Here is a 144,179-nt window from a genome sequence, read left to right as displayed (position 1 = left end):
AGCCAGGCTTCTGCACCTGCACTGTCAGTAGATAATCTATATCTGATTGTCTGCAGCTGCATTATACCTGGTCAACATGATGCCATGTTTACCATTGCTATTGATCACTTTTAAGTAATTGATGAGCAAAAAACACAAGCCAAACAAAAAAAGCCTACCAAAATCTCCACAGTCCCCTAAATGGTTTTAAGCTGAAAATATGTGTTTTTCATTCTATTTTAAACATACATTTTTATAACGTTTCTAGAACATGTTTACTATTATTTATTATGATTGTGGGATAGCACAGAGGGCCCATCACCATTGTATGAGGCGCTATACAAAGATGTAACAAAGAGATGTGCCATAGGTTGAAACATGCATTTAATATGGCTAAGCTAAAAAAAAAAAAAAAGCCTTTCCCCCAAAGATTTGAGATTTGAAGCACAGAAGCAGTCAGTGAAGAAATCAACATCTTTACGTCATTAGACTGTAGAGGGGAACCAATGTGGAAAGAGGAAGAGGCAAGCGCGCATGTGTGAGATGGAAATCATGAATGACTCAGAAAGTGTGGCAAATATCCTCTTTGTATTCAACAACAATAGGAAATGGATTCCATATACTGAAAACTCTGACAGTTTGTTGTTAACCAGTTGTGCTTCCAGCTCAGACGAATTGTAATGGTTATATCTAGCTCATAAGCAGTTTTTAAGCAGAAATAAATGTGGCCTAAACCTTCAAACTCTTGTGCATATATGTAACATTAATGTGAATAAAGATATGTATGTGCGTAAGTGTTTGCAGGACCAGGCTTTTAGTTTGCAATGCACCTTGGAAAGAACAATTTATTATTATTGTAGTGCCTAGAGCCCCAGTCAGGAACAGGGCACCACTGTGCTAGAGCCTGTAAAAACAAATAACAAAGAAGACATCCCTGCCCCAGAGAGCTTACAACTTCTGAAGTATCTGAATACACTTAAACATTCTGATTTATAATAATGGTGACCTGTGTGATTATAAAGGTCTATGAATCTAAGTGGACAGCTCATTGAAGATGGCTGCACAGGTTTCAGTGGTAGTCAGAATGAATGAGGTATTAGATTCTATTAAGCAGAGGATACAAAATTATGCAGAAGATATTAAAACGACATTCTTGAAACAGAAGGTAGATCCTATTCCTAACCTTGAATGCTGCATTCAGTTCTGGTCACATTATATCAGAAGGACATGGCAAAAATAGAAAAGATCCAGAAAAGGGGCAATGAAAATTATTAGAGGCATAGGCGCTTCAAAGCAAGGAGAAATTTAAAAGGCTAGGATGACCTAGTTAAGGAAGGAGAACATTATAAAATGATATATGTTTGAGGGATATAAGATAATGAAAGGTAAAGAGAAGCCCAATCAGATGATGATACTTACCCTTCTCACAGTAAAAGAACAATGGGACATTGTGAAATTAAAAGGCAACACATTTAAAACAGATAAAAAGAAACTCTTTTTTCATGCCACATTTATTTAATCTATGGAAACTTCTGAGGCAGGATGATTCTGTGGCAAATCGCCTGGTTAGATCATAATAAGGACTAAAGACACATGAAAAAGAAAAGAATTCACTATTACAATAGCAAGGATAAAAATTACATACATGAGCTATTAATCTGGCTTCAGGGAAAAAACTGAATACCAGCTGGGGACAGAAAAAAGTGCCTGATGCTAGAGTCTTTACATAGGTGAAACTTCCATTGAAACCAATAGAATTTTGCTCAGGTGAGGACTGTATGATCAGGCTCATAATTCCCTCCCCTTACTAGAATATTATACAATTCGTCAAGGACATTTTTTGAGTATGTTTCCTTTCTCTGAAAAATGAAGTACTGGCTGCTGTCTGAAGCAGGGTACTAGACTAAGCAGAAAATTGGTCTAATCTCTATGGCAATGTGCCCCTATTTAGTATTCAATGCCATTAGGCTTAACTTATACCTACCACTACTAGATACGGAGATGAATCCTAGCCCCATTGAAATTAATTAGGGTCTGCCATTGATTTCAGTTGGGCTCGGACTTTGCCCAGATCCTGAGGTCAGATCCACAAGGGTGGATATTGATATAGTATACTTCTGTATATCCTAAACCGTATTATCCAAACCTCTGCATTATCCAGATCCCTTCCTTGTCCCCCATGTATCTCATGCTGGGGGACAAGGAAGGGATTTTGATAATGCAAAGGTTTGGATAATAGAGCAAATACCATACAACCAGGACTGTGATGAGCAGAAGGAGGAAGAGGATGAGCCCCCAGGTGCAGGGGAAACCATTGTGGTGCTGAGTGGCTCTTGCAATAGTGCAGGGAACTCTCTGTAGCCCTGCTGTCATGGAATGAATGAGCCAAGACAGCAGAGTTGCAGAAGGCTCCCTGTGCTGCTGTGGGGCCAGTGACACTTGATTGCTTTAAGTGCAAGGTGCAGGGGTTGGAGAGGCTGTGGTCCTATTGGACTAGAGCAGAGTCCTGCCTGGCAATCTCTGCTTTGCCTTGTGCCTACAGTGACTGGACATCACCAGGCCTGTGGCAGTGCAGGGAGCCCAGTACATGGACTACTTACTAACAGGTTTCAGAGTAGCAACCGTGTTAGTCTGTATTCGCAAAAAGAAAAGGAGTACTTGTGGCACCTTAGAGACTAACAAATTTATTAGAGCATAAGCTTTCGTGAGCTACAGCTCACTTCATCGGATGCTACTTACTAGTATCTTAACTATTGCTCTCTCTCCCAACTCCCAGTTCATTCCTGTCCAAAAGTCTGCTTATCTCTGTGTTGCCAGTCAGGTTCATGGGTAGCAGAACAAATGATTGTGATATGCATCAATAGTTTATTTAATTTTCTATGTTGTAAACCTTAAATTAAAGACTAATGACACTCCTTTTATCACTCTCTCTCTGTGGCAGTTAAAATAGTGTTACATCTGGCACAACAGGCCAGGGCTCACAGCAAACTGTTACAAAAACTATAGTGGTAGAATGCAGTGGCCTAATGCATTGCATTATTACCTGTCAATATGCTCTTTGTAAGAACAATATTGCTATGCACACTCAGGTAACCTTGATCAGCGGGCAGATGGCTAGCAGCTTGTTTGGCCTCATTAGAATGGAGAATCATGTAAACAGTGGGTCTAAGGTGAAACGTCTCAGAGCTGTTTGAAAATATCCTCATTAACTGTTCAGATTGTGAACTGGCTGAGAACCTTTTGCTTCAGATTAGCCAGAGAAAGAAAAAATTATAAAGTGACTTTATAAAAAAGATATTGGCAAACAATAATAAGTATCAAAATTGAACTCTCTAAGGATGGGGCTCTTTCACAATATCTCCTGTTAAAGCTATTCTACTGTGTAAACATTATTAAATATTAATTGGAGTAGGGGCTAGAATCCAGGTATCCCCCTTCCTGGATGAAAGCTCTAATCACTGGGTTATACGGTCATATTCTCTCTCTCTCTCTCTCTCTCTCTCTCTCATGCCCAATGACTATTTAAGTATTTTATGCAAAGTAGAACTGCTTCAACAATAATTTATTCTCAAGGCAATCCTGTTATTACCAATTTTTGCCACAAAAACTCATTTCATGGATGTCTCGACAATCCGCTCATCTTTTCTCATTTACTATTGCCACTTCTGTGTCCTGCTGAATTTTAGCTTTAGGGTAAACAGGATTCACTGCTTCACAAACTGCTGATTCGGCTTACGGAAACTAGATAAAATGCTTGTGTGGGAGAGCCAAGATTGTTTCACTGGCAAGTTTTGTGATATTTGTGAGGCCTGGAATTTGGATTTAGGTTTCAGAGCAGCTGATCTTGTTGATAGTTTTATGATAAAGATATATGATATCTGAAACACAGGTCCTTAATAGAAGTGGCCTTCTAATATTAAGTGGCCTAGAATTTCATACATTTGGAGATTATTTGGGACAGTCCCTTTATACAGGAGGTTGCTAGTACAGGTGTTCTACTTTATAGGTTTCTCTGTATTTTATTTGTTGTAGAGCAGTATACAGGTACATATCTCTTCACTGATGTAGAAAAGGCAAGACCCCTGCCTTCATAGTTTATAATTCAGTTCAGACAAATATAACAGACTGTTTGGGATAACACTATACTACAAGAAGTTGTGGAGTTATTGTAAATCACAAAAGAAATGAGTTTGAAGGAAGTTAAGAGGCCACTTGGCACATGGAAAATGGAAGGCTGTTACAAGCATGGAGTGTTGAAGGAAGGAAGAAACAAAGCTGAGAACTGGGAGCACGTGGAAGTAGAGATGGCCTCAAAATAATGTCTGGGTCTGGATACAGATTTTGCAGTTTGTGCCCATCTTGGATAGAGTCAACTGGGAGATGTAAGGGTGAGAGGTTGTGAGCAGAGAAGCTGGTCAAACTTTGGGTACTTTTAGTTAACGGAGTCTTGAAAAGCTACAGGTATGTGTGGAATATTTTTCGTATTCACCCTAATGGTGCAGAACCAGCGGCTGATGTTATTAATCCCAGAAATCCTGGCCTTCAGTATTGCGTATCAAGGAATAATGTCTCTTCCCAGCCTTGGCCAGATAGTGCCAGACAATTATGTGAAGAAGCATCATCCCTAATAGTGTGCTTCTTTGCAGAAGCAGTATTCCCAGAGTTGACTTATAAATTAAAGTCCATTTCATCAATCCTCAATTATCTTTCAGAGGTGGGCTATATCCAGGACCATCTTAAATAATCCCTTTCCCTCAAACTTTGGGTATTTGCATACTGGGGGATCCAGATGCAAACCATCTTCTGATTTGGGAAAAAAAAATAAATAAAAACACCCACAAGGTTTTGATCTCCTGTGTTGTTTGATGTAGCCAAACCCAACATCTCAATTGCAGGCCCTCTTTAATGACATGGAACAAGTGATCTGAGGGAAATCTAGCCTTACGTGTTAATAAAATTGGCCCAAATCTCCAAAAGAGTTGCTCCTAAATACCTGTATCTCTTGTCGACTGCAATGGTAGATGCAAGTAACTATCTCTTGGAATTTGGACCCTTGTTACTTTCCTGGAATACCTGAACTTAATCCAAACTTTAGCTTTTGTTCACAACATTTAACTGAAAACCACCGCCCCTCTTTTCTCCTTATGGTTTCAGATGTTTCAGTACTTTGACAGTCATTTTGGCCCCAGGATCCAGAGATCCAAAGTAGATATCAGAGAGTTCATAAGGGAAAAAATTATCCTTGGTTTGCTTAGACAATGTACAACCCTCCAATGTTATATAATTCATGCTGTGTGAACTAACATCTTGTCACAGATCTTCCCTGTTACAAGAACATAACGGATGGGAAACCACCGACTGTACATATCAAGCTGCTGCTGGAACTATGAGAGCAAAACTCCTTGTGATACTGTAACTTATGTAGAGGGGAGATAAAAAGAAATGGGGGTTACATTACCACTTACACCATATGTGGTCAAAATATACCAGTAAGCAAACAGCAGTGGAAAAACAGCAGGAAACAAATGCCTGTAGTAACAAGGGGGGTGGGGGGGACATGCAAAGGAAAGAAGTAAAGAAACATATTTCTGACATGAGCTTACAATAAGAAAACAAAGACTGGACTGAAGATATTAAAGAACTTTAAGTTCTAGGACAAATCAGTACAAAACATTCTACTGTTTTTTATTTTGCATAAAATAATTTAAATTTCAAACTAGATAGTAACAGTTGCTAAAGTATGGTCGTCAAAAATAGTATGCTTTATGGCTGCAGCCAAAATCAACTGTTATTTCCAGATAGCTATTAACTTTTGTTAGAAGCCCCTTGAAACAATCAATTTTCAAAGGATTCAGGGCTTGTCTATATGGTGCAACAAAGTACACCAGAGGGAAGCCACCTGTAAAGCAGAATAACGTGCTGTACTATAACTGCTGGTGTGTTCCACTTTAACCTTCTTACAGTTGATATTTTATTGTTTTCCATGTATAAAAATCAAAGTGAGAACTTTTTTTTTTAAATAAATACAAGAACTGTATTGCCACACCTACATATGATATAGTTGACCAAACCAAATAAAGCCTGATTCCAAACAACCCTGTGGTTGGGTAAAGTTTGGATTTGGATCTAAACTTTGTACTTCTGGCCTCATCTTTCCCTGGGTATGCAACATTTACAAGCTTATTGAAACTGGTTACAAATTTTGCACATAGGTTTTAACAGTCTGTACAAGTGACTCATTTATTTTTTAAATGTAACACTTATTGACTGCTATTATTGACTGAAAAGTTAATATAGGAGGCTATATTAAGGTGCAATTTAAAAGACATATTACAAAAGGCTCATTTAAAAAAATGAAAAATTCTAAACTGTAAACTGAAAAGCAAATAAAATATGAGTGTTTTAGTCTCAACAGGTGTAACAATAATGCATGGGATTTATAAAGTAAATATGAGAAAAAATGTCTCTGCCAACAGCAATCTGATCCAACTGACAAGGTTTAACAAAAACCATTTGTGCATCGCGACAGAGGTCAGATTTTAGTTTTGCAACTCTTTAACCTAAACTGGTGATGGTGTGCAGATCTGCATCTCAGTTTCTCTAACCCATATAAGTGGCTTTGGATTTGACTCTGTACATCAATGTGCTGTAAATGGAATGGGAAAATCTCCATTAACCTCACTGTTTTTTAAGGGAATTCTACTACTGTGTTCCACAGGTTAGCTGACTTCTGGGCTCAGTGCTTTAGAGAAACCATTACCAGGAACCAGGGCGCTTATTCATTCTGTATTTAAATTTAAAAGCATTAAAAATAGTCTTTTGGTCAATTTATGAAAATGAAGGGATCTAAAACAACAACAACAAATATCTTCTAAAGCTAGATGTTCAGGGGACTGGTAATAGGGAGAGGATAGATCAGTACATCAGTATTTATAATACTCATGGATTTTAAGGCCAGGAGGGACCATTATGATCATCTAGTCTGACCTCCTGAATAACACAGCAAATAGATTTTTCACCCAGTAATTGCTGCATCAAGCCCAATAACTTGCACTTGAACTACAGCATGTAGTCAAGAAAGACAACCCATCTTGATTTAAAGATTTCATGGGATGATGAATTTACCATTTCACTTGGTAATCTCTTCCAGTGGTTAATTACTTTTGCTGTTAAAAAGTTGTGCCTTGTTTCCATTCCCTTTTTTCTTTCTGAATGTTTCCTGGTTCTCTACTAATATGCTTCTTCTATCCAAGCACCTGCAAGTTTTGCCCTCTCCCAAAACTCAAGGAAAACCGTAAATGAACCATTTTTAGGTATGTAATTTCTCTTCTGGAATTTCTAACTGATGAATAGCCAAAGTGCCAAACAAAAGAGCATAGGAAGGTTAAAAATGGGGAAAATCTTCCACCATTCTTAAATGTATGTAAAAGCCATATTTTAAAAGGATTTTTTGGCCCAGATCCTCAAAGGTATTTAGATGCCTAACTCCCAATGATTTCAATGGGAGTTTGGCACCAAAATATCTTTGAGGGTCTGGGCCTTTGTCACTTCAAAAATGTCCAGTTTTTTGTCATGTTACTCAATAGAGTCTGGGCACTAACATTGCTATAAGCTATCTGCAAACTGAAAAGCATACTGGGTGTCTGCATGCAAATGTCCACTGCATTTTTTGCTTTGAAAGTACTTGGGAGTAGGCTTGTTTCCTCAAGAGCTCTTTGCTTAGTCAGAGGGTCTGAGGAGCATACTGCAAAACATTCTGTATTGCTCAGCCAGTCTATATTGTAGATTCTGAAAGGAGACAGACATAAGCCACACAGTTAAGATCCAGATCTCAACTTTCCCTTAGGGCAACAGCTCTGAGGAAGGGTTCCTTCTGGTTATGACCTGCCCTCTCTATGTTTGATTATTTGAGCCGGGCAGGTTTACTTTAACAAAAGCCTGATCTCTTTCATTGGCAGATATGATATTCTGTGTATTGTGTATTTGTTTATGAGTACCAGGGGAAAAATTACTGTATTACATCTAAAGCTTGTAAATGTTACCTACACGATATTCCAATATGGAAACCAGCTCCAGCCCTTAATACTCCCCACCATGAAATACATATAAAGTGTTGCCAAATGTCACAATTTTATTGAGTGTTTTGTGATAGCTGGTATTTTACTTAAAGCCCCATCTCCTGAAGACATGAGATTAGGCAAGAATCTTGGCTCTCATTTTTTTAAAAAAGAGAAATTTTCTAATTCTCATGGTTGCAGAAAAAATCTTGGAAAGGTGACTTGAGTTCACCCTTAAAGGCTCAAAAACCACAAGGCAAATATGATTTTTTTTTTAAAGTCTTACGATCTTCAAGACAAGCTCATGATATTTTTGTGGTGGTGGGGGAGATTCAGGATGTTTGAGGTCTTGAAGTTAGTAATGCTGTATTTATTCTGGGACTGATTTCTGTCTAAACAATTAAAGAGACACAAAAACATCTCTCTCTCTCTTTATCCTTTAAGTGACAGCAACCAACTTAATCTACTCTGTTTATTATGCAGGGTGGAGTCTCGTTGTGATTAGTGCATTCCTGGGACAAAAGCACCTTTGTTTATGAAACAATTACTCAGCTCATCCAGATTGTTCTTGTGTTATAAAAACGAGATAATCTTTAAGATAATAAAAGGATCAATTTAGCTTGTGATAGAATTGACATTCAGAAATGTACTAGGTTCCTTAATAACTGATATTACCGGTCCACTTTTCCTCTGGAAGTCATCCTAACAAAGGAAGGCACTGCATTAACAATAATTTGGTATGCCTCTTTGATCGGTAGTTTATTATGCGGTATGTAATTTCCTGTAAAAAATGTTGTCCCTAATAGTAAGAGGTAGGGGTTGCAGGTGCCTAAATGGGCTGTGGAGCTCTGCAGCTTTAGACAAGGCCAAAAACTCTTCAGGTTTTCTGATCCCTTAGACTAGTTCTTAAAAATGCTCCAGAAGTGTGTGTAGATGGAGGGGTGCGGAATGGAAGGGGCAGAGTGGGAGTTTTATTCAATGCCTGCATATCTCTGATAGGACCATCATGTCTCTTGTAGAGACAGCCTGTCAGTTACCTGACACAGATTTTACTTGGGGTCCAGTTGCTGCCACGCATGGAGCATGTTCTCAAATCGTAAGGTAACCACTCAGAAGTTTAAACCCTTTGGGACTTCTAGGTTGGGAAAAGGGTCTGTTTGTGGGGAAAGTGAACACATTTTCAATCCTTCAGGGAACGCATTGTCCTTCTGTTACATCTGTTTTGTTGTTGTGTGTGCCACAGATGTAGCTAACACAAATAGTGTGTCCTCCCCCTTGTGACAAAGGCTGAACCTCCTCCCCTAATAAACATTTGTTTCAGTTGAACCCCAACCCCTACCTTACCCCAAATCACTTGCATTAACAGAATCTTTATTTTCTCACAAGGTATTTTCTTTCTCTTTTTTTTTTGGTGGCCAGATGAGAGGAAATTAATTGTCACTTGAATGATTCGGGATCAAGTGGATGGAATGTGCAGCATTGTTGTCGGGACAGCCATCGGTTATCTTGTCAGGCTCCACTGAATCACAGCCAGCACTGTTGGAAGTTTAGGAGTGGCTGGTGCTGGTGGCATTCTACTACAGTCCAGGTGGAGGCTTAATGCTAATTGCAGTGATGCTCTGAATGGGAACTGAGGCTGTTCCTGACCTATCTTGTCCCTTCCAGCAGAGTCCTATGGATTGCTGCCATGTGAACTAGACTCCTTTCCTATTCATCTCAAGCTCCCCTCCCCACGTGTCCTTTCCCTACATCCCCATGAAAGAACAATTACTCAAATTAGTTTACACAGCTGTGTGTTCAAGAAGCAATAGGAGATTCCTTTGTACCCTGTCAAATGATTTGGTTAGGTACTTTAAAGATAGGAGTTTCAGTTCAGTTTTTTTTTAAAGGGTATTCTCTTGGCTAAAGTGATAGAATGGGAAAAAGTGACACATGGCACAATTGGAATTGTCGCACAGTTCAGAGAGGTATTATTTTGTTTATGCCCAGAAAAAAATTGGACTTCTGATATTTTTAACATTCATCATACTGCATAAAAACTACTAGTAAAACAGAATACCCAAGTCTGGAATAGTTTGCTTTATCTCTGAGCTGATTTTGCTGCTTCATTAAACAGCTGCTGAAAAGAGTGAGCTGGCCATTTAGAAATCATCAGATAAATGTTCTCTATTTCAGCAGATGGATAATGTTGCATCTAGGTTTCATTCTCATCTCTGCCTTGGTCTTTCTGTATGACCATAGGCTAGCCATTTAGGGCAGAACTTTCAAAAGTGCTTAAGGGACTTAGAAGCACAAGTCCTACTGAAAGTATTGTGCTCCTAAATCACTAAAGTGCTTTTGAAAATTACACCCTTGATTGTTCTGTGCCTCTGTTTCCCCACTGTTATAAATGCCTTAAAAAAGGGAATTAGGATGGAATTGCTCACATAATTAAACCATAGCAAGACTCAATCTCACCTTGATTTCCTTTCATTTCTCTTCACCCTTTGCCTCTATGTATCCTAATAGGCCTCAGACAAATGATTAGTTTTCTTTTGTGCACAGTCATGTTTTCCACTGTTTGAGACAGATTACTAAACTACATACTCCACATTTTTCTCATGCTGGGAGGGTGGATTAACATTTTTACCATCTTATGTAGCTCACTATTCTTTCTCATTTCTCTGCAGACATTATGCTTCTAAAGGGGACAATATATCATCGGTTTGGAACACTGAGTAATTTTACATTTTAACATACTTTAGTTTCATAGATTACAACCAATGAGGCATATAAAGTATTAGAGATTCAGAAGGTCCCAGACTGGATTAATTGCTCTGAAAATTGATCAAAGTCAGACTTTATATATAAAAAGATATAAAATGTATGTTCTCTCTTCTTTTCAGTCCCTCTTTGTGGCATAGCTCCTTGTGCCACTAAAGAGAATGCTTGATATTTCAGAGCAAAGAGAAGAAATGTAAAGCAGGATGGTTAGTGCTGCTTATTCTCAGTGGAGATAGAGGTACAGAGGTAAACAATTTTTCAGGTAAGTCTTGTATTAATATGTACATGTTCTCATTTCATATATGGTAGTGTCCTTAAAATAAATATTAGTTTCCCTCTATCCATATGGTTTTATTTAAAAGGGATATGAGTCTCAACTCTTCAGCTTCCGTGTTTATATCTCCCAACATCTGTGACAGAGGACCTGGGTCTGTCTTTCCAGGAAGTATCAGTCATACCTCGAATAGGCTTATGATTTAATACAATATATTCAGAATCAGGGCTGTCCTTAGGATTTAGGGGGCCCTATGCAGTATTATTAAATTGGTGCCCCTATGCCTGACGGCAGCCCGGGCTCACAAGTGTATTTCAGATAAGGGTGGTCTTTTGAAGGATTTATTTAAAAAACTATATGTCTGAAGATCCAAGCATTTAAGGCTAAAGATGAATACTCAGATTGTGCATCTAAAAATCTATGCAAGGATTTCTTAGAGATGTGATTTTTATAATCTTCAGCAACACACTAATGAAATATTTTTAAAGCAAATTTTAAACTAAGGTTCTGTAGACTAACATGTTCTGAGTAAATATTACAGTAATGCACAACTGTTTTTGTCAGTATATTCAGAAACTGACGGTATATAACTGGGGGTTGGCAAATGCCTGTTAAATGCCCAAATAAATTTGTTCGTCTGTAAGGTGCCACAGGTACTCCTCATTCTTATTACCACATGTATGGCTCTTTAACAGTTTCAATGTTGAGCTAATCGGTCTGGCAGGCTGGAAGACTTTTTCACTTTTAAGTACTAGATCCCCTCCGGAGCAAGACTCACCAGGCTGCAGCAGCCAGCTGTGGTGGGAGCCTGCAGGAAGCGTCAGAACAGGGATAGGAAGAGGTGGTGTGGTGGGTAGAGACTAAGACCCAGGAGTGCCCCAAATTTTCGGGTGCCCTATGCAGCTGTGTATGCTTCATATGCCTAAGGACAGACCTGTTCAAAATAGTGAGGGATAAAATCTGTATTGGTTCTAATTAGTTTTTAGTAAAGGAACTGCTTCTTCAAGTTCTGATCATATGCCCTTTGAAGTAAATCATACTTTTGCCATTGATCTAAATGGGACTAAAATTGGACCCTACTTTAATGGCACACAATAGAGATGGGCTCAGGTCACAAAACTGGGATCTGGATTTGGAGGTATGTGAATCTGGGTCTTTAGTTTGAACCCTTCTCTACCACAGAACTTGTCTGAGATTGTGTATAGATTAGTTTCTTCTACTTAGTTCTCACCAAAAGCAATGGTTGAAAATGTTTCAATTGTAGTGTTTTTTAAGGACATGAATAAAAGCACCCTATAATTATATTTGCATGCATGCAGAGTAGAATACAAGTGCTTTCAGAAACTGTTTTAATTTCATACATAGTAAAATGAGATTATTTTTACTGATTGTGAACTTTAACGCATAGATCCTAAGCCTTAGCAGTCAAGATTTTCAAATAGGTAAGTTACCTATGCAGCCCCTTTTCCCCTTCTCTCTCTCTCTCTCTCTCTCACTCACACACACACACACACACACACACAGGTTTCAGAGTAGCAGCCGTGTTAGTCTGTATTCGCAAAAAGAAAAGGAGTACCCGTGGCACCTTAGAGACTAACAAATTTATTAGAGCATAAGCTTTCGTGAGCTACAGCTCACTTCATCGGATGGCACACACACACACACACACACACACACACAGTATATTCCATGAGAATTTTCTGCATACATGTACAATCTAAATCAATTTCAAAACATTATAAAAGAGAATAACAATGGACATTTTTTATCTTGTAATTCCTTCATATCAACTCAGAGCTTGATTCCTCACTGAGTTTTGAACTCATATACCCAAATGCTAAGCGGGTAGAAAACGAACCACTCTTTCTATATTATATAATTATGAGATTAAAGAGTCAGGGGGCCTTAAAATTCCTCCTATCCATGTTTTGTTGCAGGAACTCAGTGTTATTCAGTGGAATTCACCTTAGAAGTCATGAATTCCTCTTCAGGATGTGAAAATGTAAAGCTCTAGGTCTGTACCACACTGCACTTGGAATCTATCTTTGAGAAGAGCAGACAGGTTTTGTCTTATTTGTTCAGGAGGAACTAATGTATTTCTCAGTGCAGCTTTTCTATTACAAAATTGCCACAAGCCAATTTCATCACAGGAGTATAAAATGGTGTAAGTGTCCAGAATTTGCAATGAATTCAGTTCTGAAGAGATCCAATGGTGGCGGAATATGGTGTGTTACAGCCCCAGGCTATCTTTCCAAAGCTGACTCAGTTCTCGGCCATCAGTATTTGTATAATTTCATTTCAGTTTCTGGTGGACAGGAGTCCACATCATAAAATCATCACTGAAACCAAAATATCAGCAGAAAGGCCAAAGACTGAATCTGAATATAGGATTGTTAGAGGTGGTTCTCAGAGACTAGAGTTGGGTCACACAGGGTGGACAGTGAAGAATCCTGAACGTTCACTACTTATGCTTTCATGGTCCTTTGGCTAGTGAACACCATTCTTTAGGGCTGTCAATATAGCTCCATTCATAAGAACAAATGTTTGTCTGTCTTTCTTGATTCTCAACCTCAGGCCTGTCAGGCTCAAGTGAATGCACTAGGGATCTTCAACATGAGTTAGGGAGAAAGCACAGAACATCATTCAAGCAGTAGAGTCATTGACTTACTTAAAAAAGAAAAAGTGAATGGATTTACATTCTCCACATCCAAAGGATACAAACTGAAGCATGTGAAGGATATTTAGCCAGTAAGATTGCATCCTTTCCAGTTAATTGTTTCTCTCTGAGTAGCATCTAGTCATTTCTTGAATGACCCCAGTTCCTTTTCACTCTTTCTGCTATGTTTTGTCCTACATTAGCTGTCCACATAGTGCTTTTCTGTTTCATTATTAACAGCTGGTGTTAACATCCATGTAACCTTTTCCATGCTTGCTGTCATGTTAGTCAGACTTTTTTTGACTTTCTGCCCTGAGTTATCCAGGAGGAAAATGTCAATGGAGAAACTTGTAGTCTGTTTTGGTGCCCCTTCAAGAATGCTGTTGATATTTTTTTCACCCCTGGTAATTTATAGCTACTGTCACTCTTGAAAGTGCAGAGCACAAAGGTGAGCCTATAATTATGGCCGAAGGCAGTTCCCTGAAATGTTGAGCTGTGTCCTAATGCTGTGCATCAGAATGTCAAATGAGGCAAACCCAGCTGTAAGAGAAGCAAAACAACAGCAGCAAAATTACAGCACCAAAGAAATGCAAACAACAAACCTTTCTTCAGACTACAGTTCAAGGGATGGCAGCTAGAACTTGGTTTGCAGCATCCTATAAGCTCAACCAGATGATTCAATTTTGTTCTTTTCAGATGGAAGTTTAAATCATTTCCTAATGATCATCAGTCCTTCCTATAAGATTGCTGTCAGCCTGCTTGGAATTGAAGATCAGAATAATAATATGGGGATTATGAGAGTTCTGCTGGACATTGTTACTTCCTAATGCTTTCCCTAATCCTGCTTTGAAATCTTTCAAGAGTTTTTCTTAGACAGGAAAATGGAGAGAGATACTTGTTTTGCTGTTCTAGTAATCCCCAGGTGAAAGTGCAGTTATGAGAGTCCTAGGTTTCCATCTGGTCATATTTTGTTCCCATGTGCTTCTCCTACTGCCCCTTTCCAACCAGCATTTAATTATAATGAATAATACTGGATATCATGGTGTATCATGGCCAGAAACCACAGTGCATAAGCAGAGCTTCAAATGGAAACATTTTTAGCCTGATCCAAAACTAACTGAAATCAATGGGCATCTTTCCATTGACTTAATTGGAGTTTAGATAGGCCCTAAATGCTTTGTCAGGGGTTTGATGCTTGATCAATCTCCCTGTGAAGGGAGAGGATCTTTGAGTGGTTGTTATGCTGGGGATATGAGAAGAATGAGAATGGTCAAGGCAGGGGCATTGAGTTAGTGGACATGAAATCTGATTCGATTTCATTTTTGATTTAGAAAAAGAACAACATTGCAGGAAAGAAGATGAAATCTTTAAATATCTCCCGCTGTGTTGTCATTTTTGCCACATTGATTTAACACAGCATTGTCACAAAAACAACTAAAGCAGGCCAGTCACACTTTAATAATATAGAAAAAAAAACAAGTTTAGCAGTAACCCAGTAAATGTTTATGAAAGAAACAGATATGATGTTGCATAAAGAACTTACGAACAATATCAGGAACTTTTAAAAGGTGCTTAAAGTTGCATATGCATATACATAATAAATACTGCTGTCCTTAGTGTTGTGTCCACAGAAGCTCTTAAAGGATCAGATTTTCAAAGTTAAATGTTCTTAGTTGTGCACAGACTTTTGCATGTGCTTATGTTATGTATACAAATACAAGATTTCTCTGCCTGTGCGAGAAGCCACCCTCTTTTTGAAGAGAGCTACCGCATCCCTGTTTGAGATTACTTTTTATTCCCAACTCATACAGATACTTCTGAAGAACAATATTTTCCACAGACTGTCCCATTTAGAGCTGCTCAGCAATTTTCCATTGAACTAATTCTTCTATGGAAAATGCAGTTTTCACAATCTCAATTTTTTCAACTTTCCATTGGGAAAATGTAAAGGAAATATTTTATTTTGGGTCAGGTGGCTCAGAGGATGCAAAATAGGCTGTTTCAGGGCAAAGTTTCTTACCCACCAATTAACTATTCATATATTTATTATTATTATTATTAATATTTTATTATGATTTATTATGCATATTTTGGTAATGTCCAAAGGCTCCATCTGGGATCAGGGCCTCACTGAACTGGGCACTGTACAAAAACACATGAATATATAGGGTCTGCCCCAAAGAGCTTACAGTTTTAAGACAACAGGAGTGGGATAAAAGATTCAAGCAAAGTGATGAGGGTGGAGATCAACATGAGGGCTGCTTGTTCCATGGCTTTTCTTTGTTTGCTTGTTTTAAATATAAACTGTCCCCGAGTGTGTATCTAACTAGCCAACATCAGTGCCTGCTGCTCTGGCAGTTGTCTCAATCTCTCACCTAAGGGACTGGCTCCCAGAGGAGGTGGAGGTGTGGCTTAAACCTTCAAGGAGGCTCTCTAGAGCAGAAGTCTTCTTTTTCATCTCCCAGTCTAAACATTTGCAGGGCATTCCTCAGAATAGGTGGCTAGACTGAAGTGGGGGAAAAGGTGGAGAGGCAGCAAATCTTCTTCATTCTACTTTCCGTATCTTTCTGTCCCCAAAATGTAAGATTGCAGCAGTCAAGTTTAATTTGCCTTAAAGTCTCTAACAGGGATAAAGAATAATTCAGTAAAGAAGGGATCAGTCAGGTGGAAGTTCACTCTGACTGTCGGGTAAATATAAAATGCAAATATTTAAAATAGTCAAAGAAGAGCACTTATGGAGAAAGCCATTTTTATACAACATCAAAACTTTGTTCCGCCGGAAATTCAATGTATGTTTTTCCTGCTGTGAAGTCACACCCCATTATTTTCCTGCTAGGAAATCTTTTTATTTTAGGTTATCAATTCATATGAATACATTAGGAAAGTAAATTCCAATACAAGGCCACGTATTAGATCTGTACTGCGTGATGGTTTCCTCCAGTTATGTTTGCCTCGCCACGAACCCTGACAAATATCTATCTTTAAAGTTACAGAATTGGATTCAGCCTTGGCTTTTATTGAAGTCTCTGTAGGCCCCCAGCATCAAAAGATCTGTTCAGAACCCCTAAATGGTGCTGCTGGCTTTTCAGTGTAAAATCATTCCCCGTCTAAACTTCCAAGCACTCATTTTCCCTCTTCACTTGTGCCGACAAACTATTGGCTTCTTTTCCTGGTCAAAAAAGTAACAGTTGTTCCCAGCCAGTCAAAAATACATGTTAAGTTAATTTCATCATTCCCAGATTATTGGGCCAGTCTGCTTGTTAGGAAGAAAGATTAAAAGAACTAAATATGCATTAGGAATGTCACTGTTACTTTATTTTACAAGGAAGGTGCTCAGGTACCACAGAGATGTGCAGTGGCTAAAGTGAGTGGAGAATAAGCATAGGCTTGTGCCATGAGATTTCTTTGGATATTTTTAGGTGATGGGGAGGGATAAAGAAACAATCAGTTGTTTAATCTATTAACATTACTCTAAGGGGGTGGGGGGGACGAGTATTTGCCAGTTGTGTACCTTTTTAGGTGTGTACTGTGTTCTTGGTTTTGCTGCTTCCCTTGCCTCTTTCACTTTGCTCTTCCTATCCATCTATTTATCTACCTATGAGTTTTATACTGCAGTACATCACTATGGTATCTGAGCACCTTCCATGTAAAATCAGCTAGCAATTATGAAGTCCCTAATGGACTTCATGGAGTCTCTGGCTCTTCTCCCTTTTACAGCTCACTTTGGGTCCCCTCACCCCATTGTCCCTGCCCCTTTATCTTTGAACTTTCATCCCTCTAACCGATGCCTCCACCATGCCACCATTTCCTCCTTACAGTTACTTATTTTGAATGCACTTGTAGTCCTCTTCTCAGAAGGACTGCCCTTGTCATTCCCTCAAAGAAGTGTTAAACTAGACAACAGATTGCTTTTCTCAGTTCTTGTCCCTTTGCCTCCTCTCAAAGTCAAAATAAAAGTCCTGGCACTAGCAAAATGCATGTTAAACATTACCGTTCAATCACAACAATGGCAGTCCATTCCCCTCTCTGAATTTGAACATTGTCTTAAATTCTAAACACCAGATTCTTCGCGGGTTTATATCCTGTGCAGTGCCATTGAAGTTTATAGGGTTTCTTTATGTCTCAAGTATCCCAGAAGGAGCACCAAAGAATGTCTTGCTAATCAATTATTGCAAACTCTTTGCATTATTAATTGTTCTCACACACTGAAAAGCAGACAAAGGTGCATAATCCTAATTTCTAGTTCCCCCTGTAATTTAATATTGTCCAATGATGTTTCACTGGAGAAATATTTTTCAAAAGTCTTCTTAAAATCTATATTTTTTAGATGACAGCCATACTTTCAGCTATGTCTATGATTTTGTCAAACATAGGGGAAGGTCAGAACATCATATAAAATAGATTATCTTGCTTCTAGTGACACTCCAGAAAAGTAGAGAAATAGATCAATAAAGCATGTTGAAACCATTATATTCCAGATTTTGAAAATTCCTCTTAGCAGAGTACTTGCAGACATGAACAGAAAATGTGTTTTCTTTTAAGGGTGACCAACTGCAGTGCAGCTGTCACTCAGACACTGAGAGCCCTTTTTGCATGTAGATATCATGCTCTGTTCATATAGGTGGCACTTTTGTTTAGTTACCTATTGTAAATAGACAGATAAATTAACTCTGCCAAAACTTTGATCATTTTTCAAATTAACTAAACCTCTTTGAAGGGTGGAAATATTTGAGACTCCCACATCCAGGTACTCAGTAACCAACTAACTCAGATGGGATGGAGGGTCAAATAATCTCATCTCCAACCCCATATTGATATCTGAGGATGAGGAGAAATTCTGAGATAATCTTATCCATCCATAACAAGCAGATTTATTTAATCAGTGATTAGAAAAATAGAATTTCTTATTTTTAATTGCACAAAGATGAGCAAAATCCACCCTGCTCTCTAGGCTTGCAGTCCACAGAAACAGGTATATTTAATTCTTGATTAGACATGGGATAATGTCCACTATTCATAAAGATCCCAGGTGCTACCATTATACAAGTGTCAGCTAGCCAATTGATTTATGTATACAAATTTCTTAGGCCAAGATCACAAAATTAAGGCAGCAACAAAGAAAGACCAAAGTTTAATGTGATTTTTTTTTTAAAATACATTTTGTGTCAGAAAAATGAATGCATTAAACTAGTTATAAAATCAGTGGCACGTGGTTCATATTTTTGAAACTATATCTTAGGGTTATCTTCTACATTTCAAGAAAATAAAGGACATCTGGCTGCAAATACAGGACAAAGCTTATTTTTTAGGGCACCTGCCTCACAATATTTTATAAATGGTAAAACATGATATATTTGCAACACAATATGTAATCCTTTATATGATTATTCCTTGAAAATTTACAGATGTCAGTTTTAAGACAAAATATATGGCTCTTGTGTCTCAAAAGCAAGCATCAGAGAAGATGGAGAATCACTAGATGAAATAAGTCTTTACCTTTCTCAGGAGCAAGAGTTTCCTGCAACATCAAAAAAATCTAAGTAGAAAAAAAACAACTTAAAGCATCAAACATGGTAAGATAATGATGATGGGCACTGAAGTCCAGAGGAGAGCAACAAAAATGATTAAAGGTGTAGAAAACATGACCTCTGAAAAAAGATTTAAAAAACTGGGTTTGCTTAGTCTGGAGAAAAGAAGACCGATGGGGGACACGACAACAGTTTTGAAGTTCATAAAAGGTTGTTACAAGGATGAGAGAGAAAACTGTTCTTATTAACCTCTGAGGATAGGACAAGAAGCAATGGGTTTAAATTGCAGCAAGGGAGTTTGAGGTTGGACATTAGGAAAAATTTCCTAACTGAGGGTGAGGGTGGTTAAGCACTGGAATAAATTGCCTAGGGAAGTTGTGGAGTCTGTGTCATTGGAGGTTTTCAAGAACAGGTTGGACAATCACCTGTCAGGGATGGTCTAGATGGTACTTAGTCCTGCCTTGAGTGCAGGGCCCTGGAGTAGATGACCTCTCGAGGTCCCTTCCAGTCCTATGATTCTATGATTCTATATTTAGGCTTTAAGGATGCCATCAACACGACTTCCACATCAAGTGCTATAATAGATGGCATCTGGGAAGAGAAAAAGAGGGCGGCAAGAGAAACATTACACAGAATAACAGTGAAAGAAGCCAAATATAAACATATGACATAGAGAAGCTTGAATAGACCAGCACAAGATCAAAATAAATAGCTGAAACTGGTAGACATTCTATACCCCTGACAGGCCAGGAGGATAAAGAAAGAAGAAAAAAGAAAATTCTCTAGCCCAGATTATCTTCTCCTGTCTTTCTTTGCCCCAGTACTTTTGTCACAGATAGGGTTGTTTCGGCATTCCTCTTATCTATAAAGATTAGGTTATCCAATCAGAGAACAGAAACAATACTATATGACTTAGGTGATAAATCACACAATTGCAAATATTGAATTCTTCAAGAATAAGTCACAGTAAACAATTTGTTAGCAGTCAATAGGCTGAAATTTGTTCTCACAAAGCATTAATTAAAAATTATGAATTGTGAACAAATTAATGAAAATCTGTGTTCAGCAGATACTTATGGATTTTATTGCCTTGGTCTCTAGCTCATATAATCTGTGCCTTGGAAGGAGTATTTTCATTTTCCTGTAGAAGACTGGAAAGAGGGAAGTATGCTAGAGATAGATGTTCAAACTGCCATATGTGGCTATGTGAAATTTATGGCTTTGATTCCTGAGTAGAAATTGTCTCCTTGGGAAATAAGGAGCCCTAAAAGTTTGTAACACTGGCTGCCTAGTTATATATTTCATTTGAGTTCTAGTTAGGAATCTACTGCATGGCTAAATATCATCATATTAAAAATAACAAAACAAGTAACTAATAACCTGACTTTGAAAAAAAGATGTAGTCCTACAGCAGTTTTATTAGTACAATTTATGATTTATTACTAACACCTTATAATTTTCCTAGTCCAAAATGTTTTGCAAAGCACAGACATGTTGGATAACATGCTTTGTCATGTGTGTGTTAATTTTTATAGGATACTCCTAGTAATTTGAGATGAAAAAGATCTCTCAAGTTATCTAGTATATCCTTCTGCAAGTGCAGGATTATTTTCTAGAGTGTATGTTTTAATATATTCAATATATACTTATAAATATTTACAATATTTAAATATGCTGCAACTAACTGATATGCTGCTTGTATGCCTATAATAAATATAAGCAGTCTTCTTCTGTTGATGATGTGCAAGAGCAAACCCTGCAGCTTGACTTTTATATCACATGCTTTTTATATCACAGGATTTACAGCTACATGCATGTTCTTTCTCTTTCTCTCTCATGCAAACACACATGCACGAACACTCACACCGAGGCAGATGTATATTCCATAAGACTCACCTCCATACATGTACAATATAAATCCATTTACAAAAAAATAAGACAAAAATGGACAGTTTTTATCCTGTAATTCCTTCATAACAACTCAGAGCTTGATTTCTTGCTGATTTCTGTACTCATTTGCACAAATGCTAAGATGGTGTAAAATGAACCACTCTTTCTTTATTATGCAGGGCAGAGTCTTTTCCTGGTTAACAGATTATAGGCTTTTGTTTATTGAATGGTTACCTAAATCCTTCCCATTGGTTAGAGTTTATAAAAGATAGTGGGTCTGATTCTCCTCTCACTACTCCAGTCTTATGTAACTCTATAGATTTCAGTGGAACTACTCTTGATTTACATTAGTGTAAGTAAGAGAAGAATAAGGCTCTAGAGTTTTAAGAAAATCAGACATTCTTTTTTGTCTTGTACCTGAGATTATAGAGTCTGGGGGCCTTAAAATTCCTCCTATCCATGTCTTTATTACCAGAACTCAGTGTTAGTCCACGGAATTCACTTTACAGGCCAGGAATTCCTCTGCAGGACATGTGAAAGTGTAAAGCTCCAGGTCTGTACCACACTGTACTTGGAATCTAATGTTATCTTTGAGAAGAGCAGACAGGTTTTGTCTTATTTGTTCAGGAGGAACTAATGTATTGCTCAGTGCAGCTTTTCTATTACAAAATTGCCATGAGCCAGTTTCATCACAGGAGTATACCTGAAAGTGTCTGGAGTTTGCAATGAATTCAATCCTGAAGAGATCCAGTGATGGTAGAATATGGTGTGTTACAGCCCCAGGCTATCTTTCCAAAGCTGACTCAGTTCTTGTCCCTCAGTATTTGTATAGTTTCATTTCAGTTTCTGGTGGACAGCAGTCCACATAATAAAATCACCACTGAAACCAAAGTATCAGCAGAAAGGCCAAAGACTGAATCTGAATGTAGGATTGTTAGAGGTGGTTCTCAGAGACTAGAGTTGGGTCACACAGGGTGGACAGTGAAGAATCCTGAACTTTCACTGCTTAGTTTTCAGAATAGCAGCCATGTTAGTCTGTATCCGCAAAAGGAACAGGAATACTTGTGGCACCTTAGAGACTAACAAATTTATTTAAGCATAAGCTTTCGTGGGCTAAAACCCACTTCATCGGATGCATGCAGTGGAAAATACAGTAGGAAGATAAATATATATATATATATATATACACAGAGAACGTGAAACAATGGGTGCTACCATACACAAGAGTGATCAGTTAAGGTGAGTATTACCAGCAGAAGAGAAAAACAAACAACCTTTTGTAGTGATAATCAAGATGGGCCATTTCCAGCAGTTGACAAGAATGTGTGTACCCACCTGCTGAAGTGAAGAAACAGATTGACAGAGCCAGAAGAGTACTCAGAAGTCACCTACTACAGGACAGACCAACAAAGAAAATAACAGAATGCCACTAGCTATCACCTTCAGCCCCCAACTAAAAACTGGGAGTGGATGGATCATTACACAAAGTAAAACTATTTCCCCATGTTTATTTTCCCCCCTACTGTTCCTCACATGTTCTTGTCAACTGCTGGAAATGGCCCATCTTGATTATCACTACAAAAGGTTGTTTGTTTGTTTTTCTTTCTCTTCTGCTGGTAATAGCTCACCTTAACTGATCAGTCTCGTTATAGTGTGTATGGTAACACACATTGTTTCATGATCTATCTATCTATCTATCTATCTATCTATCTATCTATCTATCTATCTTCCTACTGTATTTTCCAGTGCATGCATCCAATGAAGTGGGTTTTAGCCTATGAAAGCTTATGCTCAAATAAATTTGTTAGTCTCTAAGGTGCCACTAGTACTCCTGTTCTATTCATTGCTTGTCCTTTTATAATCCTTTGGCTAGTGAACTTCATTCTCTAGGGCTGTCAGTATGGTACCATTCATCAGAACACATGTTATTGATGGAACACCTGATGCTTCTTATACGGAGTGAATTATTTTAGTTTTGTGATATGCTCATCAAAATCCATATAACATATGGAAAATTTGAAAAGGTTTTTTGACATTTGAGGATAGCAAGAATTAAAAAGAGAGGAATTTCAGAGCTGATATGCAGAGTATTACAAGAGAGTGGTAACAAGCTCCAAAATGGTAGAAGCCCAGTCAAATATGGCTGGGCTTTTAAAGGAGTGCAAGCTGTAATTTTACAAAAGAATCCTCAGACAATCTGTTCACTGAGTAGTGTACACAGGCTCTGAATTTTCATGGTATGCATGCAGAGTCTAGCATGATGATGAAGAGTTTCTTTGGAAACACTAAAAATTCTCAACTTGTTCAGTTCCAGTCCTGCCTGAAGGGAAAATCTAGAGGAAGCTGCAAATACTTCATTGCATAATATGTCCAGACTTGGTAGAGTTCAAGAATTTAAGCAGTGAAATCACAAGCAAAGATTCCGAGGGAAATTCTACATGCTTTAGTGAAACTGAAGAAAGAACTCAACCTGCCTGTGGACTTCTGAAATGAAATGGACTGTTTGCCTAAATGGTTAAAGTCTTTCTTTTGAATTCATTTTACCAGCCACTTCCTGCTTTAAAACTGCAAACCATTGATAACTTAAATAATTTATTTCAGGACTCTGAGCTTACACTGGATGAAGAAATAAGGCTGATGAAATCACTTCTAACTGAACCCGAGTGCTTTTGAGAATCTTAGTCTCTGTTGATGAATCAAAATTTTAGCAGTTGGTCTGGGCCTTGGACAAGATTTGAAGAAGAAAAGAGGAAGATAGAGGACAACATTCCATCATGAAGATAGGATAACTGTGTAAGACTATGAAAACCAAGAAACAGAGTTCAAAGCTTTACGTTGCTCTAGACACCCTTATCTGCGAAATTACAAGAAGATCTGAAGCAGCTGAAAAAATCAGCAGCATGTTCTAATTTATTTGGAATCCAACACACATGATACCAATTCCAGGATCACAAAAGTGTTAGAATTATCAAAATGCCACCAAGAGGTTTGATAGAAGAGGATTTTGATGAAGGGACCCTTCTTTTAAATAAGCTGAGAATGACACTATTTGAAAAGTGACTTCAATTAAGTTGCTAAACAAGATTTCTGATTTCAGGGCTGCAGAATGTTTTCACACAGACTTGCGTCACTCTAAGGATTTTTGTCTTGATACCAATTCCCTTTAGTAACTAAGCCCTGATTAAAAAGCAAACACACAAAAACTCAAAAAAGCCCAGGCTCCAATTTACTATTGGCCAAGACTGCATTATTGGCCGTAGTGAAGCTGTCAACAAAGCACGATCTTGAAAGGAACCTAAATTATGATAGCATTATAAATGTATTCCCTAAAAAAATTGAGAAAGATAAACATGATGTAATTTGTCTCTTTGTGGTACTAAATCAGTTTTGAAGTTTTCAATAGATTTCAGTCGACTACATCTGCTAGGAATGTGGGGTGGTTGGAGCTATATTCTAAGTTTGTTTTTGCTGGAGGAGGTGGGGGGCGGGGGGTTGCACTGGAGGTGCTTCTATGGCATTGAAAATGTAAAGTGATTGTTATGGGAGATCTGGGGGATGAGCTAGATAATAATCCCCTCTAGACCCCCCTTTTTGACTCTTTTCAATTTCATTACAATGAAGTGGGTGACTAGGAGACAGAGAATGATGCTATTCAAAAGCAAAGGGCAGACCAGCAAGACATGCTGTGAAGTCATTCACCAGGATGATCCCCAAGAAGCACTGCAGGAGTGGGAGGGGCTTGCAAGCTGTAGCAGGAGGCATGAAAGTAGATGTAGTCAACTGAAATCTTAATGCATCCAGCCCAATTACCTCTCTCTTTCTCTTTCTCTCCTCTGTCTAACTAAACAAAGCTATTATGGCTTAACTAGGATATGAACAATAAAGGACTGTTGTTTTTTACCCCCTACCCACAGCACCTGCAACAGATAATCAAGGTCAAGGCCTCTATCTATTGCTGACAGGGTGGCCAAGCTGAGGGGGAGAGAAGTTTGCAGAACCCCTAGAACAAAGGTAAACCAAGCTGGCTGAGAGGGTATATGAGGACCAAGGGGAAGAAACAAATGCAGTTCTCTCAGGAGAAGGACAATGTTTTAGTGGCCAGAGAAAGTGTAGCTGTGGCCAAGGACAGCTTCACCATGATAAAGGAGAGCATGGAAAAAGAGATGGAGAGGCAACTCATGGACTCTATCCTGAGCCAGAATGCCCACCTGCAAAACATGCTCCTGCTAGGCCATAATTTGGGACCCAGTCATGTCCTTCAGCTCACGGACAGTGCTAGCTACTTGGACCAGCCGCAACCTCCAACTGCTACATCCCCACAGCAGTGCTCCTAATGGCTCCCATTTGCCTCTCGCATCCAGCCTTTGGGTATTGGGAATGCTTGTGCTTGTATGCACTGAGAATATTCTGCTATGACACGCCATCCCAGGAACCCAGGTGGACAAGAAGAGCCAGAGGTAAGGCATATTCACCCATTATGAGTCATCACTGCACTAAATACAGGTGCTAAAATAATCTTTTAAATAAAGCTGAAGAAATTCAAAGGGTTTCACAAAAACACTTAGGAACATTAAACTTCAACCACCTCCACATGATACCCCAGTGCTTGCAATGTTTGCCTCCTCTTCTCCCATGGGCTAACATGCTCAGGCATGAGACTCAACATACCAACAGTAGACATCCCTGACAGCATCCCTTGTGAGTTTGTGTCCTCTGTGGGATGCCTTGCTTGCTGCTTGAACCTCCAAGCAAGTGTCTGGACCTCAGTCTCCCACCAATCAGTAAGGCTTCTCCTTTGCTCTCCCAAATACTATGCAAAATGCAACACGCAGTTATAATTAATGGAACTTTTTTTTTTCTACTGTTTCCAACCTATTCCATAAACAGTGACATCTGCCTTTCTAATGGCCACATGCACACTTGACTACTATTCTGCAGTTTCTAAGGTGATAGTTAAAATGTTCCTTTCTTTTGTCCAAGAGGTAAGCATATGATTTCATTAACTAAGGTATCAGAAGATAAGCCATTCCCAGACCAACAGTTATTAGTGTCCACAGTGCTCCTAGGGGCGAACAGTCTTTTCTCCAGTGATTTAAATAGTACTGAGTTCTGAAACATTCTTGCATCATGGACCCTCCGAGACCACCCTGCATTTATATCTGTAAACCTGTTCACCACTCTTTGTAGGGAGAAATACCTTTTTCTGTTTATAAATTCTGTGCCCTGGGATGGAGGAGCAAATGATACATAGTTTCCCCAAAACAATCTGGGAACCCTGTGCCTGCAAAGCTATCAATAATCTCCTGAGCATTACCCAGCTTTATGGCCTGGTTAGACAACACCTTATCAGTGGCATAGCAGATCTACATGAGAATGGACCTAACAGTTTATCTCCCTAGGCCAAATTGGTTGACTACAGACTTGAAACGTTCTGGGGTGCCCAGTTTCCCAATACAACAGTGACCCATTTCTCCATGGGTATGGGCACTACATGTTGGTATGCTTGTTGCTGAAGCTCTGGGGTCATTTCTGCACAGATCTCAAAGAAGGTAGTCCTCCCCATCCTAAAGTTCTCTAGCTACTGCTTGTCATCCCAGCTCCACAGAATGATCCTCTCCCACAATCCATGCTGATTTCCCGGCCCAGAAATGGTGCTGAAACCTGTGTAGGGATCTAGGACCGGAACCTCTTGATCCAACAGCTCAGTTTTCTCCTGTTCTTCTATCTTATCCTGCTGTCACTGCTGCAGAGTATCCTTGTGCAGCCCGAGAAGCTGCTGCTGCTGTAGAATATTTTGCTGCTCCCTCATTACTTTTTAGGTGATGTGATAGGCAAAGCCTAATGCCAAATTCGTCAGGCTGTGAGTGCTGTAATACAACCCAAGACAGCCTGTGCATATTTGTGCTTGTCATAGAGTGGTGTAGAGAGCACTGTTAGGTCTCACAGGCTGACAGCAATTTGAAAATGGTGAGAGTCAGCCTGAAAAGGAAGTATGGGGTAGAGACAGTGGAAACATGGGATTTCCATAATTCACAGCAAAAACAATCCTACAGTGCACGCTGCTTAACTGCAAAGCAAAGGAATGTTACCCCCAGAGAATGCTAGTCCCTCAGTTCTCAGCAAACTGCCACTGTGGGTTCACACAATGCAAACTGAAAATGGAACAGGCATTCTGTATGCATGCTATTGTTACTTGCATACTCTGAGTTATGTGATGCATATCAAAAGCTTCATATTAACCCCCTGTATAGACACACCCTAAGTCTCAAGTTATGGGCCTCATTCTTATTTCTTTTGCCAGAGCAGTGTAAAGGGATGTTAGTGTAAATGAGAATCAGACCCTCAGTATTCATCTTAAGAATAGTATGTCATATGTGCATGATAATACAATTCTGCTTTATTGACCTTTAGCTCCTGTCAGTGTTAACAACATAGATTACCTGTTGAATGGAAAACAACCGGAGGCATCCTCAAACACATTTTCAGTGCATGCCAGTGCTAATCGACCATTCAGCATGAATGCTTGTGATGCCTTTCATCTAATTTAAGAAATGCATAAAGCTACAATAAAAGCTCATAGTTTGGCCTTTGAAATTTAAATTACATGGGATGAAAACATGTTTAAACGGTGAACCGATGTAAGTGCTTTGGATCATGAGAAAGAAAAATTAAAAGAGACCATGGGACCAAGGTTGGTTAGATGTGATTGAAAATTAGAAGTGTTGAGCACTGTATGTGATTTCTGTGGTGTAAATGGAATTAAACACATTATGGTTTAACAAGTCTGTGTCTGTCTCTCTTAGTAATTCAGAGGAATTTTTTTCTTTCTTTGCTGGTAATTAGTACAGATGCCATTGTCCCCTGACACCCATATAGTTTAGCTGCATAATTCTTTTTAAAAAGAAAAGGAGGACTTGTGGCACCTTAAAGACTAACAAATTTATTTGAGCATAAGCTTTCGTGAGCTACAGCTCACTTCATCGGATGCATTCGGTGGAAAATACAGTGGGGAGATTTATATACACACACAGAGAACATGAAACAATGTGTTTTATCATAAAAACTGTAAGGAGAAAAAAAGAAAAGGAGTACTTGTGGCACCTTAGAGACTAACAAATTTATTTGAGCATAAGCTTTCTAAAGGTGTAGCTTTCTAAAGCTTATGCTCAAATAAATTTGTTAGTCTCTAAGGTGCCACAAGTACTCCTTTTCTTTTTTTCTTCTTACAGTTTGTATGATAAAACCCATTGCTTCATGTTCTCTGTGTGTGTATATAAATCTCCCCACTGCATTTTCCACCAAAAGCATCCGATGAAGTGAGCTGTAGCTCACGAAAGCTTATGCTCAAATAAATTTGTTAGTCTCTAAGGTGCCACAAGTACTCCTTTTCTTTTTTGCGAATACAGACTAACATAGCTGCTACTCTGAAACCTGTAATTCTTTTTGTTTCAGAATCCTGATCTCTGCATTTTGCTACTAAAGGTTCATGGTTTAAGTGAGGGTTAATTTAAAAATCTAAATTAATTTGGATGGTGAGTGTTATTGTGGTCCTTTCTTGTAGTTCATGTATCTAAGTGGTGGGACCTGCTGATAACTGAGTAAAATAAGAGATGGGCTACCCAGTTTTGATATAATAGGAACCAACCTGTCCGTGTGTCCGTAACTCAAACCCCATTTTTCCTGTAAATCAAAAAAAGTCTGGCTAATTTATCTCCCATTAGTGTGTACCTCTGTCTTTCTGTCTGGCTTGAAGTGACAGTTTCAAAATATCAATTTCCCAATCAGTTGTGTAGACTCAAGGGGATGGATTTAGATGTCTGTTTATAAATCGGGAGTAACTCCACTGATGGGAACAGAGGAGGCACTTGAACTCACTGAAATTACTCTGGATATAGACTATTCAGAAGTATAAAACTGAGATTAGAGTCTGGCCCAAAAGTTTCAGATAGTTCAAAGAAGATTCTTATTTTAACCAAGCCAAACAAATTACAAACTGTTTTGACTTTTCTGACATTAGCTGAAATCTGGTGAATAGGAACAAAGTTTTAGGTGCTATGCTGTGAAACTGTGAAATCCTGAGATTTCTTTTCTTTTTTATGTTTAACTGTGTTTTCATTCAAATCCCAATTCAGGGCTCTAGTGCTATATCGGAGAGAAACAAGTGCAGGACTAAATATTGACCATTGTAATGAAAAATGACATGTATATTGTGAAAGATATTTCATCCAAGCAATTTTTGAGATTTCTGTACCAAGTGGGCCAAATTTTACTATCTCTTGCGTAGGTGAAAATCCACAGTAACTCCACTGAAGTCAGCATAGTTACTTCATTTACACTGGTGTAAATGAGAACAGAATTTGGCCATGAGTCTGGTATTTATTTGTGGAATTAGTAAATATATGTCCTTTACATCACTTAACATTCTCAGTCAGATTCCGCCACCCTTGAGGAAGCAGAACTGGAACTGCTGTAAGCATCAAGAAAAAATCCTATTCAAGTCAGTTACACACATAGAACTTCTCTGAAATAATGAATTGAAAAAGTGGAAGGCCTACTGTTTTTGTAATCAATAGCTAACCATAACTATTGCAAGACTGATCTTTGCAATGATTTTGCAGATAACATCAGAATGAGAGTCTCTACTGAAATGATAGATATGGGGAAAAAAATTCAACCAACTTTCTTGTTGTGACCAGCCTCCATGGAGTGATGCCTGCTAAGCCTCTGTAAGATCACTTGGAGCTTGTTACTGCATGTTTCTTCTTTCAGGCGTATTTTAGTATTAAAAAAGTTGTTCAGATCAGACAGCTTATGTTGAAAAATGGACTTAACTACATGGAACAGTTTCAACAGTCATGGACTTGCCATAGTCACAGCTCGTGCATTAAGGGCCAGATTCTGCCAGTCTTGGTGAGGCTGAATATTACCTTACTCTATGACTAATTGGGCTGGAACAATAATTTCAGTGAGGATATTTGTGGAAGAAGGTACTATTAAATGTGTGTAGGGGTGGTGGAATCTGTTCCTGAGTGAGTGCAGAGAGAAGCTAAGCTTGTGTAACTCTCAGTGGAAAGGTGAAAAGAGAGCATTGTAACCAGAAGGTATAAAGAACGCTGAAGTAGAAGTAGTTCATCACCTTTATATAATATCATCTTCTGGGAGCTCCTGGGCTTGTAATTGAAACTAATTTAGACTCCCTTACACTTACAGCACATCCATAAGTGAATGTAAGTAGGGCTAAGGAAGTCTTAACTATTAACACCTTACACATCACCTTTTGATTTGACTCATAGAATGCATGTTCAAATTTAGGGCTGAAGAAATTGCTGGTATGTGGAAGAGTTTTGATAGTGGATAAAGTTCCTCTTGAAGATTCTGGTCTTCATCTAAAAATAATAGTCTACAGGCCACAAAAGCTGTGCTGTACTGTAACTGCAGTGGAAGGGACAGTGTTGTTCTGAAGCTGATATATATTTACAATGTAATATGTTGTATGGAACAGACACAACAAACAGATGGAAAGTGCTGAGAATTAGACAATGATCTCCTAACGGGAAGTCTACAGGCCACTTTATTAAGCACCTTCATACAGCATATTCTGCCCCTCTTTACAAACTGGAGGAACTGTACTTTGTATCTACTTGTTCTTTCATTTTAATAAAAGGCCTATCAGGCCCAGTTTAGGTGTAGCTTTTTTGAGTGGAAGTGCCAAAGTGTTGGGTTGGGGCATGAGAATATTGCAGTTATATTAGTCATATTCAGAAATGGAAAATCAACTCATAATGTCCTCAACAAATAAGAGGTCTGTACTTGTAGGCTAGCATTTAAACATTATACATTATAATTGTTTTCAATACACAGAGAGAAACTATATGCTTTCCAAATTACTGAATGGCTTTTATTTGAGATGACGGGAAATGAACAAACAAGAAGAGTCAAAATAAAGTTGCCATAAGGTGCAATAGTTTTTGGCTTTTTTTTGTAACATGCTACATCTAATTTGTCTTACAAAATGGTGGCTGCCAAAGCTGATAAAAATTTATGGTTATAATACCGAAAAAGTCATAACAGCTAGATAGGTACATATAATGCAATTAGACTGTGAATGACTATCATGTGTAGAACTATAATACTTTATATATAATATGTATAGCAAAATAATTTTACTATTATGTTTACTCAATGAGCAGGTGTCAAATATTCAAATTGATTTTTAATGGGGACAGTTAGAGAAAAAATTATTTGTAAAATTACATCTATTTTCAAATTGATTAATATTTATGCCAAAGTAAAAATATTCTCTCCTCCTCCTAGATACAAAATCATTCTTTTCCCTATGCAGGACATATGGGTGGGCAGTGGGAACTGTGTGTTAATAAATGTGGCAGTGTATTAAACTTTAAGGGCTCCATTCCACAAGGTTCTAAGTGAAGCAATAATTTTCAGTGAAAAAATGGGAAAAATAATAATGAAACATTTGCAAAACATGCTTCTATTTTTTGACCAGCTCTGGCTCTGAGCACTCCTGTGAGGCTTTGAGTACCCTCAACTCCCACTGACTCGTTAATGCCAAATGGGAGTTGAGGGCACTAAGTTCTAAGGTTAATTAATAATATTACTTCAAACATTATTAGTGTCTTCCATCTGAGAATCTCAAACTCCTTGACTAATGTTAATTTATTAAACTTCAGAGCATTGTATCAAGTAGGGATCTAGAAAGATAACTTTATCCTCCTCTGAAATGCAGCAGTCTCTGCAGTGGAGTGCAGTAGTTGTTTAAGATTGCACTTTTCCACTGAATGCATCTGATGAAGTGAGCTGTAGCTCACAAAAGCTTATGCTCAAATAAATTTGTTAGTCTCTAAGATGCCACAAGTACTCCTTTTCTTTTTGCAAATACAAACTAACACGGCTGCTACTCTGAAACATAAGGTTGCATAGCAACACTGGACAGCAGTTTCAGATAGGAAGTGAAAAAGAATATTATATCCACTGGAAACTAGAGGGAGGGAGGGATTGCAATTACCTGAATAGGATTTTAGCCAGGACACTGGTTTAACATTGCTTCTGTAACAAAATGCCACTGGATCTTTAAGACTATAGTTTGTCAGGACTTTGATTTATGGCACCTTTTAAAGATAAGCTACTGTATGTAATGCTTGTGGTGTGCTTTTCTGAATTACAGACGGTGGCATTTTCGGAGTTTCTAAGGAATCTGATGAGCTTGGATTCTTTGTGTGGCACAGACCTTATTACCAGCTGGCCAGTTTCAGTTTTCTGTTTTAAAGTGTCATGCTTTCTTCTCTCTTCTCAGGGGACTGCCACTGAGGTAATGAGCTAGTGCCATTGCTAACACCACACAAGTGAGTGGGAATTCAGTAAGATTTTCTTATGACTCTCCATATTCTTCTGGTAGGCAGGCACTATTTCTTCCTAAATTGCTCCTGTGCAGTAATCAGCATATCTGTGACCTTGCGAAATGAATGAAAGCATACATACCCATTCATCTTCAACAGGCTTCCATTTTCCCACTAAGAATGGAAGCCTTGCTGGGCCCAAATTATAGTGACCAGGCACCATGATAACTCTGGGTTCAATCATTTAATGAGCTGTTCAGGGAGCATACATGAATGTTACTTTTTTTTTGGACGCGTCAAACTGCCACATTCATTTAGGGTAAGATAGCAGGAATTTGCATTTTGTTGTAGCTACACTGTTTCTTTCATTCTCCACTGGGATTTTGCTATCCTTAGATAATAATTTTATTCACTTGTTTATTTTCATGGGGAGGTTCTTTGTATCTTCCATGATACTCATATAAATAAAGCTACACATGTATGGACTAATATATTGTATGTCCAGCTAGGAATTTTTGGAATCTTGTTTTTTTTTTCTTCTCAGTTAAATCCCTAAAGAGGCACTACCTTTCCCTTGTATCCATGTTGGAAAAACTTGTTAGAATGGAATTACAACTGCAAATCTGAAAAATTACTTTTTACATTGTTACCCGATGAATATTAGAATTAAACTCTTAAAGCTTAGCTTTGGACTTAAAAGGAAACTGTATGCGTTTTGTTCAGTGCTGATTCTTGAAAATACACAGGAGGAAGAACTTCATGAGTTGTATAGACCACAAAACTTAAAAAGAAAGTCTACTGTATAATTATTTTGTCTCAGTGAGACTGCTGCTGCCATCAACTGTCTAACAATACACCCAAGTCCTATATCAAAGCAGGATGGAAGCTGGTTGACAGACTCCCAGTAACCTAGGGCTACCAGTATTAGTGGCAGCATTATATGATGTCATTATCTCGCAAGAAAACCATTTCCTGAAAATTACCAAATGTACTAAACACTTTATAGTTAAAAGCTACCCATAATATATAGGGTAAGAAGTACTTCTGGCATGAGGGAGTCCAAATTGTTGTGCTTTAATAGCTTTCTGAAAAGAAACTTCTGCTTCCATGGCATTCAACTGAGTCTGATTGCATGATCTATCATCACTCATTGTATGCTCCAATTTGCCTTTGTCCTTTACATACTTTATTACTACTGTAGACCTGGCACTGGCCACTGTCAGAAGACAGCATACTGGGCTAGATAGACCTTTGGTCTGACCATTCTTATGTTCTTATTAGAATTGCTGAACTTTGCAACTCAAATTGCAATATAGTGACTGAAATTAATCCATCATCTTTTGTGGCTTCCTCTTCTGTGTTTTTGTTTGCCATTCATTCTGAGACTTTCTCACACATTTCAAAGTCAGGGTCACACCCTTGGGTCCTGGCAGCTCAAGAACTATGTGTATGCCCCTGTCAAATGTATTAAAAATGACCAGCTGCTATGCTGCAAAACTGTGAATGGGGGATGCTATGAAAAAGAAAGAAGCAGTTGGTAATTAGTTATCCCTTGATTGATAAATAGAAGAGCCATGATACAGATAAAATGGAGAAAGCCTAGAAAATCAGACTGAAAAGAGATCAATATTCTTTAAATTAATACAGTTTATGATCATTATCAATAATTCAATAACATTTTGATATTGGTTTTAAATATGATTGAATATATGACAAACAGGGAGCTGGTAACTGCAAGCTATAAAGCAGTTATAAATAGCTTACCATGTTAATCTTGGCGCTCAGATCTTTGTGGGTATGACTGCACAAAGTAGTGTATAATGCCATCATATGCAGTTTCCAACCAAAAGAACAAGGTACAAGATAAATGATGACAGAGAATGTAGTATACAGTTGTGTATCATGTTATGCACTGATCTTGTACCGATTTCCTTCCCACGCATCCATTAGAGATTGAGAGAGTTTCCAGCAGAGGAGCAGCACAGAAATGTGTCATTGCACAGTAGACCTAAAGTGGTGACCACTCTAACTGATCTACACTATGCTGTATTGTCAGTGTAGGGTATCAAAACACAGACATCAACACAGAAAGAACCAAGGTTTAAAGTGAGGATCTACTTTGAAAAGCAACTAGGTAAAAGTGGCATTTTATTACTCAGAACACCAGTTTCATGGGTGTATTCAAAGTCATATGTGCTATCTTTACTGACAAAAAATAAAATAAGATTTTATTATTTTTTTACTCCTGCCAGCCTTGCAGAAGCGATACATCTCTGGAAAAGTGAGCTTTTTTTGTCCCTTGTGATCAACCTAACTATAAAAAAAGTTCACCTTGCCATCTGTACAACCCCATTGTCTCAAATTCTGTGTATACTTGGGTAACTCTACTGAAGGAGATGAGTATAATTGATGGCACAATATGAGTACAATGAGGTTGCACAAGAATAACTGTTGGAAGAACACTGCTTGATTTTCAGATCCAAGAACTGTTTGCAAGGCTGGTAGTTAGGAAATAAATATGTATTTTTTATGTGTAAACTTTGATTTGGAAATTACTGAGAAACAATAAAATTGGAGCTCAGTGATGCAATTTTTGTAGAGTTACTTTTCAGAACAGAGCCACAGTTTAGTTTAGGGCCACAGACACAGCCAAAAAAAAAAAAAGTTACAGTTCTGAGACGGGTCTGAGGTGGATTGGTCACTTGGAAATAAAGCAGGGTCTATACAAATGCTGGTTGCTGGACACAGATGGAGTGTTGTATCAATTTTTCCCATTCCCAAAGTGTTTTCCTGAATTTTCCTGCAGGTTTTATGACACTATGCTATTAGGAATGGTGCTATAAGGCATCTGCATGGGAGGGGCCCAGAATCAGTAAGAGCAGCTTCTGTATGCATTTTAGGTTGGCCTGTGTCATGAAATGAAAATTCTTCCCTGAACCCTCAAAGGAACCAATGTAATATTATATATACATCTAATCTGCCACTATAGTAATTTCCATATTATTCTCCTAATACTGTACCCCTGCTCTCAACATAAAGGAGCAGTTTGCTCCCAGGATAAATAAATCAAATTACTGGTAGATGATTTAGTCACTTAGCTTCTTGTAGGAGTTGCAGAAGGGGATTCAGGAGGGATTTGAAAAAGGAGAAGAGAGGATGGTGGGTTTTTTTGGATGTTCTTTGCATAGGCATACTCTTGAACTTCCTATTTGCCCTGGCAACTTTTACATGTTGAGCAGAAGTTCTCATTGGTAATGCTGAGCTTGTTTACACTGAGATATCACATCTACAGTAGCTTAGAATTTATCTGTGCTGGGTATAGCTGGCCTATGCTTACATGGAATTTCATCTAGCACTATGTTACCCCATTTCCTAGTAGTGTTAGGTCCTTGGGAATTTCCTCATACCCCTTACTTGTCATCAACAAATTTTGCCAGTTCAATGTTTGCCCCTTCTCCCCGTTCGTTAATACACATGGTGAACAACAACAGGCCTATTACAACTCCATTGGCCACTGCACTCTTTACCATTTTCCATGCTGAAAAGTGCTCTCTTCATCAGTTTTTAATCCATGATAGGACTTTATCACTCATTTCTTGGTTATTAAGGCTCCTTAATTGCCTCAAATGAGTGGCTTCATAAAAATCCTTTTGTAAATCTAAATCTTATCTATCTGCCACCTCTCTCTTCTCTTTAGAACCAAATAATTGTAGTCTGGATGATGAAAGAGAACTGCAGAGAGATCTTTCTTGTACACTCTCTAATCATTTTCTAGTACCTGCAGCTTTATATATACAATGGCCGTTTTTACTGCCACTGTACAATAGACTCACACCGTATATATACAGTATATGTATATACAGCACTATAAGTTAAATATTTAAAAGGAGTATACTTTTGTTTACCCATTATAACCATGTTCCTTCATTAAAAACAAAATCTTTGCCGCCATAGGGGACTGACAGTGATGAATTTATTTTCTTTATCTTGTCATACATCTTGCCCCTCACTACCTCCTCCTCTTTTTACAAATCAAGATACTCGCTTGTGCTAAAACAACCGTGATAGGATTTTCTAATGGACCTAACTCATTAAAAAGCTGGTGCATCAGGGGCAGCTTTTGGTAACTCGGTTGGCTGGTAGGGAGCAGGAAGTTAGAACAATGACTTTGTCTACACTTGGAGCTAAGGGCTGTGATTCCCAGCGCAAGTGTGTATGCTTGTATTAGGTCTCACTGAGCCAGAGTACTAAAAATAGTAGTGTAGACATGTACTAGCTGCCCCAAGTAAACCTCTCCCCCCAGATACCATGGTTATGTACTTGGAGTGGCCAGCTTGTGCTGCCATTCACAATTGCCCATGCTACTATTTTTAGTGTGCTAGCTCAATGAATGCTAGTGTGAGTATGGTGTCTCCAGCTGGGAATCACACCCCAGCTCCCAATGTGGATGTAGCCAATGACTTCCCTCCGTTGCAACCACTTTTGGGTGGCTTGTGCCCTAAGGTTGGCTAGTTCTGATTACAGGGATAGCAATTGTGCCTGGCCATTATGCAGCAGGGAGAGGATGAGAGATAATGTCTTGCTCCCTTCTACCTTCTGCTACAATCTTGCCCTTGGTATTAGACAGTGGTGCCATTCTATTGCACGGCGGCACATCTATATGCTATGAGAGTCTTGCCACAGGTCAGGTTTTTACATCAATAGCATGCTAAAGCCTTGACACACGCCAAAGTACACACAATTGCTTGCAGTGATATTTAACATCCAAGGGAAAAGCTCCTGTTAGAAAGATGGAGCTTAAAAATGGCCAGTGACCTCCAATGACCTTTGACTCTCCATCTGGCTGTACCGGGTTTGAAGCTAGGATGCTTGATTCTTGATAAGAAAGGGGTCTACACAGCCCTTTGTCATGAGCGCCCTTTATGGCCCAGAAGGAATTTGTGGATGTGTCTGAAAGGCCACAGGAGTGCAGGGGTGGATCAGAAGGACAAGGAGAGGAGGGAGGAAAATGCTGTGGATCTTAATGGTTTCCAACTTTTTCCTATGGCAGAAGGGCTATCAAAGCACTTTTTTTCCAGAAACAGTGGAATTTACATACTAGACTTTCTGGGTTCAAACTCCTGACACTGACTTCAACTAGAGCAAGATGGGATCCTGTGAGCCAGTTCTTAATCACGAGACTTAGATATTTAAATGTGTCCAGGACACAGTTAAGGGCACACAGCAATACAAAAAACTGCTCCATCAGTGGGTAAATGTGCATAAATTATTGGTAATGTCAGGTTTGAATTAATCTTTGCATTCACAAGTATATTAAGGGATTACATTGTTTTCATTCATTCTTGACTAACCTTAGGCAAACAGTCTGAGTTTCAGGCCTTTGGTGGAGTTCTCAGGTCATCAAGACATTCTGGGAGCTACAGATAGTGAAGCACACACTTAACATTAAGCATGTGATATTCTTTATTGTTGTTTTTATTATTTATACTGTGCTAGTGCCTAGAGATTCAGTGATAGATCGGGGTCCATTGTACTAGGCAACGTTCATATGTATAACTAAAGTCAGTCCCTGATCCAAAGAGCTTACAGTCTAAGTCCCACTAAAATCAAGGGGGCTACTCATGTGCTTAAAATTAAGCACGAGCCCAAGTGCTTTGCTGGATTGGTAAACGGCTGCAGCAATGGTGTCCTTGACAGTGGTTTGAATGAGAATAGAGGGGAATCGAGAGTCACGCAGGCAGTGCTGGGGCCTGTTCTGCAGCCCCACCGGTTCCGGATTCACCTGAATTATGGTATATATTATTTTCCTCATTTAAAAATAAAAAGGAAAAGACATTCTTATTTGTTATTCATTGACTTAAAATGTAATGTAATCATAGCTGTGTTGGTGCCAGGATATTAAAGAGACAATAGGGGTGACCTCTGCGACCTGAAGAAGAGCTCTGTGTGCTTGAAAGCTTTCTCTCTCACCAACAGAAGTTGGTCCAATAAAAGACATAACCTCACCAACCTTGTTACTCTTAAAAATGTAATGCAGTTTAAAAATTTCTCTATAGAAAAATGACCTATACTCTAAATAGGTAAAAGTTCAATTTAAATGAATGTTTTGTAACCATTTCCACACAAACAATTATGCCATAACCATAGGATTATGTTTAAGGACATGGACTAAGCAATAAGAGCAATTTATGTATAAATAAGTATATTGAACCTAACAGCCAATATGAGATGGATTGCTATGTATGTACAGCACAGCTAACTGATATCCATGTGCAAATATAATGGCTCGTACTGTCATTAACTCCACAGCTAGACACTAAGATTAACCAGTGATTATCTGCCTGGGCATGATCCTGGAATTCACATAGTTGAGTGTACAGAATTTATCATGCATTTATTTATACGTGCCCAGGCATTCTGGTCTGCAGATGAGCACAACTATGCTTCCCTCTTCCATTCATGCAGCTGGATTTTAGGGTATAAGTGTAACATGCTGGTTAAATGTGGGGTACCTCTTCTAATGGCTCATCCACATACAGAATAAGAGCCTGTTACTGCTACTGTTCAGGTGGTCAGTGCTGTGGTCTGTGCTATCGATGCTGAAGGTCATAGATTCATGCCTGCTGATGACCTATGGTTGAGATTGTTCCACAAGCAAGATGCATCCTTTTGAACATCTGTCTGTAACTAGCCACGCCATAAATCTGTCTTTGTAGCCTTTAGCAAAAATGAAGCTTAGTTTTATACTTCCTAATTAGATTTCTCTGTTCCTGTACAAAGTTCCTTGTCTGGAATGCTGTGACCAACAATAGAGCATGTAGTTTTCAATTTACAAAGTGTACCTGGTTCCAGAATGTGAACTTGTCACATATACAGCCTTAAATGCTTCTGACATATGATACGTATCTGGGTGTGATTTTACTATTTTCTCAGTGAACGGGTTGGAAAGGTTCTGGGCTGGTAATCTGGTGAAGTGGTATTTTCTGTGTCTACAAACTGCTGTCTTTCCACATGCAGATTTAGGATTTCTGTGAGAATTGGAATTGCATTTGAATAGTTAATTAATGCCTTAAGCACAGTAAATCAACTGTCCATTGGAGAATCTTATATCCCACAGCTAAATTCTGAACCCACGGGAATAGCCAGACTACACTCCATGATATCACAAATGATGAAAAGAGAATTAATAAATGATTAGAGCTAAAAACAACTTATCAGAAATGCCCCCAATAAATACCCAAACAAACCAATCCCTAGTATTCTGCCTTTACACTCATACCACCACAGCAGTGGGGTCAATGTGCTGGTGAAACAGTTGTATTAACGTATGCTGTTATCTGCAGGTTTCAGAGTAGCAGCCATGTTAGTCTGTATTCGCAAAAAGAAAAGGAGTACTTGTGGCACCTTGGAGACTAACACATTTATTTGAGCACAAGCTTTCGTGAGCTACAGCTCACTTCATTGGATGCATCTGATGAAGTGAGCTGTAGCTCACGAAAGCTTATGCTCAAATAAATTTGTTAGTCTCTAAGGTGCCACAAGTACTACTTTTCTTTTTGCTGTTATCTGCTGTGTCAATCTCCAGACCTCTAGTCCTTTGTTGTTCCTCAGATGTTCTTGTTAACTGCTGGAAATAGCCTACCTTGCTTGTCACCATGAAAGGTTTTCCTCCCCCCCCCCCCCCCGCTGCTGGTGATGGCTTATCTTAAGTGATCACTCTCCTTACAGTTTTCAGAGTAGCAGCCGTGTTAGTCTGTATTCGCAAAAAGAAAAGGAGTACTTGTGGCACCTTAGAGACTAACAAATTTATTAGAGCATAAGCTTTCGCATCCAATGAAGTGAGCTGTAGCTCATGAAAGCTTATGCTCTAATAAATTTGTTAGTCTCTAAGGTGCCACAAGTACTCCTTTTCTCCTTACAGTGTGTATGATAAAATCCATTGTTTCATGTTCTCTGTGTGTGTATATCAATCTCCCCTCAGTATTTTCCACCAAATGCATCCGATGAAGTGAGCTGTAGCTCACGAAAGCTTATGCTCAAATAAATTTGTTAGTCTCTAAGGTGTCACAAGTACTCCTTTTCTTTTTGCGAATACAGACTAACACGGCTGCTACTCTGAAACATGTCTTATTATTAGTATGGTACTTTTACATTCCAGCTTTTTTTCGTTTGTTTGTTTTTTTTTCTAGGGCACAATCGCTCTATTGAGTGGGTGCTTCCTGAAGCTTTTACTAAGAAGGTAAATAGAAACTTGTTTGAAGTTGTATGGAGGAAGTAGTTTAGAATGTATAAGCTTTACCAAGGTTTCTTACTTCAATGAACAACATAGCAGACCCATGGGTCTCATTTACCTTTGACTCTATCTCCATCTGGAGAAAATACTATGTAATGATGACAATGGGGCATACAATCCTCTTTTCACAAGCCCCATTCAGAAATTAATTCCCCCCATGCTCAGCAATTAAATCTGAGCACTACTTAACTGAAGAAATTAAAAGATAAATGTTGAGATGTTCACAGTTTAAACAAATGCAGGTGTTAAAATACTTGTGTGAAAATATATTATGGTGGGGTTTTGTTTAAAATTAAAAATAAATAAAACTCTTGGTCTTTAAATTTTTCTACCATATCCCAAAACTTTTCAGAGGCCCCAGAGCTTTGGGGATTTTTGGAGGCCCTGGATCTTTTTGGAGTTTCATATGCCCTGGAGCTTTATAGATTTTGCAGATTTTCAGAGGCCCCGCAGTTTGGGGATTTTGAGTATACCTGTAGAATCTGCCATAGAATTACATTTGTTTTCTTAAAGTAGTTACAATAATAACATAATTTTTAAATAACTGACTAGAAGCAGAAAAGATGGAGTAAGAATGCTAAAAGAAACTTCTCTTCCTGTATGTGCCAAAGTAAAAGAGTCTTACCTTCTGTGCCACATACAAGGCACACTTCTTCAACCTTGTCTTCTCTGAAATAAACAGCTAGCAACATGTACACTACTCTCCCCCCCATGTTGCTCTGCACCCAAAACAAAACTCTACACACACAATTCTCCCCCTGGAGAGGGGATGAGAGAAAGAAGGAACCAAACATGACAGCTGTTGGTCATATTGCTTAATGCACTTCTGGAAGCTGAGGGCAGTAAAAGAGAGTATGTAGAATAGAATAGGACTCAGAGTAGCAGCCGTGTTAGTCTGTATTCGCAAAAAGAAAAGGAGTACCCGTGGCACCTTAGAGACTAACAAATTTATTAGAGCATAAGCTTTCGTGAACTACAGCTACTGACTCTCCTAAAAGTCCTGGTTAAAAAATGCTATGCTTTTTGCTATCCGATGAAGTGAGCTCTAGCTCACAAAAGCTTATGCTCAAATAAATTTGTTAGTCTCTAAGGTGCCACAAATACTCCTTTTCTTTTTGTGAATACAGACTAACACAGCTTCTACTCTGAAACCTGTTGCTATGCTCTTTGTTTGCTATGTCAGTTTCTTCCCCCTATATTAGTCAAAAGATTGGGGGTGAAATCCTGGATGTATTGAAACCAGTGGCAAAACTCTCATTGATTTCCGGGGAGGCAGAATTTCAACCATGGTCTCTACATGAGTAAAGCACGTTGGGAAGTTATTTGTTTAGGATATGTAATTCAGCCTGATGGAACCTTTCCTAGCAATACCACTGAACAAAAAGATTCTTTCTTTTGGAAAATTATCAGTGACTCTGGATTAGGATATCATGTATCCAGGATAAGGATAAGTGCAGGGTCCTGCACTTAGGATGGAAGAATCCAATGCACCGCTACAGACTAGGGACCGAATGGCTCGGCAGCAGTTCTGCGGAAAAGGACCTAGGGGTGACAGTGGACGAGAAGCTGGATATGAGTCAGCAGTGTGCCCTTGTTGCCAAGAAGGCCAATGGCATTTTGGGATGTATAAGTAGGGGCATAGCGAGCAGATCGAGGGACGTGATCGTTCCCCTCTATTCGACACATTCAATCAATCCTGAAGCACTTAGAGGAGAGGAAAGTGATCAGGAACAGTCAGCATGGATTCACCAAGGGAAGGTCATGCCTGACTAATCTAATCGCCTTTTATGATGAGATTACTTGTTCTGTGGATGAAGGGAAAGCAGTGGATGTATTGTTTCTTGACTTTAGCAAAGCTTTTGACACTGTCTCCCACAGCATTCTTGTCAGCAAGTTAAGGAAGTATGGGCTGGATGAATGCACTATAAGGTGGGTAGAAAGCTGGCTAGATTGTCGGGCTCAACGGGTAGTGATCAATGGCTCCATGTCTAGTTGGCAGCCGGTGTCAAGTGGAGTGCCCCAGGGGTCGGTCCTGGGGCCCGTTTTGTTCAATATCTTCATAAATGATCTGGAGGATGGTGTGGATTGCACTCTCAGCAAATTTGCGGATGATACTAAACTGGGAGGAGTGGTAGATATGCTGGAGGGGAGGGATAGGATACAGAAGGACCTAGACAAATTGGAAGATTGGGCCAAAAGAAATCTAATGAGGTTCAATAAGGATAAGTGCAGGGTCCTGCACTTAGGATGGAAGAATCCAATGCACCGCTACAGACTAGGGACCGAATGGCTCGGCAGCAGTTCTGCGGAAAAGGACCTAGGGGTGACAGTGGACGAGAAGCTGGATATGAGTCAGCAGTGTGCCCTTGTTGCCAAGAAGGCCAATGGCATTTTGGGATGTATAAGTAGGGGCATAGCGAGCAGATCGAGGGACGTGATCGTTCCCCTCTATTCGACACTGGTGAGGCCTCATCTGGAGTACTGTGTCCAGTTTTGGGCCCCACACTACAGGAAGGATGTGGATAAATTGGAAAGAGTACAACGAAGGGCAACGAAAATGATTAGGGGTCTAGAGCACATGACTTATGAGGAGAGGCTGAGGGAGCTGGGATTGTTTAGTCTGCAGAAGAGAAGAATGAGGGGGGATTTGATAGCTGCTTTCAACTACCTGAAAGGGGGTTTCAAAGAGGATGGCTCTAGACTGTTCTCAATGGTAGCAGATGACAGAACGAGGAGTAATGGTCTCAAGTTGCAATGGGGGAGGTTTAGATTGGATATTAGGAAAAACTTTTTCACTAAGAGGGTGGTGAAACACTGGAATGCGTTACCTAGGGAGGTGGTAGAATCTCCTTCCTTAGAGGTTTTTAAGGTCAGGCTTGACAAAGCCCTGGCTGGGATGATTTAACTGGGACTTGGTCCTGCTTTGAGCAGGGGGTTGGACTAGATGACCTTCTGGGGTCCCTTCCAACCCTGATATTCTATGATTCTATGATTCTATGACACTGGTGAGGCCTCATCTGGAGTACTGTGTCCAGTTTTGGGCCCCACACTACAAGAAGGATGTGGATAAATTGGAAAGAGTACAGCGAAGGGCAACAAAAATGATTAGGGGTCTAGAGCACATGACTTATGAGGAGAGGCTGAGGGAGCTGGGATTGTTTAGTCTGCAGAAGAGAAGAATGAGGGGGGATTTGATAGCTGCTTTCAACTACCTGAAAGGGGGTTTCAAAGAGGATGGCTCTAGACTGTTCTCAATGGTAGCAGATAACAGAATGAGGAGTAATGGTCTCAAGTTGCAATGGGGGAGGTTTAGATTGGATATTAGGAAAAACTTTTTCACTAAGAGGGTGGTGAAACACTGGAATGCGTTACCTAGGGAGGTGGTAGAATCTCCTTCCTTAGAGGTTTTTAAGGTCAGACTTGACAAAGCCCTGGCTAGGATGATTTAACTGGGACTTGGTCCTGCTTTGAGCAGGGGGTTGGACTAGATGACCTTCTGGGGTCCCTTCCAACCCTGATATTCTATGATTCTATATTCTATGATTCAGGGCAGTATTCTCAAACCAGAGTCCACCAATTATTAATGAAATCAGGACTGGGTCCTCTACCATATTGTTATGGACAGAACATTTCTGATCAAATAAAGTTGAGGGAAATCATTTGAATGGTTACTAATCCCCCTTAGTCACTCATTTCCCCCTTTCAGTGATTTTAAAAAGTTTATACCTCTTTAATTTTTATTTTAGCATCTTTCAAAGGATTTAGACTGCATTGGACAGAAACTTCTAGATGAAAGGTGTGTACATTATGAAGTGCAAACCTAATGAATGAAACTATTCAATCCTGAAAAAATGGGTTTCAGAGTAGCAGCCGTGTTAGTCTGTATTCGCAAAAAGAAAAGGAGTACTTGTGGCACCTTAGAGACTAACAAATTTATTAGAGCATAAGCTTTCGTGAGCTACAGCTCACTGCATCCGATGAAGTGAGCTGTAGCTCACGAAAGCTTATGCTCTAATAAATTTGTTAGTCTCTAAGGTGCCACAAGTACTCCTTTTCTTTTTCCTGAAAAAATGGTTAGTGCTACTAGTGACAATAGTTATTTCTCCTATTTTGTTGCTATTCTATACAAAAGTGATTTGATATAGCTGATCGGAATGATATTTACAGAAACTTGGCCAAATTCTGCTGATATTAAAATAGCGTAATTGTAAATTAAGGCAAAAATTGGTCCATTGACTGCACTGCGTAGGTGATTTTGTATAGTAGAAATCTTAGAAAGTTATATTTTCCTGTTCTGGTTCTGTAGAGATAAGATTCTGAAGTTTAGTTTGATTGCCCTGAGACACTTCTGGTTTATTTCTGTTTGAAATGGCCTTGGATGTTAACCTGAATTTGTTCCTTTGACTGAATAGTTTTGTTGACATATTGGGGTCGGCAGAATGTGCAGATAAGCATACAGCAACAGAATGGGGTAAATGAACAGCTGTGACTTAAGATGTTGCAATAGCTCTTTAATTTAATTTAATACTATCTTTACTACACGGTACATACTTGTAGTGCACAGTTACATTGTGCTAACTGCCTCTATTAAAAACATCATCTCCTTTATGCATTTCTCCCAAAAGGGAAAATGCTTATAGTGGGACACAAATAAAACTTTATTCCAGAACAAGGAGGGAGAGGGGGAGCGGAGGAGAAAAAAAGAAATTGGAGTTAGTTCATAGACTGTTCATGTTAATCCTCTTTCTAATCACACATGACTTGAGTTGAAAAACCTCTCACATTTTTCAATCTGTTGCAGCGAAACAAACTTAGTGACAATCACTGGAACCTCTTAAGAACTTTTAAAGCACTTTCTGACACCCCTCTGTTTCATCTTCTGAATAAGCTGTCTGCCTCTGCTCAGAAGACCTAAGAGTAAATGATAAATGCTAACCCTGTTGTTATATCTTTCAAATAGTCTATTATACCATGACTAACACTTCAAAATGACATGGCAGAAATTGAACATAATTATTTTTTATGTAATTTGCAAAGAGAAAACTATACTGAGTTTTGCATTTTAAAGGCATATTTATAAATTTATGAAGTCTATTCTAACACACCACTAGAATCCTCTGATTCTGATTGCAGTGTTATTACAGAGGAAACCACTACAAGTTCTTAAAAGAATAAAGTACGACACAATCTTAAAGACCTTCTCTGTTGTAATCCTAAAAGTAAGAAATAGAAAAGAACTATTACAGTAGTTTATTTAGTCTATCCCTTTGCCTCGCTCCAGACATTATCTTTTCTAGTGGTTATCCAGTCTAATTTTAAAGGTCTCAAGGAATGGTGATTTCTATCAGATGTTCAAGGATTGAGACGGAGGGTTACTTCTGTGGCTATCTTTTGTGGGGATGCAGGTTTTCTTTCATGACAGTTCTCTTAAACGGATCATGGAGGACATATTGGCTCTATGAACACAGTTTTATAAAACAAATATGATGTATGGCCTGACAGTAAGCAGAAGCTGTGTCACAGTTATATTGCGTCTTAAAAAGGAGCTTGTATCTTAGACAATTCATAAGAAAGATCTAATAGCTAGCCTGGAAAGTCAATGTTCAGGTGACTTTTTTCTGTAGTTAATTTCTCTGTCATATTTAAACACCCCAACTGACGGGGAAAAATAGACAGCAACTTTTTGTATGAAATGCTACTAAGAATAAACCTGCACTGTTTCATCGTATGAGATTTATTATTTTTTCTTTGAGAGTATTATGCCACCTGTTTGTGCCTACATTTACAATGCATTTGCACCGATTAACTTAATTGATGATTCATTTCCTGTGTTAGGAATACATAAAAAGTCTGGAAATGCCTCGAAAACCATTTAGCTCTATGTGGTGCTCATCAGTTATTAGAACTTGGGTTTTGTTTCATTTCCATATTAGAGTTTGGGATTTGTTGCATATCTACATGGGAACGATGGTGAAACTCTCCAACAAATGAAACAAGAAAAGTTAATCAGAATGGGTCTTTCCTACATAATTATTTGGGGTGATGTAACACAGGATCATAGATGGAGTATTATTTCCTTAACATATTATACTTGAATCTAATTTTGAGTAATGATTCTTACATTCCTTGGTTCATCCATACCTGATCCCCGCACTATTGCCAGTATGGGGAATATAACGGTATTTTAAACACTGCGTTTTGGCTGCTTTTGATGGTTGCTGATCCCTTGTGAACTCAAAGGATAGCATGTACTCATAAAATCCCTTTGTGTTGGAAATGAAGCAGAATTTGATTTTCCACTTTTAAATCTGTGTGTACAAATGACAGTGGTCAAAAACATATGCTGAAAGGTCAACATGCATCAACAGAGCTGGGGTTGACACCCCATTGGGAACCTGGCCCTGAAAAGAGGAGAGCCAACAAATGTTCATAATACTGAAAATTTACATGGTATGAAACACTTCTTGTCAAAAACTCTTAGCTGTATTTGAAATGGGCATTTTTTATTCCAGTGATAGATGTCTACAAATAGGTGTACAATTACACTTACATACATCTTCAGATTCCAACAAGTGGAACTTGAATAACAAATGCTATTGTACATATAAGGGGAACAGTGAGAGTAGAAACACTTAGGCAGGCTGGGGTGTGGTCATCTACTTACAAACACAACTGTATTTTCACCATAATTAGTGGTCTAATTGAACATCCAAATTTAGCTGATGCATTTGAACATGTAATTTATTCAAATGCACTCTTGTTTGTAATCTGTTCCTAACGTTATGATCTTAATTACTGAGTGAGAGGCTTGAATATGAATTCTTTTAGAAAGTGTTCTTACGATAAATAGAAAGATAAGAGAAACGATGTATTTAGCAACCCTGATAATAGATTGTATATGGAAACAATTTAAATTTCTTCAGCAAATTAAGTGATTAAAAACCCTGCAGCACTGAGTCTCAGACCCTGGCTCAGCTGACTCAGGCTTATGTGGCTCAGACTGTGCAGGGCTATAAAATTGCAGTCTAGGCATTCAGGGTTGGGCTGGAGCATAGGCTCTGAGACACTCGTCACTTGAGACTCCTGCAGTAAATATCTGCACTGCAATTTTATAACCCTGTGGCTGGAGCTCAGGCTCTGAGAACCATCTCCACTCTACAGGGGGTCTCAGGGCCCTGGGTTCCAGCCTGAACTCACATGATTACACTGCAATTTTATAGCCCTGCAGTCTGATACCACAAGCCCGAGTCAGCTGACCTGGGCCAGCTGGACCATGCCTTGGGTCTTATTGCAATGTAGATGTATGCTCGGTGGTCACTATTGTAAACTGTGTGAAAGAAGAGTGCATCCTCACCAATTCAGTCTCCCGTACACAGGGTTTGGGATAATAGACAAAGCTGAATGAAAATTTTCAGACAAACCATTTATTCTCTGAAGAATTCAGTTATGGTTGACCCCAAACTATTGCTGAATTTGACACAAATTTACTGAATGCCTGTCTTCTAACCTTTATCCTGGTGGTTAGAGCACTCACCCAGAGTGTGGGAGACCTCAGTTCAATTCTGCCTGCCTCATCTGGAGGAGGGATTTGAACTTGAGGCTCTCACATTGCAGGCCAGTGTTATAGCCTCAGGGCTAGTCTGATGTAGGACTGGCTCAATCTTTCCAGTTGAAGCTGTTCCACTTTGAATAAATAGTCACTGGAGTAGGAACTTGAACTTGGTGCCCTAACCATCAGCCTACAAAGTCTTTCTTGGTCCTTTTGCCTGGCCCCATGACTATTCATTGTCATTCATAACATTTCAGTCAATCGGACATGGATATTTTTCAATGTGCCAAATTGTTTTGTAATGTTTGGATTCAGTTCGACCCAAACTGATTTTTGTTTTAAATTATTGTTTTTCTGAGCTGCCAACAAACTAATTATTTCTCCAGCTCTAATAAAGGATCTGGTTCTTCACCGAGCCACTCTTCACAATCCTGCGACCCCCTCAGCATCGGAGGGGTGCAGACGTTTCTTGTGTGGACTCCCTGCTCTGTAGCACTCTCCCCAGCAGAAACATATAACAGCAACTGTATTTTGGGTGTTGTGTGCTCACAAAGGGGGCTTTAGGAGTCATTTGCAATGGGTATCCTATTTATTTGTCAGTGAACGTATTCCAAATCTTCTTTTAGTGCTTCACAAAATCGAATTTAACTTTATTGAGCTAATCAACTCTAAACTAATGATACGCCCATGTGTTTGCAAAGCATTTTTATTATCTATATGTGTATACCTCCAGGATTTCCTAATTAGTTACTTGATTTTTTTCAAACTGAAAATAAATTTTAAAATCCCCAGACAATCCAATGCATCATCTGGTCAGCCAGTGCACTTTGTGTTGGATTTGTATTGTTGGTTTTAATCTATTTAACATTTCTTGGGCTAGAAATCAGGTGTGAAATCCTGGCCCCATAGAAGTCAGTTGCAAAACTCTCATGTCTTCCTTTATGTTTCATACCCCAGTGCTGAGCACAGTGGTGACACCAAATAATAATAATAATAACCAAAGAAGCTCCATTAGCAGCCCTGGCTCTCAGCTTTGAAGGCAAAATTCAAGTCTATTTTGTTTGAACAAGCTCATACATCTACATATTTAGATCTTTTCCTCTGTTCTCTTGTTTTTGTATTTAAAATCCACTCCATATCCTAATTTGTATTAATTGGTAATTGATCTTATGTTAGTAGACTGGCTGGAAGTAATCAGGTTTTCCTTTGTGCCAATCAACATGGCTACATATTTGAACTGGTTGGATCTCTATTTTGATAAGTATGTTTTGTATTACTTTCATTGCAGTGGGCCAGTGCAGCTATCATTTACATAGTTTATTAGAGGAGACTGTCAAAGTGTGCAAAAGCAATTCCATAGCTGAAAATCAAGAGTATCTCTACTTTTGCATTCTGTTTCTTCATATTACAGTTGACTCTCTAATTAATGCAGAAAATTCAAAAGGTAGTATCACATAAATATGATGAGGTGTAACATTACATAAGTTTACGAGGTTAAAAGGAAACCTGCAACTATTTAATTCAGTTTGGCAAATAAACCTTGAAATTTAAGAAGCGCTTTTCAGCAAGAATACACAGTGAAATATTTTTTCAAAATAAAGGTCCAAATCCTTGGCTGAGGCATGCACAAGATAACTCAGAGGGGAAGATGGAGAGGTGACTTTTGGCCACCTTTTGCTCCCCAGTCCAAGACTGGCTGTGGGCTGGGCCCAGTGTAATTTAAAGCAGCCTAAGGGTTGCACTAATGTGTACCTGTTCAGATACCACAGAGGTGCTCAGATACCATGGTGATGGGGTGTGGTCTAAGAACCTAAAAAGAAGGATAGCTGCCAACAGCATTAAGTAGCCAATAGGGCAGCCAGGGATTGCTTGACCCTGTAGATCACCAACATGGAGTGGGACAGGCCCAGGAGCCACTATGCCAGCTCTTCACCTACCAGAGGGTGGCCCATTCTACCAGCTCTAGGTCCAGAATCTGCAAGTGATTCAATAAAAAATAGCCATGCCCCAGGGGAGTATCTGGGCCAAAGTTTTTAATGATATATTTTGCCTTTTACAGCCATTGGGTGGTGGTGTCCGTCATGCTGAAAAGGACTATTTCTCACCTCCATACTAGAAGTCTAAAATGCACTAAGCTTTTTACCCTGTTATTAATACCCTGAGTCACCCAGTCTCATCACCGCACACCCACCCAGACACATTGGTCAGCCTGGATGTTCTAACCCTCTCTGTTACTTAAAGTTAAGCTGCTGTATATAACTATGCTAACTGCACAATCAGATTTTTACTTAGGTTATTCCAATTTGCATTTCTGCTTCCAGCACAGCATCATTTCTCACTTCTTAAGTCTTAACAAAGTCATTGTCAGGAGGTCATATTGTGCCCCGCATTGTGTTCAGTAAAGCCTTTATCATGAGAATAGGTATTAGAATGTTAATGCCAAATGCATCCTGTTAAATAGAGTAAAGCTCTCTACTACTTTGACCTTTCAATATTTTGCATTTTATTTCATGTTATTCATTCTACATAAATTAGCAAGGGAAGAGGACAGCTTATCAAAAAACTTTCTCTCTTACCTGGCTGCAGTATCTATTGGGTATGCTTTAAATATTTTGACTGTTAAATCACTACAGTGCTTACTTATTCATAGGGGAAGAAAGAGATCTTTCCATTTAAAACAAAACAACCCACTGTTTCCTGTTGATCCTATGAAGCGATGAGCAGCCTCAACACCACTCTGTCTGCTCTTCTAAATAGGAGTCCAGGCTACTTGGAATCACCTGAGAAATGCTCAGTATCTTGCAGGATAACTCCTATGTTACTTAATTTTTCAAATATTTCAACAGATTTTAATAAAGTCAATAGCCCAGTTCTTCACTCAATCACACTCAGGGAAATCAGAAAATCAATGGAGTTATGCCAATCTGACTTAAAGCAGGATCGGTTTCAGTTAGATTTGTCTAGCTAAACTCCCAGACAATGCTTGAAAAATATGTGGGTAAAGAAGCATTCACTGCTTTAAATAATCTGTAAATAATTCTTTTGCTAAGAAACGGAGTTAATATTTCACTTTCTCTCAACTGACTGTTTTAGTGATTTACCCGATTACTTAAAGGCATAATGTTGGACATTTCAAGTGAATAAAGAATGAAGAGATCATAATTAGCTGTCAGAATTTTCACACGGACATTTTTTTCAACAGAACCCTGCTTTTTGACAAAATGAATGTTTTTGTGAAAAATTGTTTGTTTCCATCTAGAATTTTTGAGGTTTAATGTTTTTTATGTTTATGAAAATCCAAAACATTTTGAGGAAAATTTGTTTTGTTGAGATTTGTTGAAATAAATGGATTTGAATTACTATTAAAAATACCCTCAACAACTAATATGATATCTCATCTGCGCTTATATACTGCTGTTCACATGAATGTTTATACCAATTTCTTGTATTTAAAATAAATAAGAGCCCATAACTGCATGACCTGACTGGCAAACTGAGAGAATACTAGATCAGGTTTAATTCTTCAGTTTTATTTAAAACTCTGAAGAACAAGTTTTTTAAATAAATTGACCTGTCTTGCTCTAGGATATTTAATATTTGGATGCACTTGCTTAAGGCTGAGAAATCAAAGCTATTGGGCTAGATTTATCCCCACTGATACAGGGGCATACTAGAGAGCAGCCAACCTCATACTAGAAGGTCTTTTAAAGAAGATTGATGAGCAGTACATTGACTGAAGAATGAATTTATTGTGCATGCATCTTGCATGATGCCATACTCACATGGTCTTCAGACACGAGCTATGTCAAATGAACCAAAAAAACCCCTGAGTGTTGAGAAGCCCCACTTGGACAATGAGAGAATTGTGAGAAGAAAGCATTAAGGAGAACTAAAGTTAAATAAATTATCACTTCTATAACAAATGGTTTATTCCCAGGTTTCTGAGATGTCAGTGTGGTTTTCTGCTTTTTAAGAATGTAACCCAGCCAGAGGGCTGATGAAGAAAGGGAAAATAAGCCTCTTTTATAACCTGTTATATTTGTCCTAACTTATGTATAGTAGGTGGTGGATATATTTTATGGGAAATAATGGTATCCTTTTCTTAACAGTTGTAATGAGGAATGGGAAGAAAGAAAATTGACATCTTTCGATCCAGAGCAATTATCGGTATAGCTGCCTTCATAGAGACTCAGTTAATTCAGGATTTGCTTAACTGCCGACAATTCCCCTTTTCACAGGCACCAGATTTTTAACAGATTATTTTAATAAAGGAAGTAAGTGAATTGAGAAAGTGAATGAATTAAACCTCCCAGCATGTCTATGAGGTGGATAAGTATTATTAACTGTTCTCCAGTTACTTCAATTGGATTACTTCAGGGATGAATTTGAGCCATAATATATTTTACATGGATCCTGTGTTTTTACAGGACAAGTCAAATAGAGGGTAAAGTAGGTATGTCCCATGGTTATATCTGATTGTGTAAATTGGCCTGTGATCTGAAAGTACTTATTTTTCTTTACTGAAAGAACAATAAAAGCAAACAGAAAAGTTATTAAACAACCAAGCCTACTGAACTAGAAATCAGGAACTTCTGAGTGCTAATCCTGGCTTTGCTAATGACTTTCTCTGGAACCTTTGAAATGTCACATGAAGTCATATTTTCAGAAGTGTTGACTAATTTTGTGTGGCCCAGCTTGGATGTCCAGGCTTCTTTGAGTTAGATTTCTAGCTGCTGGTTGGATATGCATTTTTTTGAAGCATTAAGTTACTTAGATTGAATATTTAAAATATATGAAGTAATATTTGAATTGTCTCTGTCTTTAATTTCTCTGACTCTCTTTCTCTTTCTTCTCTTGATTATTTTGTTGTCTTGTTAGTATCAAAAATTAGATATTATTGTCTTTTAAAATTTTTGCAAAAGTTTAATCTGGAGAAGTTGTACTTAAATAGGAACTTATTTAGTCACTTGTTTGGATGCTCCCTCCTTGCAGGGTCCTAGAGTCCCGGCTCCAGCCTGAGCCTGAATGTGTACACTGCAATTAAACAGCCCCTTATCCTGAGAGCCGCAAATCTGAGTCAGCTGGCACTGGCCAGCCACAGGTTTTTAATTGAAGTATAGATATATCTATAGTGTTTTGGATACAGAACAGATTCTCTTGTGCTAGAGTCTGCCCACAACTCTAAGAGCTTGTGGATGAATTTTAAGCTTTCATTTAAGAAAAAAAATGAAGGGTCTGATCTTTAGAGGTGCTGTGCACCTCCTGAGAGGTGCCATTCACACTCAACTCCCATTGAAGACTCAGATTTTCAGAGGTTTTTTTTTGGAAGTTAAAAACTTGTTCCAGTCAGACAGACAAAAGCAGCAGCAAATTTGTGTGCCCACATTTGCCTACTCTGACTATTTCAATGTCAAGGTTATCAAGTGTGACAAAGTATGAAACAAATATTAAAATCTTTTTTTTTAGCCATTGGGCCCTGCCTATTCTGATTTTTTAAATCAAGTTAGCATGTCCTCAGAGAACTATATCTAAACCTGCGACATCTCTAAATTATACAGGTAAATCTTTTATTAAACAAAATTTCCTTAGTCATCCCCACACTGCCAATATTGAAGAGACTGGGGATTTCCCTGCCTTTTCAAATGTGCTCAGCTTCCCTTTTATGTCTGAATTACATCAGTAACAATAAGAAAAGGAGTACTTGTGGCACCTTAGAGACTAACAAATTTATTTGAGCATAAGCTTTCGTGAGCTACAGCTCACTTCATCGGATGCATCCGATGAAGTGAGCTGTAGCTCACGAAAGCTTATGCTCAAATAAATTTGTTAGTCTCTAAGGTGCCACAAGTACTCCTTTTCTTTTTGCGAATACAGACTAACACAGCTGCTACTCTGAAACCTATCAGTAACAATTGCAGTGTTGAGCCTAAAAGGCTGGGCTCGTGACTCTTTGGTTTACTTGATACAATGAAATGTTACATAAATCACCTAGTACGAGGAACAAAGTGTGCCTACTACAGCTAAGAATTAGGCAGATTTCCTGCCTTTCATAGGCATGCAGAGGGGAAAACACAAGTCCAAACTTGAATTTTAGGTCATTTATTTTGCGGTATGTGGCTTGTCTCATTCATGTAAATATTTCTTAAGTGTAGTTATTAGTGTGCCATTATTTGTGAACCCTGTGACTCATATAGCCTCATTTGCAAGCACATCTGCAAAACAGGTTTAAATAGACTATCCTCTAAAGTTTTAATTGACAATGCACTATACAAATCATGCAATCTTTCTGTTCATGAAGGCCTGTTGAAGTCAATAGGAGTTCAATGCAGGACTAACCACATTGGACTCTAATTTAGTCATCTTCAGAAATCCAGATTTTAGACAAAAGTGTGTATAGGATTTGCCAGGCCTGTTGATTAAGAACTCATTGAAAAAGAATAGAAATAGATATATTTATAAATATTTCAATGTTCATGGTAAGGTTCAGAAGGAAACTACTTTATGTTGTTGGTCTAGTTTATATATTAAAACTTTTGGATGTGAAATTAATATGCCATTTGGAATAAACCGATGGAAAACATGAAAATGCTGGTCTTTCCCATTGCCACTCGGGGTGAACTCTTATTTTCAGAATCTCTCTTTTGGAAGAATGTTTCATTGGTGTAAAAGAATTTCAGCAACTTGATGAAGAAGATCCTGCCTTAAAAAAACAAAACTAAACCCCAAACAAATAAACAAAAAATCCCTGTATGAATTAAGGGGCTGTGTGAATGTTTTGAGTGATAAGCAATGTAAACCATATGTAGTCTGAAGAGATGAGCTCCCTGGAAAATGTGGCTGCATATAGGGTTGTGTTTCTGCAGTGATGCCATAATCCTTGGTTCACTTAGAACAGTTCAAATGAAAACTGTCAGCAGAAGATGCTCCAGGTGGCCACATCTGAATCAGGATAGATCTGGTGAACAATGTGAGCTAACAGGCAGTAGTAATGTGTCTGTCACTGTTTCCTGCTATCATAAGAACATAAGAATGGCCATACTGGGTCAGACCAAAGGTCCATCCAGCCCAATATCCTGCTTTCTGACAGTGGCCAATGCCAGGTGCCCCAGGGGGAATGAACAGAACAGGAAATCATCAAGTGATCCATCCTCTGTCGCCCATTCCCAAACAGAGGCTAGGGACACCATCCTTGAAAATAGGCTCAAAGGGCAGAAAATTTGCAAAAAAGGACTAACAAATGTTTGCCAAAGTGGATGAAGGTAATAGCTTCAAGTACTCAGAGTGTGAATTGAGAAGAAGAATTGTTCCTACAATTGGCTGACTTTCTTTCCTTTTTATAACGGACAGCAGTGAGAAGTGGGGCATGTAATAGCTCCCAATGTGAGTATTGTAAATGGCACAGACATTTAGAAAAGGATGTTTGCTGCATCCAAACTTCCAGAAAAATTGGTGTCTAACAGTAATCCTTTATTCCCATTTCAGATTTTTCAGATATTCTTGATGAAGTGTGACATGTACTAGATGAAGTACTTACAAGCTTCAATAGTTGGGTTGTCAGAGGACTTAAGCATTAAAAAGGGCCCCTGTGATATTTACTCTTACCTGTGTGTAGGAGAATTTTTATTATCTGACTATGCTATCTAACAATGAAACTGAAGATTAGGCAAAGGACTAGATTGTGTCTCAAACTCACAGGCTATAGCCTACGATGAGGGATGGTACATTGCTGTATTACCCCTGGAGCATCTCAGGAGGGAATAATTCTCAGCCCATGAAGGGTTTAAGGAGGGTTCTAAATCTCACTTCTTTGCACGTGCACATATTACAAGTCACAATCTTGGCTGAAGCAAATGCAAGATAAGCAAGACAAATATGTGGAAAAATGTGAAGCCAAGAGCGTAATAATTGATTGTGTATTCTCTCCTAAACAGCAAATGTTAATCAGAGATCACAGGGAAGGAGACAGGGGAATCATAGAAATATAGGGCTGGAGTGGACCTCCTGTGGCAGGACTAAGTACACCTAGACCATTCCTGACAGGTGTTTGTCTAACCTATTCTTAAAAATCTCCACTGACAGGGATTCCACAACTTCCCTTAGAAGCCTATTCCAGAGTTTAACTATTCTTATAGTTAGAAAATCTTGACTAATATCTAACCTAAATCTCACTGCAGATTAAGATGATTACTGCTTGTCCTACCTTCAGTGGACATAGAGAGCAATTGATCACCAGCCTCTTTATAACAATCCTTAACATATTTGACGACTGTTATCAGGTCGCCCCGTGGTCTTCTTTTCTCAAAGCTAAACATGTCCAGTTTTTTTAATCTTTCCTCATAGGTCAGGTTTTCTTAACCTTTTATAATGTTGACTCTCCCCAATTTGTCCTTATCTTTCTTATAGTGCTGTGCCCAGAACTGAGTATAATATTCCCTCTGAGCACTCCCTCTGAGTAGATCAGGACCATTACCCTCCTTGTCTTACTTACAACACTCCTGTTAATACACCCCATAATAATATTAGCCTTTTTTGCAACTGCATCACATTGTTGATTCATATTCATGTTGTGATCCACTACAACCCCAGATCCTTTTCTTCAATATTACCATCTAGCCAGTTATTCCACATTTTGCAATTGTGCAGTTGATTTTTCTTTCCCACATGAAGTATTTTGCACTTATTTTTATTGAACTTCATTTTGATCTCAGACCAATTCTCTAATTTGTCAAGGTCCTTTGAATTCTAGTCCTGTCTTACAAAGTGCTTGAAACCCCTTCCAGCTTGGTGTCATCTGCACATTTTATAAGCATATTCTCCACTCCATTATCCAAGTAATTAATGATAATATTGAACAGTACCGGACCCAGGACTCCACTAGATACGTCCTCCCACTTTGGGTCTGGTCTTTCAACTAATTTTGTACCAACCTTATATTAATTTCATCTAGATCATATTTCTTTAGTTTGCTTATGTGACTATCATGTGGGACTCAGTCAAAAGCTTAACTAAAATCAAGATGGACAGCTTTTTACCCACCCACTAAGCCAGTACAAAAGATGAAATAGAAGTATAATATAAAAAGTACTTCCTTCAATGATGCATCATGTAATTGTAAAGAGTAAGGGCAGTAAAAGACAAGTATATTTTGTTATTGGCTGCAAAAATATCAAATGAAATTTGGACTTAAAAATTTGGAAGCGCACTATGTGAATGAAATAGGCATAGGAATAGTTCGCCTATTCCTGATTCCCCAGGTTGTTTGCTGCCTGGGCCAATTTAGAGGCTCGAAATCAAACTTCACCTTGTGTGTCCTCATTGAAGTGCTGTTGTTGTTAGTTATTGTTTATATAACAGGAGCCCTCAAAATGTGGTAGGTGTGGTATGGACATATAAGAGTATAGAGTGTTGCAGCTAAGGACTGCACTATACTGCTCTGGAGGGCATGCAAACATGACTTTAAGACATCTTGAAATACTCCTCTACTCTGGGGCTGACTGTGCACCAGACTGGTCCACTGGCATTCAGTTAGATCATCCCATAGGCTACTCTAAATTACTCTGGCTCTAATAACTCCCCAAATGCCTTTGGGGAACTACAATCTAAACACTTATAAATGCTGTTACTGGAAAATCTTCAAACGTGAAGGCTTTGGTAAAGAAAAATAGAAAATCACCTGAAAGCTTAATTAAAAATAAACCCAAACCAATCGCTATCTATATATTTTTGGTGAAAACTGAAGATGTGGCCAGTTTGTGCTGTAATTATGTATAGTATTGCCCTAACTTAGTGGTTGTCAACCTGTAGTCTGTGGAACCCTGGGGGGTTCACAGACTATGCCTAAGTGGTCTGCAAAAGGTGACTATGATGATAAAGTTTCAGATCCCAGAAAAGGCATTCTGTTTTTCTGATCAATCAAAAATATGTGAATACCCGCCTATTGGTCAAAACCTGGAAGTGTTGTCATTACCATAGAAGCGTACAATTTAGTGCCCTTTCTCATGCTGCATCAAATTCCATGGTGAGCACGTGCAACATTTATAGTTGAATTCTGTTTTCAGTCAGTTTTCAGTCTAATTCTTCCATGGTAGGGGTCTACGGATCACAGGTTGAATTTCCAAAGGGTTCTGCACCTCTGTTAGAAATTGTTTAGGGGTCCACAAATGAAAAAGGTTGAAAACCACTGCCCTAACTCACACATGTCAGCCACAGGATGATCAATCCGGTGAATGGTGAACCTTCATTGAGGTACAGTCAGAGATGGGAGCATGGCCAGAATGCTTCTATGACCATTGAATCCTGGCAGTTATATTGCTCTTTTGGGGCTACTGACAACCCATAGAATTTAAATCAGCCTTCAACATGGGCTCTGTATCAGGGTAGTGCAAAGACCACCCCTGCCGACCCCTCTTGAGCTAAGCAGGAATCTATGAACTGCTGGAGTCAATGTTAGTAGCTAGGTTCCTACTGGCTAGAAGAGCCCAGGGTCAAATAAATATTGCCCTTTGTTTGACTCTGGCAGAGCAAGGACTTGAGCCTAAGTCTTCCACATCTTAGGTGACTGCCTTAATCATCAGGCTATTAGCTATTCCAGGGTGCTCTTTCTCTCTCTCTTGTTTGGATCAGAAATTCCTTCCTGGACTTAAGAAACCAATTCTTGACAAAAGTTTTGTTGAAATTGGCACATACCCTAGAAAAGTTTTAGATTTGGCACGTTGACATGTTCTGACTGAAAAACATTTGTAAAAAATTTCCTGACAGGCTCTGCTGCTGATTGTTCAGTACACAGCCTTTTAAAATTCATTTTAAGTTCATCAGATCAGCACAGATTTGTGGCTAATGCTTTGACCTGGCTTGGTTGGCTTTGACCTGGCTTGGATCAGGTCACTCACTTCAGGTGCTGGGAGGACTGCAGATATGGCAAGAAGAGGGAACACCTTGAATTATTCTGTAACAATTCCTCTAGCTCATATGTGAGTGGCATGCAATACTCTTTGGACAAAGAAACATTACACTGTTTTATGGGGCCTGATCCAATGGTGCACTGAAGAGAAGCATAAACCAGAGGAGAAATCAAATGAGCTCCTGTTGAACACAGGGAAGCGTATGGAGGAAGAAATAAGCCCTTTAAAAATATTATAGCAGTACGACTATATATCCAAATTATAAAAACTATTTGTGTTTGTTCCTCTGTAGATTAAAAGCAGTCAGGCCTTTTATGCCTAGTTTTATCACAGTGCAAATTATTATAGACAAGTTATAACCCCTGAAAATATGGGGTTTTAAAAACATTGACTCAGCTTTTACTACTGCAGTATAAACAGCACTGCTATGATACTCTAATATTTACTTTTTCCAAAATACACTTAAAAGCACAGAAGTTGTGCTTAGAGCTCAGTGCTGCCTTCTGAATGACAAAACGTTTAGCTAATATCTTCCCCCCCCCATTCGGAGCTAATTAAGCAATAACTGTAAAGGGAGCATGCAAGGCAATAACTACTTCTCATAATGCTGATTGACCCCAAAGCCATGAGCAGCTGCAGTAGTTATGCTACATAGGATTTTTTTCCTCTGGCATATACTGTACGGGCTGTCCCGTGATGAGGTTGTAAGTGCTCAAGGACTATTGATTTTTTTTATGAAAGCTTCTTTTTTATTTTACTTTTCAGGTTTTGGGTTGAAATCAAGTAACTAGGCTGAGTTAGCAAGAAATTTAAGTACAGATTAGTTCATCCACTCAGGAAGGCACTATTGCAGGAGTGGCCAAACTTACTGACCCTCCAAGCTGCATATAACAGTCTTCAGAAGTTTGAGAGCCACAACCCTTCCTGCAGGGCTAGACTCCCCTCTCTGCAGTGCACCATCATCGTAGTCCCACCATCCTGCCGCAGGACAAAAGCCCTGAGCTCCCCTCGCTCAGTCTATTAGGAGAAGAATAGAGGGATTGCAGGGGAGGGAGGCTCTGTGAGCCACACTTTAACTGTAAAAGAGACACATGTGGCTCATGAGCCACAGTTTGACCATGCCTGCACTATTGTGATATGAAAATCAGATGGTGTTTCTGGTTTCTGAGACATTGTGATGTGACGATTCAGTGCTCTGAAACATTGATATTATTCTATCATATCTTAAAAGAATTTGCTGTAAATATTAGCAAGAGTGCTTACCTGACTTGAAGGGGTATTTTCATTTGTGTGTTATTTACAAATATCCCAGAAACTCTGTATATGTGAGAACTACTGTACTATGGAAATAACCTAGATTTTTCACTAGTCTGATTTGGTTGTTGCTAGGCAACACAAGGTAGCAAAAGGTTTATATGTAGTCTTTATGTAAAGGTATGTAGTCTTTATGTAAATTTCCAGGTAAGGGATAGATTTGGGAGAAACCAACCAACTAAAAAAGAAATGTTTAAACCCACAAAACCTATATTAGTTTAAAAGACTTTTGGGGAAAAAAATTGGAATAGAACCAAAGGTGATACATCCTATTTGATTTTTTTTTCTTTCTGGCTAAAGAACTTTGTGTTTTAAATCAGGCTTGTGTGTCTCACTACGAGTTCCTTTAAATATATGGGAGTGTGTTGACAGTAATATACTACCTTCTGATTGGTTAAATTTTCTTTCAAGTGAGAGCTTTGTTCTTCCTAAGAAGCTCAAATCAGTTGTGCAACATGCTGTTACTATTTGAAAATGCTGAGTAATGCCAGAGCCTTTTCTTATGGCTGATGCAAACCTCGAAAATTTGCATCATCATTCAGCAGACTAATTTGGTATGACAGGAGCTTATATACAAGTCCATGAGGAAGCTGAGCTGGTTTCCAATGAGAGGGCAGCACCGGCTAACAACATAAAAGGACAGGTGTTACTAAGTAGTATTTATACAGCAGTGAATATTAAAATACACTTCAGAGTGTTATACCTGTGTGCAGGAGCAGCTTGAAAAGTAACAAAAGACAGAGAAAGAGAGTGAGAGCAATTAGAAAGAGAGCACAAAGATTGAGGGGAAGAAACTTTGAGTGCTTGCCAGAAAGTTTTTTATTTTGTTTGTCTTGAGTGAGTGGTGGCACTGTAGCATGTTTAGGAAACCTGCTCTCTCCACAATCTCTAATGGAAGCTCTTTGCAGGGGCAATCTACTGGCAGGTTGCACTCTCTGGACAGTAAAGAGCCAGCCCAAGAAGAAAAAGTGGTGCTGAAGAAGAAAGTAACTTTTTTGAGAGGGGTATCCATTATAATTGGCACTATCATTGGAGCAGGAATCTTCATCTCTCCCAAAGGGATCCTAAAGAACACAGGCAGTGTGGGAATGTCCTTGATTCTCTGGACGGTGTGTGGTATCCTCTCACTGTTTGGTAAGTTGGTGAAAGTTTATAATTGATCCTTGGGGGCAGCTGGTGGATTTCCCCCCCCCCCCGCTATTGGATATTAAAGACCAATCTGATATGTGAGGACCAGTAAGGCTACCGATATTTTTTGTTATTTGATAGTGTCTGTAAATGGTACAATACTATGCATTTGGCATTATCTCTTTCACAAGCATTGTGACACAAAACTGTACCCTTTAAAAAATATTATAAGACCAAATAATGTTTTTTATGAGTCCCTAAAGTAATAGGAGAGGAAGTATCCTTTGTTTCATTTGTGATTTTTTGTTCTAGCTGTAATGGTTCATTTACAGCATGCTTGCAAGGTGATGGCAGTTGGGGATATGGGCCAATCAGTCTGAGCACCTGTGAAATGTACAGACAGCTTGATCCAGTTCCCCACTGACTAGATTAAGCTCTGAATTGAATAGCTTCTGTTGGACAAAATCTTTATTGGCAAGAGTGAGTGAGAGAAAACTTTGTTAGTTTTTTTCACTTTATGCACCAATTCACAATATCACTATGAAAGAACCATGTCGCAAAAAGTTATGGAACTTAGCAGCTAACACTTACTGAGAGTTTTGACTGCTGCCGTAGATTTTCTGGTGTCTACTTGTTTTCTGGCAGGTGGTCTTGAGGGCAAGCACTGAGTCACACACATCTGCTTAAGACCATGTAAATGTCACCCTTTGTAAACTGGCTGTGGACTTAAAAGAGGCATGATCTCTTAAGAAGGAACATAAGGACCTAGCTAAATGTACAGTTGAAGAAAGTTAGGATCAATTTTGATCAGAAGCTAAACTTCTTATTTTGATGCCAAAGTACCATGCACAACAAAAATCTACTGTGGAACTTTGGAGGTTCTGCCTTGACTGAAAACCTCCTCTACAAGTGAAGTGAGAGCTGACACATAACTTGGAATGTAATTAGGAGACGCTGGGCTTTAGATTAAACTAGAGATAGAACTTGCCTCAACATAGCACTGTACATTTTAATTTAGGTGAGTGTTATATGAGCAAGTGATTAAAGTGTAGTAAATTATGGAGATTTCCCCACACTACATACTGTGATAAAATTTTATACAAAGTTCACCTATTTGATCAGTGAAGGTCTCTGTGAAACATGTATTGCAACATTACAGTAGTTTCTCAGACTGATTCTATATTGTATCTCTCCAGGTGAACTTGGCAAGAGAAAATCTGCCAATGGGTTCATTAAATGTGACTCTAAGTAGATTATCAGGTACCCTGAATAATCTTAAATAAAGTTTACCCAACTTTATTTACCAAAGCAATGAGATATGCCTATATTCTTCATTAAAATGTATGATTTAATGGGCTGCTATCAGAATAAGAACAGAATGGAAGTCCTTTGAATTACAAATCCATCTCTAAATTATGTATTATTTGGTGGTTTTTGTATTGCAATAGCTATAACAGATGTATGCATGTCTCTGCATAACCCTGGACATTTAAGGTGCTGTATGTTGTTTTTTTGACAAATGTGCTTTATATCTTATAATTACAGTGGCATAAATTAATTAGGGAACACATAATTGATAACTGCATATATTTTATTGATCATAACACTAGACACCATATCACTTTATCATTGATTTCCAAAGGTTGCTCAAACACTGTGCACACACTAATGAATGGGTTGACTGCATTTGTTAGTGCTGGTAAATCTCTCCTTGACTGATGCTGTCCATATATGGAGGTGAGAATCTATTGGCTTTGTAATTGTGTGATGGCCTATTAAACACCCCAGCAGACACAAAGACTGGAGGGATGGTACATGGCTAAGAATATTTAATACAGGCCCATTGTTTTTCTAGTATGCTGCTCCATAAGGCTGAGGATGCATATTGTGTATGCGGCTACCTCAGGGAGCTTTCCGAGGGTCATCCTTGTGCTGTACAGTCCCTCCACAGTGGACCAAATGACTTTTGCATGACCAAACCTCCTAAAATAACAACACAACACTGGTGGTCTTCTTATTTGATCCAGTGTAAACATATTGAAGAATGAAAGATTCCTCTTACTAGGGAAATGTGAACTCATCTGGCAATACAGAAACCCATGAAGCTTCCCAGAGCTAGGAACAAATGCAGTAATGTGCAAGCACTGAACAACTTAATTTGAGGAGTGGGAGTGGCGCTAGGGTACATAACACATCGATAGTCCTGGAGAAGGAAGTCTTGAATCAACAGTGCACACTTCCTGACATTGCTCCATCAATGTGCCTCAGAACTAGCAGTGAAAGTGTAGTACAGTTTTCAGGCCCTTGTAATCTCAGCAAGACTAAACCAATAATATTTCATAGTGACATGGTTTTGAATATGTCTACTTTTGAAGTTGTGGGGGATTCCCAAGAGTTGTAATAGCTAGAATTCTAACAACCAAATGTAGCCACAGCAGAATGAACGTTGGGAGGGGCTCATTGTCAAAGATCCCGTTCCCTCCCATTGCTCGTGCTGCCATGGCTATACTCTGTTTTTAGCGTGCTAGCTCGATGACACCTAGTACGAGTATGTGTCCTTGAGCTGGGAATCACCCACCCTTCTCCAGGTGTAGACACATCTTTTGTCATTGTTTGGTAGGTAGCCAGACAAGCTAGCATGACAAAGCACTTTCATCTATCTGTTTGCTAGAGCTGGTTGAGTAATGAGAAACTGTATTAGCAAATTACCTATTCAGTGGGTTACAGAAAAATGTAATTGAATAAATTACACACAAATATTTGGCCACTTACAGGGCTAACTGAACTAACAAAAAATGTATTTACCAATAACTTATTTGAAGAAATATGTCAAAACTTGTCAAAAATAATTACTCAGTAAATAACTTGCTCTATTGTTTAGTCTGTTCCTAATGCTCATGTATCACAAAAGTTTTGAATAAACATTATTGGTTATGTCTTATGATACAACATGTCAATTTTAAATACATTTCCATAGGTGCACTGTGCTATGCTGAATTGGGAACATGTATCAAGAAATCCGGTGGCCACTACACTTACATCCTGGAGGCGTTTGGCCCGTTACCAGCTTTTGTTAGAGTCTGGGTGGAACTGCTTATAATACGGTAAGTGTGCTGAGGGTTCTATTTACCTTCTCTGTCCACTGTCAATGCAGTTTTAAATACAAAGAGAAACCTCAGATATGAGAGGGACAGAAATAATCAAATGGATTTTGATCTTCCAGGTATGTGTGTGGTGGGGTTTTTTTGCTTATTTTTTAAAAAATATTTCTGCTGCAGGACACTTACTGGTTCTATTTCATTTGCCAGCACTGATTATTTGGTTTCAAGATATTTTTAAGAAAAATGATTTAAAATGGACTGGTTTTCATAAAAATTCAGTGACTTGATTTCCATTCTTCTGCAAAGCCTGCCAGGCTCACCAATGTCACTAATAGTGCTGATACCCACACATCATATTTAAAAATACTCTAAAGGACCTACCTTTTGAACTTGCAGTGTGTCATGTTTTGGCTGCGTACTCAGATTTGTGGAAGTGAACTCTGTCTTGGAATAATTGAGGAGGGATGCAAAGGTAGTTCTAAACTATCTTTCTACCTCCCTCAGGAGAGGCAGGAATAGTCTCCTCGGGTATGTCTACACTACAATCTAATCCAGGGTTATCAGAATTTAAGGTAGCAGACCCTGGTTTTGATAACCTAGGGGTTGAGCATCTACACTCATTTGTAACCCCAGATTAGGAATTGTTGAACCCTGGGTCCCAAAATGGGGCTTCAGCATCTACACAGCATTTTGCAAACCCGAGTCTAATTACCCTCCCAAAATGTGTCCACTCTAGCCCTTTGTTCATGGTGCAGTTTGGGAAAACTTGACTCTTCACCAAACTTGACTGTTCAGAGGACAAAGGCAGTCAGCACGTGGAATTGTGGGATATTTTTGAAGGACTCCTAGAACATGAGTCTAGTGGTGCTACATCTGCAATGCAAAGCAATAGGGCTAAATGCTGGGTCCCAGCTTGACTCAGGCTTGGACGTTCCACCTCTATGGGATACTAAGACCCTGGGTCCAAGCCCTGGGTCAGCATGATTTGTGTGTAGAAGGAAGGGGGATTAGACTTGAGCCTGAGTTTGACCCCTGGGCTTACCCTGTGATGTAAACATATCACTAGAGTACTGTTCAGCTGGCCATGGCTCACCAGAGAATCATGTGCTCTGCTCATGCCCCTACTTTTTCCCCTCTATGAAGGTGTGGGAAATTTAGAGCTGGCTATGGCAACTTTATACCACTTGGATATTACTCTAAAACAGGAGAATCCCCAGCTGCCCATGTAAAGCAGCTTTAAGTCCGTAAGTACTTAACTTGGGCCAAGAATCTGCCTTATTGTGTTGTTTTCTGACTTTTTCTACAGGTGTATATGCTGTTGGAGCCTTAAAGTATAATATATATAAGTGTCTTTATGTCAAACCAAACCCACAATTTTTATGGATATCAGTTATCATATTCAAATTGATTATAGAAAGTTAGTCCCTTGAAATCTATTTGAACTATTTCTGTGAGTAGCTCTTGCTATCTATACAGTTATGATAATTCACCTACATAAAATAAATGTAGGTCATTTGAAATCTGCCTGGCCTTAGTAAGACTCACTTCCTCTCATGCAACAAGCTAATCACAGTGCACATGCTTTATTTGATCTTACTTCCATACTTCCATAAAAATGGGCAAGGATCCAAATTCTAGTACAGATTGAGTTGGTTAAAAGCAATAATAATGCTAAGTCACTCTGAACGCAAAGTTGGTTTAAAATGTGTCAACATCCTGATGATGTCATGAGAACATTCATTATCATCATAACCTGTCCCACATCCAAATAAATATAAACTGTGCATGAGAATAAAGTCAAACCATCCTTGAATCAGGAATTCTGAGAAATAGCTATGGGGGCGTACTTGTTATAACTTGTAGTTATCAGAATTACATTGCTGAAATTCTGTGTAGAGTTTTATTTCTGACTTCTATGGCTGTGAACGAATTGGTTGTTATTGTAGAAAGAACTAGCTACCCAATATGTATTTATATTCTAAGGAGTGACTTCTAAGGAGTCAGAAAAGTTACACACACATTCCTCAGCTGTGCCCTTTTTCCTCTGAAAGACTGCAGGGTTGTGAAAACCACAGACTAGTGGAGCAGCCACAATAAAGAATAAACATTTCCTGCTCCCATATATCATTTCAGCCACAGTATTACAAATCCAAGGGACATTTCAATTCTGTGTGATATGGATTAAACTGTGCTAGCAACGGTTATGTTTAAATGTGACTTTCACATGCACTTTCTCTAACCAGTGCATTCAGGGATATTTTCCCCTCCTGCTCCGACCCCGAGAACCATGTTAGACCTGTGTTATAAAGCCATGTCAGGAAAAAATACTACTTTCTACACAGGTCAGGGAAATCATGCTACCCACAATGTTTGAACATGGTGATTGCTAACAGGGCTTAAAACATAAGCTAGACAACTGCAACCTATTTAGAGCTACGGGATGCGCTGGTGGTAATTTTCTATCTGCACATAGTCAGCTACTATCCCTTGTTTGCAAGGGATACATTCTCTTTCTACCTATTACTGAAAGCAAGAGAAGTGCACAAGGTGTATGTACTTTTCTTCACATTTGCAATACAATGCAAAGTGTGTTGTTACTTTGACCCTCTGCTCTCTTATTTGTGGCCTGCAGCTGTTAGCATAATCCACAGAAAAATGAGAGCATATAAATGCTCATTAAGCCACAATATTTATTGCAGGCACAATTTAGGAAAAGCAGGGATGTAAAAATTATAGTGGTGCAGCTAACATTTACTCTGTCTTTAAGAGAATTAAAAAGAGGTCTGTGTGGAAAAAGATTAGGTAAGGTTCTGGAAGAGAGCGCTGGAATTGAAGGAGAAAGTTGTGTGTGGATACTCAAAAGATCTGGTCTGACAGTTGATCTATAGCTGTACAAACAACCTGATGCAAACTTACTCCTGTGTAAATTAGAAGTAACTCAGTTGAAGTTAATATACTGACATGTAAATGAGAAGAGAATCAGGCCCTGAGTGTCTGTTAAGCCATTAAACCCACATGTATAAGGGTGGGTGCTGGAGTGGTAAATGTGTACAAGAAGCAGCCCTCCCTTAACCAGCACAGAACCTTTGTTAACAAGATAGTTTTGGCATTTGCTTGCTGGCAGTCTGATCCAACACAATCTATGATATTGTGGCTGAGTCACAACACTGAGAAAATATTTTTCTTTTCAGAGATGCAGCACCATTGTGGAATTTAACAGACAATAATAACCTCTCAATAGAATTTTTAAATTGTCTCATAAAATTTTATGGCTATATATTAGCTATTACATTCTAAAGGATGGTTTAAATCCCATAGACAGACTATTATTCTCTGTTTAAATTCTAGAGATTTTTACAGCAATTTCAATACAGTCTTGTTTAATTTCTGTTGATTTCACCATTGTTATATTCTATAAGGTCTTTCTGTAAAGATACTCTGGTAAGGATTGTTGAACAAGTTTAAATACAGAATTACCTAAACTTTCATCTATCCTCTGGACTGAACCAGACATTTACTGAACTTTGAATAAAAAGTGTACTTAACCTTTTGTTTTGTTTGAATTTGCAAGCACTTTTGCTCTTCCTGGTTTTGACCACAAGAGGAAATAAAAATACTATAATATTAATCTGTATGGGCTGGGCCTTACTCCAGGGGAATCAGATCAAAGGTATCCCTGGTCCTTAGCTCCTTATTGTTTGTAACTAGGTGATGGAAGCACAAATAGCTGTCTGAGTAGGTAGAAATGATATTTCCGGAAACAGAATTCCTGGAACTCCACTATGTAGGCAACATGACTATGTCTAACCTAGAGTAACAGGGCAAACTGATGTCAATACCTGGGTTAATGCTAAGGCCTCTGGATAACTTTCTCCCTTGTCTTAAAAAGAAGAGGAGACATACTAAGCTGGTCTTGCATATACTGATGTGAGCTATCTCCTGCTCTTGAAATCACCTCACCCATCTCTGTAATATGTACTTTCTTTCTGCACATTTCATTGTGCAATAAGTGCTCTCTCACTTTCTTTGGGGAATATTCCCCAATGTTGAAAGGGACCTGAAGCTTTGACCAGGATAGGAAGCAGAAATGATTCACAGAAGCTTATTTACAATTACGATTTAGCGACACAGCTTCATCCCAATTAAATATGCTAGGACTTTGGTATAAGTGTTGGATATTTTTAGGATGCTTATCTGAATAAAGCAGAATCTCTGAACTTTGAAATTCTCTTGTAAAGAATGAGATGCATGCAAACACTAAAATTCTATCCACATAAACTTCTATAAAGTTGGACTTAAATACCAGTTATTATCTGGTACCTGATCCAATTTGATTTAAAGAGAATGAATAAAGGACTGTGTTCATAAATCTCCAGTGCATGCCATTTCTGACTCTGCTACAACAGGTAAGTCATAAGTCAGCCCATGCTGATAAAAGTGATGATGATAGTTCAGTAGCACCTGAGCAAAGCATAAATGATTATGTACTCCTGAGAACCTCCACTATATTCAGACGCTGTGGTTTTACACAGCTGTGAAGGACACACCACAGTTAAATTTATCTCAGTTTTGTGATAATGAAGATGATCCTGTGTGAACATTGTTTATCCACTGGTGTAGATTAACCATCAATTTCTTGATTCTTTCTGTTTACCTTAGCCCTGCTGCCACAGCAGTGATATCCTTGGCATTTGGACGCTATATTTTGGAACCATTTTTTATCCAATGTGAAATTCCAGACCTCGCAATTAAGCTTATTACAGCTGTTGGCATCAGTAAGTATCAAATTTAAGTTTTGGAGAAAGGTGAAGGTGATGTTAAAGTAGAAAATAATTAAATTAAGTCAGACATTGAATAGGTAGTGCCTTGATGTAAATCATTACAGAATTACTCTGCATTCTGGGGGTGGGTCTCTCAGTCGCTCCTCTTGGAACTGTTTCATGTTGTATAAATAATGAAATATTAATTGTATGCAGTGGTGTTGTAGCCATGTCGGTCCCAGGATATTGGAGAGACAAGGTGGAAGAGGTAATATTTTTTATTGGACCAACTTCTGTTGGTGAGAGAGACAAGCTTTCGAGCTCACATAGAACTGTACTTCAGGTCTATTTATTAGCATAGGGATATGGGAGATGCAGGTTTAAGTCTTTGGTAAGTGCCCTAACCATCAGGCTATAGCAGTGGTGGGCAAACTACAGCCCGTGGGCTACATCCGCCCCACCAGCCGTTTTAATCCGGCCTTCGAGCTCCCACTGGCGAGCAAAGTCTGAAGCTTGCCCTGCTCTGGCACTCTAGCCTGTGTGCAGTGTCAGGGGCTGCGTGGCTTCTGGAAGCAGCAGCATATCCTCCTCCAGCTTCTATGCATAGGGTAGCCTGAGGGCTCCACTCCGCATGGTGCCCCCGCCCCAAGCGTCGCCCCAGCAGTTCCCCAGGAGTCACGGCCAATGGGAGCTTCAGGGACAGCAGCTGTGGATGGGGCAGTGTGCAGCAGAGCTTCCTGGCCATGTCTCTGTGTAGGAGCCAGAGGGGGGACATGCTGCTGCTGCTTCCGGGAACTACTTGAGTTAAGCACTACCCAGAGCCGGCAGCCCTGAGGCACATCCCCCGTGCCCCAACCCCCTGTTGCAGACCTGATCCTGCTCCTGCCCTCTGTCTGTCCACTGAATATTTAATGAATTACACAAACTGGAACAGCTGCAAGAGGAGAGATTGAGAAAGACCCACCCCAGAATACCCAGTAGCCTAGCAGTCAGGACAGAGCAGGGACTTGAAGCATCATCAGAGGTGAGTGCCCTAACCAACAGGCTCTTCTGGGTAAGGTCTCTCAAGCTCGTTTTTCATGGTGAAAAACTTTGGGACAAAACTGAAGCCTTTCAATATGGAACAGGACATTTTTTGAAATCTCAAAAAGTTTTTTGGGACAGGAAAGCCATTTTCTGCCCAGGTCTAGCCAGTATTTCAGTAAGCTATGAACCCAACCATCTCTTATCGCAGTGGGTGCAGAGTAGTGTAGGTATTAATGCATAGGACTGACACAAACACAATAGGAACAGCCCCCTTAGTCTTTTTTCCTATTATTCAGCTGGCACATAGGTAGCACCTACATGACAGTGTTCTGTTTACTACTGGTGGAATGAGGTTGGCAGTTCCTTAGGAACAATGCTCTTTTTAATTTGGGCAGCACATATATTTGAAACAATATAAAAGGAATAAAAAAGGAGTTCAGAAAAAACAATGTAAAAAAGTCACACAGGAAGATACTTTTGTTTTGCACAGGTAATTGAATCCGATGACGTTTTCTTTATATAGGGAGATAGCTTGAACTTCCAGTCTCCAGTATAAAGAAACAAGTTATTTGTAGAAGTGTTTTTCCACCAGTATTAAAAAAAAATCAATATCTGACCACATTTACTTCTATTTTAATTATGCAGAAACATATGAGTAATTAAATTAAGGGCTTGAGTTTTTGAGGTTAATTACTTTTTTTATAATTACATCTGCCTAAAATATTTCAGGAAAAGATAAGGGTAAGACAGATGTTCAAGAACTTCAAGGTCACTGAGACAGAAGGAACATTATGGGGTGACTCCATTAAAGTGTTTTGTTAAGTGCCTGTAATTCTAGCACCAAGAATGAACAATTTTAAAATCGTATTTTTATTACTTTTAATTTAATTGAAAATCTGTCTGATAAGCCAGGATTTCACAAAATAATTAAGCAAAGAAGCAGCATGGCAGGAGGGCGGAGTCATCCTGAAATAATGACGCCCTGAGGGGAGTTTGGAGTCAACAGCAAATTGTTGCTATGGTGAGAAAGAGAGTTTGTGCAGAGCAGGTAGGATGAGTTACTGCCTCACTGAAACTAGAGATTCCTGAAGAAAGTCTTGTAAATATGACCAACAAAGATGTCAAGGGAAACACTGACGGATGGTGTTTAGTGTTTACTTTTCTGTAATGATGTAGCATTTTGTGTATTGTATCAGATAGTGCACATATATCCAGGGATCCAGCGATCGGAAAGTCTGACTGTGACTCTTATATGAGCAGAATTATCTAGTGTATTTATTAGTAGTAGTAGTAGTAGTATGGTTGTACACAAAGTTCCCCATCTGGATTGGAGTCTCTGTTTCCTTTCAAGGGTTTGATATAGCCAAAGTCAAACTGCAAGTCAGCTACCTTATCTCTTGCCTTCTCACCCACTTCTGTGTCTCTTCTTTCTGTCTGCCGCCATGGCAGATTATGCAGAATGATAAGACTGCTCTTTGCAGCTCTCTGGCTCACCCAAGTTATCTTTATTATCTCAGATGGGACTAAAATAGTTGGAAGCATCATGGAACTTTGTGTTAGTAATAAGAGAGATTTTGTTCTGTAGCCTTACCATCTTGCTCTATGATCTTCTCAGGAAGCAAGATTTACAAGATGATGAGGGTTGGGCTGGATTAGTATTTGGATGGGAACATTCCCAGAAAAATCCACAATTATGTTAATGGTTCAGAAAGTGAGGTAGTTCCCTTTAGAGCAGTACTAAAACTGTGTTCCTATATTGTGTTGGGGGTTCCCTTGCTGCTGCAGTTGCCATATTTCAGATGAGAGCTAAAGCTGAGCTCCTGGACAATGTATCAATATTAAAATTCCTTTATTTATTTATTTTATTTTATAGCTCCAAAGAGCATGCTAGACACAAAATACCCCCTGTAGTCATACCAAACCTTAGCAATTTGGGGCATATTTTGGAAGCAAATTACTTGTATCTACAAACGTAATCAATTACTGCCCACCATTATCAGGCCTCTATGCGCAGGGCCAGACTAAGGATTTTAGTGATGATAGTGACACAATTCTTTGGGAGTACACTTCAAATGTAACCAATTCATTATACATAAAAAGTGAATGTATGGGGGATAATCTTTAGATTCTTCTCTGGCTCTACCCCAGTCTCCTGCTACAGAAGTGGAACCCAGCTGTTTCTTCCTTTCAAACTTAGCAATAATTTTATGTAAATTTGTGTTTTTCATGTTGACCTTTGCAAGGAGGAGGGCTAGAAATGTACTTTTTCTTCTTAAATGAAAGCTGAGAGTCTCCTTCACGTTTGTATTTCCCCCAAATCACAGGTCCCTTGGCTGCAGACTTTGCAGGGCCAAAAGGCCTATATTACATGCAGTTTCAATTCTAGCGCAATCGGAGAGTGAGAAAGTGCTATATACACATAGTGCATAGTGGTCTGTGTGTATGTGTGTGTGTGTATGTATATATATAATGCATTCTTTGGGATAAATTACACTACATAAGTGTATTGAACTGTATTATTACTGTGTAACCTGAGTAGAAAAGGCCCAATTTATACTGTATATGCAATCACTTCACTTTATCTCTATATCACATGAGCAGGTAAAGAGGCTTCAGATATACAAAGCTATGAGTCTGAGAACAGATCAATTGCTCATGTATGATTTAAGAGTTTTTAATTTTCTTATGTGTATTTTGGGGCTACTCCTAGTATTTGACACGCTAGAGAGGACTTAAATTTCCCTTGTCTTTGAGTTCTGCTCCATCATCAAATACCCCAGATATATACCCCTTCCTAAACACAAGTAATATTGTTCCAGGAAAGTGTGGTCATCAGAGCTGTGCGGAACTACTAATATTTCCTGGAAAAAAAACCCTGACATTTTTGTTTGGCCAAATCATCATTTTACATTATTTCAGAGTTTACACAATCCCACTAACTTCTCTTTCTCCAGTACGACAATTGCAATGTCGTCATTTATGACTAAGGCTATGTTTTAGTAATAGTCATGGACAGGTCACGGGCAATAAACCAAAATTCACGGCCCAGGACCTGTCCAATACTTGTACTATACCCCTGACCAAAACTTGGGCCGGGGGTGCTTTTGGGGGGCGGTCTGGGGGTGCTGCGGGTGCTGTGGAGGGGTGGCCTGGGACCCCTGCTGGTGCTGGGGGGCAGGTGGGCGGAGGGTGCACAGCCCAGGACCCCTGCTGGTGCTGGGAGAGGAGGGTTTGCGGAGCTAGCAGGCTCCCTATCCAGCTCCGCGTGTCCCTGCAGCTCCTGCAGGAGGGAAGGCCGGGGGGGCTCCATGCCCCTGTCACGAGCTCCCATTGGCTGCGCAGCTCCCATTGGCTGGGAATGGCAACCAATGGGAGCTGCAGGGCTGGTGCCTCAAGGCAGGGACAGCATGCAGAGCCTCCTGGCACCTCTGCCTAGGAGTTAGAGGGACATGCCAGCTGCTTTTGGGGAGCTCCCCCCTCCGGCCTCAGGTAACAGCCGCTCCGCACCCCAACCCCCAGCCGTGAGCCCCCATCCACATCCAAACTGCCCCAGCAGTGGCCGGTGTGACTGGACCAGGGGCTGCCTGATCTGCTTGGGCAGCCCTGGAGCCAGCTGGACTGGCTGCTGCAGAGGTCATGGAAAGACACGGAATCTGTGACTTCCGAGACCTCTGTGACAGACACACAGCCTTAGTTATAACTAAATCAGTCCCTTTGGCACATAAGAAGCTTAAATAAAGACTTTTCTTGGCTGGGCTGCTTTTGTATTCCAGATCAAGATTTAGGCCTTCTGTGCCTCCTTTTCAATTGGTGCACACAGATGGCCAAATAGCAACGTATTTAGGCTAATGTGTGCTGTTTGTTCTCATAAGCACTTAGGCCATAAAAGCCTGACAAGCTGGTGTAGGTGGCTTCCTTTTGTTCCCTACTGTATCAGTGGAAAATAGGCCAGGATTTAACTCTACCGCTGCTCTCCTTTTGGCTTTTATTATTTTATTATACTTTTTATAGCGATGAGAGTGTGAAGGATCAGATTGAGGCAAGCGATAGCTGACAAATGTCACCATCACATTTGATTGTATATTCATGCCATTTTTTTCACCCTCCATGGTCACCTACTGTGCCACAGGTGACTGCTATACCTGGGCTGGCACTGCCTGCTTCTGCCATTCACTAGCGTTACCTTGATCCTGTAGCATAGTCTCCGCAAACAGTTTATGGTGGTGTTTCTCAAGGTGTCTATGCCCTATGAACCCCCATGCCACAATTTATTGTCATGGTGGTAAATGACAGCAGGATCAATGCATGGATGCAAGTCACTCTGATGTTGCATAATCACCCTTGATACAGCTCCTATCTTGATAATTGGCACAGTTGTTATATCCTCTTCCACATCCTGCTCAGGTATTCCTTCATGGCTTCTATTCTCCACTATCTTCTCCCTTCTCCCTTCTCTCCTCCACACTGCTGTTATAAAACACAGGTACAAATACCACAGATAGACAGACTTGTGCTAGCATTGCTAAACCTAGTGTGCTAAAAATAGCAGTGTGGACGTCTGCCATGGGCAGTGGCTTGGACTGGTCACCTGAGCTCAGACCCAGGGGTCAGGTGGACTTGGGTGGCTAGTTCGAGCCAGTGCCTCAATGTCCACACTGCTACTTTTAGTGTACTAGCTCAAGCAACGCTAGTGTGAGTCTGTCTGCCCATGCTGGGAATCACATCTCCTCACTGCAGTATAGATGTAGTGTTAGGCTCGTGCAGATTGCCACTGACGTCACTCAGGCTCTGCAGTAGCATAAGTATCTTCTGTGCCTGAACAGATCTGATTGCAACACTGGAATAATGCATGTTCAGTCTTTAATTGCATTTTTTTCTCTCTCTCTTCCTGTACAACTGCAAACCCACAACTAAGCAGCCACAAAGTAGCTAACTACGCCATTTCTGGTTTTGCCTTGGCTGAGATCACAGGAAACATCTGTGAGTTTTGAATGTGGCCACAGGGGAGATTGTGTTCAAGAAAACATGATCCACCTACGAATTTATGGCTTGTGCATGAGTAAACCAGGAGATACGTCTACACTGCAATAAAAAATCTGCAGTACTGAGTCTCAGACCCTGTGTCAGCTGACTTGAGCTCATGGGGCTGGTGTCACAGGGCTATAACGTTGCAATGTAGATTTTCAGCCTTGGGCTGGAACCCAGGCTTGGAACCCCTCCTTGCTTGAGACCCCTACAGTGAATGTCTGCACTGCAATTTTGTATCCCTGTGGCCCGAGCCCGGCAAGCCCAAGTCAGCTGACCTGGGCCAGCTACAGCCATACCACGGGTCTTTCATTGCAGTGTAGACATAACCTGTGTGAATTGAAATTATCATTCTCTCAGCTCTAGTACTCACTAGCTGTTTGCTATCTGATAAAAATGTTACTTACTCTGTGCTGAGTTGTGTAACTGAATGTTCCTGGCATGGAACTTGAACTCTACAGAGCTGAATGTAAGGCTTACAATACTGAGCTGAACATGTCATCTTATATTTGTATTGTGCCCCCTGCCTGTGCTTTGTCTTGTGCAAGAGCCACAATACAAATATAAGCTGAAATTTCTAGAATACATGAAATAAACCACTGAATAGCTCCTGGCATTGGATTTCTTAGTGACTTACATAATGCAGGTATATCAGCTGTTTAAAATGTATTTTGGTGAATTTTCAATTAAATGCTTAAGGGTAGCTGTGGAAATGTAAAAGTGTATTCGATTAACAAACAAGTAAATCCAACATATGTAAGAATTTACGGCCTGATTCAGAACTCTGTTACTCCACTTTAGAACTGGAGGAACTTTTAACACTTAAATCAACTGAGTTATATCAGGTTTCAGAGTAGCAGTCATGTTAGTCTGTATCCGCAAAAAGAAAAGGAGTACTTGTGGATTTGTTAGTCTCTCAGGTGCCACAAGTACTCCTTTTCTTTTTGAGTTATATCAGTGCCAAGTGTCACTGAGGTGAATCAGTCTCCCAGCCAGTTATATGTGTTGCCAGATCAACGTATGCACACAAGAATTATAAAGCAAAACACAAAATATTCTGACTACAAGGAGATTTTGCAGAAATCAGACACTTTTGTTTTTGTGGTACCCCAGAAGAGACTGTCTCAGTTCTGAAGTACAGTAAAACCCTGCTCCATTTTGCTGGTTAAGCATCATCCGAAGCCCTAGAGCTGATTTGTAAAGACACATGATGAAACAGCAGTTCTAGCGTCTGGAGAGTCTATACAGGGCCAGACCTGCAACACCTATATTAATATTTGCTAAGCTCCAAGTTTCAGGCTCTGGATGGGCACTCCTGAGTTGTGATTTTATAAATCCAATGGTGTGTGAGATATCTGGTAATCCAGATAAACCAGGGCTCCTAAGAAGGCTTTGAAATAAGGAAGCATTCTGATGTAAAGCTAACAAATTTATTAGAGCATAAGCTTTCGTGAGCTACAGCTCACTTCATCGGATGCATCCGATGAAGTGAGCTGTAGCTCACGAAAGCTTATGCTCTAATAAATTTGTTAGTCTCTAAGGTGCCACAAGTACTCCTTTTCTTTTTGCGAATACAGACTAACACGGCTGCTACTCTGAAACCTGATGTAAAGCTGATTCATTAGGCCCCCTAGATGGAAACAGAGAGAGGATCAATTGATAGGCTTGCACTATCTCATTCATCCCTTTCTCCAGCAAGGGATTAAAAACTGTATTCTTCTTTTGGCTAGCAATAGATTTTTGTACTCTATAATTATTCATTTACTAATACTGCTTTATCTCCACTCTTCCTATGGTCATATCATTACATAAGCTAGAATAACTGGGATAGAATTAGATGCTTCATTGTTCATCTTCTATGTCAGTCATTAAGAACCAGAATGTACCTGCCCTAAGGGGTAGGGCACACAATTTGGGGGTGAGGATGAAAGGATCCTTCCTTCCCCTTCTTCTATCTTTGCATAAGAGCTGGACATAGGCCCAAACTTGGCACTGGAGGACTGCAAGGCCTCTGTGCTCCTAGCACCACCAACAGTGCTAGAATTTCCAAAGATGGCTGGGAAGTTCCTTGCATCCTAATCCCCTTGTGTCTGTTGTAATATGGTCCTAAAAGAGGATAAATAGTGAGAAGAAGAGTAAGTGGAAATAAAGGCAGAGATGAAGCAAGGGGCAAATTTATGCAGGGCCTAAGTGAGTGAGAGAGAAACCTTCATTTTATTATTAATTATTGTTTTAAAAATGCAGATCTACAATCAAGCCAACATTAACACTGAGGTCCAGAATGATGGGATGTGCAATTAATTTTTTAATCAAAAGCAGTGTTATATCATCCCGTCCATTACCAACAGTTAACGATTCTGACATTGAGTAAGTGACAAGCTACAATTTGAGGTGGAAAGAGCTAGGCAGATAGTGAAGAGATTGATGGTTGGAGCAGTGGGACAGAAAGATGGGTTCATCAGAGGCATTTAGCATAGGATGGGGAAGGGAAAGGTGAGGCGGTAACAGAGGGAAAAAGTTATTAGGATGTTTCTGTTTTCTTTCATGTGTAAGAACCCATTGTTCAGCATTGTTCAGTTTCTAGTTTACGATGCCTTCAGTGGAATGAGCACTTCTGTTTAACTTTCCCCTCTTCTTGTTTTGCAGCAGTGATAATGGTCCTGAATAGCATGAGTGTCAGTTGGAGTGCTCGCATCCAGATTTTCCTTACCTTTTGCAAGCTCGTAGCAATTTTGATAATTATAGTCCCTGGAGTTATGCAGCTAATTAAAGGTATGAACTGAAAAGTAAATGCTTTTTAAATGATTTTTCTCTTCCTTCCCCCACCCTCACTGCCACCAAATAGTGCCTATACCAGCAAAATCTCTTAATTAGTCTCTGCTTGTTTAATTTGAGCTCTGTACTGTCATGCAATTGATTGGAAGTGGAACTACACTGGGATGAACTGGTATTTACAGCAGCATGCCAATGAGAGGATTGAGTCTAGATCCAGCATGTTAAATTCAGAAGCACAGAATTGCTCCTTTCAGTATCCAAACTTTTATTTGAAGTGAAAACTCTCTGTAGAAAGGACAGAATCAGTTTTAATGGCAGATGGGCATGTCTTGTTCCTCTAAATGTTTTAATAAATTGGACATAAGGTATCGTCTGGCAGAGATAATTTGTTTTTAACTGCATTAATGCTTAGCCCTGTTCACTACTATATGTTATGAATTAGCAACAGGAATGTTCAGGGTTCATAATTTTCACAATGTTATGAGCATATCAAAATGTGCACTGCAGCTCCCAAATGTTAAAATACTTGTGTTAAAATATTGTGGTGATTATTCATTGAATCTGCATGGGAGAAAGATGTTGTTCCTGATGTTGGCCTTTGCAGATTTTAAACTAGCAGACCGGCCCATATGTGATTGTATTTGATGCTCATGTACATGCATGTTACTGATACCAAGTGAAAGAATAAATATAAAACCAAGATAGCAGGGCTAATACAAACCCAGTGAAGGAAATCTGAAGAGTTCACAAGTCTCTCCATATTGTCGTTGTTTAAGTGTTACTGTAACAAAGCACAAAAATGTCATACAGAATAGGGGAGATAGAAGAGCTATCAAGAGTTGATTTTAATAAGCTCATTGGTAGGTCCTACCTGGCAAGAATTTCATATGCTATCAGTTCAGGAGGATACTTTTACAATATTCCACATAGCCTCAAACCTGAGTCAAAACCACAGTATGTCTGTCCATCATATCTGTTATGGCATTTCATGTATTCTCTTGTGGCTGTATAGTCCAATTTGTGAGGAGCAAGATCATGAGCAGATCTAGGAATGCTGCTGAAAAACTTGGCATGATGCTTGGCCCTTTTTTCAATCCGCTTTTCACATCTGTCTTTCTCAGAATGTTTACAATGTTTATTGATAGTTACTCTCCATTCAGGTCTGTCATTGGCTGTGTCTTCGAAGTCATCAATATTTACACTGCATGAGTTGATATTCTGCATAAGGGCATCTTTGAAGCATTTATGTTGACTGCCTTTCCTATACTTTCCTAGTTCCAGCTCACCATAAAGAACTCTTTTGAGGGAATCTGTTACCACCCATTCTGATAATGTGACCTGCCCATCTGAGCTTTGATAATCATTACTTTGATGCTGTTTGTTTCTTCTCTCTCAAGGATGTTGATATTTGACACTTTGTCTTGCCAGCAGAACTACAGAATAGAGCAAAGACAATGCATGTAAAAGCTTCCAAGTTACTTGATGTGTCTGTAGTAAACTGGTCATGTTTCACATCCATATACAATGCTGCAGTGATAGCACCTTTTTATATCAGTTCTGGCAACAGTTTGAAGGTAGGCTGGTTGAATATTCTGTGGAAAAGTCTTCCAAAAGACAGGCTTGCCTTTGTATTCTGTTTTGATATTTCTTGACCCAGTGAACTGTCATTTGAGATACTACTGCCAAGATATGTAAAGTTACTGCCATTCTTTAGTTTTGTACCAGTGATGGTGATATTTGGCTTAGTGGTTGATGGGACTGGTTGGAAGAGGACTTCATTTTTTTCCAGACTGATGATGTGTTCAAACTGTTTAGTTGCTTCTGAGAACCTCTCAAGGATGAGCTGTAGGTCACTTTCACTGTGACTAAGTAGAGCACAAACATCTGCAAAGAGAGCTTCACAAATGAATGCCTCAAGGACTTTTGTCTTTGTAGCAAGTCTTCAGAGACTGAAGAGTTCTCCATCAGTTATGTACCTTATGTACATGCCTTTTTGACAACTATCATTTGCAAAATTTAGAATGGCTACAAAGAAGAGACCACAGAGGACTGGTGCCAGTATGCAGCTGTGTTTCACCCAGTTAGATATGGGGAATGATTTAGAGAGGTCACTATCTGAAAGTTCTTGATCAGACATGTCTTCATGGAATTGACATATGGTGTTAATGAATTGGGCAGGAAACTTTTCTAGAACTTTCCAGGGGCCATTTCTGTTCACACTGTCAAACACTATTTTTAGATTATGAAGACAACATATAGTTCCATGTTTTGTTCAATGCATTTTTCCTGAATCTATCTCACAACAAAAATCATGTCTATGGTGCACTGACCCAACCTAAATCCTCATTCGGTCTCTGATGGAAGCTTCTCCGACACTATTTCGACAAGCTGATTGAGCAAAATGAAAGCTGATGATATAATGCTATCAATTTTTGGTTTTGAGTTTTCCCTTAGTTTTTCTTGATGAAATGGAGTCTCAACTTTGCTATATTCAATTGTGGTTTGATCTATTCCGTATTGTTTCAATGAGGGGCAATAATGTGTAAATTGAAAATGGTTCTGATCATACTGTGGTCAGTCCAACAGTTTGCTCCTCACATTTCTGTGGTGATCTTGATATCCCTGATGACTCTGCCATGTAATGACATAGTCAGTTAGGTGCTTGGATCTTGGATGCATCAACAAAGTTTCATATTTGTCAGCTTGCCTGAAGATTGTGTCCGTAATAACAAACGCATGTTCAGTGCACTTGCGGAGGAGACCACACCTGTTAATTTTTCTCTTTTCCAACTCTGGCATTAAAGTCTACCAGACATATGAGTTTGTCTTTACTGGATATAAATTTGGTTATTTCATCCAAATCAGAATAGAACTGTTCTTTTAATTATTCATGGCTGGAGCACAAGCATTGATAAGAGTCGCAATATCATGAATTTCCAACGGAAAATTGTAAAGTAATTAGGTGTTTATTTTTGCCCACAGGTAAGTATCTCAGTGATTTCAGGAGGCTATATTTAATGGCAAAATCAGCACCATCAATTGTCGTCTTCTGCTGGTTTCCCTTTTCAAAAAAAGCTGTAGCCACCTTCTAGTTCATTATGGAGCCTTCATCTTCAAGTTTGGTTTTGCTGAGGACAGCTATGTTGTTGCTATATCTAGCAGGTTTTCTTGCAACTAATGCTGTACGTCTTTCAAATCTTGATGGGCTATCTTTGTCCATTAGGGTCTGTATGTTCCATGTAACCACAGAGAGAGCTCTTGTTTTGTAAGAAAAGCAAGAGAGATGTTACTGAACATCCTTGCTCCCCAGGATTCAAGGTTGAGCAACCAAAGTCCCAGGTCACCTGTGTACAAGTTTGTGATTGTGACTCCAAGTGTTCAGCTACACCTGACACTTCACTACTCACCCATTGTTGGAGACGTTTTTTCTTAATGATTTGTGAATGCTGGTGAGTGAGGTTTTTTAGGTGAGAAGTCTGTTGCATATGGGCAATCACACTCTTTGGGCTGCTGAAGTTGGAGAACAGTGACACAAAAGGTCACGATGACTGGGAACTACATAAGATGCAGGGGATAGTCATTGACGTCTTTTGTGCTTTATCAGGACTTACGTATTTCATAATACAATGTTGCAGTGCCTTTTTAGCGGTTGGACCTAGAGGTTTCCTCCACTTGGTGCAACAAAGCAGATTTAATATGTTGAGGGTCATCAACACAGTAGTCATTCTATAAAGAACTTGATCCTGAATCCTGGGCAGCAAAAATGTTCAGCAATGCCCCAGGTGAATGAAAAGCCCTTTTACAGGACAGCAGTGTTCACCCCAGCAAGTGAAAGGGCTAGGAAAGGTGCGCTAATCATTGCCTGCCCAAATGTAATCTGAATAATTCATCACAACTGGTGGATCATCCGTAAAGCAGTCATTCTATAAGAGCTCAACAACACTGTTCCCCGCCCCCCCACACACACACTCACAGAGCAGTGGATTCAGATTTTCTCAGGGCCATAGATGGCTCACTTTTTTAAAATTCTTGTTAGCCAGTGACTGTCTCTTAAACAAAATTTCCAACTCTAGGTCTCTATCTAATAACTAGACAGATTCCTGATCTCATGTGTTTTGTTTTCTTCACAGCTGCTCCTCCTCCTTCCTTGCACTTTCACATTAACAAAAATACTCTTTTTTTTTAACTCATCTCTTAATATCCTTGGAGCAGACCAAATCCTGAGCTCCTCGCTCAGGCAAGATCCAATTACCCTTACTTATGTTGAATAGAACCATTGATTTCCCCATGTGACCCACTCCCATCATTGGCTTCCCATGGTGCTTTTGTCTTGTGTGTCAAACCAGCTATGCTAAACTGTGTCCCCCTGAATCACTCCTTCTGTCCACGCTATCCTCTCACAGCCCCACAACCAGTGGTGAGCTGGAGCTGGTTCGCACCAGTTCGGGTGAACCGGTTGTTAAATTTTGAAGCAGTTTTTGAACTGGTTGTTAACCCGCTTCCCTGCAGGGGGCACTGAGGCTTTGATGGGCTCCGCCGGGAAGTGATGTAATTCCTCCTCTGGCCGCCGTAGGCGCTGCGCTGCGGGAGCCACGTGGGCTGCCACCTGGCCCTGGGCACAAGCCCTGTTGCTGCTGCTGTTCCCCTGGCCCTGGGGCTCCTGATGCTGCCTGGTGGGTCCCCAGCTGCTCTGCTGGGCCTGGGCTGTGTCCTGCTGCTCTCCCTGTGAGTACCCACCACCCTGCCCACAGCCAGCCCCTGCCTCCAGCCACCTCCCCACCCCCTGCCTGCAGCCAGTCCCTGTCTCCAGCCACCCCCTGCCCTGCCTCCAGCCACCCCCTGCACCCCCTGTCCTGCCTCCAGCCCCTGCCACACCCCCGACACTCCCTGCCTGCAGCCAGTCCCCGTCTCCAGCCACCCCTGCACCCTCTGCCCGCATCAGCTCCTGTCTCTAGCCACCCCCGCATCCCCTGCCCGCAGCCAGCCCCTGCTGCACGCACCCCCTGCCCTGCCCGCAGCCAGCCCCTGCTGCATGCACCCCCTGCCCTGCCCGCAGCCAGCCCCTGCCGCACGCACCCCCTGCCCTGCCCGCAGCCAGCCCCGTCTCCAGCCGCCCCTGCACCCCCTGCCCACCCCAGCCCCTGCCGCACCCCCTGCCCTGCCTGCAGGCAGCCCCTGTCTCCAGCCAGCCCTGCACCCCCTGCCCTGCCTCCAGCCAGCCCCACACCCTCCTGTCTCCAGCCAGCCTCGCACCCCCTGCTTCCAGCTAGCCCTGCCCCACGTCCCTGTCTGCAGCTGGCCCCACCTCCCACTGGTGCCCTGCAATTCCCAGGGCAGTAAGCCTGCACACCTGCTTCAATGAGGGGGGCATGGAACAGCTGGGATCCACACATGTGCACACCCTAGGGTGACCAGACAGCAAGTGTAAAAAATCAGGACAGGGGGTGGGGAGGTAATAAGAGCCTATATAAGAAAAAGACCCCAAAATCGGGCCTGTCCCTACAAAATCGGGACATCTGGTAACCCTAGTATACCCCCAGGGAGTGGCGGGGACCCACATATGTGAAACAGAGCTCATCTCTAGTTCAGGCCCATCTTTTTAAAAAAGAACTTTAGGCAGGTTAACATACATCCATATTTTCCCGGACAGGTCAGGCTTTTTGGTTCTTAAATCACCATCCTGGGAAAATATGAACGTATGGAAACCCTGTTTGTATAAAAAATACATACTGGGGCACATCCCTTAAATCAGAACTTTTTATAGGCTATAGGTTGTTAAGTTTTTGGCAGCTCATCACTGCCCACAACCCTCTCCCTCCATATGCTGTTAGTTAGGCTATCCACAGAATAAGGTACTTCTCATTGTGAGTGAGGTTCGCAGAATCTGGCTTTCAATTTTTTTTCAGTCATTACTCAGGGAAAACTCACATCAGCTTCAGTGATGTAATGACAGGTTTCAGAGTAGCAGCCGTGTTAGTCTGTATTTGCAAAAAGAAAAGGATACTTATGGCACCTTAGAGACTAACAAATTTATTTGAGCATAAGCTTTCGTGAGCTACAGCTCACTTCATCGGATGCATTTGGTGGAAAAAACAGAGGAGAGATTTATATACACACACAGAGAACATGAAACAATGGGTTTATCATACACACTGTAAGGAGAGTGATCACTTAAGATAAGCCATCACCAGCAGCGGGGGGGGGGGGGGGGGGGGGGAAGGAGGAAAACCTTTCATGGTGACAAGCAAGGTAGGCTAATTCCAGCAGTTAACAAGAATATCAGAGGAACAGTGGGCGGTGGGGTGGGGGGGAGAAATACCATGGGGAAATAGTTTTACTTTGTGTAATGACTCATCCATTCCCAGTCTCTATTCAAGCCTAAGTTAATTGTATCCAGTTTGCAAATTAATTCCAATTCAGCAGACTCTCATTGGAGTCTGTTTTTGAAGCTTTTTTGTTGAAGGATAGCCACTCTTAGGTCTGTAATCGAGTGACCAGAGAGATTGAAGTGTTCTCCAACTGGTTTTTGAATGTTATAATTCTTGACGTCTGATTTGTGTCCATTCATTCTTTTACGCAGAGACTATCCAGTTTGGCCAATGTACATGGCAGAGGGGCATTGCTGGCACATGATGGCATATATCACATTGGTAGATGTGCAGATGAACGAGCCTCTGACAGTGTGGCTGATGTAATTAGGCCCTATGATGGTGTCCCCTGAATAGATATGTGGACAGAGTTGGCAACGGGCTTTGTTGCAAGGATAGGTTCCTGGGATGGTGGTTCTGTTGTGTGGTGTGTGGTTGCTGGTGAGTATTTGCTTCAGATTGGGGGGCTGTCTGTAAGCAAGGAATGGCCTCCCAAGATCTGTGAGAGTGATGGGTCATCCTTCAGGATAGGTTGTAGATCCTTGATGATGCGTTGGAGAGGTTTTAGTTGGGGGCTGAAGGTGATGGCTAGTGGCGTTCTGTTATTTTCTTTGTTGGGCCTGTCCTGTAGTAGGTGACTTCTGGGTACTCTTCTGGCTCTGTCAATCTGTTTCTTCACTTCAGCAGGTGGGTATTGTAGTTGTAGGAATGCATGATAGAGATCTTGTAGGTGTTTGTCTCTGTCTGAGGGGTTGGAGCAAATGCGGTTATATCGTAGCGCTTGGCTGTAGACAATGGATCGAGTGGTATGATCTGGATGAAAGCTAGAGGCATGTAGGTAGGAATAGCAGTCAGTAGGTTTCTGATATAGGGTGGTGTTTATGTGACCATCGCTTATTAGCACCGTAGTGTCCAGGAAGTGGATCTCTTGTGTGGACTGGTCCAGGCTGAGGTTGATGGTGGGATGGAAATTGTTGAAATCCTGGTGGAATTCCTCAAGAGCTTCTTTTCCATGGGTCCAGATGATGAAGATGACATCAATGTAGCGCAAGTAGAGTAGGGGCATTAGGGGACGAGATCTGAGGAAGCGTTGTTCTAAGTCAGCCATAAAAATGTTGGCATACTGTGGGGCCATGCGGGTACCCATCGCAGTGCCGCTGATTTGAAGGTATACATTGTCACCAAATGTGAAATAGTTATGGGTGAGGACAAAGTCACAAAGTTCAGCCACCAGGTTAGCCGTGACAGTATCGGGGATACTGTTCCTCACGGCTTGTAGTCCATCTTTGTGTGGAATGTTGATGTAGAGGGCTTCTACATCCATAGTGGCTAGGATGGTGTTTTTAGGATGATCACCAATGGACTGTAGTTTCCTCAGGAAGTCAGTGGTGTCTCGAAGATAGCTGGGAGTGCTGGTAACGAAGGGCCTGAGGAGGGAGTCTACATAGCCAGACAATCCTGCTGTCAGGGTGGCAATGCCTGAGATGATGGGGCATCCAGGATTTCCAGGTTTATGGATCTTGGGTAGCAGATAGAATACCCCAGGTCGGGGTTCTAGGGTGTGTCTGTGCGGATTTGTTCTTGTGCTTTTTCAGGGAGTTTCTTGAGCAAATGCTGTAGTTTCTTTTGGTAACTCTCAGTGGGATCAGAGGGTAATGGCTTGTAGAAAGTGGTGTTGGAGAGCTGCCTAGTAGCCTCTTGTTCATACTCCGACCTATTCATGATGACGACAGCACCTCCTTTGTCAGCCTTTTTGATTATGATGTCAGAGTTGTTTCTGAGGCTTTGGATGGCACTGTGTTCTGCATGGCTGAGGTTATGGGGTAAGCGATGCTGCTTTTCCACAAATTTCAGCTCGTGCACGTTGGCGGAAGCATTCTTATGCCATCATGTGCCAGCAATGCCCCTCTGCCATGTACATTGGCCAAACTGGACAGTCTCTACGTAAAAGAATGAATGGACACAAATCAGACGTCAAGAATTATAACATTCAAAAACCAGTTGGAGAACACTTCAATCTCTCTGGTCACTCGATTACAGACCTAAGAGTGGCTATCCTTCAACAAAAAAGCTTCAAAAACAGACTCCAACGAGAGACTGCTGAATTGGACTTAATTTGCAAACTGGATACAATTAACTTAGGCTTGAATAGAGACTGGGAATGGATGAGTCATTACACAAAGTAAAACTATTTCCCCATGAAGAAAAGGAGTACTTGTGGCACCTTAGAGACTAACAAATTTATTAGAGCATAAGCTTTCGTGAGCTACAGATGCATCCGATGAAGTGAGCTGTAGTTCACGAAAGCTTATGCTCTAATAAATTTGTTAGTCTCTAAGGTGCCACAAGTACTCCTTTTCTTTTTGCGAATACAGACTAACACGGCTGCTACTCTGAAACCTATTTCCCCATTGTATTTCTCCCCCCCACCCCACCCCCACTGTTCCTCTGATATTCTTGTTAACTGCTGGAATTAGCCTACCTTGCTTGTCACCATGAAAGGTTTTCCTCCTTCCCCCCCCCCCCGCTGCTGGTGATGGCTTATCTTAAGTGATCGCTCTCCTTACAGTGTGTATGATAAACCCATTGTTTCATGTTCTCTGTGTGTGTATATAAATCTCTCCTCTGTTTTTTCCACCAAATGCATCCGATGAAGTGAGCTGTAGCTCACGAAAGCTTATGCTCAAATAAATTTGTTAGTCTCTAAGGTGCCACAAGTACTCCTTTTCTTTTAGTGATGTAATGGAATGCTAAGTATTAAACTATTATACCATGTACTGTATTATACCATGCAGCCACTAGGTGGCGCTGTGAGAAAATACGTTATTTAAAGCTACCCTCAGCCATATCTGACAGAGTATTAAAGTATACACACATCTAGTGTGTATAAGCAAGCGCTGTAGCCACTCCATATCTGCAACAGGAACATGACAATTGAGGAGTCTGATATGAATAAAGACAGAGTGAAAACTGAGTAAGGAGTTCAAGATTTGTCCCTTTGATAATTAGGAAACTGAACAGAATTCTGCGCAGGCTTACAACTTCCTTGAAAATCTACCACATAAGAATGCGCTAGAGCTACACTGAACCTGGTAACATTATAGCAGAGAATGAGAGTAATTCTTGTTGAGGGGAATTGCACAGTACACACACAAAGCTTGCTATTAGTTACAGCACACATTTGCAGTGCCAGTTTCTCTCAGCAGATTCGGTTACAATATTCCTGTCCCGATAGGATCGATGGATCTATAAGCAAATCTTTCTTTCTGTGTGCAAACTCTTCACTGCATCTTCCAAATGTGAATGTTTGTGAAGTGGGGAGTAGCAAAACCCTGCATTCCTGCGATATGAATGTACAGGTGCCTACAGGGAAGAACTTGTTTTGTCAGTTTCTCCCCTTCCCTATTATCTTTTTAAAATGAGCAGAAGTGCATTCAAAACAATCTGAACAGGAAATTGAGTAGGGAAAATCTTTAGAACAATCTGTGGAAAAATATGAGCACACAGCCTATTACGATATGTCTGTAGTCACCTCCTGGGTACTATTTTCCATATGTTTACCCGCAAGTGTTTGGATAGATAGCTGTATAATTCTTGCTTAGTATAATGTGACTCATGGTTATGAATATTATGTGGTAGAAATCTACTGGATGCTAATAGCTTAAATGCTGGAGAGATTTTAGCTATCAATTCAGTTTTCCAAAAAATGCTGTTTATAAGTGAAATGCTGGCAGTGTTCTTTGTGATTTAAATTTTAACGTATACTTATAGAGAATAATTAGGAAAAATTAAGATCCTAATTCTGTTCTCATTTGTGTTAGTGTAAATCAGGAATAGCTCCACTGAAGTGAGTGCAGTTACAGCACTGTGAGTGCACTCAGAATCAAGCCCAAGAAAGAAAATAGAATAAACACAGAAGGTCAAATTCAGATGTTACATGACTGTGTGGACCTCCCATTGAAGCCTCTGAAAGCCTCCTGCAGCCAGTGTCAGAATTTGGCCTGAGCCAGACATTTCAAATCCAGAATTTGAACCTTCTCTTTCCCCCAACTGTCAGCTTGGGGGGGGGGGGGGGGCACATGCTGCAACCAGATAGCAATTTATGCTGACCCCTATGTACTTATCAACCCCAAATTACCCACATTCAAAATCTAATTGGCTACAGAAAATAAATAGGCCTAAATTATACAAACAACTAACAATTGGACATAAAAATTAAATACACATCAATTATACAACTAGGGCAAGCACATAAACAATGTGGCCCACCCTAATTGGTTGGTCTGTTCTAAAACATGGCTGTCAGACCAGATAAAAAGGACAAAGGCACGGGACTGTGTGTGTGCATGTTTTCGGTCATAAGGAAAACCTGACCCACACCCCCGAACCGAAGGGATGTGCATTTCTCGACTGTCTGTACCCGGCCAGTACTTCACCACCCTTCTAGTGAAATATTTTTCCCGACTGAAGGGTAACGTATTTTTGGAGGAATGCAGGGTAAGTCTACGGAGTAATAGAAGTCTGGTCGCTCGAGCCAAATTGATCATAGTTGTATCAATACCGTAGTATACAATCAATAGTAGGTGGCTAATACATAAGAGCTTTGCTTGCATTTGTGATTGTCTTTTAAGTAACCCAAGCGATGCCTGTAGTGCTGTTATTCATTAGCTCCTTATACGTAGAGTTGTGTTGCCTTTAAAATATTTTGTCACCAGGAATATAAAACGGGTGAATAAGAGCTTTACTTATGCTTGTCTTCAGGGCTTTTATTATAACCTGCCAGGACCAGCATATGTAAAGTTATTGTTCAGGAACTCGCAAATTGTCCACAATATTACATGTACTTGCACTTGTCTTCAATATAATCTGCCTTTTGTATTAATCCTTATTCAGTGCTGGTCTTTGGTTTTCCTTTTCTTGTTTTGTTTATGCTGTTGTTATAGTCGAAAATCATTAAATGCCTTTCTTAAAGAATAATTAGTAGTTCTTACTTATTTTATACGGACACCACTTAACCTCATTACATCTGGGTTGGGTGGTGGGAAGTAGCAAACACCCCGGGGTAAAATAAGGCCTCAAGGTGTGCCTTCTTCTTCCTTTATCTCCGCAAGGGGTTACTCTCCCAGATAGTCCCATTGACGTCAACAGCAGAATCTGAAGTCAATTGAACTATCTGGTGAGAAACTTCTCCATGATGTGATTTTTTTTTTTGAAGAGGGAAAGACAGAGTAGATGGTCACAATGCAGTAGTCATAGGTAATTTTTTTTTATTGTCTAGTGAATATTTCAGAGGTTATATTTAAGCATCATTTCTATTTCTATTGCAGGAGAAACACAGCACTTTAAAGATGCATTTGCAGGGAATGATGCCAGTGTTATGGGATTACCTCTCGCTTTTTATTCAGGAATGTATGCCTATTCAGGCTGGTAAGTAGTCCAAAGATGTCCAGTTGTATCATAGATTGTATGCTGTGACAAAAACATGTATCTAAGTCTAAAAAATGACTGACATGTCCTGTATCATAGAATAATAGAAGATTAGGGTTGGAAGAGACCTCAGGAAGTCATCTAATCCAACCCCCTGCTCAAAGCAGGACCAACCCCAATTAAACATCTCAGCCAGAGCTTTGTCAAGCAAGGCCTTAAAAATCTCTAAATATGGAGATTCCACCACCTCCCTAGGTAACGCATTTCAGTTCTTCACCACCCTTCTAGTGAAATACTTTTCCCTAATATCCAACCTAGACCTCCCCCATGGCAACTAGAGACCTTTGCTCCTTGTTCTGTCATCAGCCAATACTGAAAACAGCCTAGCTCCAACCTCTTTGGAACCCCCCTTCAGGTAGTTGAAGGCTGCTATCAATCCCCATCACTCTTCTCTTCTGCAGACTAAATAAGCCCAGTTCTCTCAGCAGCTCTTCATAAGTAATGTGCCCCTGCCCCTAATCATTTTCATAGCCCGCCGCTGGACTCTCTCCAATTTGTCCACATCCTTTCTGAAATGGGGGGCCCAAAACTGGATGCGATACTCTAGATGTGGCCTCACCAGTGCAAATAGAGGGGAATAATCACTTCCCTTGATCTGCTGGCAATGCTCCTATGAATGCAGCCCAATACGCTGTTAGCCTTCTTGGCAACAAGGGCACACTGCTGACTCGTATCCAATTTCTCATCCACTGTAATCCCCAGGCCCTTTTCTGCAGAACTGCCGCTTACCCAGTTGGTCCCCAGCCTGTAGCAGTGCATGGGATTCTTCCATGCTAAGTGCAGGACTCTGTACTTGTCCTTGTTGAACCTCTGCAATCACATCAGCCAACTCCCTCAGCACTCTAGGATGCATTGCATCCGGTCCCATGGACTTGTGCATGTCCAGCTTTTCTAAATAGTCCTTAACCTGTTCTTTCACCACTGAGGGCTGCTCAGCTCCTCCCCCATACTGTGCTGCTCGGCGCAGCAGTCTGGGAGCTGACCTTGTCTGTGAAGACTGAGGCAAAAAAAAAGCATTAAGTACTTCAGCTTTTTCTGCATCATCTTTCACTAGGTTGCCTCCCCCATTCAGTAAGGGTCCCACACTTTCCTTGATTTTCTTCTTGTTGGTAACATACCTGTGGAAACCTTTCTTGTTACCTTTCACATTCCTTGCTAGCTTCAACTCCAATTGTACTTTGGCCTTCCTGATTACACCCCTGCATGCTTGAGCAACATTTTTATACTCCTCCCTAGTCATCTGTCCAAGTTTCCACTTCTTGTAAGCTTCCTTTTTGTGTTTAAGATCACCGAAGATTCCTCTGTTAAGCCAAGCTGGTTGCCTGCCATATTTGCTATTCGTTCTGCACATTAGGATGGTTTTACCTGTGCTCTCAATAAGGCTTCTTTAAAATACAGCCAGCTCTCCTGGACTCCTTTCCTCCTCACATTAGCCTCTCAGGGGATCATGCCCATCAGTTCCTTGACAGAGTCAAAGTCTGCTTTTCTGAAGTCCAGGGTCCTGGACTCTCTGCTGCTCTCCTTTCTTCCTTTTGTCAGGATCCTGAATTCAACCATCTCATGTATATCTTGGTTTGAATTATATAATGTATTAAGAGACAGATTCTGCTGGTTTTACTTATGTTCAGTAGTTCCTCTGTGTGTAGCCCCATCAAGGAAAGAGAGTATTTTTGCAGAGTAAGATGAGTAAGCCTGGATGAATCTGACTCAAAATAATTATTGATTTACATTTTAGGCCTCAGGATAGAACTGAAGTGAACAAGGAGGACTATACTTTAATTCTCATAATCTATTTTAATTAAAAGCAAAGCAGGAAGAAACATTCCCTTTGTTAAATATATGGGTAATTGCATGCACCAATACTCTTTTATATGGGCAGTTAAACAATTTGCAAGAGGAATTGTGTTTCCTGTGAACCTCAGTCTCTATTTTTAAGAAAATGTAGCCCAAAAGACAAGTAAAAACTGAATGCGTAGAAGGGTATATTAATAACTTTAGCTAGGTCACAAAGTAGTGAAATAAGACCACTTTGCACTTGTTGACTAGCACCTTACATCATTTTAGTGGGAGTAAAGTACTAGTCAGTGTGAACTATGGTATCAGAATCTGGCTCGAAATATCTTACTCAGAACTTTGCTCCAAGTTCTCTCTCTCCTTGTCACTAATGACACTATTGTAGGCTGGAAACAGGTTGGTGTTTTTAGCTTCTTCCTTTAATTTATTTATGCTCTATAGGTGTTCCACATTGTGCAATGTCTATATACTGTGCAGCTGGAGTTTAAAAAGTACTGCAATGTACAGACAGGGTTTATTTTGAGAACTGTTTGGAAGCCTTTTTTTCCCTCTTTACACACTGCTCACAGGCACTAAAACACTTTGCCTTATACAGAGGATGAGGCTTGAATGATAAGGGTTGGTTATTTTTGGAGGTGGGAGGGGTGGCAATGGGTAGAGTCAGATATTTGAATTCTGCCAACCTGTAACTCCCCTTTTGTACAAGGGCATTACAAACATGCCCAGTGAATTACTGAACAAAACACATTCAATTGTGTGGGGGGCACCCTAGAGAATCCACAGGTTCAGAAAATAGAGCTGGCATTTTGAAAGCTGAAAGAAATCTTCCTGATTATATGAAATCTCTCTTCCCTCCCCCCCATCCCCCGCTTTCTTTCTCTCTCTCATTTACCTGTGAAATGGACTCTGGCTTAAAATACTTCCCTTAATAATAATTTTTGTTTTATTGCTACTTCTGAAAACTGCTTATTTGGACATTACTCACCCTTGAGGCTGTAAAATAGGTTTTAAAAATATTATCTTTATACCTTTTAGACCTCAGTACCTCCCTTTCCCAACCAAAACACTGAGCTCCTCAAAACTTGCATTTAAAATAAAAGTAATCACTTTTTGCCTTTCCTTTCCCAGGTACCGACTTTTAATCCTAGGTCCTTATTTCCATTTACAAAATTAGTAAACAGAATCAGATCTAACTTTTGCCAGTGCTTTTTCCAAGCTACCTCTCTCTCTTTGTCACTAGCTCAAACTGATTGCTTTAGAGCAGAACAGACCAGAGCACTAAGAGGTATGTCACACACTAGCCTTGCTGTGTTAGTCACATGTGGCTAATTTAATCCAATAAAATAACTGCAAAGAAGTAGGGCAAAATTTGGTGTTGTGACCATAGGTGCTGACCCCAAGGGGGCTCCGTGGCTGGAGCACCCATGGGGAAAAATTGGTGTGTGCTCTGCACCCACGGCAGCTCCCCGCCCCACCCAAGCTCACCTCTGCCTCCCCCCATGAGCGTGCCTTCCCCGCTTCTCCTTCCAGTGCTTGCTGTCGCAAAATAGCTGTTTCATGGCATAACAAGCTGTGGGAGGGAGGGGAGGAGGAGCAGGAACACGGCATGCTCAGGGGAGGAGGTGGGGGAGAGGCGGGGCGGGGAAGGAGTCCAATGGGGCAGGGAGGGGCAAAGTTGGGGCGGAGACTCTGGGGAAGGGGTTGGAATGGGGGTGGGGCAGGAGTGGAGTCGGGGCCTGGGGGACACAAGCACCCACCGGCACCAGGAGAAGTTGGCACCTATGGTTGTGACCCAGGTTACTGGCAGAATTTAATATGCGCCCTAAGAGGAAGTAGTAAAATGAAGAGGATGTTTTATTGGCTATGTCTGGAATTTTATTCTGCATAGAGCAGGAGCAGAGTATTGTGTATATAAGTGGTGGGTGAGAAGCAGGACAAAGAATGTAGGGAAACATGATCTTGCATTACTGAGATAGCTGCTGCATGGCCACCAAATTATTTATGTCTAGTAGCTGGAATTAGAGTTAAGAAATATCATGTATCTAAATGCTTTATTAGGCATAAACCAGAATCCTTACCTTACTCCCCCCTCCCTTTTTTTACTCAGTGCACTTGCAAGTTAGGGAACAATTACTCAAGAAGTTTGAGACTTACTACTGCTCAGTGTGTAGGACTATGCTTGCTGCATAGCCTTATGTATGCAGATACACAGCTTTGTCTAGCTCTTACACTGGAGTGCAAAGGCCTCATTGATCATGCAGTAGTCAGTGTCATAGCTTGCAGGATTAATGACCTTGGTCACTGGCTATATACATGACATTAGCGAATACTGGAAAGTTGTAGTTAAAGTCTGAGATGGATTCTTTTGAAATTGCTTCTATTTTGGTTGCTCCAAAGGCCTGGTCAAGGTCACTGATATAACATTTACAAGACATTCTGTCAAATGCAAGTTTAAGGCTAGGGTCTAAAACTGAGATTTATATGGCTTAAGGGGGATTTTTGGCCACACTTTTTTCAGTATGTGAGCTTGGGAAAAAACCCTAAGTGCAATGTCAGTCCACATTGGCATTGTGTAGGATTTTGTCTGGTGTCGTGTTCTCCTTGATAACTAGCAAGCCAACTTTTCTTCCAAAATGGATGGAAGACGGAAGAATGAATAGGTGTGATTTCCTTCCTCGGTATAATTGCAAAGGTAGGTCTCTAAAGAAACTGTGATAATGGACAGGTCTGTTTAATGAATTATGAACATCTACATGACTGTTGGAAAATTAATCTAGGATGAAAATGCACTAAAGTTTTGTAAAATTTTTCTCTCATTTTCTAGGTTTTACCTCAATTTTGTTACTGAAGAAGTAGAAAATCCTGAGAAGTAGGTACCTTATTTCACCCCTTTCCTTTTTAAAATGATCATAACATTAAAATGCTGTAGAAAAAGCAATAATCCCTGGAAACTCTGCATGATGGTCAAGTTGGTTTTTCCAGCAGATCTGGTATCTATTTGAATTGCTGTTGCTTGAAGATTTGCTCTTTCTGGCCTTTGGTGACCTCATTGTGCATCTGCTTTCATATGCAGAGAAAGCAGAAGAGTAAGTAGATTTCCAGAGTTCTGAATCTCACCTTCAGGATACGAATAACTCCCAATGGTTTCATTCAGTGGGAGTTACTTGTGACCTGCTGGGGAGAATCAGGCCCAAGAATGTTTCTGAATGCTATATTTTGTGGCAATTTTTCTATTGTTTAAATAGTGATATAAACAGCTAATTCTACAGTTCAGCAAAAGAATAACTTGATTTAGTCACACAGGGTACATCTACAGAGCAAGTGGCAACTCACTGCCGTGAGTCTCAAAGCTCATGTGTACAGATTTGGACTTGTGGGACTCATGTTATGACACTAAAAATAGCGATGTAGACATTTGGGCTTGGGTTGGAGCTCGGGTTCGGAAGACTAGGGAGGGAGGTGGGCTTCAGCCTCCAGATTGAGCCGCAATTTCTACACAGCTGTTTTTAGAGTTTGTAGACCCAGGATCTGACACTCGTAGGGTTATCTCTGTAAATATTATCCACGGAATAACACAACAAGCAACATGAGAGTGTGTCAGTCTTTCACAACCAATATGAGCTTGTAGCTCTGGTTACCTGTAAAAAAACTTTATGGATTTCCTTTTGATTCTTACTGGTTGTCTTCCCCTAATAATTACAAATGAATATGCTCCTTAAATAAAAAATGGTTAGATTCTGCAAATAAGTCATTTGGCTTCTGAGCTGTGAAAGCCTGGGAAAAGCTATGTAAAGATGGTAAAATGGACTCTTGTGGGCTGTATGCTGTCATAAATATAAAGGGAAGGGTAACCACCTTTCTGTATACAGTGCTATAAAATCTCTCCTGGTCAGGGGCAAAATCCTTTCACCTGTAAAGAGTTAAGAAGCTAAGGTAACCTCGCTGGCACCTGACCCAAAATAACCAGTGAGAGGACAAGATGCTTTCAAATCTGGAGGGGGGGACAAAGGGTTTTGTCTGTCTGTGTGATGCTTTTGCCAGGAACAGATCAGGAATGCAAGCCTTACAACTCCTGTAAAGTTAGTAAGTAATCTAGCTAGAAAATGCATTAGATTTTCTTTTGTTTAATGGCTTGTAAAATAAGCTGTGCTGAAGGGAATGTATATTCCTGTTTTTGTGTCTTTTTGTAACTTAAGGCTTTGCCTAGAGGGATTCTCTGTGTTTTGAATCTGATTACCCTGGAAAGTATTTATCATCCTGATTTTACAGAGGTGATTCTTTTACATTTTCTTTAATTAAAATTCTTCTTTTAAGAGCCTGAATGATTTTTCATGTTCTTAAGATCCAAGGGTTTGGGTCTGTGTTCACCTGTACCAATTGGTGAGGATTATTATCAAACCTTCCCCAGAAAATGGGGTGTAGGGCTTGGGGGGGGATATTTTGGGGGAAGATGTCTCCAAATGGTTTCTTTCCCTGTTCTTTGTTTAAAATGCTTGGTGGTGGCAGCATACTGTTCAAGGACAAGACAAAGTTTGTACCTTGGGGAAGTTTTTAACCTAAGCTGGTAAGAATAAGCTTAGGGGGTCTTTTATGCAGGTCCCCACATCTGGATCCCAGTTCAGAGTGGGGAAGGAACTTCAACATATGTGCGTGTGTGTGTGTGTGTGTGTGGTGTATGTGTATATACACATACACCACACACACACATATTCATCAGAACAGTATAATCTTGTGAGAAAGAATGAGAGAAGTCTACATTTCTTTTGGTGGGGGAAAAGAACCTTTTTCTAGCAGTTTTTTTTGTTTTGTTTATTTGTTATTAGTCTTATTGCTTATGTTCAAGTGTCTGGAATGCTACAGTAAGTCCTGGGGAGACGGATTAGTGGGAAGAGTGTAGGTGAGGTGGTCAAGGGTTTGTATTAGACACTATTCCTCTCCTGGCTCTGTAAGTTATATGGCTATTATCAATATATATGAGGTGTTATTTTAAAAATGCACATGTGCATGTGCACACACACAAAATCCCCACCAGACTTTCCACATAGTTAAATCTCTTTGAGAACTTGCACACTGAAGAATATATTGTAATTAAGCAACTAATTATATTTGTTATGGATAATTTTGGAACTGTCCTGCTTCTGTTTAGGTCAGCACAAGTTTTTTGCCATTGGGTTAAATGTGTGTGAGATCAGTATTATGTATTTCTGAGCATATTGCTGCTCTGCTGGTTAGAATGTAAGGGACATTCTTCTTTCTTTAAAAGTACAAATAAAAATAATATTGCATCCCACAGAGTATACATATAGTGGGCTAAATCCTTATCTGCAGCTGAGGTCTACTCAGTACAACTTGGGAAGAGGGGAGCGTGAAGGTGGCTTTAAGGCTGCCCCAGGTATACCCCCTTTCTCATGGGAACATCCAGTGAGGGATTTCCCTTAGGTATGGAGAATCTTTAGAGAGCTGGTTAAGGTGGTATTGTGGCTGCTTTGCACAGCTGGAGCAGACCAAAGAATTGTGGAGATATCTATTGTTTCAGAACTCTGATAGTCCAGCTGATTTGATGTGTTCCATTAAAAGATAGTTGCAGAAAAAGGGGCTCAGCTTTACATGTGTAGGGTTGCTTCCTCCATGTGACAAAGCTGCTGAAGCATCAGTTTATCACTCTTCCCAGTCAGGGTGCTTTTGCATGGGAGATAAAAGAAGGTTTACTATTTTACTGTGCATCTGATGCCACATTCTCCACATGAATGTAGAAGTACATAAGAAAAAGACAAGGGTTTCCAATGCATTATTTAATAACTATCAAAACACAATTGGACTAAACAAATTATTACATGCTATGCTGAATGAAGCTTTTTAGACTCCATTAAACAGTCCTGAAACAATGGATTTATTTTTTAAATTCGGTTGCTGCATGAAGGCTGAATTGTAAAGATGCAGCTTGCTGTTAAGCATACTTAGAGGAATTCTGCATCTGAAATTTCTCCAGAGATAAAGTAGAGAGATACCATTGCCTAGCTATTGTGGCAAAAAAAAAAAGAAGGGCTTTTGAAGATAGCTTTGACTAATAATAATAGGGGCTGACTCAACAGCCTCTGAAATAATGGGAGTGTTTTCATTGACTTCAATGAGCATTGAGTCTCAGGCCCCCAAACAACAGCTGGTGACAGGTATTTGTCAGGCCATGCTGTTATTTATAAAGTCTTCGAGCTGTGATGCTGACATTGCTTAGAATCCTTTCCATCAGCGTTATGTTAAAGATCACACATAGTATGTCAGTGTTGGAGTGGTATTACATGGTGGGATTTAAACAAAAACTAAGGGTGGTGCCTTGAGCAGGTTAACATTCGTGACTCCTCCAGGTGTGTAATTTGTAATATATTTGTAAATGGCTGTAGATGTAAATTACTTCAGGAGCAAGGAAGTTTGCGGTGATTCCTTCTGTGTTGTGATGTGCCAAAGTAAATGTTTGCTTCAGAATCAGTCACAGTTGTACATTTCTAGGTGTGGCATAGCATGTAAAATAACTGGCAGCTGATACTTGGGTGAAAGATCAGCTGAGTCTCAAACAGTGTCAACTAGCCTTCTGCCAACCTGCAACAAAATGTGCCTAAAGAGTTTTTTGTGGAGAATTTAACTAATTACATCACTAGGAATAGGGAGATGTTAGGGCACCTACAGTCCTTACAACAAAGCTGTCAAATGACCATATTTGGTGCATAGTCCCCTTTTCACTGGCTCATCCTGTGAATCCCTCTCCATATCTGCATTATGAAGTGAGTGGAAGGGACCAATACTTTAGAGTCCATGCTAAAGAGCACAGGGAGATGCAGACAGCTGCTTGATTGTCTTCTAGGTTATAAACTCTTCAGGGCATAGATTATCTTGTCTTCTGTGTCATGTACAGGACCAGGAACATTATTGGGGTGTATCAAATATATTAGAAAATTGTATGTAATAATTAACAAATAACTCCAAAATGTGCCACCCCACAGCTCCTCCAGCTGGGAACTGTGTGTGTGTAAGAGACAGTCTGCAATTGGTTGTGCACGGTTAGACCCACTGCACCCACACAAACCCCCTTAAAGTCAGCAGGAATTTGTGCAGGGGGCAGCTGTCTGCACTCAGGCAACAAATTGCAGGATCAGGGCCTTAAACAGGTTAAATCCTCTGAGCCTGAGGCAGTCAGATACCAAGTTGATGTAAAAACCTAGATAGACAGAAGTGATAGAGAATACACAGATACTGAATAGGAGTGGGGAAAAATACTTGAAGCTAGAGAAGACACAGTGAAAGAGAAAAAAAAACCAAAAGAAAATGCGTGATAATCCTTCTTTTACTTTTTAAAACTGAAAATACTATTGGCCTTGGGATGGAGGAGGGTTGATTCCCACTTCAGACATGATATATACCCCTTATTTTGCTTTGAAAAGTGCATTTAAAGATTTAAGGGTAGGTGTGTTTTTTATTTCCTAGTGAAACTCTGTTAATTACCTTATTCTGAAGCTTGGAGTTTCATTCTTTATTTGTTGTAAGCACAAGTGTAAAGAGCAAAGCCCCAGTATACTAATGGGACCTGAAGAAACATGGAGGTTAATGATAACTTCATGCAGACTCTGAGGTCACAGTGTTCAGCTGCTTAACTATGCATTTTTAATAACTTGAAATAATTTTGGTTTCAGCGTAGCAGCCGTGTTAATCTGTATTTGCAAAAAGAAAAGGAGTACTTGTGGTACCTTTGAGACTAACAAATTTATTTGAGCATAAGCTTTCGTGAGCTACAGCTCACTTCATCGAAAGCTTATGCTCAAATAAATTTGTTAGTCTCTAAGGTGCCACAAGTATTCCTTTTCTTTTTTTGAAATACTTTTGTTAATCAAGAATATTTGGAATTGCAGTGAAATCCTTTCTTTTTCTGCAGTGTAAAATTAACTTCTACATATATTTACTGGGTCAATAAGGATTCTTATTCAAGATAAAAATATTTGAATAACCCTAAAAGTAAAACTTCATTAAAAATTACATCATGCAACCATGGTATCTGCAGCTGTGTTCTTTTCATTTTTTCATACATGATAAGGATCAGGACTGAAAAACCAGTTAATGAGCTAACAACCAGTACTCTGAAAGCAAGCAAGATGGTTACTTTAAAAATGACAGAGGAAGCAGTATCCGAAAGTAAATTTAGAGGACTGGAAATTGGGCACATTGAACCTTCAGACTCATCTCATATATGATCTTTAGGTTTATTCTGTGCTTTGCATTAACTTATACCTCCTCATAGACTTTGGCCAAGACCTTAACTACAGATATCCATCCTTCATTATTGCTCTTCAGCATGGATCAGATTTCAGGATCAGAACCCTAGTTTGTAAAGAACATTTAGGAGCCCTTGGGATGAAAGATGTTATAGAAATTATCAGTATGTATTTGCATTAGAGTTGTGCCTTGAGGGCCCAATCAAGATCAGATCCCCACTCAATCAGGTACTGCACAAACAGATAGTAGGTTGGGAGATGGTCCCTGTTCAGAATTGTTGATAGTTTAAAGCCCCAATCCTGCATTGTTATGTATGTAAGTGGACTGCTGAGCTTGCACAAATCACAGTGCAAGATTAGAGTATAAATGGTAAAGAAAGAAGAAAGTATTATTCCCATTTTACAGATGGGAATCTGACTCAGTCATTAACTACTTGCTCAAGGTCAAACAGGAAGTCTGTGGTGTAGCTGAAAATTAAATCCAGATCTCCTGAGTCACAATCTAGTTTTAACCACAAAACCATCCTTTCTCTTTAGAAATATACGTGGTTGTTTGTTACCATTGTTATAATTATTATATTTTAAAAAACAAATCTACTGCAATGGTATCCAATATTAGCAGCATCAAATGATGAAGAAAAGAAGACATTTGTTTAGTGTCCTGATGTCTAACAACATGTGATACCCGAAGTTGGTAAAATCCCTGGAAGCATATATATTAGGAAACATCTATGCTCTAAAATGGCGCAATTAGCCATTGTGATTAACTATATTTGGCATACTTCTTTTTTTAAGGGTCATTTTGTTGCAAATATTCTGTTTCTGTTTGTAATATAACTTTGGTTCAACACAGGCAATCCATCATTGTTTAAAAAGTTATACAGTGCAAAGGATGTATTATTGAGATGTATAGTGTTTGTAAGCCTGCTTTCAGATTGATAAATCATGTCTTGTGCTGTGGAAAAGCCAAGAAATGAATTGCTTTGCTATGACCTTGGGGTCTGAGATTAGTCAGTTTGTCTATTAGACTTTTCCAGTGTTCTTTTCACTTCATTTGTTCCTTCTTTTCTAAGGAGCCAAGAAGCAGTAGACTTATAGCAAGTTACCAAGGCTTGATATCATCAGTCATTTTGGAAAAGCCGGGTACCAAAATGCTTTGTATAATCTTGGTTTTGTATTGGGTTTAAATAATTTGAGTGTCATGTTTAATTAATATATGGTCTGCATCCAATTTGTATTAATTAACACTTGAATGTCACATCTAGCATCAATGAAAACTGAAAGGGGAAAAACTGTCCTGGAAATTTTTCAAAAATGTCTGAGTATGATATGGACACAGATGAATGAAACGAGAGAGGTCTCGAAAATGTGTGTGTAAAATTACAACACAAGGGTGGTTTGTGGCCTTTTAATATTTGACATGGCACAATGTGATGCTCCAAAATGTCAATGTAAGTCAATAACTTGAATCACACTGTCACCAACAAGTCAATACCCTTGGTGGCTTGTGGGCAGCAGGGTTCAAACCCAGAAGTTCTGAATCTAAAAGTATGAGTCTCTACTAACTTGAGCTAGAAAATGCAGCTGTTACTGCAAAGCTGTAGCAGATCCATTAACCTCTCTCTGTGGCATAACCACAAGAGAGAAAGAGAGAGAGAAGACAACAACTCTGTGTAAGTCTGGGTTACATTGAGCACCCACAATTCCAATTGACTTCAATGTGTGTTGTTCATGTGCAGCATCTATGAAAATTAGGTACCTAAAATGGAGTTTTTCAATTTAAAAATGTTGGCTTTAAGCTCTTTGTTCCTAAGTTTACAGATCTGTGAAATGGGGATAATATCTTACTTCATGTAGGTTTTAAAAGGTTTAGAGCCAGATTTGAAGCCCATCGAATCAATCTCTTAATGCATTAATGTTTGTAAAGTGCTTTGAGATCTTTAGATGAAAAATGAATAGTAGTACAAAGCATTATATTTATAAACTAGCTGCTACTTCTAGGTTTGAAAAGTCTGGATTTTGAAATGTTGTGTTCAAATAATTTATACAGTTTATTCACAAGGAGATGGCTCCTCCTTTATGCACTTTAAGGCCCTGATCCTAGACTTGTGTTCAGTGATGTATGTTGGGTGACTTATAGTCCATGTAGCCACATCTGTGAATCTTTGCAGGATTAGGTCCTAGAACTGTGGATGCAATTTTCTTTTCTAGTAAAATACAGCAGAGCTATTCTCAAATTGCAGTTAGGCAGCTCTATTTTTTTCCCTCTCTTTGGAAGCTTGTACCCAGATTAATATATCCTGCACAAAGGAACACAGTTACTGTACCTTGGGATCAAAATCCTTCTTGCATTAGTCTGCTTCAGATAAGCATAAAAGATGCATTTGGCTCCAAGTCAATTTGTTCATGTACGGGCAAAGTGCCAAATAAGTGGTACAGAAATTATAGGATTATATTGTAATATTTTATCATGAGGTAATCAAAGGTGACCTGTATTAATCTTTCAAATGCTTTACAAAGCCTATTTGATGGTGTGAATTTATAAGGTGTCCAGCTACCCTCAAGTAAAAATTGAAGGGCAATTTTATATTTTCCTACATTTTTCCTCAGTATACTTTTTTGTGTCTTGTGATATTTTGTTTTGGAATCTTTATTCTTTATCTCAGAATCATTGTGTGTGTGTATATATATATATAAAAAAAAACCCAAATATTTCTAAATCATGTTTTTCTCGAAATTATATTATTTCTAAAATTTCACGTAGAGCTCTAAATAAATAATGCAAGATGATCAGGACCTTAAACTCCCATCAACTTCTGCAGAATTTTGAGATGCTGCTTCTGATTCGATGCCCATTGAAGTACCTGGATTCCTGGAAAGTCTCCAATTTACTTCAGTGAGCTTTGGATCAGATCCATAGTCTGCCGCATAACTCACTTCCTATAGCTTCATTAAAGGGGCACTTCTGTGCAAAAATGAAACATAATAATCATATACTGAGCTAAGCTGTACCAAGAGCTCTGAATTGAGAGAGATACTAAATTGTGGTTCAGATACTTCCTGCCTTTCTGACTCCAGATGATAACCAGAGGTAGGACCTCTACCTCATTTGCTGCTAACAGAGATAGAAGCGGAAGAGGTGGTCTGCTGTTGTCTTTAAGATTACAATGCTATTTTATCCATGAAGAGTCTGGAAAATTGAAGTAATGGTTTCACAATCAAATCTTCATGTACCTGTAACTCATTAACTAGTAAGAGAATCTGCTGATCGTGACAAACAAAGCAGATTAATTTAACAGGTGGAATTTTCTGCCTCGAAAGTAAACATTGGTTTTGCTCCTGATGAAGCCTCTGAAAATGCATACAACTAAATGACACATGAATGTAATTCAATCATGGACTAAGTATTTATCATGATTGCTTGAGGTGGGAGAGTTGGTTTGCCAGTCTGAGAATCTGTCTTGCTAAAATGAACTTTCCTGTACCTTTGCACATTTGCTGAGAGTGTTGGCTGGCCCCATACAGCTAAAATTATGTTTGCGTTTGCATTATATCGACCGATTTTTAGGTCTTCCTAAATTACCTATAATTTAATTTTTGGACTAAATGGCCTGACTGTTAGTTTAAAATGCAGGCCAGTCAAGACTTTGGGGCATTTTTAAAAAAAGCAGCTGAAAAACAACAGTGATTGTGTTTTGCAGTTTGTGGCCCATATGCATGAATTGTGACAAGGAATGACAGTACTCCTTATGGCTCAGCATGTGAGGAGTTCTAAGGAGAACCTTTGACATCCCAAAGTTGCTTTGTTCTTGTTTAGGATCCTTTTTGAATTAATAAAGCAGCTCAATGGAAAGGGACTTGAATTGAACCATAGTTTGAGGCTTTATTTTATGTGTCCTGGCTGAACTATCTGCCCACTGGCTTGAATATATATCAGTGGAATATTTCTCAGGTTCCATGCTCATCTAGGCAGTTGAATAATTTTCTGATGAAAGTATCTGTTCCATTCTGTTGAGTCAGTTAAAAATGCCTTTCGACATATTCAGAGTTGGGCTGCCTGGTCATTTTAATCTTCCTGCTACAAACGTTTGCCCAATGCAGCTAACTAGGGTTCTCAGAACACTTTGTGGCCTGGCATAATGTGAGCTACGTTACCTATTATCTACAACATGATAAATTAAGGATGCAAACTCAGCCCTCTAACTCTGAATTCCTTTGCTTTTATCTGTTTAATTCAAATCCTTGATATTATGGGACAAAACCTGCTCTCTGCTCTATGGCTGTAGCAGAGCCCACTGCACTGAGGTGTTGCCAGTTTGGGAGAGGTCAGAGGCAGAATTTGGAGAGCACAGTTTGTGTCATGCAGTTCAGTTCCTGTGGGCCCAGAATATGTGTACAAAAAAGTTTTTTCGGTTTGGAAAGCAATTCCTCCACCTCGGCTATTATGACACATATACGTGATAGTGATATGAGTCCATCTGAAGGTGATGTGCAGGGAGAGAGCAGGGACAATGAATCACTATATGAATGCCCCTGTCATTTTCTCCCCCCGAGTAGAGTGCAGGCAACATAAAGGCTACTGCAGCCTCAAGGCCATAATACAGGCTGCAGTTCGGTGGAGGATGATTCTTCTTCCTTACCCCCATGAAAAACCCCAGCTGCTGGCTCAGTGCACTACTTTCCAGGATTTGTCCCTTTGTGGGTATATTTAAATACTGCACATTTAGAAACTGATCAGCCCAATAATTATTAGTTCAAACTGTAACATCTGTGATGGTTAATCGCTTCTGCATGGCTTTTCTCTTCTCCTCCAGTTTTCCAAGTCATTTTTACAGCTGGTTTGGAAACGTGCACAGAGAGTCATTTCCCATACCATGGGAAATAGAAATTATGTCTAGCTGCATCTTAAGGCATTAGTAATCTCTGCCACTGGAGGCTGTTTTCCGAAAACCTATCTGACTTCTGAATTGGTTTTCTGAGAAGACAGCCCACTAGTACTTTAAAATTAGATGACTTTCTGGCCTTCTGTCTACTATATCCACTTCATTGTCTCTCTATTTTAATGTAAAATTTCAGAAGTGTGATGCTCTGTTTAGTAGATTGGCTGCCAGTAAGAGCTATTTGTGACAAAGACTCAGCTGATATGCCAATCAATGCATGAGTGTATAGGTCAGGATCGAGGCTGATCTAATCTGTGGCTTCTATAAATGTTGCAGAGATATGTTTTAACATGGAGTAGAACAACAGGGATGCCTCATAAAATTACAGCGAAATAGGTTAAATACGCCAATTCAATATCAAATAGCAATGTTAGATCGCTTCTCCAATTATAATAGGGCAAAATGTCACAACCTTAGGGTGAGAAATCCATCCACACACAATAGTTCCATTTAAACATTAGTAAAGACTGTAGGATTGGATCCTTGGGCTTTGAAGACCTAACCTTAGCTGACTTTTTTGATACAACTATTGTTTTATAGTTAAAATTATTATTCCTGTGCAATAAGACTTAGCATCAGGTACCTACCATGTTTGGACACATAAGAAGGAACAAAGGGAGTATGAAGGGATATAAAAAATAAATGTGATAGGCTCAGGGTTGTTTTTATCAGTGTTGCTGTCATGTATTTACATCATAGATATGTGTATCCTAATAAAAAGAGAAGTTCTACCTGGTTATTACTTTTTCACTCTCTCCTAACTGACTGATGTAGGATCCGATCATAAGTCATGTCAGCTTGTTAGACTTATGAGTTTGCACATTTTAGGAAAGCAATGCAGATGTTTTAAAAATATAAGCATGGGAATAACAAAGGCTGTCGGTTGTCTAATGAAAAAGAAGGATAGGGCAAATGTAACTGGGGAAAAAGAACAGGAGAAAGTGAAAAATTTAATTGCTAGGGAGAAGGCCATGATATTGTATTGACATTGGCCACGGTATGTGTTTCTATTTCTGTGGGGTACAGTAACCAGGCCCAGCCACTTCCCTTTTGCTCCCTCATGACCAAGGGTCACACTGTAGGCAGCCTGCATCAGCTTCCCCTCTTGGAATGCCCAGGCTTTTTTCTTGGTCAAAAATACCTCTCCTTGAGGACTAAGTTTATTAATATAACATAAATTGTAAATAAAACTCAGAATACCCAAGTCCATGCATGGTCCTCACAACACAAGGTTTCTCTTCCTCCTCTTTTCAGGCTCTCCCGCCTGTCGCCTTTGCAATTTCTCCCCTGCTTGGTCAAGGTCTGTCCCAGGTCTCTCTGCCTGGGACAACTCTCCTGGTCTCAGGATCATCCCTGACAGAGCCTTTCCTAACTCTGCCACAACTCCCCCTCCCCTTCATTGCAACCTCCTGCTGCTCTTTATAGGATAATCACAGTACTCTCTCCCAGATGTGACTTATTCTGTAATCAGGGTTAATGAGCTCCAGACTTCAAGAGGCGAGCCACCCTGTTACAGGTACTCTTGTTTACATTAGTGATTCCCAGTCTATAGTCTGTCAACCACTGATGACACATGGTGGTGGTTTACACAGAGATGGCTGATCACATGATGTTGGCTGTCCTTGTTTCCAGATGCTTCTATGAGAGTCTAGGGTCTTCATTGCAAAGCAGAATGTGGATGCCTGTAAAAGCATCTGGATTAAGGGGAAGGAACTGCCTGTCCTACGTAGTTGCTGCTACATAAGAGGAGAAGGAGCAGAGGAAATGAGCTGCCAGCTATCATTGGTGAGGAATATACAGGGAAGAAAGCAATGAGGCTGCCAGATATTATGACTACAGAAGCAAGGAGAGAAGGGGATCAGATGGTTGGGCAATATGTCTGGGGGCAGAAGGGAAGCAAGAAGTGAGGAAACATGCGCAGGGGAAGAAGAGGTGAGGTGGACCAGGCAGTAGAGAAGCTTGAAGAGGGGAGCAGGTGGAGACAAAAGATGGAATGGATATGGCGGGAAGAGCAGAGAGCAAGATTAGCTCTTTTTCAAGGAGGATGCAACAGTTATTGCATTAGAAGCTGATAAGTCTATTTCAGTATTACTTTCCCACACAAGTAATTATTGTAATTGCCACAAAGATGTTAAGAGATTGTGAATGAGCTGGTAAGTGATCTGTATAATCACAGTGGGAGAGGAGGCAGGCTGTGAGAACAATCTCTTTTTGTTAAGATGTGGTTAAGATAGATATCAAGACTTGGTTCCCATCTCTGTTTAGATATCTTCATCTGCTGAGGGTAAATGGCATAAGCTGAGATGGATATGGGAATGATTGACCTTCTGGGGAGCCACATAAGTCCTGAAGCAGATTCTGAAAACAATTTAAACCATGTAAAGATTTCAAAATTATAAGTGAAAGTAACTCTAATCCGGTCAGGGCAGTTTATTTAGGGATACATTTGCAGAATGCATGGAAGCTTAGAAATGTAATTTCCATTAGGTGAGAAAGGCATGATCCTACTGGTTGGCTAGTGATACAAGTTGTCAAGCAGGAGCATGCACTGTAATAAGGTACCAAATTACTGTTTCTGGTCAGGATAGTGATGGAGTACCAGGAATCAATGGCTATTTTCTGGGATGAGCCCTCCTGCCCACAAGAAAGGGGGAAGTGCATTGTCCCTTGCACACCATTCTGATTTCAATATGATAGTTCCATTGGGGCTTTATAATGTTTGAAGACACTCATGGCGTGATTCAAGCATGTGCCACGCTACTGGTGGAAGGTAAGGCCAACAGGTCCACATGAGTCAGGTGCCCATCCACGAAGTTCTAGCAGTAAGACCTAGCATCCACTGTGTTAGGAGGCTTTCCCCCCGCCAAATCCATAAAGCCCCAAGCTCCTTCCCCTTGAGGGGACACTATTATTAAAAACTTAATAAAAGGAAACTCAGATTCCCCATCCCTCCATCTCCACAACTTCTGGGTTTCTCCAAAGGTGGGGATCAAAATCACTCCAGGTTTGGAAGTAAAGGGACCACTTGAGGGGGAAAAGTTTACACCAAAGTTTGTGGTTATAGAATTTTACAGTGTTATGCTGGTTTAGTGGCTCAGAGATGTTGCTTGTATTAATTGTCAGTGGCTAACAGCTCTGGCTTATCTCTGTATTTCATGTTTTGTTTGCATTGTATTGTGGTGCATCACTATGCCTCCAGTTGCTTTGTGTAAAGCCCATGCTTCATCTATTGATGTGCTAATCTGCTGAGTGTGTGGTGTGTTTGCTTTTCTTTTGTTTATTTATGTGAAGCAAAGTTACAATAAATCCACCTTGCTAAGAGAAGTAAAACCTTTTACCCATAATCCACCTGAGTATTTGTCAGGATTTCAATCTTAGCTTTATTTTAATTCACATGTAACAGTGAAACTTTCTACGTTTTCATATACCTGCATCTCGCCCCATTCATGCCTCTTTGACATCTGAAGTCCCGTGACAAGTTGATGATGTTTGTATATTTTAACAGTTTTATCTTTCACTGAAGGATATACAATCCTCAAGCTTTATACTGTTACCATTCGAGCAAGAAGATAGTGTCCTTTTTTTATAGGAACTCAAAGTTTCTTACTGGGATTTACAATGAAAAACTAGAAATCTCCTGCAGGACAGGTGAAAAGTTAAAGCTCCAGAACTGTGAGAATTTTTTTTATATGAGAGAACACAGCCATTGTGAACTCTCATGTAAATACTGGGAGCTAAATTCTTTCATCAAATGTGTTGAGTGGATCTTAGATGAATGGCTTGTATGTTGGATGCTGTGGAAATCCTCTGGAGCCTTCTGTATACTTTATAGTGTTTTATACCCTGCTCCATTCTTGTCCTGTGTATCTGTCATAGAGCATGTGGTTTGACCAAAAGGCTCTATCAATTTGGTACCTTTCAAAGCACTGAATTCACTTAAACTAAGATGGGTTCAGAGATGTGTAATATATGCAGTCAAATCAGTAGGAGTTTTGCCTGAGTAAGGACTGCAAGATTTGGCCCTTTTTGGAACCACACAACATGGGTTTCTGTGGAGTGGAGCAGCTACAACAAATATGATATTAACATTAAAGAACTCCAGATGTGTACATCTGATTGCCAGTTGTGTCTGATCACATTCTGAACTAAGAACCAGGCAAGTTATTTGTAATAAAATGCAAATATTTATGAATTGTTTTATAGAATACATATTTGCATAACTTCCATTCAAAGGGCACGCTCCAATGTCCACTGAAGAGAATGGGAGTTTGCAACAGCCCCATTTGAAAAAGGTAGTTTTTCTTTTCTCTCACATTAATGTTTGTGTTTCCATTCTTAGCAGACCTGTACAGTAATGGGGGGCTTTGATTTGCAGTGATTCACAGAAGTATATGGAGTTGGTTCATGCTTTAAATAAAATTAAACTCTCAATGTGATACCCAACATGATCTACCCAGCAAGTTCAGCATGATGCTGCGTAGATCTAGTGCACACTTTCCACACAGACAACTAGGGAACCTTGCTTGGGGAAGCACCTTGCTGCTGTTTTGACCAGGATTCATTGAAAACATCCCAATCTCCTGGTTAACACTTGCTTCTGATGGTAGTATGTTGATAGCTAGGTTGGGGAAGGTGGTGTGTTAGTTGAATCTGTATTTTAGTGCATCAAAGTGTGTTGTGGAGGAATTATTTCCTACTGGTTGCATGTGAGGGAGAGCCTCTCTATACATACAGAAGAAAAGAAGCACATATTCTACCTGAGTCAGCAGTAAAGCTAGCTGAATAACTTGATCAATTAATTTCACTTTTTTTATCGGCATGAAATATACAACAATACATACAATGTATGTCTTCATTATTCACTCTACTTTAATCAATAGCTAAGTTCCTTTTAAGTTACATTGTAGTCTTATTAAAAATGTGATTTGAATTAGTAGATACTGCTTTCAGATATACATATGCATTGTATACTGACATTTTTTAAGCTCTTAGTTCACAGTTTGACTTATACATTGGTAGTTTGGACTTCAATATTTTGGAATCTTAAAAAAAGGAACAGTGATAGAGGCACTTTAAACAAAGGGCTATTGTTAACTAACATTACATAAGATTTTTATCTCTGAAAGTCATTACCTTACATTACAGTCTGTGTCCATGAACTGTGAATTAAGTGGATTAATATAAGACCTTAACAGCTCCAGAAGAGTTATAGAGTGAATAATCTGCATTTACAAAAATACCTAAATAAATATAGCATTTGCAAGTTATGCTGCTGTGATCTAATGTGTCTATTCTCATTAACTTATGGGATTTTTGGGTTAAGTACTACTATTACTTGCATCTTTATCATGTCATTATTTTTTGAGTGCATTACAATAGTATCTAACTCGTCTCTTAGAAGTATTAAAAGTAGTTCTGATTACCCTATCTTGACAAGGACAAAGCAAAAAAACGAAACAAAAAAAAGGTGGCCGGGGTGGCAAATTAGAGGGTGTTCAGAGATAGGCAATGAGAATAATTAGGGCATGTAAAACTCTTAAATGAATAGAGTTTGAACTGTTGACTGGAATTGCCTTATCTTAGAGACACAATAAAAGGATATAAAACAAGGAGTGGTATAGAGAAAGGGGACAAGGTGATTTTATTTACCCTGTGTCAAGATATGAGAACAAAGAGCTACTGTGTAAAATTGAATAGTGACGGATTCAAAAGTGATAGAAAGCAAATAGTTTTGCAACACACAAACGGCCCATAGATCTCATTGCTACATGATATCACTGAGGTCAATATATCAGCACAATTCTAAAAAGGATTAGATATTCATATGGATATGAACAATATCCAGAGTCATCATAGTAAATATATTTTTTTTTATGTTTTGGAAGGGATATAAATCTTCATGCTTCAAGGGCTTAAGCCAATGTCTATCTATTGAGAACTAGAAGGATTTTTTCTCTAAGAGCAGTTATCCTGTAACTGTCTACAACAGGGTTTCTTAAACCATCCTCTGAAGCTTCTGTGTTGGCCACTGTTGGAGACAAGATACTGGACTGAACGACCCTTGGTCTGTGGGAACACTTTTCCTCACCAAGGCCCCAGTTCTGCAGTCTGCTCTGGACTTATTCCAGTTACCTGAATTGCTTGCAGGATCAAAGCCAAAATTTATCCTTTTCCATCTGCTTAACATTTTCCCCATTCCCCTCCAGTAAGTCCAAATGTGCAACTCTTGCTTCCTGAAGCCTTTTTGAGTAAGAGTTGTTTTGTTATGGAGCACTAGAATGTGTGCTATGTTTGTGTACTACTTAGTACGTTGGCTTCACAAATATTTGCACATTTTTGAGAGACTTGGTTTTTATTTTTGGTATTCATCTATGCTAGTTCTGAGGCAGAATAGCATGACATATTGTGGATCTTAAAGAGGAGTTACTCCTTTTTTGTTTAAGTTTTGGTGTGAAAGAGCTGTGGATCATTTTGTTTTGCCATAGACACGGGTTAACCAGTGGACAATCCCCCCAAAATGGTAACTTTTTTTTAGAAATACTGTAGGTCACATTTGGCTCTTATTGACACTATGGCCAAGACTTTCAAAAGTGACTACTGATCTGGCATGTCTTCTCTTTTTGGATGCCAAATGTGAGATTCATTAAAGGGGCCTGACATTCATAAAAGGTTAAAAGCAGAATAAATAACCCCTTTAAGCTTGGTCACCCAAAAACTGAGGTACCCAGGATCACTGGTTGCCTTTCAGAATTCAGACCAGTATCTACCTCTTTCTCCTGTCATTAAAATATGGGCATATTCTACTCACTATTACAACCATGCAACTCCAGTTGAAAAGTGAAGCTGTACAAGTTTAACAGGGCAGAATGTAGCCTGTTGTATTTAACTGATGTTATCTATACACAAAGAAGTCAAAGCAAGGAAATTCAAAGATGAATCTTAAGTCCCCGTTAAACTCTTTTCAGGGATCTCCAGTCAGTGTGCAGCGTGCACGGCATATCATACCATATATGCATGAGCATATTTCAGACCACACTTGGAATTTTCTGGCTTTGGTGTGCTGTGTGAGAACTTGATCATTTCCTACAGTACCTATTTCTAGGTGCTGCGTAAAGCATGCAGTGCACATAGTAAGTTTGCTGCAATATATCTAGCAAGATCTCATTTCTTTGCTCTCTTGGGGGAGAGTTATTTGCATGCTAGATAAGCCCATTCGTCACAGTACAATACTGTTAAGATGTCTTCCTTTAATTTTCTTTAAAACTCTCTTATTTTTTAAAAGTGCTAACTAATTAATGTCCCTCAAGGCACTTGTGTTACCATTTTTCTCATTTTAAATTCCTATAATAGAACAGCCTTTTTTAGTAAATGATATTCCAGTTTCCATGGCGCTCTTTGTTACAAGTAGCTGCTCTTTTCATCACTGAATAGTGCAATTTCAATTCATGCTGAAATATCAATGGTAACATACAGCAGCAAATTGTTCCTTTATGATCCTTGTCATTGTTGAAACTCTCCTGTTAAGAATTAAATGTCAAAGAATTTAATGAATATGAAAAGTCTGATTCCTTTTTTCTTTTTACCTTGTGAACCTAAGATGATATTCTTTGTTGTTACCAAACGAGGTTATTAAAATGCTAACAACGATGATTCCTAAAAAGCTCAGATGCAAGAAGCAGAGGGCACCGTTCTCCCCCACCTCCATGGTAGCATCTGAGCAAAGTGTTTTGTATTCACTCTGCTTGTTACAAGGCTCTGAACTTCAGCAGTTCGTTTTCAGAACGGTAACAGCCTAGCCAGTCTGCTCCATTACATTACTTGAGGTGTTAGTGTGCAATTTGCTATTACATAAAACAGAAACATGTGTCCTCAATATAGATAATAGATAGGTTTCAGAGTAGCAGCCGTGTTAGTCTGTATTCGCAAAAAGAAAAGGAGTACTTGTGGCACCTTAGAGACTAACAAATTTATTTGAGCATAAGCTTTCGTGAGCTACAGCTCACTTCATTGGATGCATTTGGTGGAAAAATTTTTTCTGATGAAGTGAGCTGTAGCTCACGAAAGCTTATGCTCAAATAAATTTGTTAGTCTCTAAGGTGCCACAAGTACTCCTTTTATAGATAATAAATATACATGGAAATCAGTGCTGTGAGTTCCCAAATCCATTCACAGTCAAGATGTCCTAATCCTTACTATGACAAAGACAGATGTTTTGACAGCTAATGTATTTCTAAATGGGATACTCCTCTCTTACCCATCCCCTGCCCCATCTCTCTTCCCTGGCAATGACATTATAGTTGTATGGCAATTGGTTTCAACTGGCTCAGACATCCAGAGCTGCGAGGCCTAGTCAACTCCTTTCCAGCTCAGATCCCCTTGTTTGTACCTCTAAGTTCCATGCCCGTAGCTGCCAGTTCATTGGCTAGTGTGCTCTTCATGCTTTAAGGGAAAGCACTTGTATATGGCTGCTGCTATGTCAGTGGCATTGGAACAGTTTTTATAGTGGGGGTGCTGAAAGCCATAGAACAAAACTAACAAATTTATTAGAGCATAAGCTTTCGTGAGCTACAGCTCACTTCAGCTCACGAAAGCTTATGCTCTAATAAATTTGTTAGTCTCTAAGGTGCCACAAGTACTCCTTTTCTTTTTGCGAATACAGACTAACACGGCTGCTACTCTGAAACCATAGAACAAAACTGTAAACCCTGTATATGATGGAAACCATTTCAAGTAGGGGGTGCGGCAGCACGCCCAGCACTCACGTGCTATGTTTGATATTAAATCTGACTTGAATTTCAGGAGACTTCTTTTTTTTTCTTTTAATACTAAAAATGATTTTGGCTGGGGGCAGTACATCCTGCTCATAAATCAGGTGTTCAGAAATTCAATCATTCTGAAGTCAAATGAGCACCTGGTGCAATAAAATATTTTTCTCTCTCGTTTTTTAATATATAATCGCCCCCCCTCTATTATTTTTTTAAGCCTTCCATTGGGATGTGTGTTTTTATGCATTTCCTGTAGCAGCTGAGGAGAAGGTAAAACTGAGATCTATGGTTGTAAAATCCAGATTGCAAAGGGGTCATGGCCAGGGCTTTCCCTCTAGACCTATTGGCAGATACTGAAATTTAGGGCAGCCTTAAGGACTGTCTAACTGAGGCTGGAAGACCAGGCTATTGCACAGTCAGCTCAGGACCTGGGGAGTACAAACATGGTTCAAAGCCAGTTTTACACACTTGCCCCACTACACACATTCACTCCTAAGATGTTCTATGTGCTGTTCACTCACAGCTGAGGATCTGGGCCTTAAATTTTAATATATCATTTACTTCTGATGTTTTCTTGAGAATACCAGGAGTGCTTATCCATTCTGTGCAGGAAGATGAGGGATTTCATTATCAACATGATATAAAGCTGATTAAAGTGTAAATGTACAAAAATGTCAAAAGTAGAGCAATTTATCATTACTGCCTTTTATGGTCTAAAACGATAAGAAGAACCTTCTTTATTTGGTTACACCAAGCTTCAGCTGAACGAGTTCATTCCATTCTTCTGTAATTTTTTTTTTTATGGAAGATACCACCTTTACTAGATGGCAGCCAGGACTTGAACATATTTAGAATCATATGTTCTAATATGCCACCTGGCCAGCCAAACGCATTAGAACATGGAATGCCTGTAGTCAAGTTTAAACCATGTTAAAAATAACCACTGTGTGAATGCGGCACTTGGCACCAAACCTGCCAAAGGCTTTTGACATATTTACTTCTGCTCAGTCCTGAGGCTAAAAATGTTTGGCTTAGACAATATGCTGTGGAGTTCAATGTTTAGCCCTTACAGCTGGTACCATTATAGGTCTTGAGTTCTGGCTGTGAGAGCATTTTAAGCCACTGCTGTTAAATAGATAAATAAATAAATTAAATAAAAAATCAGAGTAGTGAATTAAATCCACTGTTTTAACATTGTTTGACCCGTCCAAGTCAGTTAGTCATGCAGCAGCCCCTTTATTAAGTAAAACCAATTTATAATCCAAGTGAGGTGAGTCAAAAAGCAAGTAATTAAAAGCATTTTGTTTCCCTTGCTAGGTGACAGAAAGTGAGAAGGCCTGATTCTCTACTCTGTTACACCTGTCATGCTGATGTATCTCCATTGATATCAATAGCATAAAACTAATCCAGTGAATCAGAGAATCAGGTCCTTTAACTCTCAGACTAGCAATAACTTCCTTGGCACATGGGGTGGTGCAAATGAAATTGTGGCTTAATGGCCTACCATTTCTCTCCCCAGAAAGTCATAATGAAAAGACGATGAATAGAGCTCACTTGATTTAAGATTGTCTGAGCTGCAAGACCATAAATAACAATCCTACTTCAGAACATATGGATGCTGGGAATGAAACATATTGACAGGCATTGAAGGGAAAAGAGCAGTGATTTTCTTCACACAATGTTCCCTACAATAATCAAAATAATAATCACTTATGGCTCAAGGCTACAAGTCTAAAAATTATTGCACATGTTCCCATTAGTATTTTCAAAAATGCTCACTCAGGATCTGAAGCAATGAAAACTGGGGTTCTAAACCACACAGTACACAAAGTTCACAACTTCAAGCCCATTTGTGCTCGATTGCCCTGGGAAGTGGTACTCTTTTTCAGTTCTTTGTGTCCGTTTTACATCCCTGCCCCCCTTTCCTGTTATAGAAGATGAAGATGGCAGCCTTTTTAAACTTTACAGGACAGGTGTGAATCATTTTGATTTCTACTTCACCATAATGGGTTATATTGTATGCCCCCCATTCTTCATGGGAAATACCAACAGATCTGTGGATGCAGACTTGCAAATGTTACACATCCTTTTGTTCTGTCTGTGGATGCATTCATGCATGCAGGCATAGGCTGAAAATCTGTGGATACAGACCTAAGACCCCATAGATATTACTCCTAGCCTGTGCGTCATCTGTGCTTCCACTGAGTTCCTGGCTCCTTCTGAGCTCCTGGCTCCTTCCAAGCACTAGTCACATGTTTGCTCCCTTTCTGCGCTGCATTTATTTTCTTCCATGACTATTATTTGGGGGAAACCTGTAGCACAAATGTCTTCTGGACATCTCCCACCATAAATGTGGCCCTACTACCCATGTAACAGACAATTTTTAAATTGTCCAAATCTGGAAGCAATGCACTTACAGAATTGTTTTTAAAAGACTTCACTGATTCCCTGAGGAAATATCATTGCACAAGAGTAATTCCTATAAAGGAACCTGAAAGGCCTATGATGGTAAATTTTCAGCACACTAAAGAAATAAACAGTATGTACAGAACTGCATAATGAAAACCAAACTTCATTTCCTGCATAGTAACATTGTAGCCATGTGAAATAAGTTAAGACTTCTGCTCATTAGGGTTTACTCAGCGGTAATATTAAGTGCTTTCACCATTATTACAAGATATTACATTTATTTCCCAAGTGATAATAAATAATTTGCTTTGTTGTTTGTTTATTTTGGTACACTGGACTAGTTGCATTATGTTTTGCAAACAATGGGTCTGATCCAGCTCCATTGAAAATCAAAAACTCAAATCCAATTGCTTTTAGCGATAGGATCAGGCCCATAATTTATATTAGCTTTGAAGAGTAAAAATCTGCAATTTTGCTGGACTATATAGGAAATTTGACTTATCATGTTCTTATCATGTGAAAGGGAGAGCAGAGTTCTATGAGAGATTGTGCCTTTTATCAATGAATTTAATATGAAACTGCTGCAGTGTAAGGGTAATACACTCTCATTAGACAGATAGGAATTTGGCAGATAATGGTTGTTTGTTGCATGCATTACTGAAGACTGAAACCTCCATCTCATTTCAAAATTGCCTTTGCTTTCAAATATGTTATCCACATTAAAATTTGCACCAGTTAAATTAATCAGATTTAGCTGAACCAGTGCACACCCCGAGGTGGACATTCTTATTTCTGTTTTAAGAGTGGCATACTTGAGATCAGTTTAAACTTGCTCCTAATCAATTTAAACTGTACTGAAATAAATCTGTTTTCAGCCAAACTAAAAGGGTTCACATAGCCTTTTGAACTAATTGAACTAAATACAGTAGGTTTAAAATCACACCTGAAATTGAACTAGTACAACTCTGTAGATTGGATAAGCCCATAGTGAGCTCTTCCTTTTTCTCGGGCATTATATTCCACCAAAGATATGTAAGGGAGATGAGCAAATCATTGATTGCTTAAGATCCTGCATTTCCTGTATTCTGTTTACTTTTTTTCTCTGTGTGTGCCTGTTTTACTGTAGTTTTTCTCTTACTTTGCTTTTTATATTTGCTCCTTTGCCTTTATTCAGCTGCTAATCTATAACTGCTCCTTTTTCATATCTTCTTGCAGGCCTGTAGCCTCACTTTTTTGTGTACGGAGTTTTTCCCTGGACAGTGGGCTGAGCTAAGACGTTAGTAAAATCTACATTTAAAGTGAATACAAGGAAATGACTTTTTGCTTGGCCGCAGAGCTGTTACGATGTGCAGAGACACACCATATGTTATGACTGTGAACTCAGCTCAATCTGTTGAGCATATTTTGACTGTATGACTGTCATTTCGTGGAAAGAGCAGCCTGCAGTGGTCTCAGCTCTGACTACTGACAATTTGTTATTATAAAGCTTGTCATTAAAGCTGGGATATGAGCTGTAGACCTCTGGGAATGTTCATAACCTGACTTATTGAAGTTGTTCTTCCTATCCCCAGGTTCTCATCTTTTTCTTACTGTGTCTTCCCTGTATGTTTCTCTTGAAAATATTTACAGTGAGTAATGCAGTAGCAGACCAGATTGCCAGATGAGCTATGATTTTGCTGCATTGAGGATCAAATCCTAAACCCAGTGTATAGCCTGAGTAACTGGGCTGTGACCTAGTGAGATCCGCAGAATCCAGAAAGGAAGAAATTCTCTCCCGGTCCATAACTAAGTAGTGGAGCTCTGACAGTAGGGGTAGATGAATGACTTTTGCATCTATACAGTTACAGGTTTACCAACTCCATTCCTACCCCCTAATTTTTCTGGGGTGCAGGGAGCCTCTCTCACTTGTGTTCCGTGAAGCACATGGTGTGCACACCCCCAATTCAAACTTCCCTGTCCCTGCATTGGAACTGCACCATATGTATGGCAGGAAGTTGGGATTTGCCGCTGAATAGTAACTAGTCATGAGTAAATCTTAAAAAGTGTAGAGGCTTGGTTCGGTTGGGATAAGCACCCAGATGTTTGAATGTTCCCTAAATATTAACTGGTCCACAGAAAAAGTGAGAGTGACACTATAGTCAAGTATTTAGGGCAATCACCTGAGAGGTGGGGAAGCCCTGTTCAAATCCCTACTTCTGAAGCAGAGAAGGAATTGAACCAGGTGAGTACCACATCCTAGGTGAGATTGATACTTGTTTGCAGCCACACCTTGTAAGATCAACTGCCGCTTACAAGCAACATTTCCCCTGCGAACACTTTCCCTACTGTGAATTGTCGACACTACCCATAACAGCAACAGCCACTTTGGAACAACATAGCAAAAGGACACCGATATGTTGCTACTAATGAGCGTCTGCTGTATCCTCACCATTGGCCTAAAGGTTGTATTAGAGGCTTCCTCCTCCCCCGGGCTATTTTGTAAGTAGTCAGGCATGCTCTTAGCACTCCTACTGGCTCAGGCCCCATAGGCAAGATAGATGTTTCCCTGCCTATAAGCACCTGGTTTGAAGATCATGCTGGGGCTTAGTTGTGAAATAGGTGTCCTGGTGCTTGTGCCAGGTAGCATGCTCAGAAGCAGAAACTTAGGTGCCTAAGGGACTTTTACCCTGAAAATGTAGAAAATGAATTCAGGTGTCTTCAGCATTTGGTAGCAGCTGAACAGGGGTTTTGTGGATCTCAGTAGTACCTAAATTTGGATTTTATATGCGTAAATTCCTTTGTCGATTTAAGTGTCATAAGCCTTTCAATGCCTTATAGATAACAGATTATGTCTCTCATATGACCTTATGGATAAATAGTACATAATGGGCCCTGTTAAGTGCAATGTAAACATATGCCCACAATATGGAGTATTAATATGGATCCATTGTATCCGGAGTTAATTTACTTCATTGAGCAGGCTCACTTGCAATTGTTTTGTAACTACAGTTTTTCTTCTGGCATTATAGCTACTCACATAATAGTGAAAGGATTAATTTATGAGATAGAGGTGAATAAAGGAATCTTATTGCAGGCTGGGAATTCTCTCTCCAATTTGACCAGTAGAAAAAACTCTTTTAAAGCTCCTACTTAGCATTTTAACATAGTGTTCAGATCTGGCTTGATGTACTATACAATGATTAAGTGACAAAATGCAATTCTGAACTGATGGGTCAATGAGAAATCAACCAGGGATGGATTACTCATCCCTTAAATCATGAAACTGGATAGTCACTTTTGTCAAAATTTGCCATTGCAAGCAGCCATCTAACAAGCAGCACTCACTGGTGTTACATGATAATGTATTGCAACCCCCTAAGGGCCTGATCATGTTGGGAGAGAAAAAAGAGGTATAGATGAAGCACTTTTACATAAGAGCACTAAGAATTTAGAGGTCACCAAGCCTCTTATTCTGCTCAAGGCTTTTGGGAATATGATGATTCCCAATCTTCAGGTAATGTAATGAATGGCACTTGCTGACTAGTTATGGTTTTTATTTTTTTTGTTGCTATCCGCAGAGTTTTTAGTGCTACTCAACATAATGAGCCAGGACTCAGTGTGCTAAATACACTCGGGTTTTAAAGTGCTTTTTACTTCTTTGGTTTTGAACTGCCATTTTATTGTAGAGGACATTATATTGAGATCTGAATTAGAGGCACCTCGTAGTGCTAAGGTTCTTTAAGGCTTGATAAGTACTCAAGATGAAGAGCAGACAGTTTTAGCTCAGGTAGTTGAAGGTTTTGGCTGCCTGAACTCAAGAAAGTCAGAACAGGAGATTATACCAGCAAGTAGAGGACATATATATTGGTAACAATGCAGTAATTTCATGGCTTTCCCACCAGTACTTGAACTCTGTATTGTGTGCTATCCACCCCACCATTGTCTCTTGCATTGAGAGACACGTACAACCAGATGGGTTCACTTCTTCTTTAGTTACCTGAGACTGTGGGCCTCTTCCTGTAATAGCATTGGGCTTATGCAATGCCACAATGTCCATCATATTGCAATCATTGCTACATGATCCTAATTATCTCTCTACTTTCTATTGTACTCATCACCATAGTTTCTAATGCAGTTAAAATGGTGAACAGTGTACACCACCATTGCATTTTTAACATCTCTCATTCCATAACCTCCTTTCGACTTGAAAGCTCTGTAAAGGTATCTGCAACAAGGTGCTCTGCCCCTTTAAAGGACAGGGGCCCTAGAGCCAGCTAGTCCTGTTTTCAGGCAGACCCCTGTAAGGACAGGTGTTTGGGCCTGGTAGAAGGGATTCTTAGATCCAGCTGGAAGGGGATGAGGTAGTTATAAGAGCCGGAAAATGGCTCAGATGGTGGGAGAGCTGCCAGGAGCTGGGTGGTGATGGTGGTAGTGATAGTGATAGGAGGAGGACGAGGAGGAGGAGGAGGAAGTCACTGGGCCAAGGGAACAGCACCAAATGAAGAATGTTGGTTCCTAGGGTTATCAACCCTCCAGGATTGTCTTGGAGTCTCCAGGAATTAAAGATGAATCTTTAGTTAAAGATTATGTCATGTGATGAAACCTTCAAGAATACATCCAACCAAAATTGGCAAACCTATGCGTTCTTGTGGCAGGCACTGGAGAGGGGGCTCCAGGATGACTTATAGGAAGACTGGGAATAACTTTTTTGTGTGTTTGTTTTTTGAATAATAAATTAAGTTCTGAGGAAAAGGGCCTTTGGGGAAGACAGGCCAGCAGCCTACAATGTTAAAGAAGGTCCTTATTAAATTCTTACCTAGGAGTGGCAATGTAATTTGCAAGAGTTATGACAAAAACCAGCACATAATAGGTCAGTGTGTTGAATCCCAAAGGCGCTCTTTGAGGGAGCTGATTTTATTTCTTCTGGGATGTGTGCTAGCAGCTTCTGTGGATCATCCAGAACTCCTGATCTCCCCTCTTTCCTCCCATAGTTGACCGTGTCCATTGTTTTTCATACAGAAGATTGCTACATGTAACAACCTTTTGATCCCATCAAAAGTAAAACATTGATATCAAAATGTTTTGTTTTGCCATTTTTGAAACAATGATTTTTGTTTGTGTTTTTGGTTCAAAACAAATTTTTGTTTCAAAATTTTAAAAAATCAAAATAATCAAAAATGCTCAAAACTTAAATGTTTTGTTTTGAGCCCAATAAGAGGTTGATTGGACACACAACTATTTTTTTTTCAATTTGCTGAAAATTTTAAAAATATTCCATTTCAGGTTAACCCAAAACAAATTCTTCCCTGATTTTTAGAATTGCCAGTGAACTTAAAAAATCTGTTTTCACCTAGCTTTACTCCTGACTGAAGGGAATAGCCAAGAAGCAGGAGCAACCCCTGCTCAAGGCAATGCATATCCTGTATCTACCATGCTGCTTCCTGTTAACGTGGATTGATTGATTATTTCTCAAAGCTGAATCCCTTCTTGGTCTGAACCAGATGAGGTCATTTTAAGGGAGGCAGTGTTGTTTACTGAATAGAGCACTGGATGGGATTCAGGAGACCTGGTTTCTATTCCCAGCTCAGCCATTGGTATGACCTTGGACATGTCATTTGCCTCTGCACCTTGGTTTCCCTTTATTTAAAAAAAAAGGATAATGACTCTGGCTCCTTTGAGAGCTTCTGATCAAAAGTGTTGTATAATACAAAGCTCTTATTATAGTTTATTAACATGTTGTTCCTCCTCCCATACTGATAAAATAGCAAGGTTTTACAAGCTTATTGCTGCTATTTCTGAGACAAACTCAATCTTCAGTTATTATAAATTTCACTCCTCGGTGTGAATGTCAGTTGGCACATGGTAGAGCTTTTGAGGGCACTGTTGCATATGCCTGACTGAGGGCAGAATATGCCTGACTATGTATTATTTGAATAGTTGACTCAAATTAGAGACATGGAACATAAATTTATTTATTTTTACCTGTAGCTTCTAGTTATAATTTTTTAGATCACCAACTGCTCATCTGTTCATGCCAATCACAGATATAGGGATACAAAGACCAAATGGCTTTTTCTCATGTTCTTATTTGCTTCATTTTAAGGGAATGACTAGCAGATTGCAACTAATGAGCTTCTTTGTGTATTCCAGAAACATACCACTCGCAATATGCGTTTCAATGGTTATTGTCACAGTTGGATATGTGTTAACAAATGTGGCCTATTTCACTACAATCAGCCCTGAGGAACTGCTAAATTCAGAGGCCGTGGCAGTGGTAAGTTATGGAGGAAAAATACAAATGTATAGATCTGGCTACAGTTAAAGTGGATCTGCTGCTGTTAAAGTTAATCATTTCCCCCTGAAAATAAGAATAAAAAAAGTGGCACATATACTATGAAGCTACACAAAAACACCCTTGTAAGGCCCCAATTTAGCAAAGCACTTAAACACGGGCTTAAGTCTCATTGACTTTTATTGGATTCCTTATTGATGCATAGGGATGAATTTAAACTTATGGATAGCATTAGCCCATCCGTATTCAGCTGATTTTTTAGAGTTGCTGGGACTTAAGTGCATGCATAAGGTCAAGTACGGGTTTAAGTGTTTTGCTGAACTGTGGTGGTGTCAATTATTTTTTTGCAATAAAAAAGTGTAAAACCACATGCCAATATTGACACAGCTAAGGGTTTGGAGAATCTGAACACCTTGTTTTCAAATGACTAATTCTGTAACATGTATAAAATCTAGCAGCAGAATGTTTCGTGGGACCACAGAAAATCACGGGCAGCATCTGTGATCCTTCAAACCATGAGGATAAGAAACAAAACTCTTATAGTAATGACCTAGGAGAGTGAGATGTGACTGGCTACTATAGACTGTAGGATGATGGAAGCTCAGTATTCAGAGTAGCAGCTGTGTTAGTCTGTATTCACAAAAAGAAAAGGAGTACTTGTGGCACCTTAGAGACTAACAAATTTATTAGAGCGTAAGCTTTTGTGAGCTACAGCTCACTTCATCGGATGCATTTTGATGAAGTGAGCTGTAGCTCATGAAAGCTTATGCTCAAATAAATTTGTTAGTCTCTAAGGTGCCACAAGTACTCCTTTTTTTTTTTTTTGGAAGCTCAGTATGGTGATCATTGTACAAAATATTATGAATGTTTGTATATGTGTGACAAATGTGGATTAGACATAGATTCTCCTTCATAGAATGTAAATGAATAGTCGACAGCTGACAGTATTTAAAACAAATATTAGGGGCAGACTCTACCCCTCTTCCATGAAATAGTATCTTAACTGATAAGTAGCCACACTGAAATAAAAAGAAAAGGAGTACTTGTGGCACCTTAGAGACTAACAAATTTATTTGAGCATAAGCTTTCGTGAGCTACAGCTCACTTCATTGGATGCATTTGGTGGAAAATACAGTGGGGAGATTTATATACACACACAGAGAACATGAAACAATGGGTTTTATCATACACACTGTAAGGAGAGTGATCACTTAAGATGAGCTATTACCAGCAGGAAGGGGGGGGGGAAGGAGGAAAACCTTTTGTGGGGATAATCAAGATGGGTCATTTCCAGCAGTTAACAAGAAAGTCTGAGGAACAGTAGGGGGTGGGGTGGGGGGAGAAATAACATAGGGAAATAGTTTTACTTTATGTAATGACCCATCTGCTCCCAGTCTTTATTCAAGCCTAAGTTAATTGTATCCAGTTTGCAAATTAATTCTAATTCAGCAGTCTCTCGTTGGAGTCTGTTTTTGAAGTTTTTTTGTTGAAGGATAGCCACTCTCAGGTCTGTAATCGTGTGACTGGAGAGATTGAAGTGTTCTCCAACTGGTTTTTGAATGTTATAATTCTTGACGTCTGATTTATGTCCATTTATTCTTTTACTAATCCGGATGTCCGGATTGACCAATGTACATGGGAGAGGGGCATTGCTGGCACATGATGGCATATATCACATTGGTAGATGCGCAGGTGAACGAGCCTCTGATAGTGTGGCTGATGTGATTAGGCCCTATGATGGTGTCCCCTGAATAGATATGTGGACAGAGTTGGCAACGGGCTTTGTTGCAAGGATAGGTTCCTGGGTTAGTGGTTCTGTTGTGTGGTGTGTGGTTGCTGGTGAGTATTTGCTTCAGGTTGGGGGGCTGTCTGTAAACAAGGACTGGCCTGTCTCCCAAGATCTGTAAGAGTGATGGGTCGTCCTTCAGGATAGGTTGTAGATCCTTGATGATGCGTTGGAGAGGTTTTAGTTGGGGGCTGAAGGTGATGGCTAGTGGCATTCTGTTATTTTCTTTGTTGGGCCTGTCCTGTAGTAGGTGACTTCTGGGTACTCTTCTGGCTCTGTCAATCTGTTTCTTCACTTCAGCAGGTGGGTATTGTAGTTGTAAGAATGCATGATAGAGATCTTGTAGGTGTTTGTCTCTGTCTGAGGGGTTGGAGCAAATGCAGTTATATCGTAGAGCTTGGCTGTAGACAATGGATCGTGTGGTATGATCTGGATGAAAGCTAGAGGCATGTAGGTAGGAATAGCAGTCAGTAGGTTTCCGATATAGGGTAGTGTTTGTGTGACCATCACGTATTAGCACCGTAGTGTCCGGGAAGTGGATCTCTTGTGTGGACTGGTCCAGGCTGAGGTTGATAGTGGGATGGAAATTGTTGAAATCCTGGTGGAATTCCTCAAGGGCTTCTTTTCCAGGGGTGCAGATGATGAAGATGTCATCAATGTAGCGCAAGTAGAGTAGGGGCATTAGGGGACGAGAGCTGAGGAAGCGTTGTTCTAAGTCAGCCATAAAAATGTTGGCATACTGTGGGGCCATGCGAGTACCCATCGCAGTGCCGCTGATTTGAAGGTATTCATTGTCCCCAAAAGTGAAATAGTTAAGGGTGAGGACAAAGTCACAAAGTTCAGCCACCAGGTTAGCTGTGACATTATCGGGGATACTGTTCCTGACGGCTTGTAGTCCATCTTTGTGTGGAATGTTGGTGTAGAGGGCTTCTACATCCATAGTGGCTAGGATGGTAATAAGGCTCTGCTGTCTGAATAAGGTGCTACCCACTGAGTATGAGTGGGAGACACTTGTCCACAGTAAGTTGGATCCCACTAGTGAAGAGAAGATGACAAATGTTCAGTACAATGTCACAGAAAGTTATAGAATGGGATCTTGTAGAAACTATTATTTTTTCTGTTAATTCATGTTGCTCTCTTTTACCAGACCTTTGCTGAACGATTAATGGGAAAATTTTCATTAGCTGTTCCAATATTTGTCGCCCTTTCCTGCTTTGGATCTATGAATGGTGGCATCTTTGCAGTTTCCAGGTGAGAAGATCCAGGTATTACTGGAGTGTGTGGGGGAGGTGGGTAAGAACATAAGAACAGCCATGCTGGTCCATCTAGCCCAGTTTCCTGTCTTTCGACAGTGGCCAATTGCCAGGTGCCCTAGAGGGAATGAACAGAACAGGGAATCATCAAATGATCCATTCCCTGTCGCTCATTCCCAGTTTCTGGCAAACACAGGCTAGGGACACCATCTCTGCCCATCCTGGCTAATAACCATTGATGGAGCTATCCTTTTTTGAACTAGTTAAGGCATGACTCAAAACCAAGAAGGGCAAATGAAACCTGGATTAATTCCTTTAACTATCAGGAGAGGTTGACTACAATTGTCTTTATGATTTTTATCATGTTTGGCATTACTATCACATTGCTAAAACCCTGTGAATTGCTTTAAAATTAATCTCTTTTAATGTAATACCTAATGGATTGATGCTTTATTTCTATGGGGTAGGGTAAATGTGAGAAAACACTAATATTAACTGCTGGTAAAGACTGATAATGTTGAGATGGGGAATGGTTATAAGCCTTTTGCTTTGGTTTCTGAGTATGGTCTTCTGATATCTTTTAAAATCTGAATGTCTTCAAGAAAAATAAGTAGAGCTGCTGAGGATAACTTTGAATGTGTTCTGCATCTCTAGTGAGCTGCTTTGACTTCTCTTTGTAATAGAGTGTATTTAAAGTATGTCCACATTTACTTCTCACCAGGATGTTCTACGTTGCATCCCGTGAGGGTCACCTTCCGGAAATTCTCTCCATGATTCATGTCCGCAAGCACACTCCTCTGCCAGCTGTCATTGTTTTGGTAAATCATATAACCAAATATTCCTGTGCAATATTGTGTATTACAGACTTGCACAGGAGGATTCAAGCAGAACTTGGGCACTGCTGGAGTCTCATTTATTTATTTATATTTTGGGGTTTGGTGAGGGGCAGAGGAATGTAGGCATTGAAGTGATCTATTCTAGTGCCTCCTCTTCTGTGTTTCTGATGGTAGCACTTAGCTTTTGGAGGCTGCTACCTAAATCCTGTCTCATTACACTTTATTTCTAAGGATTTGGAAAGTTGAAAGAAAATGATTAGTTGGGCCCCTTTCAGTGACATGAATTCTCATAGAAAAAGGAAGTAGAGAAATAAAACTCAAATTCACTTAATTGGAAGCATAGCTAAACAGTAGTGTCTGAGAGCACCCTAATGTGAAAAATGCAAACCATGATACACAAAGGTAATGTAGGAGAGGAGAGCCCTGAGCAGTGCAGTGATTGCTTTTTACTCTTTGTGAGAACATGTGTCTGAAAAGATGGGGAACAGAGAAACAATTGTGAAAGGACTATGAGAAGAAAGGAAAAGCACAAGGTAGTATAGTGATGGGCCAGTTACCAATTCCTAAGACAGACTCACAGCTAAAAGTTGTCTCTGTGTTTACACTGAAGACTAATTTATACAGGAAAGCATTAGGAAAAAAGAAGAGCAGTAACTCAGGCCCTGATTTTCAAACTCAGTTGCCTAATGTTATGTCTGTAAATAATTTCCATTTAGGACTCAGTCTTTTGTGGGTACTCAGCACCTATCAGCATCAGTCCCTGAGGAACCAATGGCCCTGCTTCAGATGGCTTGACCTTGTATACATGTGCAATCCCACCGACCTGAGTGGGACTCCATGTTGGTGTAGGGAGTCTGCTGATCCAATCAGATAGCAGGATTTGGGCCTAAATAAATGCTTACAATAGGTGCCTAAATACTCACTTTGGATGTGCACATATCAGTTTAAGGGTCTGTTTACACTGCAGTCAGACACAGGTGTGGTTATAGCATGTGCTGACATACCCAAGCTAACTTTAGTCTAGCTAGCACAAGTGCTAATAGCAACAGAGCTCAGCAGGATGGGCTAGCTACCTGATTACAAGCCCACTAGGGAGGCTGGGTACATATTTTGCTGGCTTCCACGCTGCCACCGTTTCACTGTTATTGGTACCTGCGCTAGCAAGATTAAAGCTAGCTCAGGTATGTCTCCATGTGCTGCAATCACACATCCAATTGCAGTGTAGCCATACACTAAATGTTTAATTTTAAATTTATTCATCTAAATTTAGGTGTCCAAGTTTGAAAATTGGGTTCCCTAAGTGAGGGGGCAGGGAGAGAGAATGTTTTAATATATTTGTTTTACCCTGCAATATTCAATTTGTTTTGCTAAATATTTTATTGACTCTTATGTGACTTACATTTCTGTTTCGCACCTGGCACAGTGCAGGTTTCCTGAGTTCACTTTTATTGTGCTAGTACCAGTTACACCCACTGCTTTTCCTTCTAGAAGCAGCATGCTTCTATATGAAGATGGCTTTTATGCAGACTCTTTCCTATTGTTCATGCCATCCTAGATATAAGTGCAGTTGTTACAAAGATATTTTCTGCCCTGACCTTTAGCATCTCTGCATTTTCCTGTTGTGTGTTATATAGAGGGCTGAGCTTGTTTTGGGGAGAGGAGGAAAATGAGCACATTCAGTGCTCGAGGCTCAGTACACAAAGTGAAGAAAGGAAGATATTGCTTATTACATTCCATCTTATTTGTGGCTAGGGGAACTCTTAATATCAAGATGTGCATATAACAAGCTGAAATAACTATGTGATCCTATTTGTAGCCTTTTTTGTGTCTTACCTCTATTTCTCTCCTCCACCATTGGTTTCCCTGCGTTGCAACATCATGCTTAAAGTTAGGTTTTAGGGGGGCAGGGTCTATGGGTGAAATCCTGGCCGCACTGAAGTCAAATGCCAAATTCCCATTGATATCATGAGGTGAGGATTTCATCCTGTATCTTTTATTTGTAAAAAAACTAGCACATTTGGGGGACTGTGGAAATCATAATGGGCTGGAAGTCAGAGGGGTTGTTCAGTGGGGTAAGCCCCATGTTTGAAATATTTACACTTCCTGTCCAAATCCCAGAGAGGTCTTTACTGCCAAAAATCTGTGTGTGGTGTTTGGTTTTTCAGTGAAAAAAACTAACACAAGTTAATTATCTCACTGTAAAATCCTAGTGGAGACAAGGTAGAGGTAGTTTTTATCACAATTTAGCTAGGCAAGGCCAGCCTTACATGTCTCCACCTCCCACCCAGGGTTGACCTTGCCTCACTACATCTCAGTAAAAACTACACAGCCTGTCTCCACTAGGATTTTTCACTTTTTTGTTTGGCAGTCAACACATAGCCTCTATAGCCAGATTGACCTAGCCCTTCATTCCAAAAAGGACAAATTGGCTGTGTCTTTTGAATTAGACCATAAAAACGGAGAGCTGGTTTTCACTAGACATTTTTACCTTGCATTATTGAGATACTTAACGTGCTTGTAAAAGCAAGTGTGGACAATCCCCAGCCATTTGATCCAGGCTATAAATGTTTATTCTTTAACCTAGGCTGATCCCTCTGACTAAAAAAAAAGTTTGTAGCTAGAACAAATGTGTGGGGAGTTTCTACACTAGTTTTTACAAACATATTAGGAACTGCAAGTTTAATTAACTGCCAAAGTGCAAAAGTCTAGTTTAGACATAACCTGAGTTCCTGTGTGCTCTACGTAGACATTAAAGCTCTCAGGGCACTTCTCATAAGGGTAGGGGCTTTCCTGGTGTTGACCAAAATTTCCCCTTCCCCTGCTGTGTACATCCTTCTGTGTGACAATGTAGCTGCTGTTCTCCACTCCAGAGGTGGTTGCATTTCAGAGGTGTAGTTTGTGATTGGTTATGGAATGAAAGTCATACTATAAATACAAGATGATATAAATAAAAGAAGTTTGTGCAATAAGTCTCTCTTATGCTCTGAATTTCTTTTGCAGCACCCTCTAACAATGATAATGCTCTTCACTGGTGATCTGTACAGCCTCCTGAACTTCCTCAGTTTTGCCAGGTGGCTTTTTATTGGACTGGTAGTTGTTGGGCTGATTTATCTCAGATATAAACGCCCTGATATGCCTCGTCCTTTCAAGGTAACTTCAGCAATCTGACTATTTTTACATAAATCTCTCTTCCTGAACTTAACCCTCCCCTAGTCCACAGACTGATAAGTGAACAGATTTTCTGGAGCAAAATGTTAGCTGCTTGCAGGCAACCGATGTTAACAGAATTGATTCTTTTACTGTAGTTTAAATGTTTAACTTTAGAATTCCCGGCTTGTTTCTCTACAAGATCTCTGATGAAGAGCAAATATATTAATCTAGCCATGTTTCTCTCCAGAGAAGAAGTCTTTCTTGTTCACTGTTGATGGGGTTTGGGGAGAAGCAGTTGTATATTTAAATTTAGGTTCGTGTGTGAAAGTGAAGGTGTTTGATCAATTTTGCTCACACTATGTTGAGGAAGTAAGGTAGTAGGTTCTGACTGCTCTGTAATCTAAAAAAACTGTGTGAAGATGCCTCCTAATTGTACACAGCTGTGTATCTTTCAAACTACCAGTATTTTGGGGGCATTGCAGCTGGGCCTCAGTCTGGCCTGTTTTGCAGGCCCAAACGACGTCATCCACATTTTTGCAACCAGAATTAATGTCAGGAACAAAAATTGGTAATTAGACATCAAGGGGGTATTTTTTTAATTTTTATTTTCCTAATCTGTCTGCAGAGCCTTATTTGGCATTAATCACCAATTTCAGGTACAAACAGGTCATTAGACAGTAAATTACTGGTATTTGTACCTACAATTTCAGGCACAGTTATTTTTGAGCACTAAATTGCACCCAGAAAAACCAAAATCTGGTCTGCTGGTTATTTCGGCCTTGATTCTGCCACACTTATTTATATTAAGTAGTACCTTACTATGTGAATATTCCCAGTGAGGTTACTTGTATAGCAAGATAGTACTTAGCATGAGTAAGAGTTGCAAAAACCTATCCCTATTTAAATATGAGGAAGAAACTTAATGTAACTTAGAAAATAATTTGCCTTGTTGCATTCTTTTAGGCATATAAATGAAGGGCAGCAGCTTAGCACATCTCTCGGTGATTTCTTTTTTATAACACTTTGGCAGGGTACAATAGAGAATTGGTAATGTCTAAAGGCAAGGGGATCATCTCTTGAGAATTCTCCATTACACTAGGCTTATAGTTAGCAGCACTATCATGCACCTCCTTCAAAGAGGTGAAAAGACAGTTTACAGCATCACCCTTGAAAGTTGAGAGAATTAATTGCTATTTTTTCTGCTTTCAGAAAGGCACTGATAACATAATCAGTCATGCTGTCAGAAGCACAATACTTCTTCAGTACCTGTCAGTTACCTAATGCTATCAAATATCTTTTATCCGTGGTCAAATGACAATTTAACTTGCGCTCCTCCAGCCAGATTTTGTTTTGTACCTTAGGAAGGATATCAGTATGTACTTAATAATTTTAAAAGGCAGCTGGTGACTTGAGCGCTTTGCTTTATTTTAAAATAGAGTGTAATAGATAATTATCAAAGAGGAAATCTTTACTATAGTTAGTGCTGCTTATCTAATAGAGGACTAGAGGAAGGACTTTTGTAATATAACATATTTACGACTCTTACATTTTAAAGGACGTAAAGTGCTGTGGTGTTCTAGTGTGTAATTAAGAGACTGCTGTAGAACTTACTGCATAACACTATATTTAATTTAATATTCTTTAGTTACTCACATTTCAAAGACATGTTCCAAAGCACTAGTATTTCTGCAGAACCATAGTGTGCTGCTGTGTTTTATCCAATTTACATTTCATGGAACATTAAATACCAGTGTCATTCAATAACCAAGGTCAGTGGAAAGTAATAACTTTTTTTTTTTTGCCTGTGTTTCAGGTGCCGCTATTTATTCCAGCTTTGTTTTCTTTCACCTGCCTCTTCATGGTTGCACTGTCACTTTACTCTGATCCTGTCAATACAGGAATAGGCTTTGCAATAACCTTGACTGGTGTCCCCGCCTACTACCTCTTTATCATATGGGACAAGAAGCCAAGATGGTTCAGAAGGCTCTTAGGTAAGTCCACATTAATGTGGGACTCTTCCTTCTCTCTCAGAACTTTTCAGTTGATCCCTGTAATGGGGTTGCCACCCCCAAAACATTCTCTCATAGCATGGGGTGGCCCTTATCACCGTGCCTCAGTTCCTCCTTCTTAATACTGCTCAAAAACTCCATAGCCCAGTTTGGCTGCTGCAGTGATTTGGCCCTCCAGCTAAGTAATTAACAAAAACACCACCCCTTCCAGGCTATACAAGTACAAACATAAACACAAAGCCAGATCATCAATCACCAATCATCAACAGATCACCAATCATCTTGTCAATATCAAACTGTGCCCAACCCCTTCTTTCTTTCCAATTTCAATAACTCATACAACTTGACACACCTCAGCTTTCAGCCGTTCCCAGGCTCTTTCCAGTTTCTCCCTCTTAGTCCCCCTGAACTCCTATGGGATGGCTCTCTAATGAGCAGCAAGTCCCAAGACTTGCTTCTTTCCTGGAGGCCTCCCTTCTCTTTCCATCTCCCTTCTGGCATCTGAGTAACCAGGCTTCTCCCTTATCTATTCCAGAGGCCTGATTGAGTCATATGACCCATTTTCCCCTGGGGTGGCAAGTTAAGTATGTCACAGATGGGGCTGAGACCCAACTCCCCTTAAAGAGTCAGCCACACCATGATAAGCCCCAAACTGGAAAGGCATTTTGATTCTTGTCACCACTCTGTTCCAGGGACAACAGAGCCACTTGCTTTTCACTCAAATGCTGTAACCATTAAACTAAACTCCGGCTAATTAAATGGCCATGTCTGCATGCTCATTTTTTAAACCAATCAGACAGACAAGCATTTTTTAAACAAGACATTTCAGATTAATGAACCCCTGTGCACCCACCACACAGGTATCTGATCCCAGTTAAGTTACTGACCTTCCTCCTACAGTCATTTGCCTGTTCTAATAGATTAAATGTTTCCTTGAGAGGACAACAGCTTTTGACAACTAAAGCATTGTCCTGAATGTAGGTCTGATTCTGCACTCACTACTCAAACCAAACACCTATGGGCCGCAGTAGGACTTTGTTTCAAGTAAACCGTGCTGGAATCAAATCCTTTATTAAAACGGATCCTAGATGGTGATGTGATTCTTAATGGCTATTAAAAAGCAAAGTTATGGGATAAAATGCTTTATATTTGACATATTGTCATGATGGTTGTTTACATCTTTTCTGTGAATGACTTCCAACATATTTTCATGAAGTAACTTAGCTGTATTTTTTTTTTTACTGAATCTAATTGAGGAAAATTGTTTATATACTATTTTTGGAATTTTTTTCAAAAACCTGTGAAACTTTTGATGTGTTGGGGAAGAAGCTCTTTTGATTAGAGAGGAAAAAACAGTACTGCTAATTTTAAAAAAAGTTGTTCCACTCCCTTTTTAATGTTTGTTACTCATCCCTATTTTGTGAGGTTTTATCATGAGACAGTTTCAGTGCAAACAGAAATATAGGCAAGAGATTTGAGAAATGGTGGGCAATAACTGGTTGAAAAGCTTGCCTTATGCTGCAGACACTTGGTGAAAGCTAGAGATTTGAATAGAAGTTGGGTTCTCCATTACAGTTTATTAAAATAAAAAATCAAGGGCTCTCCCCAACTCCACACCACTGGGCTTTACTGGACCTTTAAAATGAGCTTGTCCTAATAAAGTAGCACAAGAGCCTTGTGTGCATGCAACATGTACTTCTGCCAATGATAGGCCAGTTTGTGCCTCCCAGCAGCAATGAACCAGCCCTATTCTGAGTCAGAGATGTCCACAGTAGTTTATGATTTCTTTGGCTTGACGTTTAGGAACTAGAAAATATTTTCTTAATAAACTAACAATATTTGTTTGCATTTTCTGCTGAGAAGCTCTGAGGTTTTGCAACATAGTTACTTGAAACTCTGTGGCCACAGGATGCCAGTGTTGAACTACATTACTCGGGTGAAAGGAAAATATTCTCTTTAAGGGAGATTGGATGTACATTATGCTTTTTCTACCAGCTGTGACAATGTGGCTGATTCTTCTAGCCCTTTGGAGAACACCAGATCCTCATGCAGGAAATCAAGCCAGATGCCTATGTAACACATACAGACGCACAGTACTGGCTCAGAGGGGAAAGCAGCAGACACCTGTCAATATGGGTGAAACAGCTTGTTCAGCTTTCCTGTGTTATTCCTATAGTAACAATAGTAGTTAGAGAAAACTGATGCTGAGAGTTTTGAGGTGGGGAGGAGGTGATAACCCACTCCTTAAATAAACAGCTTTGTTTCAGAGTAGGCAGTGAGAAATATCCCTGGAGTCATTTTTAAAAAATGATATTACTTTGCAGGAGTTGATACTGCTGCACTGTCGAGACCAAAGAGCATTTTTCACATGTACTGTTTCAGGATAAGTCTATTTAGGATGCTTCTCTGAGATCTGAATAATGCATTTAACTGATCTCCCACAGAGACTGCAACATGAACATTCATCTTGCTTATCAAGTTACCATATTTCATCAAAATAACTTCACTTACTGTGAAGTTAATATGCCTGGCCAATGCAGGTAGCCAGAGAGATGTTTGAGTTCACTTTCTCTTTCTCTCTCTCTCACTCCCAAATGGATTTTTATCTTGCACCAGTTAATATTTCACTAGTATTAGACACCTGTGAGACATAGTTTTACCCAATGTGCTTGGACAAATCATATCTGCACCTGGCTGTTTTCTTACCTTTGACAGAATTAACCTGAAACTAAAGATCCAAGAAAAGGGGCACCCTACAAAAGTAGATCAATAATGAAAAGAATGTAACAGAGATCAGAGGTGGACCTGAGCCAAAACACATGAATTTGGGGGTGTTTGTTACACAGCCCTAAATCTGGATCCATGTCTCTTTATAATGGGCTGAGCATCCTCCAATCTTTGAGGAGTTTAAAATTCAGCAATGGCTCTGAATGTTGAGGGCTGAGCCCATATCAGGGTAGAGATATGCTGTACTTATAAAATCCATCCATTTCTTTAACTGCTATTTCCAGACATTAGAGAGTGCCATGTGCCCATTCAAGGTGTAGCATGATATGTTCAGTGCTGCACTCCTTGTTGAGTTAATGAGGTTGGGCTCCACAGGAATGCATCTCAGCTTTATGCTAGAGAGCAGCAGCAGGCCCCTTGTCCAGTCATCTACATGTCCAGTAAATCACTGCTTTTACTATGAGGTTTCTTTTCCATTCTCAGCCTTTACTCTGTGGTTATAGATAACAACTCCGAGCTCCTATGAAGGAGGTCCAGATGCCAATGAGCCTGACTTTTGTTTATGCTCAAGGTCCTTTAAACTGCCCTGGAAGCGTAAAAAAGGGCTTTACAATGGATACAAATATAACTTTTGGTGCCAGAGTGGTATAAAGGGTCTTAGTGTAAATGAGAATCAGGCCCAATATCTCTAGCCACTGCTTAAAGCACACAAGTACCATGGGTGTTTCAGTGCTTGCAGCTTCTCACTTCCATAATCCAGGCAACAATGCAAAGTATTTCTTCTGAAAAAACTCCTCACCTTAAATATTGTATTAAACCTCCCCCCTCCCAAATAAAAAGGGCAGAGAAGAAGAGCTGTACAGAGAAAGATTTTCCATTGTCTTGCACCTTGTGTCATTTACCAATGCAGAGTGAGTGTAAAACACTGACAAATCAGAATGGTAGTGTGTTACCCCCATATTGCCCTCATTTTGCACTGGTGTAAATGACTACACAAGGAGTGGCAAGGATGCCTTTTAGTTTAAGATGAACTTTGAAGAAGAAGTGAATCTTTCCTTGGTATTCAATATTTATGATTGGTGCCCACATCAACAGTGTAATCAACAGTGTAAACAGGCAAACCACTCAAAGGACACATCCCACTAATCCATGACTCTTATCTTTAATAATAGCAAAAGTCACAAAGAAAAATATAAGGAGTACTTGTGGCACCTTAGAGACTAACAAATTTATTAGAGCATAAGCTTTCGTGAGCTACAGCTCACTTCATCGGATGCATTCGATGAAGTGAGCTGTAGCTCACGAAAGCTTATGCTCTAATAAATTTGTTAGTCTCTAAGGTGCCACAAGTACTCCTTTTCTTTTTGTGAATACAGACTAACACGGCTGCTACTCTAAAAGAAAAATATGAAATTGTATCTAACTTGTAACATGTTTAAACCAGTGCAGAGGCGTTACATGCACATATTTAATATTTTATTTTGATCAAGCAGATTCTAACACAGAATATGGGTGCATCATTCAGCATATTTGGGCCTTTATTGCAACATTAACATTGTTTGTTTGTTTTGAGCTGAACAACTGTAGAGAATCAACTCTCTGAGATAATGTCTAAATAGAAGTCTCTACAACAAATAAGAACCCTTCTATACCTAATAATTGTCCCTTTTTGGCACAGAGCTGAATAAAATGTGGTTAGAAAGGGAACACAGTGGTAGGGCTCTTTAAATGAGACATTTTATGATGCTATGACTGGTACATCTAAATACTTATGAACACATATAATTGGTGAGTTGAACAGCTCTTCTAGGAAAATCTTCCTTGATTGCTTCCCACATATCTCCAGTTTCTTTACTTTTATCTTTGCAGACAGGGTAACTGAAACATTGCAAATCATCCTGGAGGTTGTCCAAACGGAAGATGGCTTGAAATCGTGATCACTTGCGTCATGAAGAAGCAGGTGTTGCCTGAGTGCCCCATTTCAGCTTGGGGCGTTGGGGTAGGGAGGTTTTTCCCCCTCCCTGGAAGTTCAGTGAATTACAAGAGCAAGTCACAGTTAAAATGAAGCCTGAAAAAGAATTGGTTACTAGAGCTGTAATTTTTTTTACATTCTCAAACTTTTGTACAAGGAGTTGATATATGTAGAAAGTACATCTGCTCTGTGCTGTAAAATAACAGAAGCCACAGCACTCATGTGGACATCGATCCCATCTTGTCTCTCTGGGAGAGTGGGAACAAGTAGAAAAAAATGAAAAATCTCATGAATATTTCCCTTTTATAATATTATATTTTAACAAACCTTAGGTTCTTCAAATTGGGGATTTTACTACATTGTCAATAAACATTTGTTCTGGAAATGTTTTTGTAATCAGATATACTGTGAACAGTGTATCCTGCACCCTGCTCATGAAGAACCTAGCCTTCACTGGAGAGAAGGGCAAGGTAAAGCATCTTAGTTAAAAGTTTGGGTCAACATTGTTCTTTCTTTCTCTCCATTCTTCACGCATATCTTACTTCTCTTGTCTCAACTGAAGCAGCACCTCAGTTCCCCACATACAAACAGGGTGGCTTCACCCACCTTTGTGGTGGCCTAGTAGGATTGCTAAATTTCCTGAGTTTTTTTCAATAGAGTAATTGAAAATAGATTCTGATATTTAATATTGATTTTCTGCTAAAGGGAAGGCAAATTTTAGGTTTGAGGCAATAATTTGATGCATTTGAAAAGTTTCTACAAGCTTGAAAGTTATCATTGGTTCTGCTGGTATTCCACGGTATATATGTAAGAAATATCTCTCAGTCCAGTAAATACTTTCAAATCAGTTGAGACATTTGAAATTCAACCACTGAATATACATGGATATTTGTAGTCTAGGAAAACATGGATCTGCAGTCGTCATTTAGAGTCCTCATTTAAAGACAATTAACAGTTGGTTAACAGATGTGATTGGAAGTACCAGTTATGGAATCAATGGGAATTTTGTCCAAGAAAGGACAGCTGTTTTGGAATAAGCATACTAAGTGAAAGGTGAATTAGAGAAGGTTTGGAATTGGAATTGAATTGGATATGTACACAAACTGCGGGATTTTTTCTTAAACACATACCAAGTTCTTCGGTCTTGATATCTCAGCAAATGATGTTCTTCTACAAAACCTACTTCCTGGTTCCCAGTTTCAACTGAAACTAGAAATTAGGGAGGAAATTGGGTTGCAAAAATTGAGGGAAAACTTGGTTCAGAATCAAAACAGTTTGGTGGGTTTTTTTTTCCAGTTTGTGGTTTGGGTTAAGGTTTGGCTCAGTTGTGACTTAGCTTGCCCTTTCCTATTAATAATACTTTGCACAGTAGGTGAACACTGAAATATTTTAAATGCTCAAGAAAGTGGTTCTATATTTCAAAGACTACTCCAGCCTTAGGATAAGATGTTATTGTTAATATGTTAGAAAAAAACCCCGTAATTAGATATTTAAATATCTACTTTTAAAACTGTTGCCTATTAGAAGATAAATTGTTTCTTCAAAACCTTCATGAAACAGACAGAAATCTTTTAATTTATATATATTGAGAGAAATACTAGAACTATCTAAACTTCTACAGTTAAAGGGATGCTGTCAACTTGAAGTAATCAATTTTAAAAAAGAAGAGGTTTAAAGTCTGTTCACTGCACATGCTTCTGAGGTCTCCTGCCAGTTTTTGTGGTCTTATAATCACATTTTCCTGGTTTTTTTTGTGCAGTTTTTTTCTCCTGTGTTTGTGTGAAAGACCCACATAAATAGGGAAGATGCAGTAATTGACTAGATTGTGTGCAGTTAGTATTACTGTTTCCTCTAAGTGCAGTCAAATGAACAAAGTAGAGAGGACAATATTTTTCCGCTGATCTCTTTCAATTATAGTAGCCTTAAGTATTGTTTGCAACTACAATAGACAAATATTTTCAGACAGATTTTTATGTTGACTGGGTTCCTTTAAGTTTACTATAGTATTATTTTTGTTTTCTTCTTACAGAGATTGAAATTTAGAAGTGTTAAGAGAGCCTGTTTCAACCATCACTTTCCAGTAGCATTAGTTTCACACAAGCAGTTACTTTGTCTTAAGAGAAATCATTGAATTTACTGCAATTGTATATTTAAAAGAAAAATAACTTGTGAAATAACATAATGATTTTTAAAATGGCACACAGGTGCTTATGATTCTAATTAATGATTCAATTCCATGAATATATACAATGTTAATGCAAAAAATATTTTAATCAGATGTCCATTGAGTTACAAAAAGTCAGAACTAAGGACATGTATTGGGTTCTGAAGTAATGGGTATAACTGCACAAAACAAAGGAAGTAGACAATATAAAGAAATCCTTGGAATGCTGCTTTTGACCTTTCTAAGATGTCATTTCAAGTCCTTCAAGAAAGATCCCCTAAAATAGCATGCTAAACTTATGTTGTGACTTTTCTCATTTAGGGCCCAATTATGCACCCATTCAAAGCAATGGAACTAGTATTATGGTAAGGATTTGCATCCTACTATTACTAGTGTGGATAAGAATCAGGACCTTAAACTTTTATCCTCCTTTTTTTACCCTCAAACCTCTTTACCAACCAGCTACTATCAAAACGCCTCTTGCTGGGAATATGGGATGTGTTTTTCTTTCTAGTAAAAAGAAAAGGAGTACTTGTGGCACCTTAGAGACTAACAAATTTATTAGAGCATAAGCTTTCGTGAGCTACAGCTCACTTCCGATGAAGTGAGCTGTAGCTCACGAAAGCTTATGCTCTAATAAATTTGTTAGTCTCTAAGGTGCCACAAGTACTCCTTTTCTTTTTGCGAATACAGACTAACACGGCTGCTACTCTGAAACCTGTTTCTTTCTAGTGTTGGTCTTTTCAGGCTCTGTCTGGTATTCCCTATGCAGGCAGACCTCCCACTGAAGTCAGTGAGAATGAAAGTTTTTTCAGCATAGAGGACTTCAAGGGAGATATTGAGTTGCATCCCATAGAGGCACAGCATATAGCTCACAGCCTAGGGAGAGGGGGGACCACGGTGATGGTAAGTCACCTTTGCACCCACTCTATTCCAGATTTTTCTGGGGCAGAAATGGCCCTGGAGGCATGTTTAAGAGACAGCAGCCTGCCCAGAGCTGCCTATGGGCACCGGTGTCATCCAGAATTTCTGCAGTGCTCCATGCTGCAGGTCCACCTCTGACATGCCCCTCCCATCCCTAGCCTCCCACCGTCTGTACCTGACCTTGTGAAGGGGCTCTCATATAACAGCCTGAGACTGTCTTACTACATTCATGCACTGGAGATATTCTCCCCTGTTCTGATCCAGGGCTTGTAGAGCCCCTTTTCTGCTGTTCCTTCACCCAGCATGCAGGAGCTGGACTGGTTGTGATAATCTCACCCGTCAAGAATAGGCCATTAGGGCCTGAGCACTATGTGGTTTTTTTTTTTTTACACCGATGCAAAGTCTGTGTAAATCACTACCAGATCAGAACAGCAGTGCTTTGCACAGATGTAAGTGATTACATGGATACAGGCAATGAAGAATCACCTTATATTGCAAACTGTGACTAGCAACTGCAAAATCTTAATCTGCTCTTTGATCCTACCTCAGAGCGGGGGGGCTGGAATAGATGACCTCTTGAGGTCGCTTTCAACCCTACATTTTTATGATCACTTAGGATGCACTAACCAGGAGGGAAGTATGTGAAGGTTAATGTCAATTATGAATATCTGCATGTTATTTGTTACGGCATGGTCTCCGGATAATGAGGTGCCGAAAGTCCCCAGTCAAGGATCAGGGTCTCATTGTACAAACACACAACTATACGACGGTACCTACCCCAACCAACTTACAGTTTGAGTATAGAGATGTATGTGACTGGTGCTAACGTTCTAAGATAAGGACCATATAAATTCCTAAAGAGATTATGTAGCTACTGCCACCATTTATGAGTAGTTATAAATTCTAATACAGCATAGAGAGAATAGGCTCAGGAAAGATTGTTTTTTATTAGCTAGTTTTACAGAAAATAGTAAGTCCATATGTAAATGAAAAAACAGATTCTTTCCGTATTTTTATAATCAGTTTGCATATGTATATGGAATCCCTCATTCACATCTAAATATTGTTACTACAGGACTGTGAATGTTTATAAATGTTGACAAGATGTTAAGATAAATTTTATCTGTGTAAACATGCAACATTGTAGCGTTTTTCTGAAATAAATGTAAAAACATTTTAAAAACTATATATTTTCCAAATACCTAACACATCTTATACAGTATATACTATATGCTTTTGGAACTGAACATATACATAAGCTGTGTTGTGGTCAAGATTTTGGTTGCATATGTGTATATATTTCCATAATACATGGAATTCATGGTATTCAATGAACAAACTTTTAAATACTAACAATGGTGCTACTAGAAAAATGAAAATGCGTGTGCTATATTTTTGTAAATGCATAGAGATAATTTACTTTATGCACAGAGATTTCCAAATATTTTACTTTGATTTGTGCAGATCAAGTAATATCTTTTACTAATACGTAGTCACAAAAGCCATTTACAATGATCTGATATAAATACATATCTGATTTGACATAATCAGTTAAGTGTCCAGCTGATATTAGCAGGAGTTGTGCCTGAGAAATAACTTCAAAACAAGGCACTATATAATTACAGACAGTATAATAAAAGATTTGAAAGCATTTCCATTATAAACTCCATTTTGGCCTTACATGTCATATGATATATTTAATCTTAAGGGCTGTAATTAGTCTATAGATATTTTTGTATACAAAATGTGGCATAAGTTTATTTTAACTGGAACCAGTTACATTTTTTGAATTTTGTAACTTCAGTGAAACTTCTTTTTCTTTCTTTCTTTCTTTCTTTCTTTCTTTCTTTCTTTCTTTCTTTCTTTCTTTCTTTCTTTCTTTCTTTCTTTCTTTAAATGAACAGAAACTTAAATTAACTTTTCCTGAAAACTTTCTCCTGGTTTTTTTTTTGGTCACCAACTATGGAGCAAGTTGACATTTTAAAAATGTTGAAATTTTGCATTTTGAAATAAATTGGAATTTTGAATTTAGAAAAGGAAAAATGTTTTAAAAAGTGATTCCCTTCCCCTCAAACTCCACACCTTTTAAAAAAAATTTCTGATTTCTTTTAACTTCAGAAAGAGGCAAAGAAATATAGTTCTTCTGGGTGGTTGTATGTGCTTGTTTGTTTTTATTTCCAAATGCAAATCATCCCTAATTTTAACCATGAAGTTTCTAATATTATATTTTAAGGGGAAAGATTTTAACTTATTTGTGTTAGTATGATGGGTAGTTAATTTTCATAACATGCAGTGAGATGAAAAGGACTTTTCATATTATCTTATGGCTTCATAATTTCCAATGCAAACACAGCCATTTTATTAGGATATAATGTAGCTTTGGTCAATAAGGTGGTATGTATTTACGAAGCAGACATTCCAGCTAAAATATGTCATGATTTGTGAAACGTCCATGTCAAACATTGTAGCCAATGATCTTTACTTACTGATTTGAGTACTACATAGGGTAGGAATGGACTTAAGAGATAGGTATAATATATTTGATCTTGTTCAGTTCTTGTGATTAGAAGTGGGTAGGACAGCTAACTGAGAGCTAGAGCTGGGCACTGGAGGAATCGGCTTCCATTAAAGCATTAATGAAACAGAATAAGAGCAAGTAAAATCAGGCTAATGAATTTACTCTGGTGCTACTAAACGCAGTGGGGTCACTTCTGCAGCTGTAGCATAGAATTCCAATACAGACAGGCCAGTTTATGGCTAGTAAGGTAATAATACACAGCCACGATTCTTCAGTCAGTAATATGCCAAGAGCAGGAAGTGAAGTATAGCCGGTGTTCAGTGACGAGCAGAGTGTGTGCATTAGTAACTGGCAAGTGTAAATGAACTGAGACTGTGGCACAGTCTTCCATGCTGAAGCAATTTTTGTGTCTATAACAATGTCAGCACCAAACAACATTGGAATAGGCACATACAGGGCCATGGACCATAACCTGCTCACGTGCTAGCTCATGGGCTGCAGCAGGCATTTAAATATAATCCCAATGTGCTGGCTTCCAGGAGAAGTATGTCCTGTGAACTAGAGGTAGATTATCCAATAGCCACACAGGAAGAGACAGGAAGTGGTGCTAAGTGACAAGCAGAAGTAACTCTAGCACTGATGTGGACAAATAGTGGTATAGGATAACGGAAAAGATATTAGCAAACCCCACAGCATTCTCCAATATCGACTGGTGCTGAGGGGACTGCCAGGCCTGTTTTAAACAATCTCAGAAGAAGCTTTATCTTTCCCCCAGGGGAGACGGACACAGCACAGGTGTAATCCCATATGGCATATCAATGTTTGATTTTGTTTAATTTATATAATACCTTCCATTGCCGCTTGGACTGATCACTCTTAGGCCAGAGCATTCCTTTATATGCTGTTAGCATGTTCCTGAACTTAGACTCCACTGCAGAATTGCCAGTAGGCATGTGGTTGGTGCAGATGACCTTTGCACCATCTTTGGTGTGTATTATATGGAAATGTACAATATGGAATATGGGTTGTCACCTAATCTTGTGCCCATCCTTTGCCGTATGTAAGCTGTGCTTGTTTTCACAGCCTACTGAAGAACTGATCCCAGTAATTTGTGGTCTGGCTTTCCGTTCAAGCATTTTTGGTGGCTAAAGCAGGGTTGAGATGTTAGGATTATTGCGTTCACTGTAAGATCATGGCAAGATTTGGTATCAAGATGTTCGCACAGCATGAAAGGTCACTTCTGCTTTATATGTTTATTGGAAGACTTCCCTGCATTCTCTCTCTCAGCTTTTTGTAGTGATGGTGTCTTGGTAATGGCTGGCCTTGCCTTAAATACCTTGTTACTGTTGTTTAGATAGGACTTAATGAACTGACATTTGCATTTCTGACTTGCGTTCAGGACTGTGATTTTCTTTTTCTTTCAAATGTTGGGATATCTTTTGGCACAGGATATCTTAGCTGTCATATCTGGCATGACAATTGTGTCATGAAGCTGAAAAACCTTAATGATAATGTCATTTGACTTTATGCTTTGTGGTTCAGAATTAGGGTTCAGCCCTCTGCAGACATTGGGTCATACTTGAATGTATTTTCTGTTCACCTACTTTTTGTTAAAGTGCAAGTTAGTAGCATGCTGACTTTGATTATAAATTTTTGCATTGACCAATGGACATTCTTGTTACCAAATTTTGCTAGTCCAAGGCTGGATTTTGCTTGTATCTTTCTTTTTTGGCAAGGAACTTCAGGAAAGTATAACTACAGTTGAATTGCCAATTCCTGTTTACATTTTTTGGTCTTGTTTTTTATTGAAAGGAAATTTAACCTAAAATATTTTCAGTTATTTTTTCCTTCAAGCACAATGGGGTGGGGGTTCTTTTGGTTCTTTTAAATGTCCCAAACAGCTAAAATATAGTTCTCAATAAAGGCTTGTATTGCAAAAGAGTAGGGAGTTACAATTTGCTTTAAACACTTTTTGAATGCTGACAATATTATGTTCAAAAACTGGTCTTTAATATTTTCAGTCTGAGGATCTAAAGTTGTTACAAAAACATCTGTAACTAGGGCCAGTGCTCTGTACCTATAACACATGGAGAGCTACAAAATTTTCAAGCTGGCAGGCATTTCTTCAGAGCTTTTTCCACTCCCAAGAATTCAGCTAGATCTTTGAAGTAG

The 144,179-nt window shown here is 39.6% G+C and overlaps 1 protein-coding gene and 1 long non-coding RNA gene across 3 annotated transcripts; both read left to right on the top strand.

Annotated features, from left to right (window-relative positions):
- Positions 1-37,195: 37,195 nt before the first annotated feature.
- Positions 37,196-52,034, top strand: LOC122459789. Its single transcript, XR_006280708.1, has 3 exons — positions 37,196-37,587; positions 38,042-38,046; positions 52,023-52,034. It is a non-coding gene; the product is annotated as an uncharacterized LOC122459789 (long non-coding RNA).
- A 9,059-nt stretch (positions 52,035-61,093) lies between these two features.
- Positions 61,094-139,077, top strand: SLC7A11 (solute carrier family 7 member 11). 2 transcript variants are annotated; one of them, XM_038399868.2, is made up of 12 exons: positions 61,095-61,695; positions 64,667-64,793; positions 69,450-69,565; positions 78,248-78,373; positions 90,072-90,171; positions 94,850-94,894; positions 122,527-122,650; positions 125,602-125,705; positions 126,429-126,525; positions 129,544-129,693; positions 131,507-131,684; positions 136,299-139,077. In XM_038399868.2, the coding sequence occupies exons 1-12, from the start codon at positions 61,419-61,421 to the stop codon at positions 136,364-136,366; spliced, it is 1,512 nt and encodes a 503-aa protein (XP_038255796.1). In that variant the 5' UTR covers positions 61,095-61,418; the 3' UTR covers positions 136,367-139,077. The 2 variants fall into 2 exon arrangements, with proteins under 2 accessions (XP_043369402.1, XP_038255796.1); XM_043513467.1 differs by lacking the exon at positions 136,299-139,077 and having other exon boundaries at positions 61,094-61,695; positions 131,507-131,941.
- The last annotated feature ends 5,102 nt before the right edge of the window (positions 139,078-144,179 follow it).

The sequence above is a fragment of the Dermochelys coriacea genome, chromosome 4 (assembly GCF_009764565.3).
Source record: "Dermochelys coriacea isolate rDerCor1 chromosome 4, rDerCor1.pri.v4, whole genome shotgun sequence".
In the NCBI taxonomy this organism is placed as follows: Eukaryota; Metazoa; Chordata; order Testudines; family Dermochelyidae; genus Dermochelys; species Dermochelys coriacea.
The sequence above is the reverse complement of the archived record's forward strand: the minus strand, read 5'-3'. Positions and strand labels throughout refer to the sequence as shown.

Coding starts and splice junctions, on each gene's coding strand:
- SLC7A11 (XM_043513467.1), top strand. CDS start 61,419: ATGTTTAGGAAACCTGCTCTCTCCACAATCTCTAATGGAAGCTCTTTG. Junction 69,566..78,247: donor TATTACAGCTGTTGGCATCA/GTAAGTATCAAA, acceptor CTTGTTTTGCAG/CAGTGATAATGGTCCTGAAT. Junction 126,526..129,543: donor TGCCAGCTGTCATTGTTTTG/GTAAATCATATA, acceptor TTTCTTTTGCAG/CACCCTCTAACAATGATAAT.